The sequence below is a fragment of the Spermophilus citellus genome (assembly GCF_964194105.1).
Source record: "Spermophilus citellus genome assembly, chromosome: 7".
In the NCBI taxonomy this organism is placed as follows: Eukaryota; Metazoa; Chordata; class Mammalia; order Rodentia; family Sciuridae; genus Spermophilus; species Spermophilus citellus.
Window position 1 is genome coordinate 107,274,227 of NC_138188.1, and position 144,179 is coordinate 107,418,405.

General features: G+C 44.3%; 2 protein-coding genes across 8 annotated transcripts in view; both read left to right on the forward strand.

Moving 5' to 3' along the window:
* Positions 1 to 551: 551 nt before the first annotated feature.
* On the forward strand, positions 552 to 89,892 carry PDIA5 (protein disulfide isomerase family A member 5). 4 transcript variants are annotated; one of them, XM_081302826.1, is made up of 19 exons: positions 663 to 703; positions 20,112 to 20,195; positions 22,755 to 22,881; positions 25,193 to 25,280; positions 34,856 to 34,939; positions 35,196 to 35,241; positions 39,173 to 39,265; positions 41,414 to 41,458; positions 43,087 to 43,147; positions 47,821 to 47,888; positions 55,941 to 56,032; positions 56,124 to 56,195; positions 62,196 to 62,332; positions 73,338 to 73,408; positions 73,912 to 74,072; positions 77,811 to 77,941; positions 82,315 to 82,385; positions 89,169 to 89,303; positions 89,674 to 89,890. In XM_081302826.1, the coding sequence occupies exons 5-19, from the start codon at positions 34,887 to 34,889 to the stop codon at positions 89,752 to 89,754; spliced, it is 1,317 nt and encodes a 438-aa protein (XP_081158952.1). In that variant the 5' UTR covers positions 663 to 703; positions 20,112 to 20,195; positions 22,755 to 22,881; positions 25,193 to 25,280; positions 34,856 to 34,886; the 3' UTR covers positions 89,755 to 89,890. The 4 variants fall into 4 exon arrangements, with proteins under 4 accessions (XP_081158951.1, XP_081158953.1, XP_081158950.1 ...); XM_081302825.1 differs by lacking the exon at positions 20,112 to 20,195 and having other exon boundaries at positions 552 to 703; positions 89,674 to 89,887; XM_081302824.1 differs by lacking the exons at positions 20,112 to 20,195; positions 41,414 to 41,458 and having other exon boundaries at positions 644 to 703; positions 89,674 to 89,886.
* Positions 89,893 to 142,019: 52,127 nt separating this feature from the next.
* Positions 142,020 to 144,179, forward strand: part of SEC22A (SEC22 homolog A, vesicle trafficking protein) — a 78,913-nt gene continuing 76,753 nt past the window's right edge. For all 4 annotated transcript variants that reach the window (XM_081301052.1, XM_081301050.1, XM_081301051.1 and 1 more), the window contains exon 1: positions 142,020 to 142,217. In XM_081301052.1, the coding sequence (XP_081157178.1) occupies positions 142,036 to 142,217 (182 nt within the window). In that variant the 5' untranslated portion in view covers positions 142,020 to 142,035. The remainder of the gene's footprint in view (positions 142,218 to 144,179) is intronic.

A 144,179-nucleotide genomic window follows, 5' to 3' on the forward strand; every position in this document is an offset into this window, starting at 1 on the left:
CTTTTGGCTATTGTAAAAAGTGCTCTTATGAACACTGGTGTACAAGCGTTTGTTTGAATGCCAGTCTTCAATTCTTTTGAGTGTATATATAAAGAGTGTGGATCCAACCGTTTTCCAACAGCTCGATAAAGTTTTTCTGAGGGAAAAAGAAACGATAGGTGGGAGCCTGGGAGGCAGGGATGAGGGTTTTTTCTATCCTCCCCAAGAAGTACTGGACTTTGCCATTTATAAGCTGTGTGATCTGGATCAAATGCCTTAAATTCTCTGGGCTGATTCTTAATCTTTAAAATAGGAGGAAAGAAAATCCCCACAAAACAAAAGCCCTTATTTCTGTATGCTGATGGACAGGCTAACAGCCCCCCGCCCAAACTAATTGCTTCCCGTAAGTCCTTCCTTTTTCGCATTCACTCAAGCTACTACCTGGCTCCGGAAAGTCCACTCGCCTGAATGCTCTGAGAGGTCGCAAACTACAAGTCCCAGCAAGCCCTTCTCCCGGCCACCCCTCCCAGCTGGTGCGCATGCTTTGGCAGACGTGGCACCGGGAACTGGGAGGCGGGGAGTGGTTGGGAAGTGGCCGTGGCTCTTGGCGGCGGCGGAGCTCGCGGGCGGGCGTGGAAGCCAGAGTGGAGACAGGAGGTGGCGGCGGGTAGCGGCGGGGATGGCACGGGCCAGGCCGGCGTGGGGGCTGCTGCTGGCGATCTGGGTAAGGCTGCGGGGCGAGGGTGCGAGCGGGGGGCCGGGCCGACACGTGCGCCGGGCTAGCCGGGCTTGCCAGTCCGCGTTCCCAGCTCCCGGCCCTCCCCGAGGCGCGCGGGAGCTGCCTCCGGGCACCCAGGTCGCGGCGTGCGTGGCAGACAGGCGGGCACCCAGCGGCCGCGCCGGAGAGAGTTGTCCGGGTTCCGTCCCCTCCGAGCGCTCGCTGGCACCGGGGCCAGCGGCAGCCCTGGAGCGCTAGGCTGTAGCGAGGTGCCTGCTACACGGCATAACTTTGCTAGGGCGCAGGTCAGGGGTCGCCCCCAGCTAGGGCGGGACTCTGGTGGGCCGGGGGATGCCCCTCGCCCCAGACTCCGGCTCTCTGCACCTGTGTGAGTGCAGCGTGGGTTGAGGGTGCTTTCCACCTGCACACAGGAAACCTTGTTTTAGAGCCACCCTTGTTCTTGGTTTCGACCCCAAACGGCTAGGAAACTGCGGCTCGCCACCAGGTTCGGCCCCACCGGTCTGAGTGGGGTCGCCACCCCCAGGGAGTTCTCCGACATCTATCCGATGTTGGCTCCAGCTGTACTTTCTAGCTGTAGCGTAGAGTGGCAGGTCACTTAAAGTATCTTAGTTTCTAACCCATGAGACGGGGACAGTCAAGACACCGCCCCCCCGCCCCCCCCCACATATATATACAAGGTTGACGGGAGAGTGGGTTGAGAAGTCAGAGAAGGAAACTGCAAAAATCACACAGGAATAGAGGATGGGTGGGTCAGGGTGCTGGGAAGGGCGAGAGGACTCTGCTCTAATAAGGGGTCCTCTGGGCGTCCCTGGAAGAGGTCGGAATGGGTGTGCCTGGCCAGCTGAGGACCTGGGTTTGGCTCTTGGTGTTGCTGTGGGTGTGTGTGATGGGATGAGTGGCCTTCTGCAACTTTTCCAGAACTTCTTATCTCTCTCATGTTAGTACCATCCTGGCTCCCTTTTGTCCTGAAGTTCCAGGGAATCTCCAGCTCCTGGAACCCAGATTTTGCAGTTTTTTTTTTCTTTTCTTTTTGGGTGTGGCAAGGATAGTGGGAAATGGGAGAAGAAAAACTGTTGGCTTAAACATTTCCATCTTCCAATAACTTGTCTGTCTGGGATCACCAGTGACGAGTGGTCGAGCATTTTCTGATTGTCCGAAGACGGTGGGGAAGAAAACTCTGCTGTGAGGTCTCCATTCTCCTTTCAGAATAGAACCAGGCTGGAGTGAGGCTCTTCACTGTCTCTTCACTGCATCTGGGTGTGTTGCATATCTCTGCCATCAGTTCCCTGGAGGTCTCCAAGCCAGGCAGGACTGAGCAGAGGATGGGGCCATCTCCTCCCTGACATCCATCAGGTCTTTGCCCTAAGATTCTTTCAGGGGGTTCTGCCATCAATGGAGAGCTTGGGAATCCGAAGTTTCATTCAGCAAACATTTATTTTTATTTGTCAACCACATTGCTTGGCATAGGGTTGGATTTTGGGTAGGGAACAAAATATACATGGTGCCTGCCCTCTGGTGTTGCCCTAGGCTGTGAATAAAAAAGAGAAGAGCAGGTGCTAATACCCTAACTAACTGCTGGTAGCTTCCATTGAATGGGGGGCATATATTAATTTAGAGGGAGGTCAGTCTGTTATGATGGTGGGCTGAGCAGCATCTGTAGGGAGTGGGTGCTGTAGTTAGCTAGGCAGTGGAGGCCTGCGGTGTCCTCCTCTGGGCCATGTGGAAGAGCAGGAAGGTTTGTGAGAGCACTAGAAGCTGGGAGTCCTGAGCAAACAATGTATATCTTCTCTTTTCCCTAAAACAAGAGTTGGCTTAGCAGGTATAAGTTGGAGGGAACCTATAGGGACAGTGGTGAGTGGCTACTGGACACTGGGCTGGGCCTCTGTAAATTTGAATGCTATGTGGATCAGATAAGGGCTTCCTGAGTCCCTGGGAGCAGATTGGGTTTCTTTGTTCACTCGGTATTTGCTGAGGACTGATATGTGCACAACACTGGGCCGAGACCCAAGGAATATAAAGAAGAACACTGATCTCCTCCCATCCTTGGATTTACTTCCTGCAGTTTCAGTTACCTGCAGTCAACAAGAAGGGAGAGTACAGTACATTATTTTGAGTGAGATACTAGATTCACATAACTTTATCACAGTATAGTTGTAAATGTTATAATTAGTTAATGCTGTTACTCTCTTACTGTGCTTAATTTGTAAATTAAACTTTATTTTTATTTTTTTTTAAAGAGAGAGTGAGAGAGGAGAGAGAGAGAGAGAGAGAGAGAGAGAGAGAGAGAGAGAGAGACAGAGAATTTTTTTAATATTTATTTCTTAGTTCTCGGCGGACACAACATCTTTGTTGGTATGTGGTGCTGAGGATCGAACCCGGGCTGCACGCATGCCAGGCGAGCGCGCTACTGCCTGAGCCACATCCCCAGCCCCCAAACTTTATTATAGGTATGTGCTCAAAGGAAAAACAGTATAGGTAAGTAAGGTTTGGTACTATCTGTGGTTTCAGACATCCACGAGGGTTATGGAACTATCCTCCTTGGACAAGGGGGACTACTACTGTATAAAGGAGTCTGCAGGGATTTGTGTTCAGGGATGTACACCCACCACATTATAGCAAAAATATGGAAGTGACTTAAATGCTCAAAAACAGCAGTACAGGTATGTACTTCTGACCCTGTTCATACTATGGAAAGTGGCATTTGTCTTTGTCATTTTGGGCCACCATAATAAATATACCATAGCCTGAGTGGTTTATAAATAGTAGAAATCTTATTTCTCACGATTCTAGAGGCTGGGAGTCTGAGACCAGGGTGCCATCATGGTTGGGTTCGGGGTTAGGGGTGGTCTTCCTGGCTGCAGACTGCTGACTTCTGTTTGCATCCTTACGTGACACAAAGAAGACTGGGGAGCTCTCTTGGGTCCCTTTTCCAAGAGCACTGATCTCCCTGATGAGGGTTCTACCCTCACGGCCTAATCACCTTCCCAAGGCCCCACCTCTTAATACTATCATAGTAGAGGTTAGGATTTCATTGTGAATTTTGAGGGGCTACAAACATTCAGCCCATTGCAGTGCTTATAAATAAATGTATTGATTATTGTTAAAATGTGTTAAGCTGTTGATGAAGAGTATCTAAACGTGTGGAAAAATGCCCAAGTATAATTACCGGAAAAGCAGGATATAAAACTGGATCCCAAGGTGGCTGATGTTCCGAGTGTGAAGAATTAGCCGTGCTCCAAATGTTAACAGTTATTATTCTGGAAGGTGGAGTGGTGGATGACTTTCACTTACTTCTTCGCTTCTGCTTTTCATATATTTTCCCTGTGAATATGTATTAGTTTATAATCAGATAAGTTAAAGATTTTATAAAAAGCTCTCCTTGGAGATCTTCCTTTAACCTCCCAGAAACATACTGGAGTTGAGAGTGGCACTGTCAACACCTGAGACAAGTTAGCCCCAGAGCTCCCAGGTCACGTATCTCCGCCCTTGGGAGCTCCTGTGGTGGAGCCCTGTGGGTGACATTAGCCCTGTTCCTCCCTGCAGTTCTCCCTTTCCTGGAGGCGTGCCTGCGGATTGCAATCCAGTCTCTATCCAGTCCACAGGATGGAGAGGTGTCCTGTCAAGGCTGGAGCACCCTCCGTAATTCAGTGGTTCTCAGAAATCAAGCCAACCACCGCAGCTGTGCTATAATCAGGTTTTCACTGATCCACAGACAAATTGGAAAAATAACGACAGTGAATGTTCTTGCTGGTATTTTTTTTTCTCCAAATCTAAATATTTTAAGTTAAAAAACTTGTCTGCTGTTTTTCTGACTTGATGTCCCTATTTTGGTGGGGTGTTTCTGGTGTTGTTTTTTTTTTTTTTTTTTGAAAAATGAAACTGCTGATAGCATATTGTGATTTCCTTTTAAAAAGTCCTTGGTAACATTTATTTTCAGGTGTGTATGATGCATATTTTATTTAAAAATATATTTTAAGCTAGGCGTGGTGATGCATACCTGTAATCCCAGTCACTTAGAAGGCTGAAGCAGGAGGATTGCAAGTTTGAGGCCAGTCTTAGCAACCTAGTGAGACTTTGTCTCAAAACTAAACAGCTGGGGATGTGGTGCCCCTGCATTCTATCCCCAGTACTGAGGAGATATATATATATATATATATATAAATAGCCTGAGATTCAAAAGACTGAGAATTGCTCTCATTCAACCCTTTTATTTTATTTTGTTTTATTTTCCAGTGCTGGGGATGGAACCCAGGGCCTTGCCAATGCTGGGCAAGTGCTCCACCACTGAGCTCTACCCACCCCAGCCCTCATATTTTATGAGGGAATGGTGAGGCTCCCAGAGCGATGAGATTCACAGCTACCCACTTAGCAAGGGCAGAGCTGGAGTAGAGCCAGACCTGCTACATTGTAAATTGGCTTCTTCCCACTCCTGTCCTCTCAGTCCCCCATCTCCCGCCTGCTCCCCTGCTTTGCCCCTGATGGTGACTTGAAGCTCAGACCCTAGGGGACAGTGGGTGGAGGTAGGGGAGACAGATATTTGCCCTGGTCTCTCCTGCAGAGCTTTTAAGGTACACTCACTCAGGTTCTGTACTTCTCTGGGACCATTATATATTTAATAGGCTTTTGTGGGCTGGCCTGGGGACCTTATTGCCATTTATAATGCTGTTTGGAACCTGGAGTGCACTTTTCCCACAGAAATAAACACATTAAGGAGGAAGTCTTAAAACAGAGCCAGTGCATCAGGTGGAGCTGTGGCTGAGTGCCATCCGCGTGACAAGTACCGACTGCTGAGGATTTGGTACAGGGCCAGGCAGTGGGCACCGAGTGACCAGAGAAGGCTGCATGAAATAATGAGTTGGGAGCTGGCCTCATGAGAAAGGCAGACTCCCAGCCCTGTGACCAGAGTGTGGACCCTCCTGTCTGGCTGACATGTCCCTAGCACCTAGCCTAGGCCTGGTGCGCAGGGGTGTGTGTGTGTGTGTATGTGTGTGTATGTGTGTGTGTGTGTGTGTGTTTGTGTGAGAAAGAAAGAATGAATGAGGCAGGCAGGGAAGGAAGCCTCCAAGACTGAGATCCAAGGAGGGAGAGGCCAGGCTTTGAATCTGGCGATGGGTCATAAAGAAGCTTAAATGCCTGGCAAAGCCCTGGGGACTGGATTCTGTAGGTGATGAAGAGATGTGATCAAAGCCGCCCTTTTAATAACAACATCAATCAGGCCTCGTGCTGGGTTGGGTTGGGTTGGAGGGGAGAGGCTGGGTTACTTTTCCAGAACACTTTCATCCTCTTACTTTTCTCCCTGTTATCCACAAGGTAGAGTCAAGTGTGACGTGGTGGAAAGAACGGGCTTTTAGCCAGCTAGACCTAGCTCAGGAGCTCTGTGGCCTTGGGCCCTGCCTCACTTTTCTTGTTGGTAAGTGGTGATAATAATATCCATCTTGCAGAGTTGAAAGGATCAGAAATAACACAGGTTTGTAGCACAGTGCTTGGTGTGGGAAATTGCCTGGCCAGTGGAGCCTCAGCAGCCATTGCAGGCTGTTAAATACGAAGTGATGGAAGGTCAGTGAAGAGGGGTTGGTGGGCAATGGCAGGCCAGGATGGGGGTGTGACATTGATGCCATATAGGGGGTCCTATGGTGCTGGGTTGCTCCACTGAGGCCCTTGGGCCTGCTCTTGACTTGCCTTGCTCCCTCTCCCCTGGCCCCTGTAGAAACACTTGGAGTCAAATGCAGAGGGGCTAAGGATTTAAGTGCACTGTGTTTTTTCTCTCCTTCCTCCTGAAAGTGGATGCTCTCTTGAGAACAGAGATGCTAACCTCACCAGTCCCTGGAGGGTTTCACCCTGGCTTTGTGGTCTGCTCTGTGGGCTTTCTTGTCTTGCTTAGTGCTTGTGGTAGGTTTTGAAGCTAAGTGACAACAGGCCGGAAACAGATGCATTACGTATAATGAAGGCTTAAGTTCTTTCACACTCCTGAATCTCCCCACTGTATGTGTTACCCACCCTCCCTGCATCTCAGGCCCCAGTGAGAGAGGGAAGGAGCAGCAGCGCTCACTGCTGGTGGGCCGATCCATTCTGCAGCATGGGCTGGAGCCTCTGGCTGCCTGTTTGCTGTGCTGTCCAGAATTTTGTAAAACCTGTTACATTTGTAGAGGGCCTTACCTTAGAGTTTACAAGGCTTTTCTACATAGTTCATGTCAAGGTAGTGTTGTGTTCTCTGTTAACTTGGTGCGGTGAGCTGGTTAAGTCCTCTGACCCCAGAGAGGGTTGGACAGAGGTCAGGAGTAAGACATCATTTGACAAGATTGGAGGTGTGTGTGGCCTTGAAGGTGAAGGCGTAGAGGAATAGGCTGGGACACACAGTGGCTCACTTGAATGTTTAAGTAGCCATGCTGGCAGCTGTTTTCCTGGAGTGTCCCTGCAATTTGTTGGTTAGCTCCTGACGGCTGCAGTGCAGGAGGGGCAGCCAGATAGACATGGACTGGCTTCATCCTCCCCAGTAGCTCTAGTTTGCTGTCCCCTCCGACCTCCCTATGCTACGTACCAGTCTGTGAGCGCTTCTCACTGTTAGCTTTGCAATCATGCAGTGGGGGGTTAACGACACTCAGATGGCATGATGTTAGAATAGCCTTTTTGTGACTTTTTATTCCTCAAAGTCACACTGAGGTCCCAGTTGTATGTGCAATTTCTAATTCATTATAGCTTGCCAGGGCAGTGGGGGGAGTATCCATTCCCACCAAAGAATCCTGCAATTCCTCCAGCTCCTTGGTGTCATGAATTAGTGAGCAGGTCCTTTAGTCCCTGTTGGAAGGTGCTATGGAAGATCCAGATGGAGAGTTACAAGTGGGGTTCAAGCAACCAGGTGACCCAGCATCTGAGACCATTTGTGGGCGGGGCTAGAGCCAAGTAGGTGAGAGTGCCCAAGGGCCAGTGGGTTTGCTGTCGTCAGGGGCCTCATTTTGCTATGTTCTGGCCAGAGTATTATGTGTGCCCCACATCAGAGGCCTGTGGACCAGCCTTGACATCCAGTGTGTGTCACAGGTGTGCCCATTCAACAGACACTTCTTTTCCAAATGCATGTTTCCTGTGAATCTGTGAGCCAGTCCCCACACTAAGGTATTGGGGAAATAATGATAAATAAGATCGATACTGTCCCTCTTCCCAGTGGCTTAGTGGGAGAGCCACTGATTAATGATTTCATTCACACAGTAGGTCCTGGAAAGAAAGTATAAGGTAGTAAGAAAATGTGTATCAGGGATCCCTTGCCTGATGCACGGCTTCAGGACAGCCTTCTCTGAGAACTTATGGGCCCTCTCTTAGAATAGCTTTTAAATGTATAAATCAGAACATATAGACTTACAAAAGAAACAGTTCTGTTGAAATAGAATACATATTGAATAATATGATAGCAACTTTGTGATCAAATAATACTTGCTTTTTTGGGGGAGACCAGTACCAGCAATTGAACTCAGGGGCACTTAACCTGAGCCACGTTCCCAGCCCTATTTTGTATTTTATTTAGAGTCAGAGTCTCACTGAGTCGCTTAGAACCTTGCTTTTTGCTGAGGCTGGCTGGCTTTGAACTCGCCATCCTCCTGCCTCCGACTCCTAGGTCACTGGGATTACTGGGATGCGCTACTGTGCCTGGCAATATTTGTTTTTTTTAATTGATGAATCAGACAAGAAGATCTAATTTCAGTGTAGGTATCTTCTGTAATTTTAAGCACCAATGTACATGAACAGTATTTCAGGATATCTGCACCAATTGGGACGTGATTAGAAAAGGTGATTTCTGTTGGTGGCAAAGTCAGACACTGCTGGTAATTGCCACTGTAATGTGCCACCTACTTCAAACATGCAGAAAGCATTCAAACATTCATAAATACATTCATAATAAAAGCTGGATTTCAGTCAGAGGTTGGTAAAAATAAAGATGTAACTTCTTTCCACCCAACTTCATAGATTCCACTGCAAAGAAAAAGGATTAAAACTTGAAAATAAGAGGTGACTTTGTAACCTTTTAATGCAATACTGGGGCAGTGTGTAAGAAGCCCACCTGAGGCCCATCTGGTGCCCTGGGTGATATTTGTTTTTCTTTAGGACCCACACACTCTAGGGTTAAGTAGGATGTGAATGGTTTCCTGTTTGATAGAGAAGAGAAACCCAACAGTTATTGCCCTGAAGGACAGTAGCCAGTTTGGTTTCTAATTCAGCAATATTAACTCAGTATTCTTTCACCCCTCCCAAGCTTTGTCATTTTAGTGGGTCTTTTTTTGTTTGTTTTTGTACCAGGGATTGAACCTTTGGGCACTTAACCTCTGAGTCACATCCCCAGCCATATTTATACATATATATATATATAATCAACTTAGCGAGACCCTTTCTCAAATATATATATATATATGAAATAGATAACAGCAATTTTGTGATAAAATAATATTTGCTTTTAAAAAATATTTCTAATTTTAGATGGACACAATTCCTTTATTTTATTCTACTTTTTTTTTTTTTTTGTGGTGCTGGGGATTGAGCCCATGGCCTTGTGCATGCAAGGCAGGCACTTTACCAACTGAGCTAAATCCCCAGCCCATATTTTCTTTTTTTTTTACTATACATATGAGACAGGGTCTCACTAAGTTGATTAGGGCCTTGCTAACTTGCTGAGGCTGGCTTTGAACTTGCAATTCTGCCACTGGGATTACAGCCATGCCCACGCCTGGCATTGGGTCCCTTATTAATGAGTTAAATATTAACTTTGATATGTGCTCAGTGTCTGTTTTTATGGGAATTAGGTTTTTGGCGTTGGACTTATTCTTGACTCTGGAGTCAGAACTGCTGAGTGAGCAGGATGTGCGGGTGTGTCACTCAAAAGAGATCAGGGCTGGAGACTTTAGGAGAGTGCTGCTTAGGAGAGTGGGTGAGACCTCCTTGGGAGAGTGTAGGGCAGGAAGAGGAGGTGGCTGAGGGAGGACCGAGGAACAGCAGCATGCAAAGGGCTAAGGGAGAGGAGGGTGTGTGAAGAAAACAGAAAGGATGACCAGAGAGGTAGAGAGAGACCAAGAATGTCCTGCCTGGTCTAAGAGGTCAAGCACAAGAGCTGATCTGGTGTGGTGAGAGGGTGCAGGTTGCAGAGGGATGAGCAATGGATGCAGGTGAGGTGGTAGAAAATTCTGCCTATGAATGGAGTGGGGAGTGATGTGGGGTCCAGAGAGGTTATTAAAGGGCGGGTAAGTGATAGAATTTCTCCAGCCTGGCTGTGGATAAAAACCACTTTATGAATATGTCTGACCCTCCAGACATGTGGGTTGATATTCTCAAGAAGGTGGCCCAGGAATCTGTATTACCAAAAGGCCTATATCTAGAGCTGCGCTTTGGCTACAGAAATTTATAATGTCATGTTTTAGTCAGGTTTCCATGGCTATAACAAAATACCTGTGATAGTCAACTTAAAAGGAGGAGAGCTTTGTTTTGGCTCTCAGTTTCATGGGTTTCGGTCCATGCTTGCTTTGCCCCATTGCTTCTGTCCTGTGGTGGCCCAGGACGTCATGGCAGCAGCATGTGGTGGAGGAAACCTGTTTACCTCAGGGCAATCAGGTAGCTAGGGTTGCAATATCCCCTTTAAGGGCATGCCCCAGGGATCTAACTTCCTTCCAGTAGATCCTGCTTCCTGAAGGTTCCACCCCCTGCCCAAGGCACCATGGGCTGGCCCCCACGCCTGTAACACATGGGCCTCTGGGGGACATCCAGATCCAAGCTGTAGCCGGTAACAACATTAGCTTTGCATGGTGGAGAGTGTTTAGCCGGGCACGGTGCTGCTCTGTCCCGAGTGGTGTGCCATGTGTTCCCCTTGCACAACACCTGCTCTGATGTCACGTGGCCTGAGCACACGCTGTTTTTGCTGAAGGGACTTGGGGGATTGCAGGTAGCAGAGGAAGGAGGATCAGGTCATCCCCGTAGCTCTTTGCCATTGGTCGCACTCAATCACGGGTTGGAAGGGAAAGCAGACTTGGCCTCTCGGCTTTGTCCTGGATGAAGCCTAGGGGAGGGAGAGAGCTTGAGCAATATCTGTGACTCTTCACATGGGGGTGCGTAGAGAAGAGCATCGCATCTGTGCTCTCAGGAGTCTGTCGGGGCTCTGGCCATACGGCTTTGGCTTGACCAGAGGCGAGTCTCTTAACTGCCTTGAGCCTCAGTTTTCACATATCTACAGTGGGAGTAGTACCACCTCCCACGCTGGTTGTTTATAGCAGTTTTGCAAACATTTTTACTGTGACTCCTGCAAGAACAGTTGTACATTTTAAAATGTAGTCCAGTATATATAAATAAATACAACAGATATAAAGCTTCCCCTAAATGCTTAGTCTTGCTACCTATGCTACACACTGTGTTTGCTGTTTAATGTCATTTTAAAAAGATGCTGGTGTCACCCAATGGATTGGTTTTATGACTGCTCTTGGGTTGTGACCTGAAGGGTGAAATCATGGTAAACCCTCTCCTTTAGAGGACCGATGGTGATAATGTGCGTCAAAGGGCGGCTGTGCGCTGTGGGTCATGAGGGGGAGGGAGTTGTTATTTTCTTATCAATTAGCAGAGATTTGAGGCAGAGTTGGATTTCCGGAGTGGGAATTCACCTGCTCTTCCTCCTCCCTGCTGCCTAATTCAATGTTCCCTCTACCAGTTCTTCCTCGTTAACAGGCCTGGCACACCGGGTTGGCAGCCACCCAAAGCCCTCTTGGCTCTAAAAGAGGTTTTCCAAAACATTAAAAGCTTCAGGGACTTAAGTCTTGGTTAAATGCACTGCAGTTGCAATTTCAGGATAAGAACCCTGTTTTTATAAGCTCTCGGATCAATTGTACTGCCCCTGACTTGTCCCTGTTGACAGCCACATTTGTGCTGTGGGGGACATGGGGGGAGAGGGAGACTGCACTGTGGAGCCCTAAATATAAAGTGTGCTTTCTTCTTGTTGTTCTTATCTTTTAGTACTGGGGATTAAACCCCGGGCACTCTACCTCTCAGCTTCATCTCCAGCTCTTTTTATTTTTTTTTATTTTGAGACAGAGTCTTGCTAAGTTGCCCCGGCTGACCTCTAACTTGCTATCCTCCTGCCTCAGCCTCCCCAATAGCTGGGATTACAGGCATGTACCATTGCATCCAGCTAAGGTGTTATTATTATTGTTTTTATTTATTTTTTAGGTGTAGATGGACACAACACAATGCCTTTATTTTTATGTGGTACTGAGGATCGAACCCAGGTGCTGCCCGTACTAGGCGAGCACTCTACCACTGAGCCACAATCCCAATCCCTAAAGTGTTATTTTTTAAAGAAAGCAAAATGTAGGTTGAGTATTCCTAATCCAAAATGCTTGTAATGGGAAGTGTTGGTTTCAGATTTTTTTGAATTTTGGAATATTTGCATAGACACATAATGTGATATCCTGGTGATGGGACCTAAGTCTAAACATAGAATCCATTTATCTTTTGTATACCTTTCATTACACGTGGCCTGAAGGTAACTTCATACCTTATTTTTGGCATACTTGCATTTTGACTCTGATGTGGAATTTTCCACTTGAGCTCATGTCAACACTCAAAAAGTTTTGGATTTTGGAGCTTTTAGGATTTTGGATTTTTAGATTAGGGATACTTCACGTGTGTGAGAAATGCAGTCAGCCTTATTTATGGGAACAAATAGTGAGGTGTGTGTGGCTATGGGAATCTGTCTTCTTTATGCTTCAGCTTGGGCACTGGGGTCTGTCCGATTTGGTTCTGAATCACAGCTCACTTACTCCCTCTGTGACCTTGACCAAGGGCTGTAGTTTTGACCTTGAGTGGAAGATTTGGTTGCCACCCTGTGGCACTCTTGGCAGGGGGTGAACCCTTTAGGAGCTGGCTCTAGTGGAAGGAAGTAGGTCACTGGGGCCCTGCCCATGAGGGGGCTCTTGTGTGGCTCCTCCTTCATTCTCTTTTGATTTCTGTCCATAAAATCTGCCATCCACTTCCTTCTCTGGTCATCAGGCTCCCTCACCCGAGGTGGTGGGTCTACCTGATCATAGACTAGAACCTTCAAAACCGTGAGCTGAAAGAAACCTTTTCTCTTGGAGTTAATTATCTCAAGTATTTTGTAATAGTGACAAAAAGCTTAATAATACAGCAAAATCCTTAACTCAGTCTCTTTATAAAATGGGTATAATAAAGTACTTCTTATGCTTGTTAAGGTAATTAAATTAGAAAATCATGTGAACTGCTTAGCTCATTGTGGGTCACACTGTTGTTCTGGTCATAATGGGCTAATCCATAGGTCCTGAATTTTGGAATGAAAGAATCTTCTCTTGGATTCTTCTATTCCAATGCTTTCCCCCCCACCGCACGTTCCCCTCTCTGGGGGTGGTGCTGAGGATTGAACCCAAGGACTGCTTTTACCACTGAGCTACATGCCAGACCTTTTGATTTTTTATTTTGAGATGACATCTTACTAAGTTGCTGAAGCTGGCCTTGACTGTGCCTCCTCTGCTTTATCTTCCCGAGTTACTGAGATTACAGGCATGCGCTACCACGCCTAGCCATTTCCCCCTTTAGTAAGCATAGTTAACTTTCCCAAGTGCAGCTAGCCAGGAGTCCACCCCCACTACACACACACACACAGAAAGTCACTATTTGGGGACTCGTGGTGCTCGTGCTTATTTTGAAGGCTGCCAGGTAGATACTTGAGCATTTGGAAGTGTGGTTGATGAAGTCCCCAATCTTGACTTGCTCTGAGGCCTTCACCTCTGGTGAAGAGTGGTGCTTAGCTGTGAAGTTGATGACTTGCTTAAAATTTGACTTTTAAGGAGCATAATTTACTCATATTTTAAAATTAATGTTCTTTTGTGCATCTTTGTCGTCAAAGCCATTCTACAAGTATTTGCGGGGTGTATGTTGCATATAAAGCATTTTGCAGATTCTATGTAATAGTTTCTGTAAAAAAAGCTCTAAGCTCATGTGGGAAAGTGCCACTGAGCACTTATTGGACAGAGACATATCAGAAGGTTTAGGAATAGGCAGGGACAGCGTTGAGTTCTGAACATCTCTTTTTTTCTTACTTTTGTTGGACATGTTTTTTGTTTTCATCCCCTCTTGTTTGGAAATAGTGCCAGACTTACAGCAGAGGGGCAAGAAAAATACAAAGGATTCTTATATCTCCTTTGTTCGGTTTCCAAGAATATTAGTATTTTATCACATCTGTTTGATCGTGTTCTTCCTCTACATACGTAAAGTTTACATATAATATCCTTTGCCCCCTGAATACTTCAGTACAGTCTTGTACACATGTTTTGTTCAGTGATGGTTTGCACTTCCTAGAAGTGGTTCCTGTAGGTTAAATGATGCATGACTGTATTTCCTAAAGTGCAGGGACATGCTTTCATAACCACACTGTAGCAGTTAAAATCAGGAAGGTAGTACAATGGCCCCTCGGTATCTTTGGGGGATTGGTTCCAGGAACCCCTACAGATAACAAAATTCATGGATGCCCAGGTTCCTTAAATAAGATGGTGCAGTACTTGCCTAAAAGCTACACATACAGTTTATGACATCATCATCTCTAGCTCACTGGTAATGCCTGGTTCAGTTGAAAATGCTTTGTAAATAGTTGTTAGGTTATACTGTTTAGGAATCATAATAAGAAAAATAAGTATTCCTGTTCAATATAGATGAAAATCAAAATTTGTTTTTCCATCCGAAGTTGGTTGAATATATAGATGAGGAATCCACAGATACAGAGGGACTCCACAGATTCAGTACTCAGTTCAAATCACACATTGCATTTAGTTGTTGTTCTTTAGTTAAGTTTAACTTGGAACAGTGCTTAGTCTTTTGTGGCCATGACATTTTTGAAGAATTTTTCTCAGTTTGGTTTTTGATGGTTTTTTCCATTAGGTGCATTATAGCAGGAGGCACATGATGTCAATTTGACCCATCACTGGTGGTGGTAACACTGGCCCTTTAGTTGAGGGGTTTCTTGCCTGTTTATCCACTGTAAAGTTGTATTTTCTGTGGGGAGATACTTTGAGACTGTTATTTCCATAACAGTAGCCAAGTGGCTACTGTTTATATATTTAAATTGGATACTTATTATGGCAAGTTGGAAGATTAGAGAAAGGGAAAGACTATATAGTATCCAAGGACAAAACCTTGCATTTTTTTCCCCTTACCAGTTTTTTTCCAAGTGTAATTTTGTTTGCTTATGGTTGTGGTCACACCATGTGTATTTTGAATTCTGCTTTTCAAAAATTTAACATTAAGGCAAATATCTTTTGCATTGCACCATCTTTGGAAGCATGTCTGTATTAGTTTCCACTTTGTATAACCATTCCTCTGCTGATGGACATTTGGGTTGTTTACAGGTCTTGACTCTTCCAAATAGGGTTGTATGCGTCATTTCTGTGTCAGAACTTCTGCTAATTTCCTCAAGGCAGATTCCCAGAAGTGGAATTATAAAATCAAAGAGTACAAATATTTTCAAGATACCTGATGCATTATGTCAATTAGCTTCCCAAAAGAATTGTGTAGTTTATGTGTTTGCCACAGTATATGGCAGTTGGACCCCATATTTTAAGAGATCAACTAATGGTGCTTCTTAATCTTTTTTTTTTTTAAATTGTAGCCCACCAATGAAGATATGTGTTGAGATTAATTTCCTGGATTTTGAATTATGAGAGCATTGGTATTTATTTCCAAAGATAAATTATAGTACAATGTAGCCCATTACTCTTTTCAAGTGGTAACGTTGTTCCCCAGCAGTGGAATGAGCTCTGAGGTCTTAGAGATGGCAGTATCTAGGGAAGATCCTTCAGGCTGGAGAGGGATTTGAGATCTCATGTGTGAGGGCTTGGGGTATTTCACCTGGAGGGTCCTACAAGGGGATGTATTTGCCATCTTTAGAGTGTGATTGCCTGGTAGTTGGTGTGGGAAGTGGAGGAATTTAAACATTTTAGTGATTGGAGCTGTCCAAGATGAAATGGGTAGGACAGAGGATGTGGATTTATAAGTATTAACACATCAAGATCCCACAGCCTTCTGGGTCCAACTGAGTCTAGCCATCTCAGGTGATTTTGAGTCCTTGGCTCATCTGAAGATGACATGTGAGAGGATTTCTATATAGGGAAACCAATCAGCCCAACTCAAAAGCATTCACTTACAAGAGACATCCTGGCCTGAGTCTCCTGGAGGGTCCCTTTAATAGAAAAAGGAGACTGGAGAGTTAATTGTCTTGACATTTGTGGGTAGCTGTTATGAGATGGCCAAGATACCCGATAATAATAGGGTCAGGGAAAACCTGGAGACTTGGGAGGAACACAGGGCAGATCAATCCCTTGTCAATCTCTCTGTCTCCTTCCTTATAAACAATTTATCTAAAGTATAATGCAAGATTTGATGCCTTAGGCACTTTGAAGTATCCCCACTGAAACAGATGTTAATATTTCTTTCTAGTTAAGGCTTTTGTTTGAGTAGGTATTCTAATCTATCTGTATATGGGCCAGAAGATCCAGAATAATAGTGCCTTAAAAAGACTATTTATTTTACTCCTATAGAAGGGATGTTGCTGGGCCAGTGTATCCCTGGGTGATGTTGGGGAGACAGTCTTTCTCTGTTGTTAACTCCACATCTTTAGTAAGTCCTTCTCATGGTCTCAAGGTGGCTTCTTGATTTTTGGCTGTCTTGTCTAAATTCCAGCAGGAGGAAGAAGGAAGGGACTAAGAAGACTTATATCAGATGTCTATTAGGGAGAGTTCCTGAAAGTGACCATGAACACCTGGGCCTACATTCCAGGGACTGGAATTTTGCCATATGGCCACACTTGCTCCAAGGGAGACTGAGAAGTGAGGCTTTTATTGTGGGTAGCCACATGCCCAGGGAATCAGTAGCTTCTTCACAAGATGCGGTCACCTCTGGTAGCCTTCAAGTCAAGTGTCCCAGAAGTCACAGTAGGAAAGAAACTTTGGAAGTCACTTTGAGCACCCCCATTTTCCAGAGGAGGAAACCAAGATTTCAAGGAGAGATGACTGGTCCACAGTTGGAGCCAGTAACTATCAAGGTCAGAATTAAACTTGGGTTTGACTCCCAAGTACATTGCTCTGTCTCCAAATCCTGAGCTCTAAGTTCTCATCTAGCCCAAGTCCTCTGACTTTGGGTTCAGACCTCATCTGTTTTTAACCTTTTCCTTGAGTCCCTTCACCACTAGCTTCTTCAGCTTCTAGACTTTTAGAGTCTGACATTTCAAAGCTATTTTGAGCAAAATGTGGGTTAAACTAAATTAAACCAGTTTCTTCACAGCTCCCAGCATGAGAAGGGTACCTTTTTTCAGGTGACAGAGCACTAAAAAGGTCAAGTTGCTGCCCACCTCCACCCTTTCTCCTAAATGTTAAATTTCTGTCCCCAAATCTTCCTTTGTTAGCAAGCCACTTTTACGAAATTAACTGTCTCTGGCTTCAGGATCTGCAGCAGAAAGTAAATCTATAATGACAGACGGCTTTGCTGGTTACAGCGAATATGAGGGCGCTGGCACACACCCCGGAGACAGAGCTTTTTAAAGCAGAGGGTGTAACGTGCATGGGCTGTTCTCCCTGATTATTCTCCACAACTGTACGACTCTTTAATTCTGGTGGTGATGGTGGGTGGGTAGCCGGCTCATTCGGCTGATGGAAGAGTGTGTGCCATGTGCACAATTTGGGAGTGGGCATGAGGCCAGGGCGAGGTGGAAAGGAAAGAGTGCCCATTCCTGGACGTGGTCTCTGGGTTCAGATCTGGAGAAATTTCCACATGTAGGATCTTAATGCTTTGTCCCTGAGGCCCCTGGCAGACCCCAGGATCATCTGGGCTTGCCCCAAACAGGTTTAGTGTAAATTCCACTGGGGACCTCCTTGCCATGGTTCTGGGGGATGTGGGCTTCTCCTGGTTATGAGGACAGGACCTACCTAGGCAGGAGCTGGTGGTCTCTTCTGCTCGCCTACTGTGAGACCCTGGTACTGTAACCTCAGAGCCTCTGTCTCCTTATCTGTAGAGAGCACCCAGTGAGCACCCACTCCCTGGGCTATGATGAGAGGTCAAAGAGCCAATGCACGTGATTCCTGGAAAGCACACTCCAAATGTGCTGGGCGACCTCTCGATCTGGGTCGCTGTGCAGTTGGCTGACGCCACCAGGCTCTTTGGTGCTAAATGTGCGTACGTGTGTGCTCCTTCCTGCCTGGACCTGCTATTTTGCCTGATTGCAGGCAGGGCCCTAGAGAGGAAGAGGTGGTCCTGCTTTTCTGTTGTTCTTGCTTACTAATAGTAGTCATAAAGATATTTAATTATTATGTTCTTCCGTGTGCTGAGCATTATGTTAGGGTCGTCGTATCCTTTTCCCTCCTCATTTAATCCTGTGCCAACCCTCCAGGTAGGCATTGGTGGTATCCTCTCTATCCTCCGGCCGTAGATGACACTCAGAGGTCTATCACAAGCCTTAGGTCATCATACTATAAATGGTGACACCTAGGTTCACCCAGGTCTGTCCAACTTCAAAGTCAGTGCATTTTCCACAGTGTCTGGGAGATGGCGAAGGGAGACGAGGAAGGCAGAGCTTAGAGACATGCGAGCTGGGTGGCTGGAGACGGACAGACACCTGGTACAGGAGGAAGGAACGCTGCCATTGGACCAGCATGTAGGCATGCGGGGTGCTTCCTGGGCTCTGAAGAGAGCCTTGTACTTTGAGGGAGGCAGGAAGATGGTGGAAGGGGCCTAGAGTGGGGGAGGGGAGGGTGCTAGTGCTGTGACAGATTAGGGATCTGATACTGTAACGGGGTAGAGGGCTGGTTTTCTGATACAAGCAGGACCTGGCCTTGGGGCCTCTGTTCCCCTGGCAGCAGAAAAGGGGGAAAGGGTCCTCTGCAGTGTTTGACCTGCACTGTGGAGATGTTTTATGAGTCTCAGCTCAGCCAGTGGGGGCAGCTCAGCCCCAAGGTAAACTGGAGGGCTGATGAGCAGGAAGCAGGCAGTGACTGGTGCAGTCAGACAAGTTTGCATGGTGAACAAAGGGGAGCCTTTTTCTCCACCTCTAGAGCCTCTGACTTCGAATGTGAAGAGCCTGCCAAACACAGGCAAGCAGGCTGGCTGGGAGCACCTGTCCAACACTGCGCTTTCCCCAGAGGGTGCGACAAAAGAACAGACAGTCTTTGCATCATTAATGTTGTTATTGTAGCTCTAGTTATTGTTGTTACTGAGGTTTGTGGGTTGTGACTTATGGAGTCTGCAGGAAGGCCCTGGGCTGGCCATCCAGGCTCACTGGAGCTGCATCTCCTGGAAAGGAAGGAGCGTGCACGCTGAAAGGTTAAGCAGGAGGGAGTGGAAAACCGGGAATGTTAAGTGGCCTGAGGAAGTCCCCTTGGGCTTACAGGGAGGGAGGAAGTGCCTCCCTCTTGCCCGCCTCTGAGGTTGCTGGCTAGGGTGAGGTCTATCTGAGGGGGACAGAGGGCCTGTCATCCCTCCCCACCTCAGAACCTGAGGCCTCACATCTGAGCTCTTTGGACCAGTCTTCCTGGATTCTGCCTGGATCTTGCTATCCCCATTGTTTTCCCCTCTCCCTTTCAGACCTTCAAATCCTGCTTCTCTAGGCAAATCCTCCTTCTTTTGTGCCCAGGAATGCCTGCAGGCTCAGTCTTGGAGGAGACAGCCCCTCCTCCTGACCCTGCTGGGCCTTCTCACCCCTCCTTTGTCACTAGCTCTTGCACTGGATGTGACTGCTCTGCAGCCTGCTACCAAACCCTCCCCATCTGAAATTCTCCCAGATGTCCTGGGGACCTTGCTAAGCCTTGGGCCCCCTCCGAGCCCCTCACCACTCAGCCTGGCCTGCCTTTCATGTGTCTCCTGCCAGGTGGGGTCTGAGCACCCCTTCTCACCTCCCTCTTGGTTGTCTGCTCCTCTGGCCCACCCACAGAGACTTCAGTCACTCTGTGGCTCACCCTCTTTGGGTGCCTTCTTGCCCACACGTCTCCACCTTGAGCCTTACCCCAAGAGAAAAGCCTCCTCAGCTACTGTTCCCACTCTTCCATCTTTAGCTATGGATTCAGTCTCCCAGCCCAGATTCCTCAGAGGCATTTGGGCTTTTCATCTTTCTTCCTCGCTTACCTGTGAGCAGTCATTGAATCTGTAGTTTGTCCCTCCATGACCCTTTTCTCTCCACTGGGGTAGCTGCCCAGCTGGTCCTTATACCACCAGCCCAGTGGCTTGATGAGTCTGTACAGTCCCACACTCATTCCTGCACCCCTTTGTTAACTGGCCAGCCATGCTCCCACCTGCTTCCTTCCCAGACCATGGACTCCCAGGCCAGCCCCCTGCTCTTTCACTGGCTCCAACCCCGACCCTCACTGTATGTTGGTCTTTCCAGGTTCTGTGGTCCCTTCCAGGGCTCCTGAGATCTGCCATGTACTCACCTTCTTTCTGACCTACTCTTGGTAGGAGACCTCTGCAGGTCAGTGTGTTAATGGATGTGATTTGTCATGTTTATTAAGCTGGACAAACATTTCCTGAGGGTTTTCCGTGGACCCTGCCCTCTAGAGCTCTTAATCATGGGGGTGGAGGTGAGGGTGGGGAGACAGAACCTTCATAGAGACCAGCAGGCAGACTGCAGGGAGGGCCCCCTGTCAGCCCAGCTTCATGACTGGTAATAGGTTTCAGGCAGAGTCAATTTGCTCAGTGTATTTCCTGTGGAGCTTAAATTCTCTACTGTGTCATGGTAAACATTGGGTTAGAGGCTTTGGTGGCTGGCTGGAAAGTGGCTTGTTTAATCTCAGGTGGCCTTTGGTCAGATGACCTGAGGGATTGACTGGTTTTATAGGAAGGAAGCTCAGCTGTGCCGGAGACAGGCTCCTGTGGTTTCTTGTGTGGACATGGTTGTCCCTGTGGCCCAGCTGCACGCCTCTGCCTGGGCAGCTCTTCCCTTTTCCTTCTCCAAGGTTCCAAAAGTAGGTGCCTGCCAGGCTCAGGAAGGGCTGGGCAGTTGTTTTTCTTGACTGGTCAGATTATCTGAGGATTAAAAACAGCAGCAAGGCAATCTGTTTTTTAAACAGATTTTTCCCCCCTCTCTCTCATCACCATGTGCATTGAGCTATGGACGTTTTAGACTGAAGTTCATTAGCTCCCTGGGAGCAGTTGGATAACACATACTAATCAAGTTGGAGGAGCTTTTTGGTACGCTTTTAAGGTTGCACAAGGGCAGTGGGTCCTCAAGCATTGCGTCCAGGTTGGACAGGATGGGCAGGGTAGACTGAAGGAGAAATAATTCCTCGACTTTTTTTTAAATATCCTTTTAGTTGTCAATGGACCTTTATTTAATTAATTTATTTATATGCAGTGCTGAGAACTAAACTCAGTGCCTTACTAGGCAAGCCACAACCCAGGCCAATTCCTTGTCTTCCTCTTGGAAGGTTGTACTCTGGGGAGAAGGACCTCTGGATCCCAATGGTAGATTGTTTAGAAATACTGGAGTATGGTCATGTTTTCTGTCTTCCACTCTGCTGAGATGGAAATTTGTGTTATGTATTATGGTAACTGATACTGACAGCTTATATGATTTATAAAGCATGTTCACTAAGTCCTCCCATCTCATCCACACAGCAGTCTCATGAAGGAGGTATTATCCCCAGGTCAGATGTGAGTCATGAGGCCTCTGGAAGTTGAGTGATGTTGCCTGGAATCTTGGTTGTAGAGTGGTAGAGCCCAGACTCAACGCTAGACCTCTGTCTACCAAGAAGCTGTAGACTGAGAGGAATGGGGGCGAGCAGAGAGACTGGGATTCAAATGTCCCGGCTGGCCTTATTAGCTGTGTAATTTTGATCAGATTCTTTGTTTTTAAAATTTTCTGACAGAAATCAAAACTCTTCTCAGTATGGTGGAACACATCAAATAGTCTCCACTTGCCCCTTTTTACTGATCACATTCCTCTATGATTTCTGACCTTGTTCTAGTCCAGACTGGTCGCTCTGTAGCCTCTGTTGTCCCAGGACATCTCTTCACCATCATCATGGTAATTCTCCTTGCCTCTGATCTGCTAGATCCTAGGTTCCGTGTTGCTCTCATTTTTCCTTTCTTATTTTGCTACAGCATGGATTCCAGCGGCTGCCTGAGAAAGAGTGTGTTGGTGGTAAATTTTGCATATCTGATATCTTTGTTCTGCATGAGTAAATCTATGCTCACGACAGTTTGGCTGGTTATAGAATTCCACTTGGTTATCATGCTCCTTGAGAATTGTGAAGGCATCATTTCATTGTCTTCTGGGGTGCATTTTCCCTTTTGAAGCTTCTATGATATCCTCTTTGTCCACAGTACTGTACCTTGGTGAGGGTCTTTTTTTGTTCACGATGCTGGGCTCTCTCAGCTGAAGACACACCCTTCATATTACAACATTTTCTTTTTCTTTTTCTTTTTTTTTGATACTTTCTTTCCCTTAGTTTTTCTCCTTTTGTGTGTATGTGTGTGTGTTTTTAATTTGGCTTTTGTAGCTAATGGATCCATTCACTCATCTTTCTTAATGTATGTCCTTTTTAATTTTTTTTTCCTCGGAATATTTTTCAGTGCTGAGATCTCTTAGCTGAGTAATTAAAAACTAACACCTTTCGTCCATTCCCATCCCAAACACAAAGGGGAGATCTTGATTCTCTGTGGTTTTCTGCTTTAGTCTTCTAAGTGGATGGAGTTTTCATATGGCACCAGCGTGTGGCATTTGGGAATTGTATACAGTTACAGACATTGACCTCCCAGGAGCTTTCTTCTGGGGTGATAACACTGCGTGCCTGTGTACCCACACAGTCCATCTAGCCTCATCAAGTGTGTGGAGTGGGAGGGAGAGGTGGAGACTGGGAGTGGGCTGGGAGGTGCCTCTGGAGGTGAAGAGGCTGGTGCGCTGAGAAAGTTTGGTAACCTCATTCCTTAGAAGGAAAATGTGCTCTTGGTGCCACGTACCTAGGCACTGATTCTCCCCTGAGCCAGGCTGGGAACTGGGACTCATGGTCCTTGGCTTCTTGATCCACAGGTGGTCCTTCCTACGTGGCTATCCTCCACAAAGGTCTCCTCGCTCATTGAGAGGATCTCTGACCCCAAGGACTTGAAAAAAATTCTCAGGACCCGGAATAACGTACTGGTGCTTTACTCCAAATCCGGTGAGTGTCTCTCCTGATCTTGTCATCATCCATTAAACTATAAACTGGTTGCCATCAGACAGAGTGCACGAGAGCAATCTGTTGCTCTGTAAGATGGGTGGGAGTCCAGGTGGTAAGGGAGACCTTAGGATTAAGGCCACTCAGGGAGGGTCCTGGGATGTTAGAGTGTCAGTGAAGATTGAGGCAGAGTTACATACAGGCATTTGTTCAGCTGTTTTTGCATCCCGAGGGTCATTTTAATTCTTGATTATGACTACTCCTTAGAAAAGTGCTCTGGAGCCCCTCACTACCTTGGGAGGACAGTAAACCACAGTGGGATGGACAGTGGCTTCCTGCACGGGCAGGGCTGAGCCTTACCCGGGTATGCTTTGCTGGAGCTATTGATGAGCTGCCTGAGTTTGCCTGTTGCCAGCTGAATCACCAAGTGTGGAGGCACTCACCCGGGCCAGCAGCCCTGGCCCTGCCCGGTCCCCATCTGTCCCCCTCTGGGGTCAGACACAAGACATGCAAGACTGGCTTTGGAGTGGGCCCTAAGCTCGGCATGGCAGCTTCACTGGGGCAGGAGCAGCAGCCTGCCTGTCTTCTGACCTTGAGGCTGGCAAGGGCACTGTGGACATAGAGAGGTTGGCCTGGCTCTTGGCAGCAATTTTGGGAAGGGCAAATGGCTGATGGTTGATCTTGTTCCAGCATAGTGAAGGGTTTTTTTTTGCAGCTCCCGAGGATGTCAAGTTTTCTGTGCTCCCAGAGAAGCAGCAGCCAGTAGCTGGGCCAGCTCTGGGCACAGCTCTCCCTGGCAGTTCATCCTCGACATCATTGGCACTTGCGGCTGATGGATGTTTTGGACGCGTGACCCTCCTGAAGCCTGTGCTCTCTAAGTGTCCATGGCACATGGCCATTCTTGTGGCCACTTGCTGCTCCTTCCTTTTACAAGGGCCTGGCACACATACTCCCTGAGTTTGTTTTTGGAAGCCTAGAATATGAGGAGCCTTTCTCTGCTATCAGGAATAGCAGGGAAACTGAGGCAGGGGGAAGCAGTGTTTCTCTGGAGGTCCAGGTACGGGCCCCTGAATAAACCTGGCTCCCTCCCTTAGACATTCCTGGAGCTGGGTTGGTTGTCAGTGAAGAAGGATGCTCGGCTCCTTCTCAGGATACAAGGTACTTTTATGACACACACAGTACTTTTATGAGACAATTTCATTCGCTTCCTTGCCACAGGGGAGGTCGTGCACTCTGTCTGATGGCAACCAGTTTTCAGTTGAGGTCCTTGGAGCTAACAGGGAGTAACTGACTTGCCTGAGGTCTCCTTTCTAGGGGTGGCAGAGCTGGACCCTTAAGTTGCCTCTGCTTCTGTGTCCTCTGATGGAGGATAGGAAGAAATTGGTTAATGCTGCAGTGACAGAGGACTTTGAGATCAGCTTAGGGCACAGACAGGGCCTTTTACAGTAAGAGAGTGAGAGTGGGGTGTGTCGGGCCTGAGCTCTCCGTCTCTGCCCCTGGCCTAGCCTTGCCTCAGTTTCCTGACGGTAGAGCTCCCGTGCTGCTGACTTTCCAGTCTCCTTACTGCTTTGGAGTGCTGGGGGTGAGGCCTGAGCAGTTATCTCAGCCCCCTGCCCCCTTGCCCACACCTGTCACACAAGACTTGTGACTCCAGTGGGTTTTCTGAGCATCACAGAAGCTGAATTTTTTCTTCCCTCCCTTTCTGTGACTGAAAGGCAGGGTTGGGACAGGTGGTGGGGGACTTCTGTATTGCTGTCCTTTATGGCCTCACCCCTGCCTGCACTTTAGGAGGCTTTCTCCCCTTGGTGGCTTGCCCTCCTCCTGCCTGGCCATGGCTTCCTGGGAGGGCCTCCTCTGAAGGCTCAGGAGTATTTCTTGCATGATGCTTTTTGTTGGTGTCTGAAAGGATCAGCTTTTTTTTTGTATCTACAAACAGCTACCATTATCCACACTGGAAGAGAAGATCCGCGGAGGCTTATAATTCAGACATCATTTCTGCTTGGCTTTGGGACATATCGGATGGGTTTTGGTGGGAGAGGCAACAGATTGCTCTCCCTGCCTGCATCTGCCTGGCGGGCCTTTTGAGTGAGCTTGCTGACTAGGGATACACATGGGAAGGTGATCGGAAGCTGTAGGGTGCCGGTATCAAACACTGGCCACAGAGGCTGGTCCCCAAGACCCTGCAACCCGTAATAGTAGCCAGCTGCTTTGCCCAGATCCACAGGGACTATCACTGGACCAATGAGAGGCCTTTCCCTTCTGCTGTTCTTCCAGAACTCCTAGATACAAATGTTTAATGTTTTGTTTTTTACAGAGGCAGCAGCGGAAAATCATCTCAGGTTATTGTCCACTGTGGCCCAGGCAGTGAAAGGACAAGGCACCATCTGCTGGGTGGACTGTGGGTACGTCCTGGGAGCACAGGGCACAGTGACTGGGGGGGCATGTGGGAGTGTGAGGGCTTTGGTGGTTGGGACAGACTTGTCCTTTGGTTAATACTCTGGGAGAGAAGATGGCAGGTTCTATGGGGATTAACCCTGCCCTGGAGAGGGGAGGTCTGGCGGTCCTTCCCTTTCTTCCCAGCCCCCTCCTTTCCTTCTCATTTCACGGAGCTTTCACTTTCTATTACGTTTTCTTTTTCTTTTTTCTTCTTTTTTTTTTTTTTGATTATTCTTATTTTTTCATTGGTTCTTTCTAGTTATACATGACAGTAGAATCTATTTTGGAACACAATTATAAAAACACAGAATATATTTTGTTCTAATTCAGTCCCCAGTACTTCCCCTTCCCTTCCTCTAACCCCGATCCCTTTCTTATACTCTACTGATCTTTCTACATTTACCTATAGTTATTTGTTTAAATTAATTTCTGGAGGATGTACATGATGGTGAGATTCACTATGGTATATTTATTTATGTACATAGGAATATTATATCTGATTTGTTCCAATAATTTTCTTTTTTCCATTCCCCCATTCCTTCCCTTTTATTCCCCTTTGTCTACCCCACCCATCTTCTATTTGTTTTTTTATCCCTCCCCCCTTATTGTGGATTAGCTTCTGCATAGCAGAGAAAACATTCACCCTTAGATTTTTCGGGACTGGCTTATTTCTTTTAGCATGATAGTCTCTAGTTCCATCCTTTACTGGCAAATATCATAAAGTTATTATTCTTTTGGGGTAATACTTCATTTTATATATATATATCTCACATTCTCTTTATCCATTCATTCTTCTGTTGCTTTATTTTGTATTCCTAGAGGGAGAAAGGTGCAGAGGGGACCTTGTTTTATAGAAGAGGCTGCAGAGAGGCACAGTGATTTTCAGGGTTGGCTTGTAGTAGGTCTGCAGCAAGAACCACACGCTTTACCTCCAGCCCAGGCCTTCCCACTAGACGTCTCTGCTGTCCACAGCAAAGGTGGTGAGGTGGGCTGCTCTATATAACTGGGCCTGGGCTTGGACTCCTGCAATGGGTCCGGCCTGGAAAGGTCTTTTTAGCCTTTAATATAGCCATTCTTGCCTGAGAAACAAGCCTGCCACTACCTTGCAGTTTAAATGAGCTTTTATGGAACCCACTTCAGTATAATCCTTTTCTGATTTCAATCTGAGTTCTAAATGACTGTTTTGCAAGTGAAGTTTTATAAGTTGATGGCCTCGGGCTTATTCCACCCACAATTAGAGAGAATTGAAGGAGATTCATATTTTAACAAAGCACTGAACAAGCCCAGGAGAATACATCTTAGCCAAGTAGTGTGTGAGTGTGAGTGTGAGTATGTGTGCATGCATCTGACCTCACAACTCCACATTTGTTCCCACACTAGCTGAACAGAACAGACTCCTCTCTATGTGGCTGGTGAGATCTTAGCTGCTAGTCGATTCTAGTTCATAGCTGATCTGAAAGTGGTAGTGACTTCCAGGTGTCTGTCTCCCACATTTTACCAGCAGTGTTCTGCATGACTGGCAAAGTAACAAAGCCTATTGGAGGGGCAAGCCACTTTAGAATTTCCCTATCATCTGAAGATGACAATAGTTCTGCTAAGCTGACAGAGCCCTATTGTGCAGAGTTCCTAAGAGGCTTATCAGTGGCAGGAATGGGCAGAAGAGCTTTGATTTTGCCGCTCTTTTCACCTGGACCTGTTTGTAAGCTATTACTGAGCACCTACTATGTGCTTTGAGAATGCACAGATGAGCAACAGCGCCCTCAGGGAGCCTGCTGTGCAGGGAGGAGGCTGATACACTGCCAGGTGGAGGACCTGTAAACAAAGGCTCTATATGCAGAGGGGTGATCACTTAATGCTTCCTGGGAAGGCCAAGGAAAGCTGCCCGGAAGAGATGAAGTTCCAATGGGGGGTGAAGCCCTTATGGCTTTCAGGCGCTCCCTATGGGGGCAAAAGGCCTGCTCTGGTCCCTAGATGGGTTGAAGAACATCCAACTGAATGATGGGGTCAGGGCCAGAACGTGAAGGTGATGTGGAGGATTAGAGCTCAGGACTAAACTTTGGAGTTCTGATGTCTAGGGCCAGTAAAAATGCCACTGAGAAAATCCTGCGAATCTGATGTGAGAGCTTAAAAGAGGCACCGTATAGAAAAGGATAGAATGTTCCACATAGTTGCTTCTCAGTTTATTGAATTTATCTCCATGAGAGCAAGTATACACCAAAATGTTAAATAGCATTAAACTAGTGTAGATAAGTAGGTGGATTATGGCACTGACATGGATTATGTTGGGAGCCGGAATATCTGGATCTGACTTTGAAATTAGAGGCAAAGTACACCTGAATATACCTGAGCAACTCAAGGGACAGCTCTGGTCCCTACGGGTCACTTTGGGTGGCAGGTCTCAGGGACTACTGTGAGACAAGGAGATCCCAAAGGCCCGAGTTGGCTTCTGCCCTTCTATTTAGCCACTCCAGCTCCAGACTTCTAAACTTGCCCTATAAATCCTCAGGGGAGCCCCCCATGTTCACTTGGCGGGCCCTAGGTTGGCAGTCCCCACTGTGGTCCCACATGCGCTCCGTCTGTGTCTGTGAGTGTGTGAATGAGACGCTCCCAGGATGGGCAGACGTGGTGTTGGGAGTGCTTTCTGCTGCTGTCTGCAGAGGAGGGAGGGGTGGCACAGAGCCAGCGCTGCTCTCTTTAGCCCGCTTCCTTTAAGCAACAGATGGTCAGCCAGAGTGCGCCTCCTCTCCAGTGGGCCCTGCTGAGGTTCCCATGTCATTCTCTCCAACTCTGCCACCTCTGCCCTGCCAGCAAAGGCTTGGAAGCTAGATTGGGGATGCCAGGGCTTGGGATAGGGGTGACCAGGAATATCAGGAATGAGCAGGTGAAGGGCAGGTGAGAGGATCAGGGAACCTCTGGGTAAAAGAAGAGGCTGCTGTGGTGTTGAGGTGTCTTTGCAGGTGTATGGGATAAAAGGCACAGCCTTCGATTAGGAGGAGGCCTGGTTGCGGGGCCAGCCCCTCTTCTTACTAGTCTTGTGACTTTGAGTGAGTCAGTTAACCTGAGTCTGTCCTCGGATGTGACAGTGCTACATATCTGTCTTCTTTCCAGGTCTGTGGTAAGGAACAGGTAAGTAAATGTGGTAGACTAGAAAGCAGTTTAAATGGGAAATGCCATTCTGCTATTGTTATTTTTCATCCGGGCAAAATCGACCAGAAAGAAGCTGGATGGGAGAGCACATTTTATTTGTTGAGCAACTTCTTGTTGAGTGAAGTTGCTTGGTCTGTGGAGTGTGCCCAAGAAGGTATTGGGCATGGGAGTCAGCCACAGCCTGTGGGGTGTTTGCTGTGCCACTTATGAAGTATGGGGTATAGCAGATGTGTAGGACTGCAGGACAGGAATCCTGGCTCTAAGTCTAGGTTGTTCACAAATAGCTGCAGGACCTTTGGCAAATCACTACCTTTCTCTGGGCTTCAGCTCAATCTTCTGTGAAATGTGGAGTAGATTCTTCCAAGTTGCTCTCCTCCCTAAATTGGCCTGGTTCAGAAAATGCCAGAAGCTGCCAGGCTTGATGTGCATGTGAAAGTATGCAGGGGGCATTTGCTTCCGGTGTCTGCCTGGGGGTCTTTCTTTGTGTCTCTCCCTATTGTGCGTGACCCCTCTCCTTCTCCCTGAGGTGCTATCTTCTGTCCCCACCCCTATTTTTCTCTCCTCTTACTAAGTTTCTGATGCTTCTTCCCAGAGAGGGGCTGGGTCCCTGCTTCTCCCATTCTTTTGGCCTCTTTTCTCCTCAGTGGGGAGCTCTCTTTTCCCCCTTTTTCGGTTCTTCTGGCTCTTTCCTTGCTCTTCCGCTTATGCACCTGCAGTCACATGTGCGCCCTTCTGTTTGGTTTCTCCCTGATCCCAGGCGCTGTCACTTGTGCTGTGAGGTGTCAGCAGAGAGCATGGCTTCTGTCCAAGGGTTTGACAGTTCTCCTTCCCCCTCCCTCTACCTCCCAGCCCTGACCTCCGCAGCCAAGCTTGGTTGGACTGGTGGTAGTTGTCCAGCTACGTGGGTTGTGCGTGAGGGAGTTGGTCGTCCCTTGTGCCTTGCCAGCCTGGGGCTGGGCCTTGGTGTGTGGTGCTGCTCTCAGGAAGTTGAGCTGAAGCCAGCTGCCGTCGCTGAGCCTGGTGCGCTGGTTCCTGAGGCTGCACTGCTGGGTGAGACTGTCCCGACAAGTGCACGTCGCTTTCTTTCCCTAGGTGTTTAAGGTCATTGCCTAACTACATTTTCATTCTACCTTGCTCTCCTCCCATCTGCTTGGTTTTCCCTGGAAGAGTGTTGACTCCCCCGATGCAAGATGAGAGGCCTGCCAAGGCAGGTGTAACGTTATTTTGAAGTCTTACATTTTCTTCTGAAAGTTATTTGTGTTTAGCCTTTGTCCCTTTATATACAAGCATGACAAACATCACTTACCCTGGGAAAAAACAATAAAATAGATTCCCAGAAGTGCCAGATTGTGACTTCAGATTCCTTCTGGCACTTGGCCATGCACTTGGGGTGACATGTGCTTTCTAAGAAGCAGAGCCTTAGAATCACAGGCCTGAGCAGGCAGGTGGGGAGGGGCGTCTGTGGAGTTGAAGCCTCGCCCTTCTCTCTCCTCTCCATCACTCTTACTGACTGCAGCGCCTCCCTCATGCTGTATTACCTACCTTGCCGAGGTAGGTACCTAGGAGAACAGCCAGTCGGAGAGGGTTGCTGTTTTTGAGCCCCTTCAAAGAGTGCTGTGTGGCACTGCAGTCTGTGCAAGTTCAAGGTCCAGCTGTTCCAGGACTGTTCTCTCACTGTCCCTGCCTCCTGCTCCCCAGCCACATTCCTTCCTATTGTCCTGGCTGCTTGGCTCCAGGCAGTCACTCTCAGTATCTGCTGCTCTCCGCTTTAACCCCGTGCCCTTCCTGTCTCTGAAGTGAGGCGCTACCCACATTTTATCTTCTCCTCATCTCAAGGGGATCACAGGTCCATCTGCTTGGAATCCTGCCATGGCAGATGGGAGGAAAAGATTTACCCTTCTTTGACTGATGGGGAAATGGAACTCAGGGAAGCCGAGGTAGCTAAAAGCACAGAGTTCATGCCAGACAACTGCAGGCCTTGCTTTTTTTTCAACCTTGCTTTTCTACCCCATCAGGAGACTGAACGTGGTATGCTGTGGATGTAAAAATGCAGTCCGCGGTGGAGGGAGGATCCAGTGGGGGCGAGGAGAGAGATAACAGGAGTTCTGATTTTGTTTTTTGAGTCTCTATATTCTGTCCTGGGTCCTGGCTCCTCGTTCATGTGTCAGAATGTAAGGCAACTTGTCTTGATCTTGTAGTGTTAGTTGACCTGGTAGAGGGATCAGAAGCTCCATTCAGCTCACATGGACAAGGCCTGCATTTTGCAATTCAAGAAATCGGGAGCCTCGTCCAAGGCGGCAGAGTCAGATCTAGAAGCCACCATTGCAGCTGGCTTCCCTTCAGGGAAGTTTTTGGGACTTAGGCTGCAACTCGGAGGAGACCTAATACCTCCTCTTCTTAGCCTCCAGCACCTTGTTCTCTTTCTTCTTCCTCTCACTCCCACCTGTCATCCCTGGGTCTGACTCCTAGAAGTGTATGTCACCAGGCTCTTGGATAATTATCATCACATGTGAAGATCAAATCAGCACAGCATCACACACCTGCGGCAGCCACCAGACTATCAGCCAGCCACCTGCAGCAGCTCCATATGACAATGCTGTGCTTATATGGAGCGGGAGAGGTGTGGACAGAGCTCTCATCTTTCCCTCCTCATTTTCCTTAGAGAAGATCCAAGTGAGTGGGGGAGGGAACGGGTTATAGCAGATCAGTGACCTTGATGCCTTGCTCCCTGGAACAGTAGGTGAGTGAGTGGGCAGACTTATGGCTGGTTCCTGCAGGCCAGGGGCCAAGGACCAGGGGTGGGCCTTGACACTCCATGACTCAGGCAAAGCAGCTCATTTCCTTGCTGTCTGCCTTTGTCTCCTTTTCCCCCCAGAGTCTTAGCCACAGGCTGGCGGAGGCAGGGAAGAAGGGAGGCAGTAGATCAATTAATTGTACTTAATCTATCAACCCAGATCCTTTTAAGTCCCAGAGCTGGGGTAATTTTCTCCCCTTCTTGAACTCTTATGAATTTTATTGTCTGTGCTGCACAATTAGTACATGTTCACGTGCACACTTAGACACTCTAAGAGACAGGATTAGGGGGAGGGGAACAGGGCTGAGAGTACCCCATTAGGAATTGTCACCTGGCAGGATTCCTGGAGCCCAGCACACAGCCCAGAAAGCCTGACGTGCAGGACCTCAGCCCAGCAGCTCCAAGACATCGATTCTGCTCTGTCACCCCTCCCCCCACAGTGAGCTTATTTATAGTGCCTATTGTGTGCCAGGTGCCAGAGTGACCCTGGGGAAAGAGGTGTGAACAAAACCCATCCCTTGCCTTCAGGGACAGTCAGTGGACAGGCAATTAGATGTTGAAAATGCAGTACAGGGGAAGGGAAGTGGGCATGCTGGATCCGGTGGGTGGCTGAAGCTCTCAGGTCTGTGTCAGAAGTGTACTGTCAGGACAGGAGGCCACCTCCTTACCTACTCCTCTGACAGAAGGAGTGTGTGTTCAGGGGGTAAAGGAGGGGAGAGAATTCTTGGGAGTGTCACATCGCCTAAGGAAGAGGGTGTATAGAGTCTGCCACAAGGAATCCTGGGGCACAGATGGGTGATTAACTATAATGAAGGCCTGTTGCTGCAGTCTGGGCCAGACCTCGGGCCATACTGACCAGGGTGCCTCTGTGCTCCCAGCTCCACCAGCCACATGGTTAATTTGGAGCATCGTTCCTAAGCATGTTCTGGCCTGCAGGGGATCTGAGGTTGCAGCAGCAGGACTATTCCGTGGTATAGGTTCTGGCAGATGGGCAAAGATTGGGGTAGGAATGACCTGAGCCCTGTCATTCTTCCCTCTGCCTTGTGAGGGTCACAGGCCCCTGCTGTGCTTCTGGGCTGGGGCTTGGTTCTTGCCCCAGGTGCTGTCTGTTGTTGCAACTGAATGTATGGTTGGTGGTCACAGAATCATTTGAGCACAGGACAACAAGGCCTGAGAAGGAGGGTGCCAGGCCAGTGGTTATGAGTATCCCAAATAAAGTTAACTCAGGCAGGGGAAGGGCACCAGATTTGCTTTGGGTTGCTGTCAAACAAACCTGCCACTTATCAGCGTAGCTTTACGACAAAGTCTGGAGCTCTGGAGGGACAGACAAACCCAAACCAAAATAGCTCTTGTTGGAAGAGGCATGTGTGGGGTCCTCACAGGGCTTTAAGGTGAGAAAGTATCCAGCGACCTGTTGCTGGGGCCTTCCTTATGCTGTGTACCATCCCCGCCCACCCCCCACTCTCCTCTTCACCTGCAGCTTATCTCTTCTTGCTGGCTCTCACAAGACCTTTGCTACATTAGGGAGGAGCCATTGCAATGTCATTACCCTTTCCTCCCTTCAATGCATTATGCATTTCTTGAGTCCCAACTGTTTGCAAGTCTGCAGCTGGAAGCCATCATATCCGCAGAGGTGGCTAGACAGCTGGGCTAGTGGGAAGGGAAGCCCGGGCCCTGGGTGGGTAGGGGCACATCTCCCCTGACCCACACGTCCTGTCTATGGAGATACGCTTCTTGACTTGCAAATTACATCTTTACACTTACATTGATGTCCTGAAATTTTGCTTGTCCATCGTTGAGTGTTGCTTTTACAATTGAGCTGAGTGATTTAATGAGTCCATCTGTTCTGAGGCTCCTGCATAGCTGCATGAAGCTGATGGCTACAGAGGGAGGTAAGGTATGTAAACAGGTGAGGAAAGAAGGGACTTCCTGCAGGTGGCTGGGTACTTGGTAGAAGAGAGTGGTCATTGGCATCTAGTGGGTATTAGATAACCTAGATGCTCTCACCATGTCCGTCCAGATCTGGAGAAATGGCCTGACATAGCAAGCAAGTCTCTGCACATGCACCCTGATGGTCTGTCTTTGGCTGGCTGATGGGGAGCTTGGCTGAGTGCAGAGAGGATGGTGAGAGCAGGTATGGCTCTGAGGGGCTGATGTAGGGAGGTGGGGACAAGGAGAAAGAGCCACTGCCAGACAGTAGTCTCACACAGTGGTTCCCAAACTTGAGCATGCATCATAATTGCCTGGAAGGCTTGTTGAAACAGTTGCTCGAATACCCTGAGAGTTTTTGATTCAGTAGGTCTGGGATGGGGCTGAGATTTTGCATTTCTAATGGGTGATGCTGGTTCAGGGATCATACTTGGAGGTCCGTTTGTCTAGCAGAAAGGACCAAGATTAAATGAGGTCATGCATGAGCACTCTGTAAACCATGAGCAACCACTGATAGACATTTCTGGTTAGAAGAATTGGAAGTGTAATGTCTCAGAGGCCAACGGAGGGGCTCCTTTCACCAATGCTCCCCTTCCTCCTCTGGCTTTTGTCAGTATCTGATCAAATTCATCAGTTCTTCAATAAGGTAGGGAATTTTCCTCTTTTATGGGACAGATAGTCTGTAACAGATGATGCATGTTAGAACTTTGAAAACAAAATCTTGCTTGGGCCTTACCCCCACCAATCCTGAAGTAATGGTATGGGAGGATCAGGAATTAGTATGGTTTAAACTTTCCCAGGTGAATCTTTTTTTTTTTTTGGTTGTGTGTGTGTGTGTGTGTGTGTGTGTGTGTTTTAATTTCTTACATACATCACAATAGAGGAGTGCATTATATTCATAATTTTTTATATATACCTTTATATCACAATTTATCAAATCTCTGTTTGTATATAAGGTATGTTGACACCAAATTCACATCTTCATACATGAATTTTGTATAACGATGACCGTCTTCTGCCACCATTCTAGCTATTCCCATTCTCCCAGGTGAATCTTATGAGCAGCCCGGAATGGGGTTTCCTTTCTGTTTTTCTCCCCTCCTCTTCTCCCTGCTGCTGTTGCTGCTGTTGCTGCTGCTGCTGCTGCTGCTGCTCCTGCTGCTGCTCCTCCTCCTCCTCCTCCTCCTCCTCCTCCTCTCCTTCTCCTCCTCCTCCTCCTCCTTTCTTCTCTCTCTCTCTCTCTCTCTCTCTCTTCTTTTCTTGAGGCAGGGTCTTACTATGTTCCCCAGTATGACTTAAGGGATCCTTCTGCCTCAAGTAGCTGGCACTACACGTGCCTGCCACCAGAGCTGGCTTAGGGATGGATTACTTTTCTTACCACAGTGTGCCATCTGCCTGCTCAGCTTCCAGACACTTTCTCTGTCTGGACCCATTCATGTGGCCACTTAGGAGAAGTGATACTCCTGTCTGCTTGTTCCCGTCTCTCTTGATCAGACTGCATCCTGATGGGTGTTCTTTCCCTAACTCTCTAAGAACCCACTTTTGACTTCTCATCTACTACTGAGAATTCCAGGTACCAGGCTTATTTCTAAGGCCACCAGCAGATTTTGCTGTCAGCACCTATGTGAGGACTTCAGGTAACAAATGGTTCCCGACATTTGTGTCTTTCAGTGACACAGAGAGCAGAAAATTGTGCAAGAAGATGAAAGTTGACCTCAGCCCAAAGGACAAAAAGGTTGAATTATTCCATTACCAGTAAGTACATGGGAGACAATTCCAATTTCCAAGTAACTGCTGAAAGCTTTCATTGGTATTCACAGAGAACAGCAATTTTTAGTTAGATTAATTTCATTGCAGAATGATTTTTTCCCTGTGTTTATATTTATTTCTTAAAAGAAAAAAAATCCTGAACTGTGTTCCGTAGCTGAGTCTTATTAAGATGCTTTAGAAAACCAAAGGTATGCATCTTTACAACCATCCTTAAAGTTAACACCTTTTTCTCATTTGACAGGGATGGTGCATTTCATACTGAATATAACCGAGCTGTGACATTTAAGGTAAATTCACTTCCCTCGTTCTCAGCAGGGGTAGGGCCTGAATGGATGCCAGAGTCTGGCGGTTTCCCTGTGAGAGAAGGGAGGGCAGATTGCACAATGGCTCTTCCGAAAGACCTGAGGATCCTCATCTCTAGATCCTGTGTGAACAGAATTTCTGGAAAAGTTTGTAATTGTTAACACAAGGGGAAAACCCAGCCTCACAGAGAGGTTGACGAACTTATAGGAGTTTTCTGGTGAGGCAGGTGATGTCATGTCTCTCCACTCCTCACTTTGTGACTTCAAAGCCATCTCCCCATCTCTGTGGTGGTGCCCATAGTGGATACCTGTTACCAAAGGGGTCGTGTGGTGTGCCCAGATTAGCATGAATAAGTTGGCATTAGGTAACTTGAGCTGATGGTACCTTTGGGCTGATGTGGCTTGTTCCAGATGAGATGTGGATGTCACTGAAGTGTTCCCTGCTACCAGTCCAATCTAAATGTGGATGGAAAAGCATAGATGAAAATAAATGAGACCCTGTAATGTACAGGCGCCGTCCCCTTATCGCAGAGCAGCTGCCCAGCCCTCAGCCCTTCTCCTTCAGCTCCGGCATCTTCTTCCTCAGTCCCATCTCCTTTCACTTCTGATCCGGATGCTGCTCCTCCACCTTGACTGGGCCTTGCGTTTCCTCTGGCACCAGCCTGGGCTAAGCTCAGTTTCTGTAACTCTCCTGAATCTCAGACTGGGTTGGACCCTGTCAGTCTGTCTCCCTTTCTCCATCTGTCTCCTTCCATCCTTTCCTGTCTGTCTATCTGTGTAGCTGTCCTTCCCTCTCTCCCTCTGTCTCCCACCCCTCACCCTTCAAGTTGCTTCTTGTTTATCTGCTCATAATTTGTCCTTTTGGTTAGGTTACTGTGTGGCTTTCACCCTCTATAGGGGCTGATTGCTATCAGTCCTTGGAGAGAAGTCATGTTCCCCCGGGGTGGGAGGGGTAATTGCTTATGCATTGAAAAGAGAAGCTGGCTTGTTGTTTTGTAATCAGGTGGGCCTCTGAGGAATCTGCCCTGCGATCATAGATCAGGGAGCAGTGGCTGTTCAGAACTATATATCATGAATGTAGCAAGAAGCCTAAGGGGTCCCAGTTTGCCACTGAGTGATGGAGGGGACAGAGTCCTGGCCTTTGTTCCATTCCTGTGGAGGGAGCAGCTTCCTCACCCATCCTCTTGATTTCTGCATCAATGAGCTGGAACAGTGGGCTGAGCCTTGTACAGGGTCAAAGTCTTTGATTTCTGACTTAGTGGGCACCCATAGTCCCAGGATCCTAAAGTCCATATGGCTGAGAGGGACTGGGACAGAGTCCCTAGAGTTCTCCAGGGTGTAGGGACAGTGACATAAAGTTCTCTGTGACTACCTGACCGCTTCTGCCTCTTCTGCTTGGGCAGCTGAGATCAAAGCCTGCCTTGGTCACTGATTAGCTTTCCTTTCAGGGTATTCCTGGGATCCTGATCTAGAAAGATGGAGGACCTCTGGAGAGGGTGGCACACAGCCTGCAGGCTTATGCTCTGGCTGTTATTGTTGTCATCCCGCATGGTTGTGCCAGGGCCTGTCACAGGAACTGTACTGTGACCCCTAAGGAAGTCAGAGACCATATAAGTGAGGGCATATTACATCTCCCCACTTGCTAATAGCAGGAAACTCAAAAAAGGAACTTGTGCTTGTCAGCCTGTGTCGACTGAAGTCCTTATTACGTAAGTGGTAAGGACCTGAGATGCCTGGGAGCCTGGATTCAGATGACCCTCTGATGACCTTCTCCAAAGGTGTTCTAGTTCTGAACTATGACCATAGTCACAAATATGTCCTGAAGGCCAAGTGCAGCTTTTGGACAATTTCCCAGAGATTCTGAGCACCTAGGGTGGACTCCCTGGTGCTGCTCCTTGCAGACCTTTCCACTAGGATCTCATGCAGTTAAACCAGTGGGAGAGAACCTGTGGATGGGATTGTTCACTTCTGTTAAATGAGAATAATCTCCCCTGAAAACCAGAAGGTCACAAATGTGACTATTGCAGTTGTTATATTAAAAGAGGCTGTTTCTTTTTCCATTGACATTGTCTCTGTTTCTTGATGAGGAAGGGGGGTGGTGAGGAAGTTGTGCTAACATAAGCTTAGCTCATGCAGGGTGTGGGGACAGGAGTCCCCCAGAGCAGCTCCCAACCCATTATGGGTTCCTGATCCCACTGACAATCATTGCACACTGACAATCATTGCACACTGACAATCATTGCACACTGACAATCATTGCACTATATGCACATTTCTGTGCATATAGTGCAGTAGCTGAGCTTGGTGAGCTGGGGCTTTCCACACTCCTGACGTCCATAGTGCACCCTAGATTGAGGACACCTACACCAGGTATTTCTGGAACAGCAGGCTGGTGGGCACCCACTAGCATCTTCCTCACATGCCACGTAGGCAGGCACCTACACAGCTGTGGGTGAGTGTGGGCTTCGGGAAGGTGCTGCCAGTTCCACTTTGGCTCATTTTGTCACGGTGAAGCATTGACAAGGGACTGTGAAAGGACAGATCTGCCTTTTACTGTGGCAGAAATGGCTGTACTTCCCTTGCCAGGAAGTACTTCACAGTTTCATTTGAACAGCACTTCATTCAGAAGTGCTACCTGAATGAGACCCTATAAAGGTTTGGCAGTCTCCCATTCTCCCCTAGTAGTTCTTTCCGCATGGGAGGTTGCAGAAATGGTAAGCCTTGCCGAGGTCCTCTTTATGTGTGACCAGCAGATGGGCTGAATGCATCTCATTAAAGGGGTGTTTTCTCACCTCAGACCCCTCCCTCCCAAAACACATGTGCATGTGCACACAGACCCCAGCACCCCACCCCCTCCACACACACACCCTAGTTTAACATCTGCTCATTGGAGCTTGTTCAAAGTTGACTGAAGTAACAGGATTTTCCTTTATCAAACTGTGGACTTGGAGAGCCTTGTGTGTTGACACAAGCCAGCAACTCCCTCCAGGGTGGGAGAGGTGGAGGTGTGACTGGTCTTTGGCAAACCTTTCCTGGTTCTCACAGACTGAGAGTCATTTCCCAGAGTGACCGTCTGAAGGAAAAGAGAATGCTACATCTGTCCACACCAGCAAAACGCTGCAGGTGGGGCGGGGAGGGCAGCAGGGGGACAGTGCTCCTCTTCTCTGCCCCTCAGATACCTTCCCCAGAGGAGTGGAGATCTGGGTCAGTGGTCCACATGTCAAAGGCCAGCTAAGCTATTTAGCCTTATTCCCATTGGTCTAGAAGGAGGGCCTGCAGGGAGAGAAATATAGCAGGGCTCCTGGCCATATTGATGAGCACCCTGCCCTGAGGGCTTCCCAGGCTGGGACCACTGATCGACTCAGCAGAGGATAGTCAGGATCCAACCTATTCCACAACCAGTTTAGAAATAGCAAGCAGGTAATAAGTAAGTGTGTTTATTTGCTTATGGGGTTGATGGTTTAAGTGACTGCAGAAATGCAGAAGTATCTACTTGGGACAAGGCTAGAGACCTTTATTCAGGTAATTGGAAAGGCTTCTTGAAGGAGGTAAGATTTAGTAGAAGCACTAGTGTGTCTCTGGTTTGAATAAGTCAGTTCATTGTCTGAAATTTCTATTTTTTTCCATGAAAATGCATAATTAAGTATGGATCAGCTGAACGGGAAGGTGTCATGTGCTTGACACAGCCTGGTGGGAGTGATGGAGGTGCTTAGGGGCACTTAGCATTTGGGGGTACTTAGCAATGATGTTAGCAGACAAAGGAAATAGCTCACCCTTCAAGCATATGCCACATACAGTCCCAAGCTCTGCACTGCATGTACCTGGGACTCCAGGCAGGGAAACAGGGCAGTTCCCTATTTCCCCACCTCCCTCTTTTCCTGGCTAAAACACATTTTTTTCTCTTTCTTCTCCTCAGTCCATAGTGGCCTTTCTGAAGGATCCAAAAGGGCCTCCATTGTGGGAGGAAGATCCTGGAGCCAAAGATGTTGTTCACATTGACAGTGAAAAGGTAATCTATTCTGCTTCAGTTCTGATTTGGTGCAGCTTCCCCAGTACCTGGCCTCCAGAGGAGCTGAGCCGAGGAGCTGAGAAAGGGGAACTGGACCAGGACCCTAATGTTTGATTCCCCTTCTCAGCTTGTGATATAATCAATAAGTTACAGGTTGACTGCCTGAGGACTTTCTCCATCCTTCAACACCTTATTTAATTTATTTTAACATGTTTTATTTTCTTTTCAAGAATATTATTTCAACTATCCTCCTAATGGGTGTGTAGCTGAGTGATAGAGTGCTTGCCTAGCCTGGGAGGCTCAGGGTCTGATTGTTAGCAGCTCAAAAAATAATTAAATGAATGAATACATATCATCTTTTTATATCATCTAGGTGTTGCTGGGCTTGGTTTTGCATTTTTTGACTTTTTTTAAAAGTGGATTTTTTTCTCTTTTAAAGAATAATATGAGAATAAATAATCTGATTTAGGTTGAATTACCGAAGACATGGGTCAGGTCTCTACAATTCTGAGTCATCATGTAATTTTGAACACGTTACTTATCTTCTTAAACTTCAGTTGCCAGAACTGACTCATGGAGGGCTGGAAGGGCAGGCCTAGCTTACCGTCTGCCTCCCTTTCCTAGCTGAGGTCCAGCTGCCCTAGCTCCAGGCTGCCCCTCCCCTGGCCTGAGTGTGCATCCTATCCACACTCACCTGTTTGTATCAGTGCCCTGTTGGCTTAGCTGTGCCTTCCCATGGGGCTGGGCAAGGACCTCTCTGTTAAGTTTCTCGTGGTCTGTGCGGCATCATGTAGATGGAGAGAGAATGCTTATTCTTATTGTGGTAAAATAAAACATAACTTTAATCTTATTCTGCCTCATCTCCCTTTTCACTTAAAATTATTGAGTTTTTTTTTTTTTAAGAAGGAAATATTTATTTTGGCCCACAGTTTTGGAGGTGAATTATACAACTATCCAATGTCATATAACATGGAGACTTAGAACCCAGTCTTTATTTATTTTTTGAGAACAGGGTCTTGCTGTGCTGCTCAAACTTGTGGGCTCCAGCGATCCTTCTGCCTCAGCCTCCTGAGTAGCTGGGAGTAAGGTCCACTCAACTCTCTCTCTCTCTTTTTTTTAATATTTATTTTTTAGAAGTAGTTGGATACAATACCTTCATTTTGTTTATTTATTTTTATTTAGTATTGAGGATTGAACCCAAAGCCTCACACGTGCTAGACAAGCGCTCTACCGCTGAGCCACAACCCTGACTCTGCTCTTAACACTCCCTACCACAAAAGGAAATGGTACCTTACTTTCCAGAGGAGGGGTCACATGTGATCTTGTGGGCAACCCAAAGAGGTCAGTTTGTGGTGATTTGGTTTAAGGGGCTGGGCATCAACATTCCCTGGGATAGAAATGCCAGTATAGGCCAGTTAGAAAGTAATCTTTTTAAGACATGGCATGTGTGAGAGGGGAGTGGGGCAAGTGTCAGAAGAGGGTGGCATGGTACCCAGAATACGAAAAAACAAAGTGCCCAAACTGATTGTTGCTCCTGAGATGATAAATATTTTTAGCTTCTCTGGAAAGCAATTGCTTGGCACCTTCCTATCACAAATGTCATGTCCTGAACTTCCTAAGATTGTTCTTCCATAGCTGCAGGAATATTAAGCAGAAGTATTTTCTTCACCCCTGTCAGTAATCTTGTTGATATTCTTTGTGCTCTTTTCTCTCATGCAGAAATGCAAGGTGTAGTTGTTTTTCTGCTTCTAGAATCCCCACATAAAATAACTATAAGTTCAATTTCAGGTTTGAATTACTGATTGAATTTGTAGGCTTAGAATTCTATACTTGGTGAAAGCAATTAAGCATCTTTTGCATGTAATATTTATTACTACTCAATATATGAAACCAAATCGCTGCAGGCTCAATAAAACCTTTTCTTCTTACATCTTTTACCGGGTTTTCTCTCCAGAGATCCCAGAGGTAATTTTTAAAGTGTTTGTATCTGTCATCCCTAGTTAGGGTCAAATATATCGTGTGAAAGTTGTCAGAATCAAAATGGAGTCATACATGTGAAGCCCTAACAACAACAAAATAATAATAAAATAAATAAAGCCGTGAAGTTAGGAAGGAGTGGTTCTTATGTGCATTTATGCCTGACTACAGGAACTGGTGCAAAAGATTCCATCAGAACCACATCCTTGCACAAAGGTACTGCAGCGTTATACCTGTAATACTTCTGCATAGACATCTACCCAATGACTGGTCAACCCTTGGACTGATGGCACCCTTGTTATTGATCTTTGTGGCCAAGGATATTATTTCAAAATAACTTATGTCATCCTCTTCATTTTGCCCTTAAAAATTCCCCTGTACCCCATCCCCTTTGCACTTGCCCCTGGCCACCATGCTGGCCTGTTCAATCTCCCAGTGCTCCCTGTATACTCCCAAATAAACAGCATGATCATTTAGAGACCCTTTCTGGTTGTTTTGGTAATCACTTGGTCACTAATCCTGCTTGAGAACCAGTCTAAATCCTCTAGTTATGTAAATAAGAATAAGCTTTTTCAGGATTTATTGAGAACCTCACCAAAAAATTGCAATCTTTTTTTTTAATCTATCAGCAAATTTTTAAGTAACACACATTTGTTGTTGAAAATAGAGAAATATAACGTAAGCCTTAAAAACCCACAAATCATCCTATACCTTTTCATTGAGAGATTTCCACTGCTGATATGTTTTGTAAGCCTTCCAGGCTTTTAATGTAATGCATACATAAATATTTTTACTCACAAAAGTGTTGGTACATTTTAGTGCCGTTTTGTAACTGGCTCCCCCTCCCTGCTTAATGTAACATGCACATCTTATCATGGCTTTAAGTGTTTCTCATCGCCCTTCGTAATGCTGTGGTGGTGTTCCATTGTGTGGAGTATGCCATCATTTATTTACCTAATGCCTTGTTGCTGCCAGAAGCTGCATTTTGAGTTTTTCTCTTATTTTTCTTATTATTCAGAAGAAGAAAACCTCTAATTTTCTTTAGTGAAAACTGGTTAGAGGAGCTCATTTTCATCAAAATAATGCCATGTCTCCTTGCTTCTTCGCCCTTGATGGGCCCGCTTTTTCTCATCCATCTTTGGCTCTTGTTGGAAGAACAGCCGCTATCCTGCTGACACTTATGTCTTACCATTAGCATTGTTGTAACCATTTGTCCTTTTTACATTTATTGTGTTTATTTAACAAATCATTATATATTGCTTAATAATGTGCCAAGCTCTGATCTAAGGATTTTGCAAATAAGAATGAAGCCTTTAGGCTGTAACCTCCTGGAGGGCGGGGCAGGCTTCATCTTTATGCGCCCCCCCCCGCCCCCCACCGTGAGTACAGTAGACAAGGATGGAGCTGGGGAAGAGATGAGTGGATATGGGTTGACCCTGTGACCACAGCCAGCAGATCCTCATCTGGCCAAGTGGGACAAACAAGAAAACAGCTACCTTCGCTATCACAAAAACCATTCCCAAAGTCACATGAAGGGGCCATCTTTTCAATAGATTTGGGACAAAAATAGCTCCTTGACATCTTTTATTGTTCAGATGGAGCCAAAAGTAAAGCCAGTAGCCTGCTTCTGCACGAGTCTCCTTAGGGACTCAGTTTCCCCCTCTATAATATGTAAGGGTGGTCTAGAATAGATCCACTCTGAGATTCTTCCAGCTCCTACGTGCTAAGGCTGTGTCAGTGTGACTTCTGATGTGTTGACCTCCTGCTGGGCAGGGGCAGGGGGAGGTGGCATCCTGTTGGGCATTGTATGTGACCTGCCAGTGTTGTCTCTCTTTGTGCCTCAGGACTTCAGACGACTCCTGAAGAAGGAAGAGAAGCCTCTGCTCATGATGTTTTATGCCCCCTGTGAGTGAACTGTTCTTTGGGCCAGAGTCTGTCTCTCAGTCTCTGAGTGTGGCCGGTGGCTGGGGTTCCTGGAGGCAACTGGGAGCCAGCCCTGGTCTCTCTGTCTGTTGGTCCACCTGCACCCCTGCCTTTCTCTTGGCCTTTTACTGGCTCTTTCTCCTGCTGTCCACGTTGGTGCTGTCTGCACTAGAATTGGCAGCCTTCTGTCCTCTTCACCTAGAGCTCCGCCCGGCACAACAGGGGAGTTGGCTTCACCTTCCTGCGCTCCTCTGCCCCCCACAGACCCATGTGCCCTCAGTCTCCCTCTTGGTGATGCTGCTGTCCCTCAGGGACAGTGCTTCTTACCATCTGGAGCCTGGCCTGTCTCTGAGGCTGTAACTCCTTCAGCTCTGCCTCCTGCATCCGTCTGGGAGAGGTGGAGGAACCAAAAGCAGAGAGAAAGTTGGCCCCAGAATTGGGCTTCATCTTTATATGAGCCCATAAGCCGTGTGGAATGGCAGAAGGTTCATTGGAATGACAACCAGAAGACCCAAGATCTAATTCCAGCTATGCTAACAGCCAGATGGATGAGCTTGGCCAAGTTCTTCATCTCTCTGGGTCTCAGTTTCCACATCTGTAAGAGAAGGGGTTGAGTTAGAGCAGTGTCTTTCAAACTTTTTGATTGCATTTCACAGAATTAAAAACTATTTTATATTGCAACCCAGTACTGTTAAGTATAATGTTATATGTAAATAAGTTTCACCAAACCATTAGTATTACTACCTGCACTACCACTACTTACCCTTACCACTTGCCAGCTGCTCTACCAGATGTAGGGTACACTCTTTTCTGTTTCATTACAAAATTATTGACTATACCTACTGCATCATGAGTCTGTAATAAAGGATCAGCAAACTGTGGCCGATGGCTGGCCACTATGTTTGTAAGTAAGTTTTATTGAACACAGCCCTTCCTATACATTGTCACTTTTTTTTTTTTTTTTTTGTGGCTGCTTTTGAGCAATAATAGCAGATTGAGTGGTTGTGACAGACACTCTCAACTGCAGGGCCATCCCTGCAGTCCCAGGGGTCCCAACCCAGGTGAGATCTGAATAAAAGCCTGGTAAGGCCTTTTGGACTTAGACTCTGGGGACTGCACATGCCCTTCAGGAAGCCAGAGGTGTCACTGTCTGCCTGAAGGCTGGAGAGAGGAGGGTGTCTGGTGGAGGGAGGTGGGTATACCTGCATGTGTGTGGCACAGGCTATGGTACCAGGCCTCTGTTCACCACCACTACTCCCCCTTTTTTTTTTTTTTTCCATTTTCTGTCTTTTTTTGTGATGCTGCAGCTCAAATCCAGAGCCTCACATACAAACACCCTGTCACTGAGCTACATCCCCAGCCCTTCAGTTTACTCTCAGAAGCTCATCTCGACTCCTCCTGCCTGAGTTCTTCCCTGAGTTTCCCCCTCTGTGCCAGTGATGGTGGTGAGATTCCTGTCTAGATGCTCCACTATGGGGTTTATGGTGACACTGCCTGGCTTGTTGTGACAACAGCGTCTCCCCAGCCCAGACCTCCTCTCCAGACTTTCCCAGGCCCAAGGGGGTTCCTGCCCGTGTGACGGGGCCTTGGCATTCACCTGCAGACCCTGTTCTGCCCAGAAAGCCTTTAACCTTGGCTCATTCTCCTTATTAATGTTCACTAGTTGGTTTTACCCTGTTTTCTCCTCAGAGGGATCTTTTTTTTTTTTTTTTTTTTTTTTTTTTGGTACCAGGGATTGAACCCAGGGGGTGCTTAACCACCAAGCCATACCCTTAATCCCCTTTTTATATTTTATTAGAGACAGGGTCTCACTGAGTTGCTCAGGGCCTCACTAAGTTGCTGAGGCTGGATTTGAATTCGTAATCCTCCTGCCTCGGCCTCCCAAGTTGCTTGGATTATAGGCATGCACCACCATGCCCGGCTTGGAAAGATCTTAACTGCCCAGCTGTGAATCACTTCAAGGGTCACCCTGCCTCCACAGACCCTGGAGGGGTGGGGCCTCCTTTGGTTTACCTTAGAACCTTTCAGGACTCAACATGTTGGTGAAATGAATCAGGGTGTGTATCCATAGGCAGTGGATGTCACAAGGCAGGATTATGGCACAACCAGGCAGGTTTTTGTGGAGTGACATTAATCATTTTGAAATAACGGTTCACTAGCAGTTTGCATCTGATGCTTGTCTGGCCCCACCCACTCTCCAGGCTGCCTTGCAGTGTGCCTCTCCTATTCATCATGGCAGAGATGTGAGCACAGTGATTATCTTTATATAATAGAAAGTTGGAGCGGGGGAAGTTAGGAACTTCTAAGTGTCACAGAGCATATTAGTGGTGGGGGAGGAAGAGAAAACTAAGTTGCTAAGTTAACTTTTGGTGGAGGATCAGATTGCATGGCCTCCAAGGTCCCAGGGATCCTGGGACTTCTTTTGTTATATGTGTTTTTAATGAAATAAACTTGTGCTTTTATAACACTAGTCCAATCCAGCCTTCACAGCCTAGCCTCATAATTTAGCTTACTCCTGGATACAAAGCAATTCCCAGCCTGGGATGTCTGTTAGGACTCGGAGCCTCTGATCGCACGTGGAGTGAATGAACCCAGAGGCAGCAGGAGTCTTTCATTATGACAAGGAATCTGGGTCCCCAGGACCTGCTTATTCAGTAAATGTTTGTTCACTGAATTAATGAGAAAATAAAAGGGCTGTCTGCTCTGACTTTTGGGCTTTGAGAATGATAATTAGTCTTACCTTTTCCCCTGTCTCCCAGTTGAATCCACTGAAAGATAAACTCAGGTAGGAATCATACTACCAGCTCTATTTTTGGTAAAGTTAAATTGGAAACTGGCTTGGCCTGCAGCTTCCTATATTATTCCTTCCTCTCCTCTTCCTTTCAATAACTTCACCCAGAATTGCTGGCCTCTGCCCTTGGGGACAGCTGGCTGGCATATCACCTGTTTGGGGAACAGGAAAGGTAAGGTTGCTATAGGCTGCAGCTGGATAGAGCTGGAAGAGAGACCACAGTGTAGAGACAGGTGAGCAGTTAACTCCTGATGGATGATTGGCCCAGCGGGTGTCACACTCAAGTCACTGAGCACAGAGGCTGAGAATGAGAGGAAGGCAGCTTGTGCACCCTTTGTTTCCCTTCTGGGAGTGGAGTGGCATCCTTTTTCTCCTATTGAAGGGTTTTTCCACCATGAAGTAGGAAGCCGATGTGTCTCCTCTCAGGGGCCTCAGTGACTCATGCCAAGGGCCAGGCTCTAGCCACTTCCTGTGTGCATGGGGTGTGTGTGTGTGTGTGTGTGTGTGTGTGTGTGTGTGTGTACCTACGAACCTGTCAGGCAGGAACTCGAGGGAGGGGCCATGGGGCATTTTGATGTTTCGTGTCAGAATCTCCTGTACCTGCATCTTGCCCAGGAGACTTGGTGCTGGGAAGGTTCAGGTGGTACAGGAGGAACTGCACCTCCTCCTGGTTCTCTAGTGTCTGTGCCTGGCCCCGAGGGCAGGAGACCCCTCTGATCTGGATTACTGTGTTCACGGCCTGCCAGGGTGCTAGCTGGACATAGATTAGAGTTTTTCAGGCTGCTGCTACATGGGCCCTGGCCCAGCCCTGCCAAGTGGAGATGAGAACTAGCCTGATGGGTGGTCCCAGGCAGCTTTGGTTTCTGTGGCCTACAGATGCGTCTCAAAGCCTGTTTTGCAGCACAGCAGCTGTCAGAAAGGATGACAGCCTGGCATGTCAGAATTCCTGGTGGCTGAGGAAACTGCTTTTCATGTCCATTGCGGTCAGTGCAGAAATATAGCGTCCCGTGTTTGGGCTTAAATCAAGATCTTTCTGAGGTTGTAGCAGATCTTGGGGATCTGGCCAGTCTGACCTGGAGTCCCCCAAGACTGGGGACATTACCACCTCAGGAGAGGAAGGTATCCATGTGGACCACAGAAACCCCAGAGAGGGTTGAGCCAAAGTGTCACATGATCCTCTGGTGTCAGAACCAGGAGGGGCTTGAGGTCATCTGGCCTAATATCTTTTGCCACAAGAAGAAACAGCCCAGAGAGAGGAGATGACTTGGTTATGGCTTTAGCAAGTCGAGGGAAGATTAGCGTCATGTCCTGAGTCAGCCTGGAGCTATTCCTGCAGGCTGGAGCCAGTGCCGTTCATGCTTGGCCTGCCCTGGTCATTGCTTAATTATCCCTGTTAATGGAAGGGAAAAGAGCCATGAAAATCCCAAAAGTCATTTTATGGTCACAGTTTTTTCCTTCTTAGTGGTTTCTGCCTCCAGTATGTTTATAGTCCCTTGCTGGTGAGGGGCTGCTTTTCACTGTGCATGAGGAGATTGCTCCTCATGCACAGTGTCCTGGTTCCCTGAATTCCTCTTGTGCTCACCAGCCACGAGGAGCTGTGCTGCCGGCTGTGCTGCCCTCCACTCATGGCAGATTTGCTTATTCAGTCTGACATCATGGAGGGCGTTCTGGGCCCTGCCTGTTTTGTGCCACTGAGACTGTAAGCTCTCTGAGGGCCTGAGGCTTCTGTCCCCTGTTCCTTTTGCGTTCCCAGGGCCCAGGACAGCACTGTGCTTCATGGGGTAGAGGACAGCCTGAGGGGAGGAGGGCAGAGTTCAGATTCCCCACAATAACCAGGGTTGCTTTTTCTCCCATCTGTGACCAGGGTGCAGCATGTGCAAGAGGATAATGCCGCATTTCCAGAAGGCTGCGACCCAGCTGCGAGGCCACTTCGTAAGTGAGGCGCCATGGGTCAGCAGAGCTGGGTGGCTCTCAGGCTTCACAGGGGCAGGGTGCGGAGGGAGGGCAGGTGTTGAAATGATGAGGGGGTACTGACCCTGCCACCCAGGTGGCTTCTAAAACAAAGCCTTGCATGTGTCTCAGAGGTCTGTTCTCTGTGAAGGTTGAGAAATAGCTCAACAGAATTGCTGGGACCTGGAGTTTGGCACCCGTCAAAGACGGGTGATGAAATAGTAAAGAAACCAGCAAGCCACACCTGTGATAATGCCAAGAGGCCAGATGTCCAGGGCAGAACAGCAGGGGACCAGAATTGTTGGGGTGGGCTCTAAAGAGGTCTGAGGAACCCAGTGGCCAAGAAGGAGGTTGGGGACATGTGGGGTGGAATAGAAGCACAGAGCAGGCTTAGAGTGGCCGTGCCTTGTCCAGCTCCCCTCCACCATCCCTGCCTGGCTTTGTGTTCCAGTTTGATGAAAAGAACCACAGAAAGCAGAGAAGCAAGAGGCAAGCCCAGAAGGGGAGCTAGGAACCCAGCACGCAGGCGATTCCTGAAGGAGGGAGGGCGGGAAGTGGTTGAAGATAGGTGTGCACTGGAGATGCCCATCTTTAGGGGACAGGGAGAAGGAGCCATTGAGGCCATCAGAGAAGTCAGAGCAACCAGGATGGTACAGAGAAGGCCAGGTGTTCATGAGACAGAAGGAAGTTTAGGCCTCACCCAGGAGGGCTGAGGATCAATCACTGGGTGCTCTCTGCTGTCCTGTCTCTGCCAGGTTTTTTCTTCTGTGCTATGTGCCCAATTATTTATTTATTTATTTATTTTACTGTGATGAGCACTATTTCACTGACAACGTAGCTATTTTTAAGTATACAGTTCAGTAATGTTAAGTATATTTACATCATTGTGAAGCAGACATCCAGAAGTTTTTCATCTTGCAAAACTGAATTCTCTATCCATGGATCATGAATTCCCCTTCCCTCCCTACCTTCAGCCTTATAAAAAGCTTTCTACTTTTTTTTTTCAAGGACTTTGACTATTTTAGATCCCTCATATGAATGGTCATAAAATATTTATCCTTTTGTGACTAGCTTATTTTGCTTAGCATAATATCACCAAGGTTCATCCAGGTTGTAGCAGGTGACGGGATTTCCTTTTTTAAGGCTAAAGAATATTCCACTGTTTATATGTGCCACACTTTCTTGATTCATTCGTCTTTGTCCATTCACGTTAATGGACATTTGGGTTGCTTCCAGCTCTGGGCTGTTGTGAATAATGATTGCAGTGGAACTTGGATATGCAAATATCTCTTTGAAATCTTGCCTCCAATTATTTTTGATAGATGTCTATTTATTTTTATACTTACCCTGAGTGGCGTGCTTTCTTTTGGTGGCAACAGACTGGCTCCTCTTGGAGCATGGAAAGATCCATACACCTTTTGTGGAAGGGTGTCAGAGGCCATCTCAGTGGGGCTGGCCCAAGTCCCATTTAGAGAGATCTGAGGTCTTGAAATTGCATCATGATCCTTAGGGATCAAATGAAGTGGTGATTAATTCCAAGGGAACTTGTGAAATCTAAGTGACAGCATCTGGATGTGGGGATGGCCACTAGCCAACTGAAAAACTGGCTTGCAGAGAACCGGTGCTTTCTCTTTTGACCTCATTTTGGGGCAACACCAGGGTCCTGCTTGCTTCTCACTAATGAATTTTTAGAAGCTTGCCTGGAGATGTTTGGCCTTGGGGCAGGCGCATCACTCTGGGGAAATTCCACTGCACATTTTTGGTGCCTCAATAGATACCATATTTTAAGATTATTTAGCCTGGAGAAAAGACTTAATTACCCACTGTGTTCTCCCTGCCTGTGCAGAAAACTGCTCGGCTTGACTTCCAAACTCTGTGGGGCTGTTGGATAAATAGCTCCAGCCCCAAATCAGATCGTGAATTATCCCAGCCAGCCCCATCAAAGCAGAAGAGGACTTGATGCCAATCACGTGCCACTTATGGACCATCCTTAGCCGGTGCTGCATCTGCTGCCAAACTCAGTCTTCTTCTGGGCGCTCTCCCCTGCTGCCACAGAGCTTGTCTAATGTGCTCGGCCAGGTGCATCCGTCCTAGCTTTTTTTCCATATCACACTCTTCACTGTGGGATACTAATTATGACATGTGACCTTCCTGGGTGTAGGTGCTGGGTTTGAGTCACGTCTCCTTCTTCAGTACATAGCACAGGGCCATGTTCACAGGAGGTGAACATGTGATGGAGGAACAAAGGTGTGGTTTATCACTCATGGGTATTTTTATTTTGAGCTCTTTATGTACAGTGATGTCTGGTTTCTGGCATTTTGTTTTGTATTGTGGGCTAAAGCTTGAACCCGGATCCTGGTGCATGCCAGGCTAGCATTCTACCACCAAGCTGTACTCCAGCCCCATTCTCCTCTCTTAAGGGAATCCAGATCTTTAGTATTTAATGACAGGGATATGGGGGAAGGAAGTTCTTGGGACTGGGACCTTCCTGTGGGCCTGGGGTTCACACCAACCTCTTTTGCAAGGTCGGCTCTGAAGAGCACTTGTGCTCAGAGGAGCTGCTGTCATGCCTGGGCCTCAGTCTAGAGGTGCAAAGGTGCTCCTTCAAGGTCGCTGGATGATGTTGCAGGAGTCAGGAGGCTTGTTTGAAGCCAGCAGTGGCCAGGGCTTGGTTGCCTGTGCTCAAGACATCTGTGTTGTGAACTCATGTTTCCTTGCTTGTGTATCATTGCTTGAGGTTTATTTTGTTCCATTTTCCTTTAGGTTTTTAGGAAAATTTTTTCTAATCCTTCCCAGATACATAAAAGGGGAAGGCCCCTGGCCACCATGGGTACCACTTGCTTTAGGAGGTTTCCGGGGGCCAGGGCTCATGGTAAAGTGGCAGCTCCCCAGGGCTGGAGGGGCTGGCGACCAGAGGTGTTGATTGCTTTCTGTCTTCACATGCACAGCACAGCCTGGCTTGCAGATGGGCTGCTATTCCCCAGGAATCAAACACTCGCCCCTTCGCACCACTGAAACCCAGCCAGCTTCGGGCTTCCTGTCCTCTCTTCGTCTCCATCATCTTTGAGCCCTTTTTGGCTGGCTGCATTTGTGGCAAAGGTCAGAATTCTTCCTCCTCTACAGGTTTCTTGGGAGGTATCCAATGTGGTGATGTCATAAGAAGAAAGCCAGGCCAGGTCAGGGATGAGCGGCCTTTGCCATTTCCAGATTCAGATCTGCCTCTTTTTGGCTGTCACTGATGTCTGGTGAGTCATCGCGTCTGTCCTCCCCACTGCTTGCTAATTGACATCCTCGTCCCCAGCTGAGCTGCTCCCTGTCTCGGCAGCCCTCAGAACGAGCCCCATTCCTGTCTGCCTCCTCTCCCCAGCCTTACCATTATCCATGTCCACGCTGAGCCTCAGAGCTTTGCCTGGTCTCTTGTTCACCTTGGCCACAGTGGACCAGCCTGGGAAAGGGAGCAGTCCTGGTGACAGATTCGTGTAGATCAGACTCTTGTGCTGGCTTTTGCCAACCAGCTGGGAGATCTTGGGCAAGCTCCTCTGCCTTGGAGCCTCCATTGCCCATCTGTGAAATGGGGCTGATAAATGCCAACCCTGCCCTTTCACTAGGTTGTTGTGAGGTGCACATGTGTAGGAACAGCTCTGTGGCCTATGGAGCATGTGATAGATATAGAGGACCGACCCTCCACCTGCTGGCCTGAACCCATTCCTCCCACTCACTGAGTGGGGGTGCTCCAAGACTCTGCTTTCTCTTTCTGGCATGTGGAACATGGGCCTTTGGCACCATGCTTTCCTTGTCACTATGGTCTGTCCCTCAGAAATTATCTCTGTCCATAGCTTCAGCAAAATGTAGCTCTGGTGAGCCCAAGTTCTTCCCCTAAGCTCCAGTACCACATATGACAGCTTGCTTAACATCAGTCCAGATTTTTTCCCTCTTTGTCCCAAATGCAGGATATCTAAAATACACTTCAGCATCTTTCCCTCAGACCACTATTGCCAGCTTCCCTTCAAGTCCCCTTCTGAGTCGCCCAGGCTTCTGCAAGAGCAAGTCCTATGTTGTGGCCTCATCAAGCATCTCTTCTCTCACGTCCTTCTTGCCCCTGCCCACCATCCTGGCTCAGGCTCTGTTTAGGCACACTGGTTGTCAAAGGCTCTGACTCTGACTTGTCTCCCTACCCAACAACTTCCCCCTACACAGCTGGTCCTTTGTGGAGTCAGACCTATATGTGTTTCTGCATCCATAGATTCAGTCAACTGTGGGTTGAAATATGGAAAGAGATTGCCTCTCTACTGAACATGTACACACTTTCTTTTTCTTGTCATTATTCCCTAAACAATACAGCATCACAACTGTTTATATGGCATTTACCTTGTATTGCATATTAGCGTAGAGATGATTTAAAGCACATGGCAGAATCTGCTTAGGCTCCGTGCAAATGCTGCTCCATTTTTAGTAAGAGACTTGAGCATCTGAGGATTTGAGTATCTTGAGGTGTCGCAAGGAGGCCAGCACCTCACCAGGGTAATGTTTCCTGCTCAAGAGGGGATAAGCCACCTGAGAAAATAAAGTCTGGAGTAATTAGTGAAGAAATAAGAGGCAGAGAATAGATTTTCAAAGCAGAGTGCCTGACAGGATCTTTAGGTCCACACAGGAGCTGGAAGAGAACAGCTAAAAAAATGGCTCTGGTTGTTTATTTAAGGGGGTGTGTGAAAGGCAGGGATAAGGTTTTAGGGGTGGAGTCTTGCTTCATGATGTCTTGGAGTCAACAGGTTGATTGGCATCTTGTCAGGCCACACCCATCTCAGGTGCTGTGCCAGACCTTTGGCAGAGCTGGGTGGGAGTTCACATGTATTTGGGCCATCCTACAGCAGGCTTGCCACTGTACAAGTTCTCAGATACCAGACTCTCCCACTCAGTGGGCTTCCATGCTGATCTCGGCTATTCACTTTTTTTTTTTTTTTTTTACAAGTAATGAATTTATTTTGTATCTTAATTTGCATGTTTCACAGGTGGCTCTTGACATTTGGGGAAGGGGTGGAACCGTGCCCCACCCATATACAGAAGGACAATGACTTAAATAAAAGCAGCCGGGTATTAAAAGCTGCACTACTTAGACCTTAGTAGCACTCCATCACCTCCTGAATAGAATCCCAATTTCATAGGCAGCTAAAGCCTTTTCCAGAATAATGTCCCCTGCCCCCAGCTAACTTGCTCAGCCTTCTGTCCTTCTCCTTTCTGTGTATCCCACAGTTGAGTTAGGTGGAAATGTTGTCCACGTTTTGGGCCACACTGTCTTGCCTCTGTTTTCCCTTGGGAAAAGCTCACGTGCTCCCTGCATCATGTAGCTTCCATGATTCATCCTGTAAAAAAGAATATGTCAGGTGTGCCAGCCGTACAACCGCACACACGTGTGTTAGCTTAGGGGTTGTGACCGTAAATTTGCCTTAGACCAAAGACCAGGTATTTTGCCTCACATGGCTTCAAAAACTCCAACTCCAAAAAGTATGCATAGTTGTTCAAAAAATGTATATCTCATTAACTAGTGCCTCCAAAGTCACACAGAAGTCCTACAGAAACTCAAGAGAATTAAGAGTCACCCCAAGCAATGGTGATGTGGAAAGGCTTCCCAGGGAGGTGAGATTTGATTTGCCGTAAGGGATGGATGAGTCTTGAGTGGTACCCAAGTGCCGGGGAACAGGCATTCTTAGGAAGGGGACCAGAAAGCACAGAATGGGGGCCAGGCAAGAACCCTGTGTGTGTTCTGGAACTATGGGAAGAACCATAGAGGCTCTTAGTAGTAGTAATAAAAAACTAATTCATCTGGAGTGTTAAAGATGCTTTGCTTGTAGGCCAGGGTGTTACTCAGCAGTGGAATACTTGCCTGGCATATGCAAGGCCCTGGGTTCAATCTTTAGTTACACACACACACACACACACACACACACACACACATACACATACACGCAAAAAAAAAAAAAGATGCCTTATTTGTATTTGTTTATTCACATTATCTCAGTTAATCTTCTCCACAAGCACATAGTGGCTGCAGATGAGGAAGCTGAGGGCAAAGAGGCACTGTGACTTGTCCAAGGAGGAGATGAGTCTGCCAAGTGGGGAGTCAGGACTCCAGCCCAGGAGTCCTAAGCCCTGAGCCCCTGCTCCCAGCTGCTGCTGAGCTTCACGGGGCCTGAAAAGGCAGAGGTCCAATTTCCTTTCTGTGCAGAAATCTCGGGCTGTCTTCTTCCCAGATAAATAAAAAATTGAGACCCTAGCAGGTATACAAGGAAGAGTTTTGTAAAAACGGATTAAAAAATGAGATTGGGACCATATGAGCTGAGTATGGAGTTGGATTTTAGCCTATATTCAATGGGATTGGAAGGGTTTTGTGCAGGGAACTGATGTAATGAAAGAGGAGGATGTGTACGATTAATCTTACAGTGAATGTGCACTGACGCAAGGGAGATCAATTAGACAGAAAAAAAGAACTTTAAAGTAGACAAATATTACTGGAACAGGCTGAATCAATCGGAAAATGAGCAGGATGGCTTTTAGAGGGCTCCAGGGCTTCTAGTAAGTTCTGTTTCAGGTTTGTTCTCCCTTTATTCTTTGCAGCATCCCAAAATAGCCTGGGGGAAAAACAAATCAGTGATTTAGCAAGCATTTATTATGTGCCTGCTGTATGCCAGGCATTGTGTTAGTACTTGAAACAGTTGGAAAGACATATCCATATGCCTCTGGGGACAGAGAGACCAGAGACACATGTGGTCTTCATCACCAGGAAAATTTATAGGAAGTAAGGACCTTGATGGTCACTGAACACTAGTTCTGTGCTAAAGCTGTTGACACGGGTTATCTCATTCCATTCTCTTACAAGCCCTGTGACTATATCATTATCCTCATATTCCAGACAAGGAACCTTGCGCAGGGTGACTTGCCCAGGTCTTGTCTTCTGGTACATTGTCCACTGAAACCAGTTGTTCCTTTCTCTTCCTGTGTGTCCTTATGTATTGGAAATGGTGAGATTGGGCCGCTTCTCTTGTGCCGTAACTGCTGTTGGCCCTTTGGAACTTCCTTTCCCCTTGCCTCTCTGCCACCCTGCTCTGTAGACAGTTCTCCCCTGTCTGTCCATGCTAGGGATGTTCCCTTATAAGAAGAGATTCCCAAGTCCTGCTGCCTCACCCAGCCCTAGAGAAGAAGGGACCTGTTGCAGGAAGGGAGGAATCTCAGGGGTGTTGTATTCTGGGTTGTTCTTAGTACTTAGCCACATGTCAATAACATAGCTACTAAAAGCTACTCTTTCCAATTCTGGGGTGTTGGCCAGGTGGACCCCTGGAACCAGAACTTGTTGGCTTCTGTGGTTATGGTCAGCCAAGATGAGGGTGACCGTCACAAACAGGAGTTAGAGAGGCATGTCAAAGACTGAAGGAAGGAGAAGTAGACACGGATACCTTGTTTCTCATGTTGTACCTGAGAACCACCCAGTCTCCTTGGCCACATCTGAGCCATGAGTTCTGAGAACGTCATGTGTCAAGTGGGACTGAGGATGGCTTTGAGATATGTAGGATGTATCTGAGGGGCTTGTACTGAGCTCAGTGGTGTCTGAAAGCCACTTAATCCATAACCTAGGAGAAGGGCACAGCCTGAGTTGACAAAGGCAGACAGAAAGACATACAATGCATTTGGGTGGCATAGCCCCACTCCAGGTCCTGCTTAAACTCGGTAGCAAGGCCAGGTTTCTTCCTCGGCTCTCAGGACTTTGCTTTTTCCTCAAGCATGGCCACCCTACAGGGCAGACATGAAGGAGCAGCTGTATGGAGTGCAGCACTTGGACACAGAAGTCTGACTCTTCCAGGGCTCTCCATTGTTAGTCCCAGATGGCTAGCCAGCCTGGCTCTCTAGTGGCCCTGGTGGTTCTTCAGTCTGAGAGTTTGTCCCATCTCTCTTATGGAATGGACACATACACACACAGTGTGTTTAGGCACAGACAGGACCAGGGTGCAGAGGGTGGTCTAGTTCCATCTGCCTTCTCTCCAGGTGCTGGCCGGGATGAACGTCTACCCCTCTGAGTTTGAAAACATCAAGGAGGAGTACAACGTGCGTGGCTACCCCACCATCTGCTATTTCGAGTAAGTCCCCTGCTTCCCTTCTGGAGCTTGCCCCCTCCCTGATGGCGTTGACGTCCCCGGCTGAGCCATGCTGTTTCTCCATGTTTCTCAGGAAAGGCCGTTTTCTGTTCCAGTATGACAACTACGGGTCCACAGCCGAGGACATCGTGGAGTGGCTGAAGAAGTAAGTCAGGCCTTCGGGTCAGAGGGTGTGCAGCCAGAGGGAGGGGGCCTGAGGGTGGCTTCTCAGTCACAGGGCTCTGTGGGAAGAGAGTGAGGAAGGGAAGGAGATTCATTGTGCTGCCTGTGCGGGTGGTCACAGCTCCAGTCTCTCAGGGGTGGATCAGAAGGGTTTGGACCGCAGGAGTTGTGAGGATTTGGAATGCCTTGGGCCTGTGATGATCAGATGCTGGTCAGAATATGTCTCCCCTCTCCGTCTTCTGCATGACCAGGAGTTGGGATGGGGCCATCTAAACCTGTCAGCGCTCTTAGATTAGTCAAGGGCTTTCTGAAGTCTTCCCGCTTTCATTTGTTTTTGTACTGGAGATTGAACCACTGAGCCACATCCCCAGCCTTTTTAATTTTATTTATTTTTTTCAATTTCGAGACAGGGTCTTGCTGAGATGCTTAGGGCAACAAACAGGAGGAGGGAGTTAGGGTTTCACTAAGTTGCTGAACTCTGGGCTTTGAACTTTGGGCTTTGAACTTTTGCTTCTCCTGCCTCAGCCTCCAGAGCTGCTGGGATTGCAGGTGTGTGCCATGATGCCGGGCTCTACATTTCAAATTGAATCTGTTTCCTGTCACACATTATCTGATGGATAGAGGCATTTCTCCCCCAGGATATCAGATTTGAGAAAAGTTCCACTAATGGTCTCTCTGAAAATAGAATTCTCACTTGAACATTTATTTCAAACACAACAGTGTATTAAATACTATGACGCTATTAAGAAATATTCTCAGTGCCTCAGACTTTACCTTTTGCCTTCGGCCCCCCACCCTTCCAGACCCTGCTTTGCTGCGGTGTGCCCTCCCTGGTTTAGAATGTAATTAGAACCACTGAATACCAGATCCCACCACTCATTGGCACCAGCCCTCACCTGGAGCCCCATCGTCCTGTGTCCTGATCACCCCTTTGATTGTTCTCGCCTATCATAACAGCTAATGTTTTGAGTGCTCCAGTTTGTGGCTGACACTATTCTAAGCACTTGTTTAAACCTCATAGCCAGGTGGTGAGGCAGGTCTTAGAGACCTCTGTACTTCAGTTTGCATTGAGGTCCCTGAGGCACTGAGGCACTGTGGGAGAGCAGCTTGCCTGAGGTCCTAGAGCTGATCCCACTCCCCATGGAGGTGGCTCTCCACCATCCAGCTCAGCCTCCACTGAGTTCTGTCCCGAGTCCCCTGCCTTCCCCAGTTGCTAGTATGTGGGTGCTTATTGACACTCTTACTTTGGGGACCTACTGTGCAAATCCCAGAGTTAAATAATTAGTTAGTGAAAGATAGGGAGTTCAACATATGTATTTTCACAGTGGTAAAAAGGTTGGATTTTGTATTTGAAAAATTTTTTAAAGCCCCATGGAAACAACTGTTGGATACCTAAAGGTTGAAAACCTCGGTCTGCTGCTCTCCCCACTCCCCAGGGCCTGGAGGATGACGCATCCTTGCAGTCCCACGTTTGCATAGCATTTTTTATTTCTCCGAAGGATTTTCACATCTCTGTCCCCATCGGCTACCTTATTTTCAGCCTCTGCCTGAGAAGGCTGCTCCCCATTATCATGTATTCATTGTCTCAATCTGGCCTTCGCTTTCCTATTTTCCTTTTTCATTTGATAATAAGCATGTCCTCTCCTCCAGCCAGACATATCTCACTCTGCTTTGGGAGAAGGTTTCAACAAATAGCAATCTCATTTGTCACCAGAGCATAAAAATCTGTCTGCTTCCCTCCCCCTTCTCTAACCTTTCCTGGTTTCAAAACACCCTCATATCTTTGGAAGGATAAGGTCTGGTTTTCTGTTTCTTTTTTTAAAGTGTTCAGGATCGCTTGCTAGCCCCAGACAAGGGGAGCACATCAGTGGAGTTTCTGAGACAGGTTATGACCTCCCAACTGGAGCATGCCACCCTGTCCTCCCACTCTCTCCTCTCGGATCCCCCACAGACCTTGCTCTGGCCTTCCTGAACCGCAGGGCCACCTGCCTGGACAGGCCCCTCTCCACCTCCTACCTCCCACTTCCCTCCTCCCTTTCCTCTCCAGTGGGAAGGAGCCCCTGTTCCTTACCTCAGGTTCATCCATAGTCTGAGGGGGAGAGATGTGGATACCTTCAGGGAAGGAAGGGATACGGTATGTGGGGTCCCTATAGCCCCTCCTGGCCACCCACAAATACTGTGTTGAGGCACACATGTAGGTCAGCCATGCTGAAGGTCGACTGCAGCCTGCTGCCCAGTGGGGCATCCTGAGAGCTGCCTGCCCTCATGCCCCAGCAGGAGTTGGTGATGTCACTGTGCTACTCACAGGCTTGATTTTAAAGTCTTTTCTAATTTTAAGGATATTTCAAGTTTATTATAGAAAATCTCTAAAGTAGAGTGTAACCAAGAGAAAAAAATAAAATCTCCTGCCCCATTACCCAAAGCAATGTAATATCTTGGTGAATTTCCTTTTGGGTTTTTCCTCCACGTATACCCAGCTGTATGTGTGGGTTTTCCCTGTCCCATTCATTTTAAGTCTTTATCAGATTCCCCTCACAGTCCTGGCAGGTGGTAATGATCTCACCTTCCCTGGGCCTCTCTGTTGGCCTTTAGCCACTCAGGGCTTATGAGGCCACGCATAGAAGGCCAAAGTTGAATCCAGCCTGGCTCACTTTCCAAATGACTTAATAAAAGCCCAGGAGAGAAGAACCTACATTTTTCTCTCTACCAGGTAATGTGGTGGGTGGCATGGAGAGATACAGGTCAGGAGTCAGTCCTGATGCCCCGGTACGTGAGGTCCTGGAGCAAACACCCTGATCGTGGCAGTTGTCCCTGTTTTGGGTTGGACTAGGAAGGCAGGTCGGGGACACAGGAGCGGCTACATGCTTTGGCCTAGCCACGTTTCTGCTGTGTATTCTTAAGCCAACCAGAGCTTAATGGACATGAAGTATTCTTGCCTTACAGTGTTCCCAGTCAAATCTTCCCATCTATGTACATGTACCTCCCTGAGATGAGGAACTTGTGTGTGGTCCTCAGTGCTAGAGAAGCCTGAGACAGCTGCCCTCCCCAAACCACAGAGCATGTGACAGCAGTCAGAGGCCTGGAAGGGCTTGGAGAAGTCATGAAACGCCCAAGCAGTGCCCTCTGAATGCTTTCATTTCCTCCGTCCCCTTTGCCTTGTGTTAAGGTTGCATCCATATTGGACGATTCTTATGGATAAGGTCATGTACGATATCTAGGAACACTTGGGTAGCATTTTACAGATTCACAAAGCAGCTCGCATGCATTCTCTGTCTAACCTGAGAGGCAAATGAAGGAAGGATCACACACACACATACACCGTCCTGCAGACATTTTAAGTCCAGTTTGCTTGCCTGAGCTCCTGGAGCTAGTGAGCAGAGGAAGTCAGACCCGGCCAGGTCTTGTCACTCCCACTCTGCTCTCTGTCCCTCTCTCCTCTGAGCTCCTGCTGAGTGGATCTTAGCTTATGCTGAGCTGATGTTTCCTTCTCTGGTGCATCCACTTGTTGGTGTTGATGCTCAATTTGGGGCCATAGAAAACCAGAATTTCTCTTGAAGGCAGTGTGAAATGGTTGAAGATAGCCCATGTGTTCTCTCATGTTTTCCAAATTAAACATCCCCCATTCCTTTAACCACTTTTCTCTCAAATATTTATTGGGCATCTACTGTGTGTTGGATTCAAAAAGTAAAGGGCCTCTGGGGAGGCCCACGGTGGAGGGCAGACTCAGTGCTCTGGGCTCAGATCTTTGTTCACTTGCTCTTTCCAGCACGTTTTCTTATCTCCACCCACTCTGCAGGCTCCATGGACAGTAAACTTCTGGTCATCTGTTGGGTGGGATTGAGGTGCTTCCCAGGACCTGGGGATCCGACTGCTCCAAGTTTAGTGACATCTGTTTTCAGAGGGGGCTGCAGCTCTGCTTTGAGCCTGGTGCCTCTGGGTCCTTGGGGGCCCTCATCTTTGTGCATCACTGTGGTCCTCAGGCCCTGTCCTTTTCTGCTTTGTATTTTGTACTCCAGAGGATTCATATTTTTAAAAAAACAACAACTATACTATCACTTTGGTGGTTTGGGGGTACATTCTCCTCCGTGTTAAATCCACATATATCTTAGGCTCTTTCATACATGTGTGACCCGACCAAGTCACAGCTTCTCCATCTTGTATTTATTCTCTTGCTGGATTTTTTAAAAATTTATTTTGATTTTTGAATAGATTACATTAACATAATAAAAAAAAACATTTTAAAGATACTTACAAAGTATACATCAAAAAGCCTCTCTTCCACCCATTTCCTCTGTTGTATTCTCCTCCCACCCCCTAAAGGTAACAACTTCAACTCGTTTCTTGTCTGTTCTGAAAGTCCTTATGCAGATGAGAGCAAATATGAGTTTATTTTGTCTTCCTGTTTTTATGTGAGTCAATAAATCATAGACCATTCTGTCCATGTCCAGCAGTCTGTCCATGTCATTATACAGAGTGAGTCCTGGTTCTTCCTTCAGTGCTCAGCCCTCCACTGTTTGGCTGGACCTCAGTTTACCCTACCTGTCCCCTCCCTGCCTGTGAATAATGGATTGTATCCAGTCTCTGCCATGACAAATAATCTGTAGTAAATACCTTCCAATTCACGTAAGTGTGAGTGTGTGCAGGTGTTCTTGAAGATGAGTTCCCTGGTGGAATTGGTGGTTGAGGGGTTCGTGGTTTGAATCCAGGAGTAAGAAGCTGGATTCCATGGTGTGGTCTGGGACTGTTGTCTGGCTGGTGACTCATTCTGAAGCTTGATTTTTGCCACCAGTTCCATCTGACATTGGATATGCGTGGCCTGAGATGGTTTGCCATCTTCCTGCCACTTTCCATCTCTTGGGACCGGGGAGGCTGGGGCTGCCGGTGGGACCCAGTTAGAAGCACCAGTGTGGGCTTCCGAAGGTAACATCCAAACCCAGGCTTTGCTGTGGGGGCATGGGGTGTTGGCAGGCTCCGTTGTGTGAGCCCTGCTGCTCTCTTTGATGAATTCTCCAGCCCTGAGCGCTGGAACTTTAAAATGTTTCCTACCATCAGCCGTCATGGGCAGAAACAGTGGTTGTCTTTTCACATTTGTCATACTAAAGGGTTTTTTCAAAACTGCCCTTAAGGTGCTTTTTTGGCAAAGGTGCTTGTGGCAGTAAAGCAGCAGGGATCCCAAGCAAGGGAGGGCACTGGGAGCCTTTTCCCTTGCAGATATCAGCGTGTGGTTACATACTATGGGGATGGGCACCTGACAGGTCAGGCAGCGGCCCAAGGTTTTGCAGCTAATGAGTGGTGGCATTGATTTGGGCTCTGGGAGAACTGCATAAGTTTGGTCTTGGCCTCTGGAAGGATGAGGGAGGTGGTGTGGACACTGTCACAGTTAGATACCCCAACCTTCTCTCCCTCAGGCTGGTCAGTGGTCACCCCTGCACCCCCATAGCAGCTTCTTCTCCCAACCTGGATTTAGTCTTTCTCATACACCTGGCCACTTTCCTTCCTCCTCAACCACTGCACACAGCCGCCTCCCTCCATCTCCCCTGTCCACCCTCCACCCCCACCCTGCGGGGAGTACTGAGCACAACAGGGAGCTTTTCCAAAGGTCACACTCTCCACTGTTGATGTTTATTTTTGCCAGTTTGCTGATATTTTGCGATAGCTTGAGAAAGCTAACAAGCCCCCCACTTCCTGGGAGGAAGTGAGATTTCCTGAACTGCCTACAGAGCGATAGCTGAAAGCCACTATTTGTACCAGGGTATGAGCTAAGTACCTCTCTGGGACTCTCAAGGGAAGTTGGAGGTGGGCAGGGCCATGCCACTCATTCTATGACTCCTCCACCAGGGCCAGTTTCTGGCATGTTAAAGGCCAAGCCCCTGGCATGGGACATGCCAACCCAGTGGGAGCTTTGTGTCCAGAGGGCTGGATTTTGTAAGGGCTTCTCAGGCCCCGGGCTTGCTCTGAGCTCTGCCTGTTTTTGGTCTTCCAGTCCGCACCCGCCACAGCCCCAGGTCCCTGAGACTCCCTGGGCAGATGAGGGCGGCTCCGTTTATCACCTGACCGATGAAGACTTTGACCAGTTTGTGAAGGAACACTCCTCTGTCCTCGTCATGTTCCACGCCCCATGTGAGTGGAACTCTGCTCTCCCCTCTGCCCCCTCCACCCTGCAGAGTAGCATGGGCGTGCTGCTTTGGGACCCAGGTCTAGCGGGCACTTAACGTTGGATGCCAGGAACAGTGCTAAGCCGGGGATGCAATGGAGACAGGCAGGATCCCTGCCTTGCATTAACGTCAGAACCGTACTGAGTCCTGATCAGGCCACAGGTATCCCTGAGCTAGAGCTCAGTGAGGCTCCACCACCTGCAGGCCTGGGCTTCCTCTACACCAGCATGAAATGGAGGAGTCAGGATGGGAAGTGGTCTTAAGAGTCTACCTAGAGCAGTAGCCGACCCTCCTCATACCTGGGCTGGGGAACCAAGGCACAGAGAGGGCCTGTGCTTGCCGGGTAGCTGAGCAGGCATCATGAGGCCAGCTGAAGCCTCCGATCACCCAACTCTAGACTGCCTTCTTTTTGCTTCACCTGGTTTCCGTCTCAGCCCGTTAGTTGTATGTTGGCACAGTTAGCATGTACTTGCAATAATGGCTGGAAGTCCTGCAGCTCAGGATCTTTCTGGACCAGTGTCCTCCCCACACCTATGGAGAATGGAAAACTGATTTCCAAGAGGAGGAAGGCCACTCCTGGAAGGGTGAACAAGGATCATATGAGAACAAGGGGATGGCACCCCAGGGATGGAGCTGGCCCCTCGTGGATGAGAAGCTGGGATGCCCTATCAGCACAGCCTTGGACAGGGCCTGCATGTGGGGTGTGTTCTCTTGTAGCCTCCAGCCAGCTTTTTGGCCCAGTGATGGTGAGTAAGAGATTATGGAGGAGAACAAAACAAACAAACATGAATTACAAGTTTCATGGATCAGTGTCATAATTGTAATGTCATTGGATCCTCATGCTAATACTTGTGTGTTGTCACACTGATGATGACAGAGTGGCTTCCAGAAGGGTCATGTTTCACCTTACCCACGGTGCCACAGAGTGAGTATGATGAGTCCCATTTTGTAGATAGGGAGACTGTCACACAGAGAAATATCAGCCTGTCCACTGCTCATGAGTACTGTACTTCAGACTTCAGGGGCCACAGAGACCTGGGAGGAGCAGGGTCAAGTCCTGACCCCAGGCTCCTGCTCACTCTCCCCTTCCCAGTAACATCACATGCATTTGGATCATCGGGGAATTGTCCATGAACATACTATTACTCTTGACTTCCCTAGCTCCTCATTAAGAAGTGCTCACTTCTTAAGAGAATCCAAAGGAAAAGTGTTTCCTATGGTTCTTCTGAGTTTCTAGAAAAGAGATGAAAAAGGCTCAAAAAAGTAAGTTTCAAAGATCCTCCAGTTTGGGACCCTCCTGATTAAAGGCAATAACAACAGGCTTTGGAATGTGTCACTCCCAGATCTGCTGTGGCCTTGTGAGGTTGTCCCCAAGGTTAGAGGTGCCTGGAAGATTGCCACTGTTGGACAGCTGGGCTGCGCTGCCGTGGCCTCCCTGGCTCACGTGTGCTCTGCTGGCCACTCTCAGAGCTGCTGCTGAGGAAAGAAGGCCTTGCAGGAAGCTATGATGTTGATGTTGAATCCACAGTCACCCTTCTTGTCTCCCTGTCCCTGCTATAAAGGCAGATACTGGCTGGCTGTTTTCACTTGTCCCCTGGGACGAGTTCACCCCCGTCTTCTCTCTGTCTGAAGCAAGTGAGTCTACTGTCCCCTGGCCATTCACGGCTCTGTGTGTGTGAGTTTACTTCTGCTTCACCTGGAGTGAAGAGGGATCTGGCCAAGGCTGAGGTTGATGTCCTGATGACATTGCATCAGATGGCAGTGGCTGTGCACTGAACGCTCTTCTCTCTGTGCTCACCTCCTTATCTGGAAGCATGCTCTTTGACCTGGTTTAAAGGGAATTCAGAGCTCAGGATGGAGAGCTGAGAGTAGAGCTCTCTGTTGCTGGACTTTACACCTGGTGCAAAAATGCTCCAAAAAGCCCACAGTGATCAGGAAACCAGGACAAGTGTCAGGAGGCCAGAAACCCATGATGCCATCCCAGGCTTCCCAAGCCAGAAAAGATGACTTCTGCAAATCACAGGATTATAGTTGTCAGTCCGTCCCAGGCTGTTGGGAACAGACTGTTGCGGAGATTTAGGAAAATAGGCTGGGATCTGTTACGGAGCAGACCATTACTATCTACTTAGGACTGTTGGGTGTGCGGAACAGGGTGACTAGAATGAGCTGGCATACCTTGCTTAAGACATTTGCCAGAGTGAGTTGCTGTTTTTCTGAGCAAAGGAGAGAATCAGGCAGGATGGTGCCACTATGGGGGAGCATCCCTCTGTGCCCTTGAACCTGGCCTGGACCTGGCTAGAGAGAGTGCTTTTTGTTTTCAGATAGCAGCTTTGTTGAAGCTGTAAGAAACATGGCATACTTTCAGATTTGCAAGGGTTGGAGTTGGAAAAAGGATAGCCAGGTAAAATACCAAACAGTTGCAGAAAGAAACACCCAACAGACTGAAATCGTGGGGCTCAATATAAACAGCGGAATTTATTTTTATGACGCTTAGCTAATTCTAAATGTAACGGATGTACATTTATGAAAGGGTAACATAGGAAAGTATGGAGAAGAAAATTAAAATGATTCCTGGTACTTCCAGAGAGAACCCCCAGACCGTCTTTGCAGTGTTGTGTCTGTGTTTGTGTAGTAAGTGTTCAGTCACTTAGTTTCTTTACGGGTCCTAATTTGCAAAGCCTGGAGAGAGAGGGTCTTCCGCTCTTCTCCTGACCCAGGTGGGCCTGCCCAAGGTGGGTGCTCCCCTGGCAACCGAAGGTTCCAGAGGCAAATCACTTGCTTCTCTGCCTAGAACTTTCACGGGACGCCTGTGGAGCACATTCCTGGGTCCTCGGCAGAAGCACATAGGACCTGGCTGTATATCCTCACTATGCTGAAGCTGGACCCATCTTGAGACTTCCACTGGCCCCCAGCTCCTTTACCCTCTCTCCAGCTTTCTTGCCATTCACTCCCCTGCTCAGCTTCTCTGTGGCCTCCTCATCTTCCTTCCCTCTCCTTCTCAGCGAATCTGTTGAAAGTCCACGTGCATTCTTAAGTGCACCGGACTCCTGGGTCATCAGTGAATAATAAGCATAGGTTAGCACTAGGCTAGGCCCTCCACATGGGCTAGCTCCAGCCTGCCCCGGCTCACATTGAGATACTAGGTTTGTCCCAGGGGCCCTCCAGGAGCCAGGCTGGAGGGGTTTGTCCACATACACAGTGCTGTGTGTGACAGAGCCCTCTCCTGCAGCCCTAGAGCAGCCTCCCTCTGGCTCAGCCCCCCTCCTTTGTCTGGGAGGCTTCATTCCTGGCCCTTGGTGCACATGGGACATGGGAGTCTGCAGCTCCAGGCCCAGTTCTCCCGTCACACAGAGAACAAAGGTGGGGTCTGCAAAGGGCAGCAATGGTTGCTGCCATTCCCTGGGACCTTTTTTCTTTGTGTGGTATTTTGTTTGAGAAGTCAGATTGTCCACTGTTACTCCTCTTCTCTTGCTGTTTGTTTTCTGTCCTTTTCCATGTCACTTCTGGGGAAGGACGTGGTGCAGTGGTTGTGGCAGCTTGGTCAGCATCACTGGAGCGGGTTGAAAGGAGCCAAGGGCATCCCTGAGAAGCAGCTTGGTCCCTCCACCAGGCCCACCAACACCTACGCTGGTGTGGAGGCCTAAGAAGAATCTGCTAGGGAGCCAGAGTCACCTGCCTGTCCTCCGCCCTGTGCTGCAGGAGATAACTGGAGGCACGCACTCTGCCCCCACCCGCCTCCTGCTCCATCTGCCCCTTGTCCTGGGCAACAGGCCTGAGAAGAGATGCTTTCTTTGGCCCAGCTCACCTCCAGCAGGTGTGTGCAAGAAGCCTCTGTGCCTGCCTGCCTTCCAGGAGCTGGGCTGTGTCTGGTGGCAGGTCCCTGTCAGGCTCCAGATTTCTTTCTCTTATGGTATTTTTTTAATCTTTATTTTTATCTAATTCTCAAAGTGATATATGATCTTTGTAGAAATTCAAAAAGGCACAGAGTAATATAAATGATGAAGGAAATAAAACTACCTGTAATCCCATTATCCAGAGATAGTCACTTCGTTTTTAAGCCATCATTCTTACATGTCTTTTTTTCTTATGTTTTCCCCTGTTTTTAACTCTTAAAAATTAATGTCCAATAAAATTGACCTTTTTGTGAACATGTGTATACGTTTGTGTAACTGTCACGTTATAAACACCTTCATGCTATCACTTTTGCTTTTCTAATTGTCCAAATAATTTAAGAATAATATTAACAGCTTCCTCGTTGCTGGCAGGGCCAGGTTCAGGAGGTACATGAGAATCCAGTGCAATCAGTGGAAAACCACCCCCTGTTTTCCTGGGATTAGGCATTACTAAAATTGGCATGGCCTTCTTTCACCTTCCACAGTACTTCTACCTGAAACACAGGATTTTTGTCCTAACAAAAAAACAAAAAAGGAATATAATTATTCTCTGTTTATTTTTCTGTGATTCTGTTTTTTTTTTCACTTATTACTAGGCCTTGAAGATGTTTTCATGTGAGTGTAGTCTTTTACTCATGCATCTTTTTTCTTTACACTTTCCCTGTATTGTTCTCTTATATTTCCTTATGTAATTAAAAACACCTTTTTGTACATGCTTTTGGTGGCCATATAATATTCCATCATATAATGATGCCATAAATTGCTCAGCCAGCACCATGATGTCGAGGGTTTGAGTAGTTCACTGAATTTCACATTATAAATCATGTTGCAGAGAACATTTTCATGCATAAGTGTTTGTCCATATGTCAGATTATTTCTTTAGGATGGGAGCCTGGAAATAAGAATTTAAATACTTTCCACGTTTTGCACTCCATAAGGGCAGGGGGATCCACTGTGCAAAAAGAAGGGCTGGTTTGCACAGAGGTGTTCATCAGTGTGTGAATCTGCCCGGGATGTCTGTGTCAGTGAGTCAGCTTTAGTGCCTAGACAACAAGAAAGAACCTTGGAAGAACCCCCAGGGTCTCTGTGAGGCCCCTCATAGTGGTCAAGCATCAGTGAGTCTAACAGTATTTGTAGGAAACCCATTCTTCCTGGTCCATCCAAGACAAGGTCCAGTAAGGCAGGAGCCAGGCTCACCTAAAACCCAGGTACTTCCCAGGGAACTGGCTACTAGGGATCTTTACAGATTAATGTGGTCCCCTGGAAAATTGTAATTCTAGTTCTGAGGGAAGTGCCATAGCTGATCTGTAATAAAATCATAAATGCAATTGCATTTAATTAAATGAAGAAGAATCTGAGGGCTTAGGATTGACAGGAGACCAACATTTCCACAGCCCAAAGAGAGTGTGATCGAGGAGTTGATGTGCAGACCTCCATGCCAGATCATGAAACTGCGAACAAGTGCACTCACACAGATGGTAAAAACCCAATGAGGAAGTTTGGCAGTAAAACTTAATGGCCTGTCAAATCACAATGAGAACACTAAATGCAGCAGGCCAGAGCTCTGCTCCCCGCGTCTCACCCTCCTCCGCTGGTTACCCCGCAGCCCACACAGCCAGGAACATGCTGAAGGCCAGGCCCAGGAGGCTGGGGCTCAGGTCAAGGCAGACGTCATTTGTCACCCCGGCTCTCCAGGACAGGCAGGTGTCAGGGAGGGAGACCTTTGCTCAACCAGGCCTTTCTCCTCCTCTGGACCTGGCCAGTCTCATTGTAAACTCTGTTTTCAGAAGTTTATTGCTTATCCTTAGTGTCTTGTTCGAGGCAGAAGGAATTGATGCTAGAATTGAAAATCGAACAATATCAAGAGAGCTCTAGGGTATGTATGGGAAATGCTAGAATAATACCAAAAGATGTTGATTTCTGAAGACATTTCTAGTGAGGAGCCAGGGAAGCACACAGACGGTAGTGGGGAGGAGGGCAGGCATGTGCAGTGACTAGCTGGGTCGCCAGCTATGCCAAGCAGAGGTGCTTAGTCAAATCAGCAATCATCTGAGTGCAAGTCCTGACCCTTGCCCAGAAAACAGTAAGTTAAGCCTTTTGTGTTTGTTTTTAATCACTGTGACAAAATACCTGAGATAACCCCAAAGCAGGAGGTTTATTTTGGTTCACAGTTTCAGAGGGACTTTTCCTATGGTCCATGGGCACCATTGCTTTGGGGCCTGTGGTTTCAGTACATCGTGGCTGGAGCACATGGCAGAGGAGGTTGCTCACCTCATGGCACTGGGAAGTGAAGGAAAGGAGAAGCTGGGGCCTCGTGATCCCCTTCAAGGGCACACTCCCAGGGACCTAGCTTCCTCCTGTTGGGCCCCACCTCTTAAAGGTTCTCCCACCTCCCAACAGCACACAGACTGGAAACCAAGCCTTTAACACTTGGGCCTTTGGAGGATGCTTTTCCTAACCATAGCAGTTGTGTGCATAGGTGTAAACCTGAACCGTACCATCCTGAGGTTAATTCATTCAGAAAGTGTGCAGAGCACCGTCATCTGTCACTATCAGCTAGACATTCCAGCTGAGGGACAGACCGAACACAAGTTAGCGGGGCTGCTCCATCTATTTTGAGTACGATTAAGGAAATAAAGCTGGGTAGTGGAAGAGAGCTGAAGGGTGAGGCTCCTTCTGGTCAGGTGGTCAGGGAGGGTATCTGTGGAAATAAAAAGTGAGCAAAAGCCTCAGTGATATGGAGTGAGCCTAACATAGACTGGGGGAAGACCATGTTCCAGGCAGAGGCAAAAGCATATTCAAGGGTCCTGAGGTAGAACGGAGATGGGTGTGATAGGGGAGGAGAAGGGGGCCCGAGGCTGCAGCGTGGACCTGAGTACACAGGAGCCAGAACATGCAAGGCTGTGGCTACAATAAGGAGTTTGAATTTTAATCTCTCTGTGATGGGAAGCCCTTGGAAAGTTTTAAGCAAGGGCATTTGAAGTGATTTCTGTTTTGAAAAGGTACCCTGGGTGCTCTTAAATATCAGAGCACAGCAATGTAACAGTCTCAAGGCAACATAAAATTAAATGCCATAGAAATACTTGAAGAAATAAGAAGTATTTTGTAATGCTGGAAGACGTGGTGCATGTCTGTAATCCCAATAACTTGGGAGCCTGAGGTAGGAGGATTGCAAGTTCAAGGCCAGCTTTTAGCCATTTAACAAAGCGCTAAGCAACTTAGCGAGACCCTGTCTCAAAATTTTAAAAAAGCGGTGGTGGGGGGTGGTGTCTAGGAATGTGGCTCAGTAGTAAATTGCCCCTTGGTTTAATCCTCAGTTTAAAAGAAGGGGGGGGGGGATATTTTGTGATAAGACGAAAAATAACTCATTCATTGGGACTGGAGTGGACCCGGAAGAGTGCAGAGAGACCTCATCTGTCAGGGAAATGGTTGTGATAAAGAGGTAGAAGCCCTGGTGGGATTATCACTTCGTCTCCCGGAACCATGATTTCTGGCTCTGTCAAACAGACATATTGAACTCTGCCATGCATCTCTTGGAGCTCCACAGATAGACTGTGTAGAAGTCTCCAGAAGATAGCAAGCTTTTTCTTGCTTGGGTAAGTCTTAGGATTTTCCTGGCACATACTCCAGCCATCCCTCCCTCCACGTGTATGGCAGACCCCATGGGTTGATGGCCACCCCTCTCTGGCTGTCACTGATGGAAACAGGCAGGACAGTGGCACCAAAGGGCAGGACCCTGGTTCAGAGGTAGCACTCTCTACCCCCAGTGCAAGGTGGATTCTCCAATCTTCAGGGGTCCTGCCACATGCACTGGGTCATTTGGAAGCAGTCGTTTTCCATTAGTGGCAATGGCTGCCTTGGTCTTTCCTCCCCTGATCCCTACTCCAAACCCACTGTCCACCTTGACCATGGGCCCTGCCAACAACTGGCCTGACTGTAGCGCCACCTACATCATGTTTAGGAGAGAGTGTGTTTGGGGGCCATCTCCGGAAGCCTGCCGGGCATCTTTCCCTGGGCTGAGCCAGCCTGTCTCCAGGCGGTGCTGGGAGGACTGTGCAGGGATCACCCTCTTCTTCTCCAGGGCAGGCTGGGCTCTTGGATGATGGGCCTGCAGCCGCAGAAGTGCCACTGAGCTTTCTTTTCTCAAGGTCTCTGTGCAGTACAAACCTCCCAACTCCACCCCAGTCAGCTTGGGGGCAGGAGAATGGTGGTCCCCTCCTGTGGGGTGCAGGGAGCTGTCAGCCTGGAGGTAGACCTGGGGCTGAGGGGGTAAAATTTGTAGAACATTTCAACCTGACCATAAACTCCCCAAAATAATCTCTTCCTTTCTTCTTATCCTAATTAGAATCAAATACATTTTTAAATCTTAATTTTTTTTCGTGGTAATTCAGTAGAACCTTCCATAGAATGTTCCATTTGCTGCTGACCTATGGAGTGGCATGGAAGGACATCAGTGGAGTGGCTCTCCGGGTCCTTCCATGGACCTCCTCTAGGGAAAGGATTGGCTCAGCTTTGGGCAGTCTTCTGCCCTGGCCTCTTGACCTGGGATCTGAGTTCTATGAGCCAGTGAGGGGATTTGAGATCCCTCAGAAGTCATTCATTAAATTGGAGGTGTAGCTGCGTCTTTGTGGGGGATGCCGGGAGGATATTCTGTTAGAGGCAGTGGCCCCGAGGCCTGCCACCGCCCCTGCCCTGATGGAGCTCTCTTGTTGCCCGGCAGGAGGGGCGGCTCTGGGTCTCCAGCTGGGTTGCAGGCTGTGCCTTCCCATCTGGGGGCAGATTCAGTGAGATGGAAACACTCTGTGTGCTTCAGGTACATCCTGTTACACCGGCATTTGCCGTCACTCCGGGGAATCTGCTTGTAATCCGAGTATAAAGTGGTTTCTGTGGGGAAAACAAACGACCAACTTGCCTTATCGACCCTTTTGTAAACTGATTGTTTAGAAAATGACACATGGATTATGATGTCACTAGAAGTTCACTTATGGGAAATAATGTTCTTATTATTCAAAATAGCAATGACCTTGATCCCTCTACAAGTCCTGGGACAGGGCGTCTGAGCCTTAGGACAGTGGCCCCTCCTTGGTCTCAGAGGCAGAATTCGCACTGCTGAGTGGGTCCTGGGGCGTCCCTGTTCCTCTGGGCTGCTCTTGCTCTGCCGAGTGGGGTCTGGGTGCTGCCCCTCTTACTCCCCTCCACGGGTCCTGTCATCTGCCTCCTCCAGAAGTCTTCCCAAACCCTCTACTAATTACTTACTTCAGTATGTTCTTTTCTTGCCAACCAATAAATACTTATGTTTCTATTAAACGGTGACCCTTTTTGCTGTGGAGGTACAAGGTAGAAAACCCACAGGCCCTGCATGATGACAGTGTAATGCGTGTACAACATGTGGCAGGGTCCAAGGGAGAAGCCTTCAGCTCCCCAGGGTGTAGGGGATGGGGACAGGAAGTGCATTTTCTGGTTCATCTCTTGAAAGCGCTATTTCCCTCTCTACTGAAGACCATGTTCCTCTCTATCTTTAAATGGGAAGAGCCCAAGGAAAAGCCTCCCCTCTCCTCTGCATTGCAGCCCAGCTGGAGTAAGGAGCTCCCTATGCAAGGGGCCTGTGTTTGGCGCTCTCTCTCCTTCCTGTCCACTGGGCCCTGTGGAGCTTCCAAGTTGAGGAGTTTGTGGTGTCACTCTGCCACATACCCCCTTGGGAAGAACCAACATATTGGTGTAGCTAAGAACTGCAGCTGCTGCCCGGGCTGGATTCCGTCCAGGTCAGTTTTCTTGACTGCGTCCAGTCCCAGGTGCTCTTTCCAGAGGAGGGGCTTGACGGCACTGCCTGGGAATTTGATGATCCGTTAGGTTTTATGTTACCAGTAGTGGGAGTAGCTACTCTGAGGCCCCTTGTCCCTGGGAGGGGCCGGGCAAGGATGGACTGAAGAATAGAATGGAAGGAGTAAGAGGGAAACTGACTCTCGTCGCAGTGACCTTGGAGGAGAAACAAGAACCTTCATCCCCGCTCAGGGCTCAATGGAGGCTGATTCTGTGGCTCAGGTGGCTCTTGGAAGGACGTGGGAGGTCTCTGATCATACAAGTCTGTCTTCCGTGCCTCTTGAATTTCTTTGTCCTAACAATCAGAATTTCTGTGCTGTCAGCTCCCACATAGTAGCACACCCCAAGAAGGCTGAGTTACATCTTGGCATCCGCTGAGCCTGATGTATGCGGGGTGCCCATGCAGTCGGTTCCCCTCCAGAGCAGCCTGCAGCCTTGAGTCAGTCCCGATCGTCTCACCTCATCACCCCTCCAGCACCGAAAGCCAGAGAGCACTCTTTCTATGAAAATGAAGAGTTTACCCCAACCCTGATGTCATCTGCACATAGTGCCTGTTTCCTTCCTATGTTATTCTTCATGACATCCGACTGCATTCATGTGGTTGTGAGAAAAGGGCACAGCTGTCTTTGTCCCAAGAAAATGCTATTCATTTGGAAACAGGAAGTCAAATCTTTTTGTCTGTTGCATCATAACCCCTCTCCTGTGGGGACAACTAGAACTTAATTTTCCCTGGGAAAAATTCACTTTTGCTTCTATGAGTTCTTATTAACTCAGATCCAGACATGATGATGGAATAGGAGGCATGTGTTTCCCATGCCGTGGTCTCCAACTGGGTTACTTTGATTTTCAGCCTGGCTCTATGACCTGTGGTTGTGTGTGCAGCTAAGGGCAGTCCCCCATGCTCTTGGTGCCTCAGTTTTTCCATCTGTGAAATGGAGATCCTGTCAGTTCCTACCTGTAGGGCCAGTGTGAGGATATAAAACACTAGGTCAGTGCCCGGCACACCGGGGCTGTATTCGTGTTGCAAGTGTTGTTATGTAGTCGTCTCATTTTTGTCTCTTGGGCACCCTGCCATCCCAGCCCACCCCAATGGATTAGGCTGAAGAGCTCTTTTCTCTGAGCTGGCATCTGTCTTCTTTTCTCTCACGTACTCCAGATTCTGGGAACGGGGTCAGGCTGTCCTGGGGAGGCAGCACAGGGAGCATCACCAGGGTCTTCGTGCCATGGAAATGGTTTCTCTTGCTCTCCCCCCCGCAGGGTGTGGACACTGTAAGAAGATGAAGCCAGAGTTTGAGAGTGCAGCGGAAGTCCTCCATGGAGAAGCAGAAGTAAGCTTCCTCCCCTGACCCCTCCCCTTTCCCTTTGAAGAGTCACTGACACATAGAATCATTACAGCGACATCCCCTGCGTGCCCTGAAAGCAGCTCTCCCGCTCCCTGGAGGCCTGCAGTGCTTCTGTGTCCCTCAGTCGACACATCTTGGTTGGGACATGTGGGGTCCCCACCAGGGATGGAGGGGGACAGAAAACCTATGGGGCCGTGTTCCCATTACCTGTCCAGGTGACCTCTGCCTACTCCATCTTTCCTCTGGGACCTTGATATTGGGAGCTGGCCCTAGTCTGCCCAGCATGGTTGGTGGGGCAGTTTCAAAAACCTCCTCTCAGCCCCTGCCAGTGTTCAGCTGTACCCTGGGATCTGTGGCTCCTGGGGACCAGGCACCCCAGTTAGACTTCGGCAGGACCAGGAGGGGTGTGGGGCCAGCATCTGGGCTCCTCTCTCCAGCAGCACCAAGTCTGAGGCTGTAATGCATGGTTGGCCTTTCCCCCATCCCAGAGCTCTGGTGTCCTTGCAGCTGTCGATGCCACTGTCAACAAGGCCCTGGCAGAGAGATTCCACATCTCAGAGTTTCCTACGTTGAAGTATTTTAAGAATGGAGAGAAATATGCAGTGCCTGCGCTCAGAACAAAGAAGAAGTTTATTGAGTGGATGCAGAAGTGAGTTTTATGATCTTAATGGCACATCCTAACTGCTGGCTATCGGCCACTGGAGACTTCCTTGAAAAGATGAACTAAACTCTCTGGCCCACAGTCCTTGGCCCAGGGCTCACAGGAGCCAAGACAGAGTTGACATCCTTGGTCCTAAGGCCACCTCTCTCACCCTGACCTCATGCCAAGCCAGCGGGTTCTCAGCACCCCCATGGATGTAGTTTCACCAGATCCACTGTTTCCAGTCCCCCTTGAGTCTCCCTAGCCCCACATTTCATCATCTCTGTTGAGCTCCTCCCATTTGAGTGAATGAAGGGAACACACGGCTACTCACATCCAGAGCCACCTTCATTCCACCCCAGGTTTGCTGGTGGTTGCTGGGCCTCCTATAGTGTCCACAGAGTATACTGCTGTAGTTTGGGGTTTAGGGTAAGCTTTCAAAGAGCCCCCTTAGCCTGTGTGTAGGTTTACTAAGGTCACCAAAACAAAAAACATGAATTTGCAGGGGACACAGTTCAATTCACACAGCCTGCAAGTCCAGAGAACTTTGTGATTATTGACCTAAAGACCCAGGGAGTTTAGAGCCCACGATGGTTGGCATTTCCTCCTCTGTGAGGGGACTAATTGGGCCCAGTGCATAGGTGCACTGAGACAGGGAGGAAGCCTCCCGCCATGCTTGAGTATAGGACACAGTTGAGCGACCCTCTTCTGCCTGCCCCACCCACCCCTGCTGGATTCGAAGGTTCACACAGAGCTTGGGTATTTCAGGAGATTTCCTCACTTCAGCAGTTGGGGAAGATAAAATAATGGAAAACATTCCAGCCTTGGCCGAGGTCCCTAGTACACGGGGTAGTGATGCCCGTGTGCAAAGCACGGTGAAAAGTCACAAAACAACACAAGAACTGTGCAAAATAACAGCGCTTCAATTGACGTACTTGGTCAGGACATTAGTCCTCCAACTTGATGTAAATTAGCATTCCGTGGTGAGAAGTGCTTTTTTAAGGCCGAATTCTGGGACTCCCATTCCTGAAGCTTTGGTTTAAGAGGTGTGAATGGGACTCTCCACCACCATGGTGTCTAGGGGAAAAGCAGCACAAAGAACAGGAGCAGAGCTGGCACGAGCAGAAGACAACAGGCTGAGGGCCTGGGTCTGCCTCTCCCACTTTATCCTGCTCATCCACTTGGGCTGGATCCTAAGGGAAGGCAGGCCTGTGTTGGAGGGACCAGAGGGAGTGACTTGCCTCCAGAAGAGCTGGTGCTTGCTCCTCTCGAGCCTTCTGGTACCTGGTATCTATGATTCATTCACACCCGCCATTCCAGCCATGCTCTGGGTGGCACTGAGGCAGGGGAGGATCAGGTCATAGGTCCTGGTAATGCTGAGGGATTCAGAGAGTTGATCATTGCTCATCAGTGCTCCAGAGTCCTGCACACTGAGCACAGGTGCCTCTGTCCTTCCTGTGCATAGTCCCCACCACTGAGAACATGAAAAGCATGGTCTTCATGGACTGTGAGACCTGCTCTCGGAGTATGACCCTGAGCCATGTCCTTGACCCCTCGAAGCCCATTTCCCCTCTGTAAAATGGAGACAGCACTTTACCAGTAGACTTGTCTAGGGAATTAAGTGTGAAAAGTGCTTAGCATGATGCCTCTCACGGAAATACTCAAAGGAGGTTGTTTTTATGACTGACTGGAGCTGTCAGGGCGGCTTTGATTGACACTATGTGACAAGTGATGATACCACTGAGCCTTTGTAGAAAGCTCTCCCATCTCTTTTTCTTTTGCCTTTTCACAGTGCTGGGGATCAAACCCAGGGTGCCACATGCGTAAGGCACGTACTTTGCCACATCTCCTGTCCCTTGCTTTTCTAACTCACACCTGTGTCATCACAAATCCTACTGAGGAATTTATTCTTTTAATAAGAGTTTTTATTCCTATTTCATTGATGAAGAGAAACTTGGGTGCAGAGCCATGAAGGACCCTGCCCAGGGACAAATTGTAGTTCTTTCAGGCACATGGAAGGGAGCCTCCAGGTGGTACATGGTCAGCAGATGGCTCTCGGGTAGAGGATTGAGGCTTCTCACCCAGATGCAGGGAGAGCAGACGGTGCCAGGTGAGGTGCAAGGTGTCTGCCAGTGTCTGCACAGGTGGCCAAGCTGCAGGTGACTGAGACGTGCCTGTAGGCCGGCAGCCAAAAAAACCAATATTCAGGATAAGGGAAGAGCAGAAAGGTCAGGTTGGTGGTGTCATCCATGGAGCCAGGGAGCCTGGAGGACAAAGGAAGGAAGACAGGGAAGGGGGGAGGGACTAGTCTTGGTCCCAAGCTCAGGAGTGCTGTGCCAACATGAGAAAGTTGGGGGAGGAAGACCAACTTGGGAGGTACAAAGGAGGAGCAGGGAAGAGTGATGTGTTCTAAGTCTTGGTGGGTTGGAAGTAATAGCGGGGCCTCTACCTGAAGTGGGTGAAAATCACCTGGAGCCAGGCATCAGGGCTCCAGTTACCCTCAACTGTGGGTGTCACTGAAGCCATGCAGAGGGATGACATCTTTTTTGAGAATTGCAAAGGCTTGGAATGGAATTGGAAGAAAGGGCTGTGTGCCAGGTGGGGGACACAGTTGCTTTTGGTGCAGAGAGGGCCTCAAAAAAGTGAGTATAGTCAGAGTAGCTCCGTGCCTGGCTGGCTCTGCACCAAGCCTGGCAGTAGCTGTGACGAGAGTGCAGGGGGGGACATTGCTCAGAGGAGGAAGGGAAAGAGGGCTGTAGAATAGGGGGAGTAAGGGCAGTAAAAGCTTTTAAATGACCCTGCAGCTCCCTGATAGTTGGCTTTACTGTAACAAATATCTGAGACAAGGTTTATTTTGGCTCACAGTTTCAGAGGTTTCAGTTCGTGGCAGTGAACTTCAAACCCAGCAGTGACCTAAAACCTCCCACTAAGTCCCACCTATTAAAAGTTTCTACCACTTCCAAATAATGTCATTCTTGGGAACTGTTACTTCCAACCCACCAAGACTTAGAACGCATTGCTCTTCCCTCTTCCTCCTTTGCACTTCCAAGTTGGTCTTCCTCCTCCAGCTTCTTTAACACATGGGCCTTTGGGGAACATTCCACAGCAAGATTTCTGTATCCTCGTGTGAGGCAGAGTGGAGGGAACCAGCGGACAGGCATTTATTTACTGCCTGTCACTTATTAGAGCTTCCCAGTTCTTAGTAAATGCCCATTGCTGGATCAAATAGGTGCTCTACATGAACTGCCTCTGCTCTTCATTGATATCGCAGATGCAGGTGCCACTGCGTTCATTTAACAGAAAAGAAAATAGAGGCTCAGAGGGATTTAGTGACTTACCCAAGATCACACAACAGGCTAGTGATACAGATTCGAATCTAGGCCCACCTTACTTCTTGGTCTGTGCTAAAAACAAAAGCTTTGGAGAAGAAGATGATTTAGGAGTCCCTAGGAGGCAGGAGGGAGGGCTGAGAAGAGGTTCTATACCCTTGGGGAGGGCTCATGGCCCATATCCAAAGATGTGCCTGACCTAAAAGAGAAGCAGATCTCCCACAGCTCCACAAATGGCTTCCCTCAGAAGGAATCTTTTTGTGGATGATGTGGACCTGTGAGAGTTTAAAGGGAGGTTTTACAGTGAAATTTCAGAAGTAATGCAAAGGGAATTCATGTGTGTTCCTGTGGGGGTGGGAACACCTGTCAATCCCCAACTCCCTCCTCATAACTGCTCCCCGACCCCCGCTTCCTGCAGCCCCGAGGCCCCTCCACCCCCAGAGCCCACTTGGGAAGAGCAGCAGACAAGTGTGTTACATCTGGTGGGGGACAACTTCCGGGACACCCTGAAGAGGAAGAAACACACCTTGGTCATGTTCTATGCTCCGTGTAAGTAGCTCATTCCCCTGAGGGGCGAGGTGAGAGGGGCCACTCCCCAAACCAAGAAGACATCTCCCACTACACCCCAGGGACCAGAACAACCACTTGTCAACTCTAGAAGCATCTCTACTAGGAGCCAGCCTCCTTGGTTTCACCCCCGGCTGAGAAGGCCTTAAATATCCAGGGTTTCCTTTTGTCAGCCCTGAGGGGGTCTCACCCTCATTTGGGGGGCAACTTTTTCAGGGTAAAGCCCTCTGCCTCTGTCTGGACTGGGGCCCAGTCTCCTCCCATCCGGGGTTCTTTGTGCTGCCTGTCCCAGGCCCGCCACTTCCTTGCCGCCCCTCTTCTTCCTCCTGCTCTTCCTCCTCCTCCAGGCACTGTCTTTGCCTTTGGGACTTTGGAATCCCCTTCCCGTGACCTTCCCAGTGGGTCTGAGCCATTTGGGTTTGATTCTGTGGTGCAGGAACAGGCACAGTCCCATCCCCAGTCCCATCCCCAGTCCCATCCCCAGTCCCATGTGATTCTCATTTTAATCACAGCATAAGCTGAGGATGTGACAGGTCTGCTACCGTGGGTGTCTGTGACCTCGGGTTTTTGTGTATTCCCATTTTGAAGTTGTTAATTGACACTTAGAAGGAAAGGTTCTTAGAATTTCCCACTGTTCTGTTGCCCTTCTCTCCCTCCCCCAGGTTACAGCTCAGCTTAATGGAGTGAGGATAATAAAAGCTGCTGTCTACAGAGATGCCAGGCAGCTCAATCTAGTCATAAACCTGCTCAGTTGTAGCTGGCCCTCCTGTTTGCTCCCCTCCTGCCCCCGCTGTTCTAGTGGCAGTAATCTGTAATGTCTTCTCACTCTCACTGGCTGGGAAGGGCCACTGTCTGGACCTGGCAGACCCCGGCCTCCGACCCCATCTCTCTGGTGGCCAATGTGTGTGTGTTGGTGGCCTTCCTGCCCCTCAGCTTCTGCCTCTTGTCAGAGCTGGACTTGTTCTCCGAGTTCCTTCTAGAACTTCTCACTGTCCTTGGAGTGGGCTTAGAAGCCTGACTGGATTTTGAGAACATCTTCCTTCAGGGCAAAAGAAGGCAGAGATGAGACCCAGGAGTGGTGTGACCTGCTCAGGGTCTTGTGTCAAGTTAGTGGCAGGCCTTCCTCAGCCTGGGTGGCTCTCTGTCACAGGCACAATTCAGAAAGAGTTTTCTTAGCAAGTGAGCACTTGGCTACAGGAGTCCCTGACCCGTTACCGGGTGGACGTCACAAAGTGCAGATTAAATGCTTTCTCCCAGAGCGTCCAGGCCTCTGAGCTAGAGCCCTCTGACTAGAGGACCCTCGTGACTGACACAAAGGCCCCACCAGATAAGGGAGCAGACAGGCTCTTAAATCTCCAGGAATTCTGAGGTAGCGACTCCTACCCTCCTGGACTGTAAAACTCACCGTCCTTTCTTCTTTGATCAAATAGTGGCTATGTTGGGCAGTGTCCCGGCCCATGGTACAGGAAGCACCATGCATGTCCCTGCCATGCCTCAGGGGCTCCTGTCTACTCTGACAGTCCTTTTGGGGCCTTGTCGCTCAGTGACTCATTTTCTGGCAAAGGTTTACCCCTTAGAGTTTTCCCATCTCTCTCTTTTTCCCTTTTCTATTTCCAAATATTTTTTAATTTTTTTTATTTGTATATGGACACAATGTCTTTATTTACTTTTATGTGGTGCTAGAATGGAACCCAGTGCCTCACAGGTACTAGGCAAGTGCTCTATCACTGAGCTACAAGTCCAGCCCCCCTATTTCCAAATCTTACCCCAGTATACCTGGGGGATACAATTTCATCAGTGTGGGGGTGGGGGGTGGGGACAAGGGAAGACCACCCATGGACAAAGAAATATATTTTTTGATAATAAAAAATAATATGTACTTATGTAAACTATGAACACTATAGTATACTTAAACTCATTTATATACAGAAGCTATATGATGCACACGTGTAATCCCAGCTACTCCAAAGGCTGAGGCAGGGGAATTGAAAGTTCAGCCAGCTTGGGTAACTTAGCAAGACCCTGTCTCAAAATAAAATTTTGAAAAGGCTAGAGATGTAGCTCAGTGGTGGAGCACTTGCCTGGCATGTTTGAGGCCCTGGGCTCAGTCCCCAGAAGGGAGGGTCAGGGCAGACACAAAGAGAATTTAAACACTGCAGCATTGCAGAAAGGTCAAGCAGTGCAGTCAAACACCTGATGAAAGTCAGAAGCAAAAGCTGGCCCTTACGTCCTGCTCCCCCGTCTGCCTTCCCCACATCCCTCTCATCCCTTCACCCCCACCTCTTTAGTCCCCCGCATTCCTGCTTCCCCATCTCCTCACACCCCCACTTCATTCCTACATTCCTGTGCCTCCCATGTCACCCCATTCCTCCTCCTCCTGCTGTGTCATTGCCCTGTACCATGTGTGGCCCAGTCATGGGGACAGCCCTTCTTAGGACAGTGTGGCCAGTCTCTGTGGGACTTTCCACCCCACTCTGACTCTTGACTCCTCTGTCCCAACTCTGGAGGAGGCTTTTCCTGCTCCTCAAAGTGGGGTGCCTTTTTTTTTAAAGCCCCAATTTTTAAAAAGCATGCCTGCCTGATCCACCTGCCACCTCTTGGAAATGTCTTCGTGTGCTTTCCGAGAAAGACCTCTTGTTACTAACTGGCCATGCTCTTCCTTCTAGATAATGAGAAAATGAGATGCAACTGAGGCCATTAATCTGAGGCCCAGGTATTTTAAATTGATGGTACAGAAATGTGCACTAATCTGACAGTTAACATTTACACTTTCAACAAGTAAAGAGGTTAAAAAGTGAAAATTAATAGTGAAACCAGATTTTGAGGATGGGGTAGATGATTTTCAGCCAGCCTAATATAGTTAGTGGATGCGCAGGGGCCTGTAGCTGCCTGCAAGTTTGATAGATATTGTTAGCCGATAGTTTGTGTTGTTTAAATGTTTAGAAAATTATATAATATCACTCCTTTAGAGTGTGACATCTTCATGCGTTTGAGCTCTTTATCCGTCTTTTAGGACAAATTAGTTAAGTGTTACTTGTAATTGTCATTTTAGGCAATTAAAAGTCATCCATCTGGTATCTACCATGTAGGCTGCACTAGGCACTTTTTCTCATTTAGTTCTGATATAACTCATAACCAGCCCAGGTCTCTTCTGCTCCTTCTGTGTCAGATGTTGGGGAAATCCCTCTAAGCCCCCTCCCCACCACCCCCAATGTTGTTCTGGCCCAGCCAGCCACTCCACCAGCCAGACCATATGGCCCACCCACCCACCTCAGAACACAGCTCAAGTGCTGATTAAATTCAGATTAAATTTGTAGCCTAGCCTTAATTTGGTTTCACAAAACCCTTTGAAATGCCAGTCATTATTATCTTACTCTAAAAAGGAGAAAGCAGAAGAGCAAAGCTATTTCTGTTCCCCACCACGTCATTCTCTTCCCCAGGGCGGGGGACGTGCAGGCTGTTTGGCAGGAAGTTATGGCTACAGCCAGGTCTCCCCCTGGAGCACGTGGCCTCTCACACCTGTTTTGATCAGAATTAATTACCACAGTCAGGGTCAAAGCCATTCTGTCCTCTTGGCAGTTCTGTTCATCAGTATCTTGGGAATGGAAAGAGAGGAGGTGGGTTTGGGCTCTGATCTGTTCACACTGAGGGGAAGGCCAAAGCAGCCTGAAGCTTCTGGAGAAATGGCCATGAACAGGTCCTGCCCTGCACCCCAGATGGAGGGCTCAGGATGATGCACAGAGCAAGAGACAAGATCACCAGGGAAGGGCACGCACTAGCGGAACATCGAAGGCCCTCATCCATTTTGACAGGCCTTTTCCTGGAGACAGGAAGTGTCCGGGAGCTTGGTGACTACTGTCGACCCCCTGTAGTTCGTTTTCCATCCTAGCCTGTCTTGAGTCTCTCCTGGTTTCTAGGTCAAGGTGTAGGGCAAAGGGTGGGGCTTGCCAGGGGTCTAGAAGTTAGCAGTGGATCATGAACCTTGGGAGCTCAGAGTGGCTGCCCCGTCCCCTGTCTTTCCCAGTGCCACTTTATAGTCATGAAGTGTAGATATTTTTCTGTCATCCTGGGGCAAGAGAAGAATGTAACAGGCTTGGGAATCCTGAGCACACATGCTTCTTCCTGAACCCAAAGCTCCCTCTGCTCCCTGGATCAGGTTCTTCCTAGTCCTGAGGGCAGCCTCTGTGGAAGAATCCCGGAGAATAAGGATTGAGGGGACGGTAGATGGGAGGTCCTGGGGCAGGAGCTCACTGATGCTTGTATCAGGGACTCCTGGAAAAGCCTCTCTGGAGACTCATGGAAGTGGCCCTGTCTCTGCAGTCTCAGTGTGTGACGATCTGTTCCCTCTCACACAGGGTGCCCACACTGTAAGAAGGTCATCCCGTACTTTACTGCCACTGCTGATGCCTTCAAAGATGACCGAAAGGTAAGGATACCCCCTTCATCTCTTGTCCTGTCTCGTTCTTTGCCCTATCACTGATTCCTACACCTTCTTCCCTACCCAGCCAGGTCGCTGTTTCTAAATAGGTGCAGTTTTGCCAGTTCCTTTGGGAACCAGGACATATTTATTTTCCTTCATAAGGCAGGATAGAGCAGGCTGGATTTGTGCTGCAGCATCCACCAAAAGGGATACACTGAAGCGTTACAGCGTTGACTTGGAGGAGGGGTGGTACAAAGGGTCATCTGTCTATTTTTTTAACGTTCAAACCTTTTTACAGTAGGGTTGTAGTCATGCATCACTTATATAATTAAAAACACAAATAAAAAACCCACAAAAGTCAAATGGAGGAGAGCCAGGCCATGCTGGTGGAATCTCATCCTTCCTGAGCGAGAGGCTCCTGCAGCCGCCAGCTGATGAAGCATAAAATTAACAAGCTGGATCTGCAGATTGGATTAGGATGCAGGTACCAGGCGCAGCTCCCAGGCAATTCCAGCAACCAGACTGCCACTGGGAGAGGGCAGTTTATGGTCCCTAGGGCAAGACAAGTCCCCAGAACTCAGGGAAGTCCCATGAGCCTCCATGTCTCTGCATTCCCTCCTTTTTTGTGGTGATGGGATAAAGCCCATGGACTTGATAGGCATGGACTATGTCTCTGAACCCCACCCCAACCCCCGGCCCAAGTTCTTGAGTTTCCTTCTCATCTTCCCAGTGAGCGGGCTGGCAGAGATGACTCTGAAGATTCTTCCCAGCCTTTGAACTCAGTCACAGCAACCCTACAACAAACAGATCTCAGAAGCACAAGTTTGTGGTGGAACCATGCTCCCATACTCATACCCCAAATTGCTATTGCCTTATTTTCCCAGGCAGAATCTTTAGGCTGGGCCAGGACAGGGCGATGTCAGGAGTCACAAATAGCATACAGACCAAGAAGCCAGAATGGGGTTCAACCAAAGTGGGGAGAGGCACATGTGAAGCAGAGGTAGATTACTGTCCTAGGGCTGGTAGAGAGAGGTTTTGATCAAGGGCCAAAGACTGGAAGGCTGCAAGTGCTCTCCAGGCCCATGGAGGCAAAAATGCAGTCCTGGAGAGAGTGGCTGAGATGGGTGTTGAGAACTTTCAGCGATAAAAAGCCAGAGAAAGACAGGCTGGGGACAGGCACATACATGGAGAGTGGGAACAAACTAGGGACCAGATTCCCACTTAGACCCAGACCTTCAGGCTCTTCCCTGGAGTCAGGAAGTTCTACTGTCTACCCATAAGTCCTGGCTGTGCCCTTGAGTCATCCCTCATCCCACCAGGAGGGAGTATAAAGACCTGCTGCTTGTCCTGGATTGACAGAGGTATGGCAAGAAGGGGTGTCCCATACCCTGCCTACTTCACAATCCCCACCCACTTGTGACACCCAGGCTCTGTGCATACCATGGGGGCTCCAGAGATGTCCAGCCCAGCCCAGCTGCCCACTCCAGGACTGACATAGCTGTCACCCCACATTAGCTGTCATCACCCTTACTTGAACACTGCTCTGGGGCAGACAGAAGAACGGCTGGGTTGGTAGTCCCCCTGTCCTCACTTGCTGCTTAGGTCTCTACAGCCTCCAGGAGATCCAGGAAGGGATCCTGAGGCATCACTGATGAATGATCCTTGGCTGGCATCCTAACCCTATATTGACATGACCCTCTCTACCCACTGGACCACTGCTGGGATCATCTGGGACCAGCCTGTCCTGTGGCCTGACTCATGTCAGCATAGGTGGGTTTACCAAAACCACAGTGGGCAACCTAGAGCCAGCCTCCCTCTTCCTCATTACCCCTCTGCTGATGCACAGGGTCCCCGTTTTCCTTCATGCCTTCCTTCTCTTGGACACTGATAAACCTTTGCTTGACTGTCTTCAGGTGGGCCAGTAATGTTACTGGCCTTTTCTTGGGTTCTTCCCTTCTGTCTGTCCTCTTCCCTCTGTCTCTCCTTCCAACTTCCTGTATTCCAAGCCAGGGATCACCGTCACTCAGAGCAGCTGGCCCACCTGAGGTTCCTGGAGGCTGCACACAGTTACAGAAGTAACAGCAGCCCTCAGGGCCAGCACCTGGCCTGAGGGCTAAGGTGATGGTGCCCATTCCATGCTCCAGGCGTGGTGTATGATTGTGCGATGCCATCCTGCAAATGTCAGATTGGAGGCTCTAGGGGATGCTTCTGGAAGTTGGTGATTTTGGAAAACTGGTATCTGGGAACCACTGACCTGTCCACTTTCTCCTTTTAGTCATGAGATAGCAAAGTCCAGAGAGGAGCTGTATCCCTTGCCTAAGGGTATCCAGGAGTTTACTGACAGCCAGAACTGGGTCTCCAAGTCCCCATTCTTCCTGCCACCCGCTTGCTGCCTCTTCTTAGCTGGAATTGTATTTTCCCCCCTACCCTGCAGCCAGTCCCAGTTCCTTCCCCAATCAATATGCAGTTGGTTCTTCACTTCCATTTTCATAGCCAAAGTCAATATTAGCTCCTGCAGAGATTTATTTTACTGAATCAATAAAGCTGTGTGAGGCAGCTCATATTTTAGCTGGGGAGCCTCTACCCGCTCCCAGGAGCTTACTTGGAGACTTTATCAGTTGACACGCTATTGGAGAAAGGGCTGCAGACTGTTAGCCTTGGAACGCATGGTGTTATTGAAGGTGCTTGGAGGACAAGGATCCATGGTGGAAGCTGGTGGGCCAAGGCAGGAGCCTGGGCCGGTTAGGAGGGGCTTGCCTTTCAGTACACTTAAAGGTGTACCCAGCCCAGGTGTGGAATGGGGCCAGCAAGAGTGTGAAAGTCACCTCGGGAGGAGGCCATAGGCAGCAGGTACCCCCTCTGTGAATGTCACTGCTGTAATCTTGCCGCATGGCATGGGCCCTCTTATCATAAGGCTGGCCCTCTGGCCATCAGGAGTAAAGAAAGCCTCCTGAGGGCAGGGACCTAAGTGGCCCTTGAATTCCCCACAGCCTTGACACCTTAGATCGCTGTAAACATTGACCAAATGAAGGAGCAGTTGCATGTCTGCTGGCACCGGAGTGCTGCTCTTCCACTAACAGCAGTATGTCATGTAGTCCTCACAGTAGCTTAATAGACCAGGGATTATTACAATCCTCAATTTATAGAGAAGATTGAAGCTCAAAGAGGTTAAATGACCAGCCCTCAGTTCCTCTGTAGGAAAGGAGCAGAGTCAGAATGGAATACACAGGCACATGGAATTTGAGCCTCCAGAAGTAGATCCCTACCTGCGACCCATTTGTGTGCAGGGAATTTACTTGGGAGATGATCTCAGGAAGCCCCATAAGGGATGGAGGAAGAGCCGAGAAAGGAAAGAAGCCAAAGCAGGTGTGTAATAGGTGGGTAACTGTGGGTAACTGAGGCTCAGTCCCATGGAAGACCTCACCAGGAGACATGCCACTCAAAGGTTCAGAAACTCAGAGTACTTGTCCTTAACCCCCATCTTTCATTGGCCTCACATCCAGCTCCTTAGGACTGAGAAGGAGATCTCAGCATGTGCTATGCTGAGGGGACCTATCAAGACACTTGATACTGTACCCAGGAATTCACATCAATGACTAGAACAAACCCAGAAGTCACAGGTGTACACCGTGTTAGGTGATTGTCCAGATCCTGAATGTGTCCAGTGGAGCAGGCGTTAGGTTAGTGAGCCAGGGAGCCTGGAGAAGAGGTTTATTTGCTGCCTTCTTCCCAAAGAGTAAGCTGTCTGTCTTCTATAGAAAGCAAGTATGGATTCCCCGTTACAACTAGAAGTTATGTTCTGGGTACGCAGCTGGCAGCAAGTGTAAGGATTCAGAAGAGGTGCACATTTTTAATTTAGTAGATTTATAAAATCATACAGTATGTTTCCAACAGCTCCAGGGCATGTATACAAATTAAATTCATAATTTAAAGCGGATGCAGGGAGAGCAGCAGCCTGGGGCCATGTTCATCAAACACTCTCACAGCCTAGCAGAGGACCTGCCACGTGTGGCCGAGGGATGGACACTGAGGTCCCTTTGCTGCTGACTGTGTGGAGGCAGAGTCATGGACACACCTGCCCTGAGAAATGAAACCTGCATTTGGACAACCCAAAGAACATCTGCTTCACCTTTCTAAATAATTCAGAGAACACTTTAGAGGGTGAGCCGGGGTTCTTAGAAGGCTGTCAGGGCCAGTGGCCAGGCTGAGTGAAGCTAGCTCCATGCTGACTCTGGTGAAGGGCACAAGCATCGCCAGAGGAGACAGCAGTGTCTCCACCCCAGCCTGTAGGAAGGCAGGGCAGGTGCCACTGAATCTTCTGATGCTTAAAGAGAAGCTGGGGGACTGGGGTTATGGCTCAGTGGTAAAGCGCTCGCCTTGCACATGCAAGGCCCTGGGTTCAGTCCTCGGCACCACATATAAATAAATAAAATAAAGTTTTAAAAAAGAGAGAGAGAAGCTGGAAAGCCACATTTTTATATTAAATCTTCTGGCTTCTTTTTCTTTTGGCAGTTAATTCAAATTTATTTTCTTTTTAAATTCTGTGTGGGCCAAATAGAACAGGACTGAGAGCCAGCTATGGATTGTGTGCAGAGAGTTTGCAAACTCCCTTCTAAAAAGTCTCACTGCGTGGGACGTTCCGTGGCTGAAGAGGCAGTAGGAAAACGTGAGGTGAGGGAGGCAGGTGTGGCTTTCTGGTGGCCAGGGGGAAGGTCGTACCTCATTCCCCTCTGTCTGTCAGTCCTGTAGTTGACAGAAGCCTGCTCACCTGGGCACAAAAGTAAATGACCAGAAGACGTGGCCATTGGTGGCCTACAGAGCTCTCCTACCTAAAAAGGGGGGGCCCCATCCTCATGTGAGTAATCAGCAGCCAAAGCACTATGAATCATGGTTAGTCAGCAATCTTAAGTAGACTCACTGAATCACAGACGTCTTCAGAGTATTCTCTGGGCTCCAGAATGATCTCATTTGTTATGTGGCAGATGCTTAATGACTGGCCTTTGTTAAGGTCACCCTTGTACCTGTTTCTTTGCATTGCTATGACCAAACTACCCAAAAAGAACAACCTTAGAGAAGGAAAAGTTTATCTGGGGTTCATGGTTTCAATTATTTCAGTTCATAGGTGGGCAATTCCATTATTCTGAGCCCAAGGTAAGGTAGAACGTCATAGCAGAAGGGTGTGGTAGAGGAATATTGGTCATTTATGGCTACCAGTAAAGCAGAGGGTTTCACCTCTGAATATTAACACCAGAACTTTGGGGGACACCTCATATCCAAACCATAACCCCTTGAACAGCCTTGACACATAACAGGGCTTTAATACAAGTGGGCTGGTTAGAGGACCCCTCCCTTTGTCCTCATTGAATTTGCCTTTCCCACAATACTTCTGTATTGCATATTATCATTAATTGGCCCTTTTTCTTTCTTTTCCCATTTGTTACCTTCATCAGAAAAAAAAAATCCTCCATTTCTGCTTTATACTCTCTTATTTTGAAAGACCAACAAAAAAAAGAGAAAGCTATCAGTGTGGAGTTTGTTAGATAGGCAAGAAGAAGTCAGTGGCCAGTTGGAGAGCCTCTTTCTGAATAAAGACTCGATTGCCTTAGTCACCCTAAACTCCTTCCCAGCTTCTGGAATATGCCCCCCTGGCTTTCTCCCCCTCCATCCTTCAGGCCTTGGCTCTCATGGTGAATGATACAGAGTGCCTTTGGTCCACTGGCACCTAGGCCACCTGCATATCATAGCTCAGAGTCACACCCTGTTGGGATTGTGTGTTCATCCGACTCCCTCTCCAGGTGCTCAGCCTCTGGGGACAGCCTGGGTATGGGTCTGGAGGAGTGATTGCTGTGGCAGCTGACACTCACCATTGTGCTGGGCCAGTTCCCGTGCACGTTGACCTCCTTTGAACTCTCTTACTTCTGATATCCCAATAACCTAGGTTTTATTACCCCATTTTACAACTGAGGAAACTGAGGCCCTAAGACTAGGTCATTTTCTCTAAGTCTCTTTTCCCCCCAGTACTTGGAATAGAGCACAGAGGTGCTGTACCACTCAGCTATAGCCTTAGCCTTTCTTTCTTTTTTTTTTTTTTATAGCACATTAAAGTTATACATAGTACCTAAAGTTCATTCCAACAGAATTATGCATTCATGGAATCTGACCCACTTCATTTCAGTCACTGTTCTTGCCCCCACCCTGCCCCATCCTCCCATCCATTCCACTGATCTTTCCCTTGCTCATCCATTGTCCTTCCTTGATTGGGGCTTTCCATACACACAGATAGGCATATTTGTATATGCACATAACATGATTTTGTTAAATTCATTCCACCTTTCCTCTCCTTTCCCATCCCTCCTCCCTCCCTCTCAATCTTCTTGTACTCTATGAGTCTTTCCTATACCTTCATGACACAGTCTTGCTGAGTTGCTGGGGCTAGACTCAAACTTGGATCCTCCTGCCTCAGCCTCTTTGATGGTTGGGATTATAAATGTGCGCCATAACACCGGGCTTTCTAAGTCTTTTTTTTTTTTTTTAATTTAATTTTATTTTTTTTTTGGTTGTTCAAAACATTACATAGTTCTTGATATATCATATTTCACACTTTGATTCAAGTGGGTTATGAACTCCCATTTTTACCCCGTATACAGATTGCAGAATCACATCAGTTACACGTCCATTGATTTAATATTCAAGCAACCCAAGATTTGCACTTGGGAAATGACTTCCAAGCTCTTGCTCTTCATCTCTGTCCAGCACGCCGCATGCTGACCATCATTACTTCCCCCCTAGATTGCCTGTGCTGCTGTGGACTGTGTCAAAGACAAGAACCAAGACCTGTGTCAGCAGGAGGCCGTGAAGGCCTACCCCACTTTCCACTACTACCACTATGGAAAGTTTGCAGAAAAGTATGACAGCGATCGCACGGTGAGTTGGGGCAGGCTTCTGCCCAGAACTCTGCTGCTGAATCAGCCACTAAGAAGGCAGCAAAGCACAGCTTCCCAGGAACATCACAGCTGTTAGGCCCGGCACTGACAAGACGCAGGCCCTGGGACCAGACAGAGCTACACGTTGCTGGAAGAGTGCCAAGGGGTTGTCCCAGATCCTGCCCCCCAGCCCCCAGCTGAGAGGATTTGTTGCTTGCTTCTTGGGGCTGGCCTCAGAGGCCAAGCAGAGCCTCTCTGTCTATCCTACCCACCCCTCTGTGAGCTAGTGGAATGATAGGGGAGGGAAGGGAACACGCACTTTGGCCCAGGGTTTTAAGTCCCTTTCTCTCTTCTCCTTCCCTTCCCAACAGGAATTGGGATTTACCAATTACATTCGAAGCCTCCGGGAGGGAGACCTCGAAAAACTAGGGAAAAAGAAGGAGGAGTTGTAATTTCTGTCTCAGAGGAAGCTTTTCCACTACACTGTGAATGATACCCGTTTTGTCGTTCTTTCTGAATTTCGGCGTGTTCTGAAGACGTTTTTTATAGCCACTTATGGCCTTTTGTACAATTTTGAAATAAAATTAACCATTTATTTGATGATGTGGTTTATTTTCACAGAGCCCTTACTAAAGGCTCACATGGAGATGAAGACTCGTGTTCTGCTTTCCTCTTGGGGAGGGAGAGTCGTTCTCCAGTGTCCTGTCTATAGGGAGGGGGTTCCTGGAGTCATGAGGCACTGGCGCCTGTCCATCATTTGACAGTGGAACAGGAAGTGGATCACCAGATACCCTGCTGGGAAGAGGCTAGTTGATGAAGTTAGCACATGATGGTGACCAGGGGCTGAGGTGCTGAAGTATTCAGAAACAGCCTTAGCTGCTTCTGGATCATTGTAGTTTTGGTTTGGGCAACTTTTCTGGGGACTTATTTACATATATCTTTCTCCAACCATTTCCGTTGTCCATCTCCTTTCCCTCCCTGCTCTTCTGCCAAAGAATATTAAGTTACCATTCAGAGGTGCATGCAGTGGCATATGGCGTGGTGTGGGGACCTTCTTGATGGCTAATGGCTGTGCCCACTGGCTGAAAGGGAAGGCAAATTCTCCATGGGCAGACGTGTGGCCTGTGAGCCAGCACCCTCTCTGCACCACAGCTGCAGACCCCCACGCCACGTCTTCCTCCACCACACCTCACTGCCTCCTGCCTGTGGGTATCTCTCTTTCTGACCTACCTGTCCCACTAGTCCTCCCATGTTCTGCAGCCATGTGTGACACATCCAGCTCTGTGCCCCATGGTGCAGCCAGAGCCCCAAGCCCCTGTGACACTATTTACCCCTCAGTGCCATTTCTCCATGGTTAGTACAACAGTCTCTCACATGGGTTATTTTGACTTTGGTTTTGGTGGCCCTAGACTTGGATTCCTTAGTAGTTCAGAGAGAGCTGCCTGTACCACAGTGTTTGGTGGCCTTGTTGGAGAGCTAAAATTCAGGAACAGCCCTCCTTTCCTGGCCTGGCACCTTGGCCCTAGCCTTAGTCCTTCCTGCTGAAGGATTTGCTCAGTAAAGGCCAGAGCCTCAGTTCCTCATGTCTGTGTTGGCTGTGGGGCCCCTATGTTCAGCTTCATACAGTGACATCGAGGGCAGCCTTTCTTTTCCTCTAAGCACTCACTTATTTGGTAGTGGCTCCTGGACAATCCCCTAGGGTAAACGGTTATAAAAGAAAGAAGGGCCAGGGCTGTGGCGCATGCCTGTAATCCCAGCAGGCTACTTGGGAGGCTGAGGCAGGAGGATCACAAGTTCAAAACCAGCCTCAGCCACTTAGTGAGGCCCTAAGCAACTTAGTAAGACCCTGTCTCAGAAAAATAAAAAGGGCTAAGGATGTGGCTCAGTGGTTAAATGCACCTGGCTTCAGTCCCTGGTACCAAAAAAATAAAAGTAAAAAAGCAGCATACATTTAAACACATTCCTACTGAGAACATCCATAATGTCATACAAGGGGTCATTTAATCTTGACACAAGGAGCTATGGACCCATTCCTGCAAATCCCTCTTGAGAGCATGAATGTGGACATGAGTTTCCTTAATCAGAGGAACATGTTTGCTTACGTGTTAAATAAAAAAAGAAAAAATGGATTTTTGTTGTCATCATTTTTTACAGCACCATGAAAATCACCTAACAAAGGTCCCTTCCTGACTAAAGACCCCTGGTGCCCACCATCAAGGTACAAGGCTTTCTGTTCATTCCGCATCTTTAAGACCAAGTTTCTGTGTGAGGACCCGGAAACACCACAAAATGGCCTCCTCTTCACACCCCATCACTCGATTTGTTCATTATAGGGCCTTCATCCAAGTGTCATGTGTTTGCCTTGACCTGAGCGAGTTCATCCCAGCTCTGGGCAGCTGCTACTGCAGACAGTGCTCCTTCCCTCACCACCACCTAATACACCCCAACACACACACACACACACACACACACACACACACACACACACACACCAGGCCCTGTTGCCAGAGCTATATGCAGATTGAACCAACATCATAACATCTGGATTAATTCTGTTCCCAGTCACCATGCTTGTCTTATTTGGGATTCATTGATTTTCAGTGCAAAGCCTCTCCCCAACTCCCCCTCGAGGACCTGTCATCACCCCTGTCTGTCCCCTGGACCCTGCAAGTGTGGGCTGATTCTCTGTGGGAAGCACGTGCCTTGGGGGAGAACTGATCTCTGTCTCCATTCTGGTGGGTTTGGTGTCATCTTGGCCTCTATTTCTCTCTTTTCGTTTCTGCTTCTCTTTCAAGTCCCTGCTATCTGCCTTCAAGTGCCAGCTTGACTCTGCAACCCCTCACCTGTAGCCCCCAGATTCCCGGTCACTCCCTAACTGGACCCTTCAGAGTGGGCCCTTCCCTTTTGGAAGTGTTTGGCTTCCAGAAACTGCTCTTGACAGGCACGGAAGGGGATGCTTCTGGGTTCAGAAACTGGTCAGCTCCACTTTGCCTAAGAAGATGTGAGATCTCAGCTGAAAGGCACTGCGCTCTCCAAGGGCACTGAGGAAGGTGGAGCCCGTGGTTCAGAGGAGCTGCATGACCTGCCCAGATGGCACAGAATGGAATAGGGTCAGCCCTGCTGTCTGGCAGCTCCTGGTTTGAGAGTGACTGGGCATCACTGGTCAGAACTAAGTTGTGGGCACGTGTGCTCTGTTAAGATTTGAATAATGAAATCCTTATTGATATTATGATATTAATTGATATTAATGATAGTCCTTAAGCTATGTGTGAAAACCAGATTACCCTTATGGCCCAACAAATATATGCCATTCCCCAAATCCTTTAAATTTTCACACTGTGTTGCTCATAACAGCAGCCATTAGCCACATCAGGCCAGCAGATACTTAAAATGTGTTGACTGCAACCAAGTATGAGTGTATCTATGCCCTTTTTTATTATAAAATACATATAATGTAAAATTTACCATTTTAACAATTTTTAAGTCTATGATTCAGTGACGCAAGGTATATTCCCATAGTTGTTCAACCATCATTACCAGAACTTGTCCATCAACCCAAACTGAAACCCTGTACCCACTAAACAATAACTCCTACTGTCCCCTCATCCCAGCCTTTGGTAACCACCATTCTACTTTCTGTTTATACAAAAAAAAGTATTCCATTCTAGGAAACTCACCTAAGCAAAATCATACAACATTTATTCTTTTGTTTCTGGCTTATTTCACATAACACAGTGTTTTCAAGGATCATCCACATTGTAGTATGTGTTAGAATTTTGTTCCTTTTTAAGGCTGAGTAATATTACATTCTGTTGAATACCACATTTTGTTCACCCCTTTATCCTCCAGTGGACATTGGGTTTATTTTTCACCATTTGGTTATTGTGAATAATGCTGCTATGAACTTAGGTATACAAATACATCTTTGATATCCTTCTTTCAATTGTTTTGAAAGTGGAATTACTGGATCATAACAATTCTGTTGAATTTTTGAGGAACCACCATAGACAGTGTTTTCCACAGCGGCTCTACATTCTGCATTCCCACCAGCAGAGGACAAAGGTTCCAATAGCCCTACATTCTCACCAACAGTTATTTTCTGGTTTGGTTTGGTTTGGTTTATAATTATAGCCCTGGCACCTCACTGCTGTCTTGATTCACACATCCTTAATGACAAGTGATGTTGAGAGTCTTTTTATGGGCTTATGGCCACTTGTATATCTTATTTGGAGAAATAAAATGTCTATTCAAGTCTTTTGCCCATTTTTAATTGGATTTTTTTTTGTTTCCTTGTAGGAGTTCTTTGTATATTTTAGGTGTTAATCTTTTATTTAATATGTGATTTGTAAACACTTCCTCCCAATCAGTAGGTTGCCTTTTCAACCCCTTGATACCGTCCTTTAATGCTAAAAGTTTTCAATTTTGATAAAGCCTACTGTATTCTTCTTTTATTGCTAATGTTTTTGGTGTTATATCCAAGAAATCATTGTAAACTTAACGTCCTAAATCTTCTCGCCTGTGTTTTCACCTAGGAGTTTTATAGTTTTAGTTCTTAAGTTTAGGTTTTTGATCCATTTTGATTTAATTTCTGTATATAAAGTAAGGTAAAGGTTGAATTCCATTATTATGCATGTGGATATAGAGTTTTCCCAGGATCATTTTTGAAAATTCTATCTTTTCCTCATTGGATGGTCTTGGCACCCTCGTCAAAAGACACTTGATTGTATATGTAGGGGGTTATTTCTGGGCTTTCTTATTCTATTCCATTGTTCCATATGTCTTATCTTTATACCAGTACCACCCAATTTTATTACCACAGTTTTGAAAGTTTTGAAAACAAGAAGTGTGAGTCCCTACTTTATCACTTGTAAGATCATTTTGGTTGTGCAATTATCAAGTGTAGATTTTCATTCAGTCACTGTAATCAAGATACAGAACTGTTCCATCACCAAAGGTCTCTCTTATGCCACCTCTTTACAGTCAAACTCACCATCCCCTCCCCACACCATGGCAACCACTAACCTATTTCCTGTCTCTGTAATCATGTCATTTGGGGTTTACATACACACACACACACACACACACACACACACACACACGTATAGGTATATGTATATATATTCATTTTGTACTTATCTACATACACACATACGTGCCAACACAGAGAGAAATAAAGAGCAAAATGTAAACAACCAGTGAATCTGAGCAGAGTATGTGCAACTTTTCATAAATTTGAAATTACGCCAAAATAAAAAGTGGACTCGCCCCTCCAAGCTCAGTGGTAGAGCACTTGCCTAGAATGCATGAGGCACTGGGTTCGATCCTTGGCACCACATAAAAATAAACAAATAAAATAAAGGCATTCTGTCCATCTACAACTACAAAAAAATTTTTAAAAATATTTATGTTTTAGGTTTTATTTTTAGGTGGACACAATATCTTTTTTTTTTTTTTAATTTTTATGTGGTGCTGAGGACCGAACCTAGTGCCTCACACATGCCAGGCGAGTGTGCTACCACTTGAGCCACATCCCCAAACCCCCCCAAATTTTTTTAATAAAAAATAAATAAATAAAAAGTGCCCCAGGCCTCCCCCCACAAAAAAAATTACACATGGAAAAAAAAAGAGTATGCCATAAATGAGTAAGTAACTTAGCCACTCATCTTAGCAGAGGATGGACCTGAATTTGACTCTCTAGGTGTCCTTGCTTCTATGTGGCCAACACCAAGGATTCCCTGGGAACCCCACAGAAGGATGCCCAAGTCGGCAGAGAGTCTGGCTTGAGTAGTTTGCTAGAGGTTGTCGCCCAGAGACATCACAGGCCCAATTCAAGGATTCACAGACCAAGGTGGAATGCGGTGGTGCCCTGTCAGGAAGACGAAGGGTCCCCGCAAGGACTAGAGAAGGAACAGCGGACAGTAACAATTCCCTGGAACAAGACAAGTACCCCCCAGCCCCACGGCACCAAGTGCAGCATTGACCAGCAGAGGGAGCAAGATCTGCCCCCACCTGGATCTAGATGCTGCTCCTGGCCATCCAGGGAGGGTGGGGGAATGTATTCAATTCCTTCATTCCTGATCAGATGGGAGAGCACAAGGAACCCCTCATCCAGACCTTACATCTCAGTCTATCTCATCCAAAACTCTAGGCTCACTGTCAACAAAATCCATCAAAACTGTTTGCAGGAAAAGGCCAATCCTTGATAGTTCATTTCCATGGAATATTGTTCTTCACTGATTTTCAAGGTAATACGTGTATTATAAGAAACCTTGGAAAGTACAGAGAAGTATGCTGAGGAAAGTTTAAATCACACATAGCCCTGCTACTCATCAATAACTTGAATTTTTTTCATACATACAAATGAAAAGCCTTTAAAAAAACTTACAAAATACTTTGAGCATTTTTCTACATCATTGGATATTCTTCTTCAATATAATTTTTAAAGACTGTACAGCAGAGTTTCCTAACCCAGGTACGATTTACACTTTGGGTCAGATAGTTCTTCCTTGTTGGGGACTTTCCTCTACATTACAGGATGTTTAGCAACATCTCTGGGTACCAGTAGCACCTTCCTGCTCTGCTGTGGGTTTTGACAACCTAAAGATGTCTCCAGATTGTGTCAAATGTCCTTTGGGTGACAAAATTACCCCTAGTTGAGAATCATTTGTGTGTGTGTGTGTGTGAGAGAGAGAGAGATACTTGGGCTTGAGCCCAGAAAATGCTTTACCACTGAGCTATATCCCCACCCATTTTTAGTTTTTGAGACAGGGTCTCACTAAGTTGTTTCAGGGCCTTACTAAAGTTGCTGAGGCTGGCCCAGAACTTGTGATCCTCCTGCCTCAGCCACTTGAGTTGCTGGAATCACAGGCATGCACTACTGTACCCGGCAAGAATATGTTCATGTTTAAGGCCTATGATACTTTCATTTATTCCCTTCGGAAATGCACCTATATTCTTACTAAAAGTATGTAAAGTCACCTGTTTTCCTAAGCTCTTGTTAACTCTGGGAATTATAATTTTTAAAGATCTTAGAAATTTTTATTTTTATATAAGTCACAATCATTCCAGTGACATTTTATCTTGAAAATTTATCTTTGTTTTAGCCTGACAGGATGTTTTAGATTCTGTTCTGTCTCTGACAAGTTTTCTATCTTTAACTTCATGTCATTTGCAAATTTGATAAGAATGAAAACATTGTAGAAGACAGAGCTTAGCCTAGAATCCTGTAGCAAGCCAATAGGAATTTTCCACCAATCCCTAGTTCAGCACCCAGACAATCATTCAGCAAATCCCTCACCCAGTAAACTATTCCAACATCCAGCTCATTTTCCAACCTCTCCTCAGGGACATAATGAAAGATGATGTTAAAGGTTTTGCTGAGGTCTGGATGTACTTATCTACCACAGTTCCTGGTGAATCAATCCAATCACCTTGTGAAAAGAAAAATCATTCTACCTCTGCAGTGCCCCTTACAGTTTGCATGCATTTTTAACCCACTTCATTTAATTACTTATGCAATCCCATGGTGCTGAGATGAGGAGGCTGAGGCTCAGGGAGGTTAGGCAACTTGTCCAATGTCTCAAAGGTGATAAGTGGCAGAGCACAGATACACCAGGCTCCTCTTTCCTATGGCCAGTGAGACACTGAATAGGCGATGCTCCCACCAATCACTATTTTAATATTCCAAATAGTGCCTGCTCAATAAAGTCTTCCTATTCTTGGTTGTGGGTTAGTCCCATCTCATTTTTTCTTCAAGACCCTGTATAAAATTTGTCTGAGCCAAAAAACTTGAAGTTACTTAGAGCAAGACTGTGCTTTCCTTTAAACTCGCATTAATCTTGACACTTTTTTGCACTTTTAAAATTTTTTATTTGTTCTTTTTATCTTGATTCTTAAAAAAGTATTTGTATTCTATAAATCATCTCTGAAAAAAATCAATTAAAATCTAACACACACATGTATAACAGACGTGCAGAGAAAGAGAGGAAAGAAACTTTTCATTTTATTGTCTTCCAATTTTTTCACCCCAAAAATAAATACTGTTAAGTTGATGTGTGTTCTAAACTTTTTAAGGGGTGGGTGTGCGTGTGTGTGTGTGTGTGTGTGTGTGTGTGTGTGGTGTGCTGGGGATGGAACACAGGGCTTTACACATGCTAAGCAAGCAATCTACCACTGAGCTACACCCGGACCCCATCGTATGTTCTGTGTATGTGTGTGTGTGTGTGTGTGTGTGTGTGTGTTATGTGTGGACATGTATATGCATGTGTGTAGATAGATATATATATTCAGACAACTTTTCCATTCCTAGATCATGTATAAACTTGTTTGTTTTTCCTGGGATTTTAAAATCTCTCTCAATTGTATTTTGATTTAAGAAAAGAAGTTAGAATTCAACTTTTTCCCCCTCCAAAATGGCTAGCCACTTTCTCCAACATCATTTTGTATCATTTGTCTTTTTCCTGTTAAAATTTTACTAATTTTATTCACATTCTAATTACTTTTTTGTTGTTGTTTTTAGAATTTTTCTCTTTTTGCAAATCTTTTTAAAATTAAGTTTTCTATCTTGGATTTCAGCTCATTCTGACTTACCAAAATTCATGGCCCATACAGTTAGCCCTCCATATCCACAGGTTCCAGATCCTCAGATTCAACCAACGCTAGATTAACATGTAGTTAGGCTAAGAGGGTTGCAGCTGTACTGTACATATACAGACTTTTATTTTCTTTTCATTATTCCCTAAAGAGTACAGTAGAACTATGACATAGCATTTGCTTTGTATTAGGTATTAAAAATAAGCTGGAAATTATTTGAAGTACATGGGAGGATGTGCATAGGTTATAGGCAAATACTGTCCTCTAAATACAATGATCATTCTCTTGGCATGGGAAAAAGAAATAAAAGCTGGGAAGTTTCACTTTCTTTTTTTCCATCAACATTATGTCGGTGGCTCCAAGAAGACAGCCCACATTTCTGTCCTTGAACAGAATTAAAACTGCCCTTTTGGGCTGGGGTTGTAGCTCATTGGTAGAGTGCTTGCCTCACATTTGTGAGGCCCTGGGTTCGATCCTCAGCACCACATAAAAATAAAAAATAAAAATAAAGATATTGTGTGTGTGTGTGTGTGTGTGTGTGTGTGTGTTGCCCTTTTATTTATCCTAGCTTTTTTCTGGATGCCTCAGTGAGCTGGGCTTTCTAAGAACTCTCCTGTGAGGTCTCTAATATGTCCCCTCCTTGTTCTCTATTCTATATGATCTGAGCTCATCTCCCACTGCAAACTCTGCTGCATCTTCTATGTGCATCTTCCTTTTCCTTCATTGAGACCACTTCCCACTGCAAAGTTAGATAAATAAACAAACAACACATTTTTTGAGAATGTCTTCATCCTCTTGGGCCACGTCTCCTTCTCCCGTTACTGGACCCAAGTCCAGTTGCTCGTTGTACAAGAATCCAATTAGGTAGAGAGCAAAAGAACTGAGGCAAGGAAGTGACTTTATTCGAAAAGTCAGCTCAACAAGGAGATGAACTCTTGTCCAAAGTTCATCTTGCTGGTAAGCTGATTTAGGAGTGGGATATATAGGTGGTGAATGGGTGCTCCCAGACTGGTGGGGAAGCTTCTCACAGTGGGTGGCCATGATGCATGTGTGAACTTAATTGCTTAGTCATGAAATGCATTTTTGTTCTGCAAATCTCAAGAACAAAGATTATTATTTCCTGAGGCTATTCTCATCACTGATTAGTTCTCCCATGCCCAGTTCCTGACATTACACAAGAGGCAGGGTAGAGAGGAAAGCTGCCCTGACATTCTCTTGTGGGTCTCCAAACTCACTGTTAATGGAAGAAAATGTCCTTAGAACTCAGCTTGGTTCTGAGTATTACAGCTTAGAGGCCATTCCTTCTGAGCCAGACATCTTCACACTCTGAGCCAAAAGCAATGACCCGCAGATCTGCATGCCCTCCTGTCTCAAGCCTCAAGTCCCTGACATTGGGGAAAATGAAGGAAGAGATGTCATCAGTATCCATCATTAGAAACTAGAAACTCCCAGGGTTGGGTTTCCCGCAATCACAGGTGTATTTTCTGCCATTCACTTATTAGAAAAAGAAATCAAAATCTTTACGGATCTTTTCTTGAGTGCAACAATCCTTAAGCCTGGCTGCAGGTTTAACCACGTGAGGAGCTTTAAAAACTATCAGGAGCAGGGCCCTGCACCAAAACAATTGAACTGGAATCTGGGAATGGAATCCTGGCATTGGATTCATTTCAAAAGACCTTGAGGTTCCTCTAACACACTCTGAGAACGTGTGGGTAGATTCCAGGCTTGCATATGCCATCATCCCTCCCTATCCATGGTTTCCAGATCCTCAGATTCAACCTACTGCAGGTCAAAACATAGTTAGACTATGAGGATTGCATCTGTACTGTACATATACAGGCTTTTTTCTTGTCACTATTCACTAAACAGTACACTACAACTATCACACAGCATTTGCTTTATATTAGGTATTACAAGTAATCTGAAAATGATTTAAAATATACAGAAGGATATGCATAGGTTATAGGCAAATACTATGCCATTTTATATAAGGGTCTTTTTTTTAATTTATGGCAGATGGCTTTATTTAATAGATAAGAAAAGCAGACTAGGTGGCAATCACCTGCCATGAACTCTTTTTTTTTTCTTTTAATTTTTATTGTTGGTTGTTCAAAACATTACATACTTCTTGACATATCATATTTCACACTTTGATTCAAGTGGGTTATGAACTCCCATTTTTACCCCGTATACAGATTGCAGCATCACATCAGTTACACATCCACTGTTTTACATTATATAAGGGTCTTGAATATCTGCAAATCTTGATGTCAGCAGGAGTTTCCTGGAATCATTCCCAGAAGGATCCCAGGAATGCCTGTATATATGTGTGAAAGTACAGCTAGAAAATATTGGGAAAATCAAGAGGGAAATTTTTTCCAACAACATTATTCTCTAAAATCTTGGAAATATTCTGTTATGGTTAAGTAATTAAGTTGTTTATGATCCATTGCTACCCAAAAAATCATTTCTAAAAAAAAATCAATAGAAAGCTATTTATATATATATGTGTTCACATTATCAATGCTGCACAGGATCCTTATGCAGCTGCAAAGATCTTGGCTGTGAGACTCCAAGGTAGCAAAACAAGGGAGGCAACTTCATCACTGTAGTTTTTTGGAATGTAGCATGAACCACGCATGGAATGTCACATTTCAGATGCTGCCACATCACCAGGGGTTTAGCCTGGCATCTAGGCTGGTAGTCTTCCAAGCAAATGTCTCCTTAAACAGGATGTTAAGGCCTCAGCAGGACCCAGACATTAGTTCCTGTCATCTCCTGACTGCCTTCCAATCATCCACTTTCTGCAGAAATTGGTCTGGATTTCAAACTTCTTTAAATCAAGAAATGAACTAACATGAGAAAGCATAGCAGGGCTTCTCTGAATGCAAGCAGACATTTCATTTTTCAGAAGTCTCTGACTTATTGGAAAATAAAATGGGTGTCTGAAGAAGGGAAATTGCTGATAACAATAGTTCCCAGAACAAGTTTGTAAACCAAGCTTCATCAGTGGGGGAGGGATGTTCCACTGCATGGGTGGCAGCCAGAATCTGGGCTATGACATTTTGTTATACACATATTCAACCCATACTCCTATTTTCAGCCTCACTTTCAAATGTTCCTGGGGCCTCCATATCTTAAATCTGCCCAAAGTTCTTGTACAGTCTGAATCTGCTTCTCCAATGCAAATGTTGGCGTCTAGTCTGCCAAGCCAGTGACCACTGGAGGACCCCCACCTGACACCATTCTTCCCTTAAGAGTTACATATTCTACCGACCTGCATAAGACCCAAGCTCACAGCAAGCCTAGGTCCATCCCGCCACCAGTGGACACCTGCAGGAGCTTAGGCTCTGACACAAGACCGTATCTTCTGATCAGCAGACCACCCCGGGAGCTCAGGCCTGGCCCAGATCCACCCACAATGACATACAGCAAGACCAAGGTCCACGGTATGTCTGAGTTCACCACCCCCAGCCCAAGCCTAACCCATTTCCTTCTTGGGACACTGCAGACATCGCCTTAGCCTTCCCCACACATTAGCCCCTAACTTTTTGATGACAGGGCCTAGAAGCAGCTGCATCTCAGAGAAGGCAACCCAAAGGGAATGTAAGGCCCACCCTTTCAGCCCCATCTCTGTAAGACATTGCATCCATCTTGGGGCACCTCCACTATTATCTCGAGTTACCTCAGCTATTGTCGCCACCACCTTTAGTTGCAGTAGCATACATTGAGGGACACCAGCAGGGTCTGGAAGCCCAACATCAAGGTGAGGTACAGACAATCTGCACAGTACTATAAGAATATAAGGTAAAAACTGTAATATCTCAGATCCACACTTCAAGAAAGGAAGACACACAGACAACATGAAAAAACAAGGGAGGAAAGTGCCTCAAACAAACCAGGACACTATAATAACAGAACCCATGGACAGCGAAGTTGATGAAATGTTGGAGAAGGAATTCAGAAGGTTCATGATTAAAATGATCTGTGAATTAAAGAATGCCCTAAATGAGCAAATACAGGCAAAAATTGATTACTCCAATAAAGAGATAAGAGAGCAAATACAGGTAGCAAAAGATTACTTCAAGGAAGAGAGAGACTCTGAAACAAATCATAAATCCTTGAACTTATGGAAACAATAAACCAAATAAAAAAAAACTCAATAGAAAGCATAATCAACAGACTAGATCACTTGGAAGAAAGAATGTCAGATAATGAAGACAAAGTATACAATCTGGAAAATAAATGAAGATAGTAAGAAATCATGAACAGAAATCCAAGAATTATGGGGCAGCATCAAAAGACCAAATATAAGAGTTATTGGGATAGAGGAAGGCACAGAGTTTCAAACCAAAGGAATGCACAATCTCTTCAATGAGATAATATCAGAAAATTTCCCAAGCATGAAGATGAGTTTGAAAATCAACTACAAGGGGCTTATAGGACACCAATTGTACAAAATAACAACAGATCTACACCAAGGCACATTATAATGAAAATGCCTAGCATACAGAATAAGGATAGAATCTTAAAAACCACTTGAGAGAGGAATCAGATCATATATAGGGGGAGACCAATTCATATCTCAGCAGATTTTTCCACTCAAAGCTGGGAGATCATGGAACAACATATCTCAAGCTCTTAAAGAAAATAGATACCAACTAAAAATCATATCCAACAAAATTAAGTTTTAGAGTTGATAATGAAATAAAAACCTTCCAGGATAAACAAAAGTTAGAAGAATTTACAACTAGCAAGTCTGCACTATCAGAACATTCTTGGCAAAATATTCCATGAAGAGAAAATGAAAAACAATGATGAAAATCAGCAAAAAGAGGTATTACACTAAAGGAAAAACTAATCAGAGGAGAAACCAATTCAAGTTAAATACCAAAAATAAACAAAAATGTCTCAATAATAACCCTGAATGTTAATGGCTTCACCAATCAAAAGACATAGACTAGCTCATTGAATAATAATAATAATAATAAAAACAACAATATGCTGCCTCCAAGAGACTTATCTCATAGGAAAAGACATCCACAGACTGAAGGTAAAAGGTTGGGAAAAATCATATCACTCACATGGACTGCAGAAGCAAGCAGGGGTTTCCATCCTCACATCAAATAAAGTAGACTTCAAGCAAAAGTTAATCAAAAGGGATAAAGAAGGACACTACATACTGCTCAAGGGAACCATACACCAACAAGACTTAACAATTATAAATATATATACCCCAAACAATGGAGCATCTATGTTCAAACAAAGTCTTCTCAAGTTCAAGAGTCAAATATACCACAACACAATAATTCTGGGTGACTTTAACACACCTCTTTCACCACTGGATAGATCTTCCAAACAAAAGCTGAAAGAAACTATAGAACTCATTAATACAATTAATAACTTAGACTTAACTGACATATATAGAACATTTCATCCTTCAAGGAGCGTATACACTTTCTTCTCAGCAGCACATGGATCCTTCTCTAAAATAGACCATATACTATGCCACAAAGCAATCTTAGCAAATATAAAAAAGTAGAGACACTACCTGCATTCTATCAGAACATGGAATGAAATTAGAAATCAATGATAAAATAAGAAATAAAAGCTACTCCAACACCTGGAGACTAAATAATATGCTACTGAATGAACAATGGGTTGCAGAAGACATCAAGGAGGAGATTAAAAAGATTTAGAGGTGAATAAGAACACAGATACAACATATTGAAATCTTTCGAACACTATGAAAGCCATTCTAAGAGGAAAATTCATTGCAGGAAGTTCATTCCTTAAAAAAAGAAAAAGTCAACAAATAAAAGATTTAACATTACACCTCAAAAGCCCTAGAAAAAGAACAAATCTATACCAAAAGCAGTAGAAGACAGAAAATAATTAAAATCAAAGCTGAAATCAATGAAATTGAAATAAAAGAAACAGTTGAAAAAATTGCCAAAACAAAAAATTTGTTCTTTGAAAAAATAAATAAAATTGACGGACCCTTAGCCATGCTAATGAAGAGAAGGAGAGAGAAAACTCAAATTACTAAGATACATGATGAAAAAGGAAATATCACAACAGACACTATAGAAATAGAGAAGATAATTAGAAATTATTTTGAAAACTTGTATTTCTGTATATCAGTGACAAATTCTCTGAAAGGAAAATGAGGAAAACTATCCCATTTACAATATCCTCAAAAAAATAAAAATAAAAAAACTTGAGAATCAACAAGAAAATAGGTGAAAGATCTCTATAGAAAGAAATTAAAGAAGACATTAGAAGATGGAAAATCTACCTTGTTCTTGGATAGGCAGAGTTAATATTGTCAAAATGACCATACTACCAAACGCACTATACAGATTTAATGCAATTACTGTCAAAATCAAAATCCCAATGGTATTCCTCATAGAAATAGAAAAGGCAGTCATGAAATTCATCGGAAAAGTAAGAGATCAGAATAGCTAAAGCAATCCTTGGCAAGAAGAGTGAAGCAGGTAGCATCACTGTACCAGACCTTAAACTATACTACAGAGCAATAGTAACAAAAACAGCATCATATTGTCACCAAAATAGACTTGTAGACCAGTGGTACAGAATAGAAGACACAGAGACTAACCCACATAATTACAGTTATTTTAAGGCACCAAAAACAAGCATTATAGAAAAGATAGCCTCTTCAACAAATGGTGCTGGGAAAATCGGAAATCCATATGTAACAAAATGAAATTAAACCCCTATCACTGTGCACAAAACTCAACTCAAAATGGATCAAGGACCTTGGAATTAAACCAGAGACACTGAATCTATTAGAAGAAAAAGTAGACCCAAATCTCCATCATGTCAGATTAGGCCCCAACTTCATTAATAAGACTCCTATAGTGTAAGAATTAATATTATGAATCAATAAATGGGATAGATTCAAACCAAAAAGCTTCTCAGCAAAAGAAACAATCAGTGAGATGAATAGAGAGCCTACTAATTGGGGACAAATTCTTGCCACATGCATGTCAGATAGAGCACTAATCTCTAGAGTATATGAAGAACTCAAAAATCTTAACACCAAAAATAAAAAAACCAAATAACCCAATCAATAAACGGCAAGGAACTGAACAGACACTGCTCAGAAGAAGATATACAATCAATCAACAAATATATGAAAAAATGTTCAACATCTCTAGCAATTAGAGAAATGCAAATCAAAACTACTCTAAGATTTCATCTCACTCCAGTCAGAATGGCAGCTATTAAGAATACAAACAATAAGTGTTGGAGAGGATGTGGGGGAAAAGGTACACTCATACTTTGCTGGTGGGACTGCAAATTGGTGCAGCCAATATGGGAAGCAGTATGGAGAATCCTTATAAAACTTGGAATGAATCCACCATTTGACCCAGCTCTCTCTCTCTCCTTGGTCTATACCCAAAGAACTTAAAAACAGCATACTACAGGGACACAGCCACATCAATGTTTATAGAAGCACAATTCAAATAGCTAAACTGTGGAACCAACCTAGATGCCCTTCAGTATATGAATGGATAAAGAAAATGTGGTATATATACACAATGGAATATTATTCAGCATTAAAGGAGAATAAAATCATGGCTTTTGCAAGTAAATGTATGGAATTGGAAAATATAATACTAAGTGAAGTAGTCCAATCCCAAAAAAACAAATGCTGAATGATGTCTTTGATTTAAGGATACTGATTTATAATATGCTCTTGGGGGGAAGGGAGTGGGAGGATTAAATGAACTCTAGATAGGGCAAAGGGGAAAAGGGGAGGGGAGGGGAGGACAGGGACATAGGGTAGGAAAGGTAGAATGTGGTGGAATGCAGTGGTCTTCATTAACCTAAGTACATGTATGAAGACATGAAGGATGTGACTCTACAACCAGAGATATGAAAAATTGTGCTCTATTGTGTAATATAAACTTTTTAAATACCTTTATTTTATTGATTTAAATGTGGTGCTGAGGATCGAACCCAGGGCCCCACACTTGCCAGGCAAGCACTCTACCACTGAGCCACAACCCCAGGCCCTGTAATATGAATTTTAGTGCACTCTGCTGTCATCTATAACAAATTAAAATTTAAATAAATAAATAAAAGAGTTACATATCCTATTCTCCCTCATAATGGAGCTTCCAGGAGTCCACCAGAATTCCTGAGGACTCAGTAATACAATTTAGGGACCCTCTTAAAGAAAAATAAGGCAGGGCTGGGGATGTAGCTCAGTTGGTAGAGTGCTGGCCTTGCATGTACAAGGCTGTGGGTTCAATTCTCAGCAACAAAAAAGAAAAGAAAGAAAAAGAAACATAAGGCAGAATTAGGGACAAAAGCAAATAAAAATTTTAAATTAAAAAAAAGGATTCACATTTAAACACTCATAAAGGTGAAATATACCAAAAATAACTCAAAATCCATAAAAATAATAGAGTATTTTTATTTATATTTATTTCTTTAGGGGGCTGCTCAAGTCTCTCCTCAGGCATCTCTCTTCCCCAACATTCTGTAGGAAGGAGTGGGCACTTTTTACATCAGCCTCCATTCCTTCTTCCTGCTTCCTTTTATTCATTCCATAGCAATTATCTCAATGTCTATTTTATTTATTTGCTTGTCATCTTTCTTCCCTCACTAGAATATAAGCTCTAGATGCAAAAACATTTTGTCTAGTTTGCCATTTTGCCCCCAAATCCAGAATGTGGTAAACCTATTCTTCCCTTCGTGTCCACTCGAAATAGTTTCCAAAGAGATTGCAGGAGTAATCCCTTCCCTGTGGCAAACACCAAAATTTGCAGATGCTCAAACCCCTCATATAAAATGGTGTAGCATTTACATAAAGCCTGTATATACTTTAAATTGTCTCTAAGATTAGTTATAATACCTGATACAACAAAAATGCTATGTAAATAATATTGTTTAGGAAATAATGACAAGATAAAAAGTCAATGTGTTCACTAAAGACATAATTTTTTTTTTAGAATTTTTTAAAATATTTATTTATTTATTTATTTTAGTTCTCGGCGGACACAACATCTTTGTTGGTATGTGGTGCTGAGGATCGAACCCGGGCCGCACGCATGCCAGGCGAGCGCACCACCGCTTGAGCCACATCCCCAGCCCCAAGACATAATTTTTTTAAAAAAATATTTTTGATCTTTGGTTGAATCTATGCATGTGGAAACTGAGGATACAAAGGGCTGACTACTCAATAAATGTTGAGTAAATGCCAGAAATTTCCACACACAGAATTCCATATTTTACAAAATGTGTATAGAGTATGATCCAGTTTTTGTTTTTCGTTTTGTTTCTTTAAAGTAATACGAACGGGTAGTGATATAGCTCAGTGGTAGAGCACTTACCTATCATGTGTGAGGCCCTCAGTTTGATGTCCAGCACCAGAAAACAAAAAAAAGTCATATGCATAGGAAAAACAAAGACCAGAAATAGATCAAAATATTAAAAGTGATCATCTTGAGATGATAAAATTATAAGTGTGTCATTTTCTTCATCCTGATATACAGATGTAGACAGATATTCCCATTTCTTTTTAATGATATATTTAAATTTTTACTTAGAAGTGAAATGCTCAGAATCAACATGAGGTGAAAATGCTAGATACTAAATGTATCTATTATGATCCTGATTTGTTCAATATATTCTTTTTTAATTAAAAAAAGACTTGAAAAAAAAAAGAATTGAGGCCAGACATGGTGGCACACTAATGTAATCCCAGCGACCCTAGATGTTGAGACAGGAGGATTGCAAGTTCAAGGCCAGTCCCAGCAATTTATTGAGGACCTAAGCAACTTAGTGAGACCCTGTCTCAAATATAAATAAATAGATAGATAGATAGATAGATAGATAGATAGATAGATAGATGATAGATAGGGCTGGGGATGTAGCTTAGTGATAAAGTACTCCTGGGTTAAATCTCCAGTAAAAAAAAAAAAAAAAACATTTAAGAGAAATGCAACAATAATTTTATAGTGCTTACCTCTGAAAGTTGGAATAACAGTTTCCATTATTTGCTACATTTTATGTTTTTGCAGACTTTATAATGGGCATGAATGGCTTTGCTAATACATGAAAATAAGAACAAAGAAGGTGGGGCTGGGGTTGTGGCTCAGTGGTAAGAGTGCTTGCCTAGCATTTGTGGGGCACTGGGTTCGATCCTCAGCACTGCATAAAAATAAATACATAAAATAAAAGTATTGTATCCAACTAAACTTAAAAAATATTTTTAAAAAATATTATAATAAATGTTACTGTTATGGTTTGGGTGTGAGGTGTTCCCCCAAAAGCTCACATGTGAGATATTGCAGAAAGGTTCAGAGGAGAAATGATTGGGTTGTAAGAATCTTAACCCAATTAGTGATTTAGTCCCCTGATAGGGATTTACTGAGTGGTAACTGAAGTGGTAGGGTGTGGCTGGAGGGGGTGGGAATGAGGGTGTGGCTTTGGTGTAGATATTTGTATCTGGAAAGAGTAGTTCCATCACTGCTATGTGAGCTGCTTCCCTCTGCCACACTCTCCCACCATGGTGTTCAGCCTCACCTCAAGCCCTGAGGAATGGAGCTGGCCTTCTATGGTCTAAGACCCCTGAAACTGTGAGCCCTCTAATAAACTCTTCCTCATTACAGTCATTCTGGTCAGATATTTTAGTCACAGCAGCGAAAAAGCTGAATAAAACAGTTACTATGAAAAAAAGAATAGGGTTGAGGAAAAATGGAGTTTTGTTCAACTAGAAAAAGAAACTTAGAAAGTATTTAGTTAAACTAGAGACGTGACTGCATATTTGATGGCATTCAAGGGAGACACAAGAAGACAAAAGGTGCTAAGGAGGAAGTAAGGTGGGAATGAGGGGCCTTGATGAGAATAAGACAAGACAGCAACAGGGGCGAGCGAGGATGTGGGGGAAAAGGCACACTCATACACTGCTGGTGGGACTGCAAATTGGTGCAGCCAATCTGGAAAGCAGTATGGAGATTTCCTGGAAAACCTGGAATGAAACCACCATTTGACCCAGCTATCCCTCTCCTCAGTCTATACCCAAAGGACTTAAAAACAGCATAGTACAGGGACACAGCCACATCAATGTTTACAGCAGCATAATTCACAATAGTTAAATAGTGCAACCAACCGAGATGCCCTTCAGTAGATGATTTTTTTTTAAAGAGAGGGGGAGAGAGAGAGAGAGAGAGAGAGAGAGAGAGAGAGAATTTTAATATTTATTTTTTAGTTATCGGCGGACACAACATCTTTGTTTGTCTGTGGTGCTGAGGATCGAACCCGGGCCGCACGCATGCCAGGCAAACGAGATACTGTTTGAGCTACATCCCCAGCCCAGATGAATTTTTTTAATCCAAAAAAATGTGGCACATAATGGAATATTACTCAGCAATAAAAGAGAATAAAATCATGGCATTTGCAGGTAAATGGGTGGAGTTAGAGAAGATAATGCTAAGTGAAGTTAGCCAATCCCAAATAACCAAATGATGAATGTTTTCTTTGATATAAGGAGACTGATTCATAGTGGAGTAGGGAGAGGGAGCATGGGAGGAATGGACGAACTCTAAATAGGGTGAGGTGGGAGGGAAAAGAAGGGGGCATGGGATTAGAAATGATGGTGGAGCATGATAAACATTATTATCCAAAGTACAGGTATGAAGACATGAATTCGTGTGAATATACTTTGTATACAACCAGAGATATGAAAAATTGTGCTCTATATGTGTATATGTGTAATAAGAATTGTAATGCATTCCGCTGTCATATATAAGGAAAAAAAAAAGAAAGAAAGAAAAGATAGCAACAGGGAGAGAAAGAAGGGCCCAACAACAGGGAGGAGCAAGTGTGATAATGGAGGAGTAGAGCAGAGTGAGTAAGGTGGGCTTCCTTCATTTTGATTAAAATCAGTGTCCACCTCTGGAGCTTCCTCCATCAGTCCTACAAAACTAAACTAATAAGAATGTAAGTCGGGAGAGGGATCAAAGTTGAACAGGAGGTAAATGGATTTCAGGTTGTAAACTTTGATGGGTTCTTTTAAAAGGATTGAAGAAAAAATATATATTCTGAAGTTGCCCCCCATGCTTTCTTTTTTTTTTTTTTAAGAGAGAGTGAGAGAGGAGAGAGAGAGAGAGAGAGAAAGAATGTTTAATATTTATTTTTTAGTTCTCGGCAGATACAACATCTTTGTTTGTATGTGGTGCTGAGGATCGAACCCGGGCCGCACGCATGCCAGGCGAGCGAGCGCGCTACCGCTTGAGCCACATCCCCAGCCCCCCCCATGCTTTCTTAACTCCAGTTTTTTAAGTGAGGCATCTGAGTCAGGATACTCATAACTTAATTGTGCATTAAGTCCATGTGGTGATGATTGACTATAACTGCAAATAACAGGACACATTCTTGTGGTCTCTGAGGACTACCTTGGTAATGGAATAACAATGGTAATTAGGATGTGGTGAATTCACCTTCTCACTATGAAATAGATTGCCAAATAGAAGTCGTTAGTATTCATTGAAAGCAGCATGTGAATAATCAGATAAAAGAAAAGTACTTAGTGAAGGCAAGAAACACTTAGTGAAAAGTCCTTTAACATTTATTTTTGTAGCACAATAAAATAAAAATGTGAGTTTTAAAATTCATAACTTATCTAAAGGAACTCCCTGGGACTTATTGCCTACATATAAAATTACTTTAAAGAAAGAACTAGAGACTGTATTATAAAATGAAGGAATTCAAAGTTTCTTTTTATTAGAATATACATTGATATGTGAAAGTGCTTTTAATTAGAGATAATTAAAATAATAGCCTATATTTAAAAATAATTATACACTAAAAGATGTCTACAAAATGATGGGAACTTGCTATAAAATTTTAATATGAACAATATCAAGGCATAATAATACCTTGCCTACATGAACATGTTTTTTACTTATCTTTCACCTCACTTGCCCTTCTTTTGCCTGGGGGTAGAGAGGACCCTCACTAATTTATAGATTCTAATTCAGTAGGTAATGAAGAAACTTATCAGAATTATATTTCTATGACAAAGTCAAAAACACAAGTTTTCCATTAAAATAAAATGGGAAAGTAATGGATTCCCTGAAATACATACATATTTTAATTTTTATATTTATATATCTATAGATATAGAAAACTACATATTTTATATATGATAAGTCTGACTGTTCCTCACATTAGTAGTTAAAGGAAATAAAACTAGAAAGTTCTACCTAAAAAAGATAATTTTTAGCAAGTATAATCTAAGTAGTAATAAAATGAAATGCAAATTAAAACAATAAGGAGCACTTTTTCCCCCTTCGAACTTTCCCCCTTCTTCTTCTTTTTATTTTTTAATATTTTTTTAGTTGTCAATGGATCTATGTATTTATTTATATGTGGTGCTGAGGACTGAACCCAGGGCCTCACACATGACACGAAAGTGCTCTACCACTGAGCCTCAACTCCAGCCCCAGCAAAGTATTTTTTAAAATGATCCTAACCCAAACATCACTGCCAATCATCACTAATAGCATTTTGAAATGATTCAAACATTTTGGAAAGTAATCTGTCAATATTTATTGGAAGGCACAAAAAAAGCTGTAACTTTCAGTTTAGCAATTTTCGTTGCAGAAATACGTCGTAAGGAAATAATCCCAAACATAGAAACAGCTACAAACAAGAAACTATTCATCTATGCATTATTCATAATAGAAAAAAGGAAGGGAGAGAAGACCCTGAAAAATATCGAAACATCTAATAAAAAATATGTAAATTATAATACATTCCTTTGGTATGTTCTGCAGGTGGTAAAAATGATAGTTATGAAAATTAGGGAGAAACATGGAAGAGCACTTATGGTGGATTAAATTTTAACAGCAGAATATAAATTTGAATATGCCACATGATTGCAAATCTTTGAAGATATGCTTTCAAAAATACCAGAAGTAAATACATGAAAAAGAATGATGGGGCTGTTAGGGTGGTGGGAACTTTTGTTGTTTTTCCCTATTTTCTACGTTTGTGTGACGTGCTTATATTACTTTTAAAACACAAATGCAATTAAAGTTTTTGATTATGGACTTGCTTGTTTGGAATTTTATTCAACATTCTTCTAGTTTTTCTAATGCCACTAAATCTCCAAAGGCTTGATTAAGTTATATAACATAATTTGGGGAGGGTGGATAATGGGGATTGAATTTAGGGGTGTTAACCACTGAACCATACCCCCAGCCTTTTTTATTTATTTATTTTTTATTTTGAAATAGGGTCTCACTATGTTGCTTAGGGCCTCACTAAGTTGCTGAGACTGGCTTCGAATTTGCAATCCTCCTGTCTCAGCCTCCTGAGTTGCTGTGATTACAGGCACGTGCCACCATTCCTGGCAGATGGCAAATTTAAAGTAAATTTTGGGGGAAAATTTTTAGGCAAAAAACTACAGTTGAAAATATTCATGAAATGTAATGTGAAAAAAAGTAAATTAAAGTGTTTTATCTAATATGATCCTGATTTTGATTTGTTAAAATATTTTTTATTGAGTAAAGTTCAACCTACTTAAAAATGACACAAAAACACAAACAACAAAAGAAAAAAATAGTTAAATTGGCCTGCATAAAAATTAAAACCTTTTGTACTTCAAAGAACACCATTAAGAAAGTGAAAATATCCCAGTGCATGGGAGGCTGAGGCAGGAGGATTGCGAGTTCAAAGCCAGCCTCAGCAATTTAGCAAGGCCCTAAGGAACTTCAGCAAGACCCTGTCTCTAAATAAAATACAAAAAAGGGCTGGGGATGTGGCTCAGTGGTTAAGTACCCCTGGGTTCAATCTCCAGTACCAAAAAAGAAAGGAAGGAAAGAGGTAAGGAAGGAGAGAGGGTGGGAGGGAAGGAGGGAGGGAGGGAGGGGAAAAGACATATAGAATGGCAGAAAAGGTTTGCAAATCAGATATCTGATAAAAAACTTGATGTATCCAGTGATGTTTTCTTACAACTCAACAATAAAAAGCTAACCCATTTTTTTAAATGCACAAAGTATGTAAATAAACATTTCTTCAAATGAGATATATAAATGGTCAGCAAACTTGTGAAAATAAACTCAATATCATTAATCATTAGGGAAATGCAAATCAGAACCACAGGGAGATGCCACTTTACATCCACTAGGATGACTGTCGTTAAAAAGACAGACAACCACTAGAGTTGATGAGAATGTGGACAAATCAGAACCCTGATGTATTGCTGGTGGGGATGTGAAACTGGTGCAGCTGATTTGGAAAACACTTCGGAAGTCCCTCAAATACCTAAACATAGAGTCACCACATGTGCCAACAGTCACATTCCTAGGAGAAATGAAAACATATGTCTACACAAAAACTCATACATGACGTTCATAGCAACCTTACATGTAACAGCCCAAAGGGGGAAGTGACACAAGTGTCCATCAACGCGTGGATAACAAAATATGCTATATATACCAGGGAATACCTTTCAACAGAATGGAGTTCTGATACATGCTACAACCTTGATGAACTTTGCAAACACACTTAGTTTAAGAAGCTGTTCACAGAAGCTATTCATACATTTAATGTATGATTCCATCTATATGAAATGCCTAGAACATGCAAATCTATAGGGTAGAAAGTGGATTAGTGGTTGCCTAGAGCTGGTGGGCAGGTAAGAGGGTGAGGTATGGTTCTGGAGCTTCTCTTTGAAATGAGGAAAGTATAAGAAAATCATTTGGATTTTGTTGTTGTTTATCAGGGTGAGGTGCTGGGGATTGAACCCAGTGTTTCACATATGCTAAGCTACACCCTCGGCCAATATTCTAAAATTAAATTGCAGTGATGGTTGTAAAACTCTGTTAAGGTATTAAAAATCACTGAATTCATATGCCTTAGATAAGTGGATTATATGGCATGTGAATTATATTTCAATAAAGCAGTTCTTTTTTTGAAAAAAAAAAGAATGACACTTCTATTGTGACTCTAATATGTAAAAAAAAAAAAAAAAGAAAGAAATTGTAGAAAATACAGCAATAAATCAACAGCAGTTACTACCCATTGTAAAATGACAGGTGATTTTCATTTTCTCCTGTTTTGGGGGTTAACCAGTGTTCATAAAAGTCATTGTCTAATAAAGTGTGTTAGTAATTACTCTTATGTATCATCAGAAAGCCAGTGAGGCAGAGCTGCCGGGCTCTTAAGTAAGCTCTGGAGCAGACAGATCCAGGAGCAGACAGATTTGGGTCACAATCCTTGCTCCAGGCTCCTATCAACTATTAATTGTGTGCCACCTTGGGCAGATCATCTGAACTTTCTGTGCCTTAGTTTCTTTTTCTGCACAAAGAACATCATGGTTTCTTCATACTGGGTTGTTTTGAGCATTAACTTAAAAAGCTATGTAAGTATAGAGCACAATACAGGGCAGAAGGCAAACTCTCTGGGTTGGTGGCAGGAGTTGTGTTAGTAGTGGTGTCACTGCTGGTGGGAGTAGGGGATTCATGACTCAAAAGAGGTTATGAGCACATCACTCCGTCCACATCATAATGGCAAGGCCCTTGCTCTGTAGGCTGATTGGTTGCATGTGAGGAAGGTGTGGGGGAGGACATCTCCCCAGCTCATAGGACTTTTTGCAGAAAATATTGAAAGAAGCATTCTTTTGATTTCCTGGGAATTTTGAATTTCTGATTCTGATTAATTTTTCTCTAAGCTCTGTGAAGGCTAATTTCTTTCTGTTTTGATGCAATGAAACAATTAATTTGTTTCTTTCAATTTCTTTTTCCTTTTAAAAATTCACACTAAAACAAATGATTGAGTTTAGATTTTCAACCTAATGAAATGACTGGGTTGAAAAACCATATCCAAGACAGGCGCAGTGGTGCACTCCTATAATCCCCGCAGTTCGGGAGGCTGAGGCAGGGGGATGGTGAGTTCAAACCCAGGCTCAGTAGAAGTGAGGCACTAAACAACTCAGTGAGACCCTGTCTCTAAATAAAATACAAAATGGGGCTGGGGATGTGGTTCAATGGTCTAATGCCCCTGAGTTCATTCCCTGGTAAAGCACCTCCCCCCAAAAAAAACCCCTATATTTGAGAGATACAAAATGATGGACTTTAATGGAATATGAGATTTGTTTATGACTATCAGATCTGTCCCAGCAGGAGCATTATATATTCTACAAAATTTTTAATAGGCTCTTATACAACTAGGGGGAAATTAACCTGGATTTTTTTTCTTTTTAAATCTAAATTTGCTGTTAAGATTGTTTGGAAATCAGGATAGTTGTTTTAATGTATTTCATTTTGTGTCTATTGTAAATGGTTATATATATTGTATTAGGGATTGAACTCAGAGGCACTCAACCTGCACCAATTTGCAGTCCCACCAGCAGTGTATGAGTGTACCTTTTTCCCCACATCCTCGCCAACACTTATTGTTGTTTGTCTTCATAATAGCTGCATTCTGACTGGAGTGAGATGGAATATTAGAGTAGTTTTGATTTGCATTTCTCTAATTGCTAGCGATGATGAACATTTTTTTCATATATTTTTTGATTGTATATCATCACTGGGCATATTAACAAGAAAAAAATCTCAAAAAATGTTGTAGAAAGGTACTGAGTATGATATTTATATGAAGCTTAAAATCTGAAAAACAATACTATTCTTTTGGATATAGGCAAGAGTAGTAAAAGCATAAAGACTGACATAGGAATGAAACATGAAATTCAAGATAATGGTGATTTGAGGGGTGGAAGAATGGAGAGTAATGGAGTCAGGGACATGCCTTCAGCCATATTTATAAGATTTTAAGCTGAGGAATGTACTCAGTGATATTCCTTATGTTATCATAGTATCTTTTCAAACATTTCACATTTCATACATTTTTAAAAAATATTTTTTAGTTGTAGATGGACACAATACTTTTATTTTGTTTATTTATTTTTATATGGTGCTGAGGATCCAACCCAGTGCCTCACATGTTTGAAGCAAGCTCTACCGCTGAGCCACAACCCCAGGTCCTCATAAATTATTTTTTAAAGAAAACATTTGAATTCATGCAGTTTGTCATATTATTCTACTTTTGTGGATTTTAAAATTATTTTAAAGTGAATTGCATGTGTGTGTGTGTGTGTGTGTGTGTATGTGTGTGTGTGTGTGTGTATGTGTGTGTGTGTATGTTTTGCTAGGGATTGAACCCAGGGCCCCATGCATGCTAGGCAAGCACTTTACCACTCCCTGAACTTCATTCTTGGCCCACAATACCATATCTTAATGCAAACTTCTACGTGCATAACTTCCCCTCTTTTGTCACTTATATTTTTCTACTAAAAGGAATGGAAGGGAAGATGGAATAAGATCCCAATATTATTATTTCAAAAGTAGTGAGCCAAGGCCTCTTTTGCTGAGAACCAGAACTTGAAATAAATTAGGTTTAGTTCAGTCTGGAGTATTAATTGGATTTAATTATTTATGAGCTCAGTACTTTAAGGGTCCATGATCCTTAAAAGAGCTAATCACATTTCAAAGGGCATGGAAAATCATACAAGTGCAATAAAGTGGCGTAGTGTGTTCATCAGTATATTACCTCAAGGTCCTGGGGGAAGTGGTCTATTTTACATCCTAGAAACTACTCCAGAGTTTTGTATCAGGCTTGTACAATGCTATTTAACACTCTTGGAGAAGAAAAAAAGATCACACACATATACAGCCCAACACATATTTCATAAAGATATACTCTTAACAACACATACATTAAGTAAATTGGTGACCTGGGGGTGCTGGTAATGGGTCACAAGTAAATATCATAAAGCTTCTCAGAGATTGGCTTTGTATGAACTGATAGAGACAATTAGCCACAAATTGAGGAATATGATTAATATCTCAGCACTTAAGATTATAAACAAACAAACAAAAGTTGGTCTCTTGACCTCCAGGTCTAGGTTTCCTTCTTCCCAGTGCAAAGGGTTGTGGCATGATAAGGCCACATCCTGCAGTTGTCAAGCAGACTTTAAGAACTAGAACTGTCCCAAGAGGAATAAGTCACCAGTAATATGACATCTCCAAATGATGTTCCCCCTTGGTGTAGATACACCAAGAATGACAAAAATATGGTATTCTGTTTTTGCAAAATGCATAACCTCAATCTAATCATAAAAAATACTACAAATCTCAGTGAAAGGCATTTTCAAAATCAGTTATTTTTATTTTTTGCCAGTGTCAAGGTCATGAAAAACAAGAAAGGACTGAGAGCCAGGCATGATGGTATAGGCCTGTAATCTCAGTGATTTAGGAGGCTGAACCAGCAGGATTTTCAAGTTTGAGATTAGCCTAGACAACTTGGTAGAACCCTGTCTTAGAATAAAATAAAAAGCTGGGTATGTAGCTCAAATACAGTGCACTTGCCCAGCATGTGCAAGGACCTGGGTTCAAACCCCAGAACTCCTCAACCCACCCCTCCCCCCACACAAAGACTGAGGCAGTGTCACAGTTCGGAGGAGACTAAGGAGATGTAACTAAATGCAATTTGGGGTCCTGGATTGAATTCTAAAACAGAAAGAGGACATCAGTGGGAAAACTAGTAAAATTCACTACCATAGTAGTTATTTGGTTATTGTTCCAATGTTCATTTCCAGATTTTGATTGCTATGCTGTAGTTATGTAAACTGTCAACAGTAGGGGGAGCTTGTAGAGTAAGAAGATGGCACAGAAACTCTTGGTGCTATTTTTGCAACTTTTCTTTAAGTCTAAGATTATTTCAAAATAAAACGTTTTTAAAAATTATCTGGACCTAATGCTCTTTTGGGGAGTCAAGTCAATTTTGATCACTAATTCAATTTCTTAACTAGTTATTGGTCTGTCTAGGCCTCACAGTCATTCTCTGGGCATTTTTGATAATTAATATTCTATTCAAAGTTTTCCCTTTTGACTGCATTTTCAAAATTTGGTTTGATATTCATTTATATTGTTCTCTAATAAGCTTTGAAATCTCTGCTGGGCTTACATCACCCTTTCTAATTAGTACGGTTCGTTTGTGCTTTCTCTTCCTCTCTTTGCTCCTTTGATCATGACTATGAGAGCTTTGTCTTTTTGATTAGCCTTTCAGAGAACCTGCTTTGGTTTTGTCAATCACTTCATTGTTTATTTTCTATTTTCAGCAATTTCTGGTTTCATCTTCACTTTTTCTTAGTTCTTTGAGTTCATTCTTTAACTTTTTTCTAACTTTTTAGACTGAATGCTTTTATTATTCATTTGCCATCTTTTTCTTTCTTTTCTCTAATATAGAGAGTCATAGGGTTATAGTTATTTCTTCTAGCTCTATTTGACTACCTCTCTCAAGTGTTATTGTAAATAGCATTTTCACTGTGTAATTTAAAAACTCCTTTGTTTTTGTTGTAGATGGACACAATACATTTATTTATTTATTTATTTTAAATGTGGTGCTGAGGATCAAACCCAGTGCCTCACACATGCTAGGCGAATGCTCTACCACTGAGCTACAACCCCAGCCCCCACCCCGCTTTTTTAGGACCGGAGATTGAACCTAGGGGCACTCTACCACTATATACCCAGCCTTCTTCATTTTTTATTTTGACATAAGGTCTTGCTAATTTGCCCTGGCTGGCCTTGAGCTAGTGATCCTCCTGACTCAGCCTCCCAAGTCTCTGGAATTATAGACCTTGGCCACCACCCTTAGCATTCATTGTGAAATTTGAAGAGTTATTGCTTTTTGTTGTAATTTAACCCTTTACCCCACAGATTATTATAAGTATGCCTTTTTATTTCTAAGCATATGGGATATGCTATTATTTTATTTTTATTACTAATTTAATTTATTACAACATGGGCATTCTTGTAGTCTGAATAGTAAACTTGTCATTTGACACAAAGTTCACAGTATAATTTTAATCAATACTGTCTATTTGCTCTTCACTTTTCCTTCCAAAAGAGTACTGGTTAACTGGAATTAGGAAAATGTTTGAAAAAGAATATGCATAATTGATTGAATGAGCTGAGGCTTCATCCTTGACTCACCCTCCCCATATCTTTCTGACAACTTTGTATACTAACGAAGAGCATTAAAGCACACCTTTAAGCTTGATTTGTGATTCAGTGCACCATCTTCAAACAAATTATAGCCAATAAAAGTTTTCAAATTAGCATCTCCTCTCTGGCACTTGCAGATATCAATGACATTTGTGTGTGGATAGAGGTTATGGAGATTTGTGATTGTACTGAAGAATAGAGGTCCAGAATCAGTACTTATTATTGCTGGTGTTAAAGTATGACAAGTAATATCCTGGCTAATTTATATATTCCTACTACTTGAAACACTGAGCTAAGCTGGAATCTGAAGACAAGGTCAGGAAAGTCACTCTAAAACGGAATCTAATGAGATTTAATATACAGGGGAAGGAAGTTTTTGTAACATATCCTACTTTGTGGTTTGGAGTGTTCTTTTCTATGAGCCTGAGATGTTAGAAGTAATGGCCCTAACTCACACAGACAAGAAAAAAGAAAAAAGCAGTAGTAGTTATCCATCATTATCTATGGAGTTAAGATTCTCCAAACAGAAATGATAGCATGTATGTGTGTGCGCGCACGCGCGCGCGCGCGCGCGCGCGCGCACACACACACGCACACACACGGAGAGATGTAGGTTTATTTAACTGAATTAGCTCATGTGATTATAGAAGCTAACAAGTCCAAAATCACAGCATGGGCTGGGTGACCTGGGGAAGTATGGATGTTGCAGTTCAAGTCTGAAGGCCATCTGCTAGCAGAATGCCTTCTTGCTTAGGTGGAGGTAAGACTTTGCTCTATTCAGGCCTGCAACTGATTCCACTCATAATGTGGAAGGCAATCTGCTTTACTCAAAGTTCGCCAATTTAAAGTTTATCCTCGCAGAAACATCCAGCAAAATGTTTGACCAAATATCTGGACACTGTGACCCAGCTAAGTTAACACATAAAATTAACCCTTACCCTGCCCGTGGGCAGAGGGACTAAAGTCAGCACTCCTTGTGTTTTAGTCCCTGGGATACCTAGTGTCTGAAAGGAAAAGTGTCCTGAGTTTCAGCAGAGCTGCTTCCTAGTTTTATGACCTTGGGCAGTTGAGTAAACCCTTGGAATCTCATATTCTTTTGACAACTAAGTAACAAGGTTGTGAGAATTAGATGACATAATTTACATGGAACATTCAATGGTCACTTTGCAGATATTAAATAATTGTTCATTTCCCTCTGCTACCAGACGGAGGAGTATTCTCTAACTGCTGCCTCATTTTGAACTAAATGTCTTACAAGATGATCCAACACCCTGGGCTCTAGACAGTCTGCTAGACTGTCAAAGTGACATTCTGCTTACAAAGTCCTTAAGAATTCTCATTGGAAAGGATCCTGCCAGTGTTCATGAATGCAATGGCATTCCTGTCTACAAATTAGTGTCTGGGTTAGAAATTACTGGTAAGAAGAGAAAGCCACTCCAAGAAATTAAAAAAGAGAGTTCATTATCAACACTGGAGAGGGGAATCTTACAAGAGACCTAACTGTAGGAAATAACCAATCCTTATTTGAGACTGTGAAAGGAGTTATCTGTTTTTTATTTTCTCTCTTGGGCTTGCTGTGTTCTACACGTCTCCTTTCTTGTAATTTGGGACTTATGTGACATCTCATGGACTCTCTGGCCTACCCTTTCTACATAACCATGAAGCTCTTTCCACCGGCCATCTGACCAACTCATCTCTGTGTTTCTTAGGTCAGACTCTTAAGGGATCTGGTTGCTGGCCAGCTTCTTTGGTGAGATGGTCCAATCAGCTGTGGCTCATTGGGAATGGGTCCCATAATTGATAGAGTAATGAGTCTAGAAATGTAAATCAAAGATTTAAGTTTAAAGGCTAAGTGGGTATGGGTTGCTTAGCTGGGTCAGTCGATGCACCTCAAATAACTGTGCTTGCCCTCTGCTCCTTCACCTGAAGCCCAGAATTAACCTTCATCCCAGCAAGCCTCCAGATTTCCTCAGGTGCTTTCTCCCTAAGGGAAAGAAGGTGAGGCTCCCATAGCTCTTTCTGCCTCTGTAGTTGCTCAGGGCTGGGTTTAAATCCTAGCTCTTTGGTTTACAAGCTATGGAAACTTAGCCTAAGTGTTCTGAGGCTTAATCCTGTAAAATAAAATTAAAAACTCAAGGCTTAGGTTTTCTAGGAGAACTAAATGAGATGAGTGTGAATCGATTGGCACCTAACATTAATATTTGTTTAAAAAATCATTGTATTAGTGTTAATAACAATATTTCCCGGTCCTCAGCAAACGGTAAAAGAGGAGGTATTGGTGTGCCATGCAGTCATCTCATTCCTGAGAAACAGGCTTTTGTCTCCACTCCATCTGTCCTACAAGGTCACTGTCACACGGGGGCGGTGAAGAAATGACGGCTATATTTATAGCAGTTAGAGAATTGAGAGAGTGTACTTTGGATTTGGAGAACTTCCCCCACCTAAAACCGTCTCCTATAATAAAAGTTTAAAGTCCTTTCCTTGCAGCTTACCTTATTTTTTTTTTTAAAACTACAGCAGCAATGTCACATTGCGGTTTCTTTCTCTGTGCAAATGACACTGTACTAAAACATATTTCTTACTGAATTTTGGTTGGAGGGAAAATTATTTCTAGGTCATTTTTCCTATGGCCAAGTAATTAAAACTTTATTTGTAAACAGGAGCAAGGAGTGATTTATAGTCCATGTGCAATTGTTTCACTTTTTCATGAACTTACATATTTGTTTGAATAAAACCTATGAATACTAACTGGCTCTTTATTCCAGTAAATGAGACTGGGCGGGGGGTGAATTGAAGGAGGAAATTGTGGGGCACATAATTGAAAAATAAGATGGAGCGATGGGTTTTAGATGTATGCCTGCTGCTGGGTCATTTTGTGACTCTAACTAAGTGCAACACTTCGTGCTCTGATTCCCCACCTGGAAAATTATGATAATGGAACTATTTGGAAAGTATGGCATGAGATTCTATTTTTAAAAATGAAAAGAACATCAATAAGATTTTTGGACTTCAGAATTCAAACAAGGAAATATTTAAAACAAGAGCCTGAGAAATTAGAATTCTTAGTTATCTTTAGACATTACATCTTATCCTTTGTTAACAGGATTTAATATTAATATTTCAATATCTGGAGAAGCAACTTTAAATTTAGGGCTTCAACAAATGAATAGTACTCTTATAAATTTAGGCAAAGGGACAGATAAATAGGTAACTTACAAAAGATGAAACTCATTTGACCAAGAAACATATTTTAAAATACCAACCTCTGGCGAGGATGTGGGGAGAAAAGTATACTCATACATTGCTGGTGGGATTGCAAATTGGTGCAACAGCTATGGAAAGCAGTTTGGAGATTTCTCAGAAAACTTGGACTGGAACCACCATTTGACTTAGCTATCCCACTCCTCTGTTTATACCCATAGGGCTTAAAATCAGCATACTATAGTGACACAACCACATCAATGTTTACAGCAGCTCAATTCACAATAGCTAAACTATGGACCCACCCTGGATGCCCTTCAACAGATAAATGGAGAAAGAATCTGTGGTATATATACACATGGAATATTACTCAGCCTTAAAGAAGAATGATATTATGGCATTTGAAGGTAAGTAGATGGAACTGGATAATATTATGCTAGGTGAAATAAACCAATCCCCCCAAAACCAAAGACCAAATGTTTTCTCTGATAAGCAGATCCATAATATGGTGGGGGGATATGGAAAAACGGAGGACATTTGGATTGGACAGAGGGAGTGAAGGAAAGGGAGGGGTTGTGAGGGTGGGAAGGATGGTGGAATGAGATGGCATCATCCTATATACATGTATGATTTCAGGACCAGTGTGATTCTGCATCAAGTACAGTAAGAGGAATGAGAAGTTGTGCTCTATGTGTGCACAATGTGTCAAAATACATTCCGCTGTCATGTACAACTAATTAGAACAAATAAAAAAATTACCAACCTCATTAATAGTAAAAAAAAATTGCAAGCAGAACAATGATGTAACTTTTGTTGTTGTTGTTGTTGTTTTAAGTGCTAGGGATCAAACCCAGGGCTTCCTCCTGCATGCTAGGCAAGCACTACCCCTGAGATACACCCCCTCCCCTGTCCTCACTTTTGAAATGGCGGGTAGGGGGAAACAGTCAGATGATACAAGTCCAGATTTGGTGAGGGTGTGGAGAGATGAATACATTATTGGTAGGAGTGCAAATGAGCATAGGAATTTTTTTTTGTGTGTGTACTGGGGTTAGAACCCACGGGTACTTAACCATTGAGCCACATCCCCAGCCCATTTTTGTATTTTTTAAATTTAGAGACAGGGTTTTGCTGCTTTGCTTAGCGCCTTGCTAAGTTGCTGAGGCTGGCTTTGAACTCAAGATCTTCCTGCTTCTGCCTCCCAAGCCACTGGGATTACAGGTGTGCACTATCACACCTTGCAAACATAAGATTTTTGAGAGAAATTTGGTAGTAGCTGTAAAAATTAATCCTGCATGCCCTTTGACCAAGAAATTCCACTTCAAGGTATTTGTCCTATCTAAATAGTCACAGTAGGCAAAGATGCTCAGATGATGGTGTTTATGACAGGAATGTTTGCAATGGCATTAGAAGGGAACCTAAACATCTATGAATAAAAAATGATTCACTAACTTATGATACATCCATATTACCATCTGCCAGCTTTAAAAAGAATAATATAAATACATGCATACTGACATATGGGGTAGGAAAGAGGGACCATGCATAAAATATGATTAAGTCATAAGAACAAGGTATAGAATAATATGTAGTATAAGATCTCATTTTTCAAGAAAACTGTATATGGAAAAATATCCATTAAACTAGTAAGTTTATAAAAATTACATCAATAACATAGCAAAGTATATATCAGTTTATCTCTAGAGAAGGAGATTCATGTTGATTTTATTTTCTTTGACTTCTATTTTGCAAATTTTTGGCAATGAATATCTCTTATACATTTGTTTATTTAAAAAAACCCCAAAACAAGAAAAGAAAGCCTTAATGAAAAGCTCAGCTCAATGCAGTTTGGGAAATGGATTGAGAAGACAGAATTGTAAACACTTGTCTGTTTAAAATTGCACTCTGTATTAACAACAAATGTCATTTTTGTAATTTATAAAAATTATAATATAGATGCATATAAAGTAAAAAACATAAAAGTCATCTCTTGTTTATAATTTTATAAAGTTATAGGATATATCATGTTATATGATGTATAGTTATTTAATATTGGACATTTTGGTAGTTTATAATTTTTTTGTTATTAAAAACAACATGAATGTGGATGGATGAATGGATATATAGAGAAAGAGATGTATGTTCTATTATGTTTCTGATTATTTCCTCAGGATAAATGTCTACAAAAGGAAGAAAGGTAAGATTGCCATGAATAAATACATATATATATATATATATATATATATATATATATATATATTTTTTTTTTTTTTTTAATCAGGGATTGAACCCAGAGGCAGTTAACCACTGAGTCACATCCCCAGCCTTTTTTTTAATATTTATTTTTTTGTTATAGGTAGACACAATATCTTTATTTTATTTTTATGTGGTGCTGAGGATAAAACCCAGTGCCTCATTCATGCTAGGTGAGCATTCTACCTCTGAGCCACAACCATCCCCAATCCTTTTTATGTTTTATTTTGAGACAGGATCTTTTTTTTTCTTTAAATATATTTTTAGTTTTAGGTGGACACAACGTCTTTATTTTATTTCTATGTGGTGCTGAGGATTGAACCAGTGCCTCATGCATGCTAGGTGAGCACTCTACCACTGAGCCACAACCCCAGCCCTTAAGACAGGATCTTGCTAAGTTGCTTAAGGTTGCTGAGGATGGCTTTGAACTTTCGATCCTCCTGCCTTGGCCTCTGGAGCCACTGAGATTACAGGAGTGTGCCACTTCGCCTGGCCAAATAATGTTCTTCTTGTTTTTTTTTTAAATTTATTTTTTAGTTATAGTCGGACACAATACCTTTATTTATTTATTTATTTTTATGTGGTGCTGAGGATCGAAGCCAGGGCCTCACACGCGCTAGGCGAGCGCTCTACCGCTGAGCCACAACTCCAGCTCCCCCAAATAATGTTCTTAATGGCTCTTTCTTCCTCCAGTCCAGAATGTAATTCAGGATTATACACTACATGTAGTTGCCATATCTCTTCATTCTCCTTTAATTTGGAAATCACCTTCAGTCTTTATCTTTCTTGATATTGACATTTTGAAGAATATGAAACAGTAGTTATAAAGACTGTCCTTCAATTTGGATTATTTTGATGTTTCCATGTGATTATTGTCAGGTTTTGTATCTTTGGCAAGAGTTCCATATAAATGACATTTGTCTTTGGTAGACAAATTCTTTCAACAGAGGAACTGCTGCCCAGTTGCAGGGAGGTGGTCAGCAGGTAGCCTCCAGCAACAGTTTCTTCAGCCTGTGTCAGAGAAATGCCTAGTTTTATGTCATGCCCACCTCAGGAAAGTTCTATGACTTTGCAAGGCAAGGGTATGAAAGCTTGACCATTTTGCCCCAACACAGGGCCAGGTGTATCAGCATTTAAGATGTTCAAAGAAAAGGGTAGCTGTGAGGAAAAAGTATTGGATGGTTACTTCTGGTTGCCGTTGAGGCTTTACATAGAAATATAATTGACAGCTAAGGGCAAGGAATAAGTTACTGAAAACCAGGTGTGAACTTTAGAGGACCACTGGTTGCATCTCTATTGGGAGGACAGAAAAATCTCAGGACAAACTCAATTCTTACAAGGAAAAAGTCCAAAAATGCAGGAATTTTATGCCAGGGTCAGAGCCCTGGTTAGGAAACATTGGTAGGGAAACAGGACACATGGGAAGGAATCATACAAGTAAATGACCCTGAATTTTTGACACTCCCTCCTCTTTCCAGTCTCCTTTGAAACTTCTGAGCCTGCAGAAGGCGCTGTGGTTCAGCTCTCCACATTAAGAGCTAGTATTTGCCCCCCACATATGCCAACATGTGTCAACACCCCTCCTTTTGTCCAGTAGGTCTACAATGGAGGCTAAATCATAGCATAACCCAGCAGAGGACATGGTAGGCCTTACAAGGAAGGAAAGGCACTATACACTAAAGAAGTTGCAAGATCTAGTCAATGGGTCCCAGAAGGAGTTGAAGAAGAGCATGTGTGACTAGATCCTAAGAATGTTTAATCTAGGGAGCTGGAGCATAAAATTGGATACGGAAGAGTTTATTAACTTGGACAATCTTGAGATGCGGGATTTAACACCTAGCAAGAATCAGGACCCCAGAAGGTGATGGGAATTCACTCCTTCAAAAGTGAAAAATTGGTGCCCCTGGCAGTGAATCAGGAATGCCAGAATTACCAAGGCAGGAAGCGGATGGAGGCAGGGGTTAAAAGTAGATGTGGCCTGCTGGAGTTGCTGTCTATAGACAACTGGAAGACTTGCTAGATGGATATGTTCACAAGAAGGTCCAGAGGAATGAGCTGTGAAGAAGAGGTCATCACTATGAAGTTTAGTGGTCTTTCTCTGGAAGCCAGGGCTGATGGTACCAGAGGCTGTTTCAGAATTTGGCTCCTGGCTATCATAAGACCCTGAACACAGGAGCTTAACCAACATAAGCTTGGGGCAGAGCCATGATTTTTATAATCACTGGGAAAGTCAGAGTGGCAGTCAGCAGGCCTGAATTACTGAAATGGTTAATAAAACCTGGCAAAATAGGTGCAACATAGATGGGTAGCTGTCAGAAATACTTCCCAGCTTGCCCCAGCAGAAGAAATCAAGAATAGTCAGTTGGGAGGTTCAGAGCACTCACCCTACAAAAATATCACCACTCCTTGTTTCCCAACAGGAACAATATATAGGTCTGGGTACTAAAAGGAGGAAGAAGAGGGACACATCCAGGGACCAGCATGAAGAGGGCCAATGTATTGGAAGAAGTTGCTGATCATCAGGAGGAGCTAGAGCTGCTTTTATACAATGGAGGACTACATACGGAACCTAAGCGATCCATTTGGGAGCCTCGCAGTACTTCCTTGCCCAATTGCAACTGCAAAAGAACTGGGAAAATAAGCATGACCTGAGAAGAGCATGATGATCAGGGTCTCAGCTCTCTTGAAAGGAGAGTCTGCATTAAACCACCAGGTAAAACTTGGAGGCCAGCAGAATTGATAACTAAAGATGTGGGGCATCTGGAATGGATAGTTAAGAAGGGTTTCCTTGGGTTGGGGCTATAGTTCAGTGGCAGAGCACTTGCCTAGCACATGTGAAACACTGGGTTCAATCCTTAGTGTCACATTAGAAATAAAATAAAATAAAGGCATGTTGTCCACCTACAAATACACACACAAAAAATAAATAGTCAGCTCCAACTCTATAACAGAATACCACAGTCTGCATGGTTAAACAACAGACATATTTTTTCTCACTGATTCGGAGGTTTGAAGTCCAAGATCAGGGTGGCAGCATGGTCAGGGTATTGTTAGCACCCTCTTCCTGGCTTGCGAAGGGCTTCTTTCTGGCTGTATCCTCACATGACTGGGGAAAGAGAAAAGAGAGGGAGTGGAGGGAGGCGATGAATCTCATGTCTCTTCCTCTCTTTATAAGGGAATTAATTCCCTTATGACCTAAAGTAGCCCTAATTAACTCCCCAAAAGACATCATCTCCAAATACAATTACATTGCGGATGAAAGCTTTGACATCTAAATTTGGTGGAGAGGGACATAACACTCATTCCATAGCAGTATCTATTGTACCCTTCAGACTACCTGCATCAGCTGCAGTTCATTCTCTTCCTTAAATGTGTCCTCAAGAAGAGAGGCCCCGCAGATTCCTGAAGAAGTGAGTTCAACAAGCACAGGCATTGGTTGTGGTAGAAATGGAGTCTATTCCACTCAGTGTCTTATAGAATGTTAACAATTATTATTCAATTAAATGCTCATATCATCCAAGATCTGATCAGTGACAGTACCTCAAGTTGGCTTTTATGTCCTGTTGATATATCCCTGACATTCTTCAGCACCTATTTGCTTTTTTTGGTCTGGGAGGGGGTACGGGGACTGAAATCAGGGGCACTTCACCATTGAGCCACATCCCCAGCCCTATTTTGAATTTTATTTAGATACAGGGTCTCACTGAGTTTTTTGCACCTTGCCATTGCTGAAGGTGGCTTTGAACTAGCAATCCTCCTGTCTCAGCCTCCTGAGCTGCTGGGATTACAGGCGTGTACCACTGTGCCCAGCACCTGTTTGCTTTTTGACACAAGCTGATTCAAACTCATGTTGTAGTTTCTGGCTCCAGTCCTGAGATCAACCATTTTCCCCAAAGATCTGTGATTTCTTTTTATAGTGGAAATGGCATTTTACTCCATTATTTTGGTTAACTTTTTTATTTTTTTGAGATGGGGTCTCACTTTGTCACCCACTCTGGCCTCAAACTCCTGGCCTTACGTAGTCCTATCTCAATCTCTGAGTAGCTGGGACTTTGAGGTCCACGCCACCCCTCTGGGTTTAGGCAACTCATTTTTAGGTAACTCCCTTATTTTGAACTCCCTTTCCTAACATGGTAAACCTGACTCCCATTTTCTCAATATACATACTTATTTGCTCAAGCTAGAAAACACAGAAATTTGTTTCAGAATTGCAAATTAGAGTTCCATATTTATATGCCATTTTGAGGTAAAATATATACACAGTGAAATGAAAAAAAAATCTTGTGTATAATTTATTGAGTTCTTAGAAATGCATACACCTCTGCAGCCCAAACCCATATCAAGATGTAGAACATTACTATCACTCTGGAAAAGTTTGTTCATGCCCCTTTCCAGTCAACCCAACTGCTGGAGACAACAATTTTGACTTTCTTTTCATTGTAGATCAGTTTTACTTGTTTAGAATTTTATAGTGTATAGTTTCTTTTGCTTCACATCCTTCTTAAAATTATTTTTGTGGCCCAGAATAGGATCTATTTTGGTGAGTACCCTAGGTGTACTTGAAAGGAATATGGGTTCTATTGTCGTTTGGTGAAGTGTCCTTTGAATGTCCTTGTGTTAAGTTGATTGATAGTGCTGTTCATGCCTTCCAAATCTTTACTGATTTTTTTCTATTTGTTCTATTACTTACTGAGAGAAGAGTGCTGAAATCTTCAACTACAATTCTGGACCTATCTATTTTTCCTTTCAGTTTGATCAGTTTTTGCCTCATGTAATTTGAAATTCTATTGTTATAAGCATATCTACTTTTTATCCTTTTGATGAAAAAACCCTTTATCATTATAAAACATCCCTTTTTAACTTTGATAAGATCCCTTGTTCTGAAGTTCACTTTGATATTAATATAGCTTCTTTCATTTTTTTTTTTTGATACCAGGGATTGAACCCAGGGGTGCTTAACCACTGAGCCACATTCCAGCCCTTTTTAAAAAATATTTTATTTTATTTACTCACTGAGTTTCTTAGGGCCTCGCCAAGTTACTGAGGTTGGCTTTGAACTCATGATCCTCCTGCTTCAGCCCACCCAAGCCTCTGGGATTATAGGCATGTGCTACTGGGCCTGACCTGACTACTTCCACTTTTTAAAAATTAGTGAATGGCTTTAACTTTTTCTATCTTTTTACTTTTAACCTATTTATGCCTTTATCATTAAAGTGGGCTTCTTGTAGAGGGCATATAGTTGGGTAATGCCTTTTTTAAAAAGTCCAAAAAGGGGCTGGGTTGTAGCTCAGCGGTGGAGCGCTCACCTGGCACGTGCGGGGGCTTGGGTTCAATCCTCAGCACCACATATAAATGAATAAAACAAGGGTATTATGACTTACCACAACTAAAAAATATATTTTAAAAAATCCAAAATGACAATATTTGGTTTTAAAATGCAGTGTTGAAGTCATTGACATTATTATAATTGTTACTATGGTTAGGTTTAAATCTATCATATTATTTGCTTTTTCTTTGCCTTGTTATTTGTTCCACTTCCCACTTTTTTATCTTGAATTAATTATTTTATAGTTCTCTATTTTAATCTTTAAGTTGGATTATTAGTTTTTAGTTACCTCTTTTATTCTTTCTATCACATTTTACCTTCAAATAATTTTATATCACTTCACATATGATGTTAGAACCTTGTAATGGTATAGTCAGCTCTCCATATCCATGGGTTCCACATCCATGGATTTAACCAAGTGCAGTTTTAAAATATTTTGGGAAAAATTTTTCATTGTATTGAACATGTACAGACTTTTAATTTTTCATTATTCCCCCAAATTATTATCATAGCACGGACTTGTATTAGGTATTATATGTAATCTAGAGATGATTTAAAACATACAGGAGGATGTGCATAGGTCACATGCAAATGCCATCTTTTAAATTAAATTATTTATTTATTCAAATTTGTTATACATGATGGTAGAATGCAATTCATTTCATATTACACATATGGAGCACAATTTTTCAAGTCACTGATTGTACCCAAAGTATTTTTACACTATTTGTGTCTACATACATGTACTTAGGTTAATGATGTCCATCTCATCCCACCATCATTCTTACCCCTTTGCCACCTCCCTTTCCCTCCCTCCCCTTTGCCCTATCTAAAGTTCCTCCATTCCTCCCATGCTCCCCCTCCATTGCCATTATGAGTCAGCATCCTCATATCAAAGAAAACATTTGGCCTTTGTTTTTTTGGGATTGGCTTACTTTACTTAACATTATATTCTCCAACTCCATCCATTTACCTGCAAATGCCATGATTTTATTCTCTTTTAATGATGAGTAAAGTTCCATTGTGTATATATACCAAAGTTTCCCTATCCATTCACCTACTGAAGGGCATCTGGATTGGTTCCACAATTTAGCTATTGTGAATTGTGCTGCTATAAACATTGATGTGGCTGTGTCCCTGTAGTATGCTGTTTTTAAGTCCTTTGGGTGTAAGCCGAGGAGTGGGATAGCTGGGTCAAATGGTGGTTCCATTCCAGGTTTTCCAAGAAATCTCCATACTGCTTTCCATATTGGTTGCACCAATTTGCAGCAATGTGTGAGTGTATCTTTTTCCCTACATCCACGCCAACACTTGTTGTTTGTATTCTTGATAGCTGCCATTCTGACTGGAGTGAGATGAAATATTAGAGTAGTTTTGATTTGCATTTCTCTAATTGCTGGCGATGATGAACATTTTTTCATATGTTTGTTGATTGATTATATATCCTTTTCTGAGAAGTGTCTATTCAGTTCCTTGGCTCACAAATGTCATTTTATATAAAGTACTTGAGAATCTTCAGATACCAAAACCCTGGGGGTTCTGTAACCAATCCCCCAGGGATGCTAAAGAACAACTGTGTATATCCTTTCCCCCTTCCTTTATGATATGATTAACATTTTTATTTTTTGATATAAACTTCAAACCTCAAGTCATTATTTTTCTTTAAATTATTTTAAAGGAAAATATTTCATTAGATAAATTTTTACATATTCACCTTTCTGGTACTTTTTGTTCCTTTCCTGTGACTTTCAGTTGTAGGCTTAAGGACAGACTCTATGAGGCTGGTAAATAAAAACTACTGGGAAATTTAAACTGATCAACTACTAGAATTGAATAGAATTTGGAAACATTCAAGTTCTGAATAACTGGAATTGGGAAATCTTATTAAAAACCTTGGCATTTAGAAAAGAGATCCTAGAAAGGTCACATTGTAACAATAAGGCTAAATTAGCCCAAGCAAAAGCTGAAGAGGTTTTGCTTAGGTAAATAACAGATAGCAATCTGGAGAAAGTTTGGGGTTCATCTTGTTTGTTTTCCTTCTGTTCAGAATCATAATCTTACTATGCCTGGGGCTGGGGTTGTAGCTCAGTGGCAGCTCACTTGCCTCGCACCTGTGAGGCACTGGATTTGAACCTCAGCACCACATAAAAATAAATAAACAAAATCAAGATATTGTGTCCATCTATAACTAAAAAATCTCCCCCAGTGGGGACTGGGGTTGTAGCTTAGTGGTACAGTGCTTGTCTAGCATGTGTGAGGCACTGGGTTCAATTCTCAGCACCACATATAAAGAAATAAAGGTTCATTGACAACCAAAAAAAATTTATATATATATATATAAATTTTTTTTAAATCTTACTATGCCTGAATTGTGCAATGCTTTCCTTCCATAGACTTAATCTTGTTTTCTATTACTTATGGGAGAGACTTAGTCTCCTGGTAGTACTTAATTGTGGCTGGATCACCCTTAACATTTTAAAATGTAAACTTTCCATAGAATAACAGAATACACATTGAAAAACTGCACAAATTATAGGCCTATAGCTTGGTGAATTTTCATTCATTGCATATTCCATATCCCTTAGTGTCTTTTTTCAATTATGAATGCTACATGAGGGTAACCAATATCCCAACTTCTATAAATTTATAATATTTTTGGCTTTGAACATTTTATGTAGAATCATGTTGTATGTATTTTTTGTGTCTGACCTATTTCACTGAGTTTCATGATTGTGATTCATCCATGCTTTGTGTATAGTTGTAGATTGTTTATTATTTTTTCTTGTATATATTCTACTATGTGAATATTCTAAAGTTTATTCATCCTATGAAATCCATGCACACATATAACTTTTTAAAAATATCTTTATTTTATTTATTTTTTTATGGGTGCTGAGGATGGAACTGAGGGCCTTACACTTGCTAGGCAAGCAGTCTACCCCAGCCCCCCCAACATATATCTTTTGGTGAACATATGAATATGTTTCTGTTGAATGTATTTCTAGAAGTAGAATGGCCATATAAATTCACTTCAATAACCACATTTTAAAAATATACCCAAATCTTTCTTCTGAACTCTAGACATACAAAACTGCTTGACAGGCATTTAAAAGTACCTCAAATTCAAAATATGCAAAATGATTTACTCCTCCCTTTTTGTTCTCTGAGTCAGTAAATGGCTTCTTAATCCATTACTTAAGGAGATATCCTTAATTCTCTTTTTTTCTTGTCCCTTCCGAGCAAAACAATTCATTAAGTCCCTTAGATTCCATATCCAATTTATGGATATCTTGAAATTATCCACATTTATTCTGTCTCTATTGCCATTACCATACTCTAAGTCACCATCATTTGTGACTTTGACCAATGCAACTGCCTCCAAACTGGCTTCCAGTCACCTTTCTCGCCCTCTTTCAATCTATCTCCCTCACAGAGCCAAATGTGCTTTTAAATATGTAAATCAGATCCTACGTAATAGTCTTCATTAGCTGCCCATTGACCTGAAGATACTTTCCAAATTATACTCTGAAATATATAGTGTGGCCAAAAAGAGCCAATATGATCTAACTCTTGCTTCATCTCAGCTCAGACTTCTTGCCACCCTTCACACAACTTCCTTTTTATGCCTAGAACATTCCAAATTCTTTCACGCCCTGACTCACACATCTTTGGACTGTACTTTTCTTTAATATTTCTAGAGCTTAAAAGGCACTTAATTCAGCGGGCTTTTCTTTGACATTCCAAAATTAATCTATCATTACACCCTTTAATTTTTCTTCATGAATGAAATTATGGCTTTTGTTGGTAAATGGATGGAACTGGAGACTATCATGCTAAGTGAAATAAGCCAATGCCCAAAACCAAAGGTCAAATGTTTTCTCGGATATGTGGATGCTAATATAATAAGGGGTAGGGGAGGAAAGAATAGAAGTTCATTGGATGGGTTGAGGTTGCGGCTCAATGATGGAGCACTTGCCCTGAGTGTGAGGCACTGGGTTTCATCCTCAGCACCACATAAAAATAAATAAAGGTATCATGTCTATCTACAACTAGAAATATTTTTTTAAAAAAAGTTCATTGGATTAAAGGGGAATGAAGGGAAGGAAGCAGGATGGGAATAGGAAAGACAGAATGGGATACACACACACACACACACACACACACACACATATGAATGCATGACCAGTGAAACTCCACATCAAATACAACCACGAAAATGGGAAGTTACACTCCATGTATGTAATATATCAAAATACACTCTAATGTCATATATCTTTAAAAGAACAAGTAAAAAATTTTCTTCATAATACTGATCCCCATCTATATTGCTGTAACAATTTCTGTTTTAATGTCTCTTGTTCCCATGACATCTTAAATTCCTTTGAATATTATGTTCACTCCTGTAACCGAAGTCGAACACGGTGTTTGTTGCTTGTAAGACACTCAGTGAATGCTTGTTTAATAATGCATGATCACGTGAAGTCTGGAAGAGGGTATAGGGCCAGCAATTGGCACTTCTCTGCCATGGTTAGATTCTTTCCAGTGTGGGATGGTAGACTGGAGCAGGTCCTTTCTTTGCTCATCCAGAGAGTGCTTTTCTCTCTGTCCCTCGTATAAGCTCTTGCTTTAGGTTTGCGTGTCAGAAACAAACCACCTACCTCTAGATATAGAACGGCAGGGAGGGAATATTAGCTTTATTTCAGAGGGACAGCATAGTTCTTCTCTCAGAGGATTAGGTAATCTGCCGGGGCAGGTGTACAAGAGGCTGGGGATGTCTCCTGGAGCGGGCGGGACTAAGGCAGGTCCCGGAAGTGGGCGGGTTGGCAAATGCTTCCCACGGAACCTGATTGGCCTGGGCGAGCCGGGTGCGGGGGTGGGGCTTAACTCCGCTCGCGCCAGCCACGTTGGATTTGGGATTGCCCTGACGAGAGGCCACTCCCGGTCCCACAATGCACTGCGTGGCGCGTCACTCGGAGCTGCTGGTCCCGGCTCGACAGGTACGGCCCGGCTCCTGCCAGTCCTCTTCGCTAGCTGCTCAGAGTAGCTCGGACCCCTGGCGGCTCCCTTTGTTCTCTCTTTCCACCACGGCCTGCCCCCAGCAGGAACCGAAGCCGTGCCACGGGTGGAAGCCGGAATGTCTGTGGAGGGGCGGGGATGCCGGGTCCTGGTCCTCACTGCACCTTGGGTCTGCGGGCCGCGCGGGCGGCGGTTGCTCCCTGTCAGGCCTGCCCGGGGCAGCCCGGATAGTGGCTTCTCCAGGGGAAAGACGGTCGCCTTGGGCTGTCAGCAGGTGGTGGTAGGGACTCCCTGGCCCCAGATGTCTAGCACATCTAGGCTGTTAGATGGCCCGAGACGGCTTGAGGTGGCATTTCCTCTTTCTTTTAGGCAGGATAAGACTTGAACCGGTGGCTTACTTTGCGTTTTTTTGGGGATTGAATGAGTTTTGAACCTAAAGGCTAAAGGCTGCCCATGTTGGCTCCCAGAAACTCATTGAGGCCTTGTTAATGGCACTTTGGGAACGAGGTGGCAGACCTTAGCAATTGGTTCAAAAGTGGAGGTATTGGAAATAGAAGGCCGAGTCGGAGCTGGTTTGAATCTCTCTGCCCGTGAAAACAGCTTTACACCTTTCTTCTGCTGCTTAGTCTCCTGGATCGGAACATCCACCTGGGCAGGTGGAGAGCTTCTGAACCACCCTCTCTTATGCCTATTCAGATAAGCTAAAACCCAGTCCAGAGCCAAGTCCTCAGCTACTACACTGGACGTGACGGGGTACTGATAGGTGGAATAACTGCTTCTTATAACTCTGAATCACATTCCATGTTTCTGATATTTGCTCATATGCCAAGATTGTAAGGAATAGGCAGTACCTGAACAGTACCTACACTGTATCTACACTTTCTCGTACATTGTTTAGAATTTGAATCTGCCACCTGTGACCGTGCCCTAAGTTGATGGGACATCTGGGCGTTTGCTGAGCTGAGAATGATCACATCAGTTTCTTTTGTGTGTGTGTGTGTGTGTGTGTGTGTGTGTGTGTTTGATTGTTGTTTTGTTTTTGATGTGTAACTGATTAAAACTTGAGTAGTTTATGTTGATGTATGAAAGAAACCTAGAAGTGCCTGTGACCGTTTTCTACATGTAAGAAGTTTCAATATATTTAGGAGCAATGTCTCAGAGTTGTGAGAATTTTTCACACTTAAACCCCTACTTACTAGTGTAGGGATTAACAAAAAATGCTTAAACTTTCTGGGTTGAGTTTCCTCAAAGGTAAAATGGAACTAATAATACCCACCTCACAGTTTTTGGAAGGCCTAAATGAGGTAACATATAGAAAGTGCCTAGTCATAGAGGGTAATCAGTAAGTAGTAAGAATAGCAAATACATAATGTAGTACTTTTAGTATTTTACAAGACAATATCAGGTGCTTTACATGATTCTGTGAGGTAGATGTTGTTAGAGATAGACTATCAGTTTACAGGTGAGGAAATTTAGATTTAGAAAGACAAAGTTTGCCCAAGGTTACATGGCTAGAATGTGATAGAGCCTGGATTTGAACCAGAGCCTGATCTTTTAAGTACTGTGTTGTACTGCCTTTTGAAGAAAGCATAGGTTGTTATTTTATTATTATTATTTTTACAAAATGAGCAGCTAGATAGGTTCTCTCTCTCTCTCTCTCTCTCTCTCTCTCTCTCTCTCTCTTTTATCCCTTGTTGGTTTGGGGAGATTGATATAGAACAATAATGTATAGATGTTAGAAACTTAGGTTTAAATACTATTTCTGCTATATACTAGCACCTGATAAAGTGAGCTGCAGTGGCCTGGGGTTATGGCTTAGTGGTAGAGTGCTTGCCTAGCATGTGTGAGGCACTGGGTTTGATTCTCAGCACCGCATATAAAGAAATAAAATAAAAGTCCATTGACAACTAAAAAAAAAAATTTAAAAAAAGTGAGGTGCAGTTTTGTCATCTATAAAATGAAAGTTATGCCTGTGTATATGTGAACTATGTGGACCTGTACAAATGTTGGGCATGGACACATTTGCTCGTATGTTGGGTCCCCTGTTACCAGATATGGGTATAATCTGTTGAGGAGCCTGAGGTCTTATACACATTATGCAGTGTAAGCACTTGTAATTAGTATCTGAGACTGTTCATGAGGTAGGGGCACAGGCAAAGCAGCAGAATAAATTCTGATACCTTGGTACTTTCCCCGCTTACCCTCTTTTTATTCTGTTCCCACCCTGTGTATCACAGTTAATATAGCCAATTAAGTTAAATCATTCTGCCCATCTGTGCCTCACAGTTACATAGCCAATCCCCACATTAAACTCCTTAAGTACACAGACCTCAGATAGTACTATTTTTGTTACCAGGGATTGAACTCAAGGGCCCTTAACCACAGAGCCACATGCCCAGTTCTTTTTTATTTTTTTTAGTTTTGAGATCGGGTCTCACTAGGTTGCTTACAGTCTAAGTTGCTGAGGCTGGCTTCAAACCTGCAGTCTCCCACCCCAGCCTCCTGATCTGTTGCAATAATAGGTGTGTGCCACCATGCTTGACTCAGCTAGTACTTTTAATAAATTAATGTCTACCATGTTAGTGTTTCTCAAACTTTGGTACCATCACATACATAAGATAATTGGATAAGCAGATGGACATTCAAAAAAATAATTCTTCCAAAGTTTTTTTTTTTTTTTTTTTTAAAGAGAGAGTGAGAGAGGAGAGAGAGAGAGAGAGAGAGAGAGAGAGAGAGAGAGAGAGAGAGAGAGAGAGAGAGAGAGAATTTTTTTTTAAATATTTTTTAGTTCTCGGCGGACACAACATCTTTGTTGGTATGTGGTGCTGAGGATCGAACCCGGGCCGCACGCATGCCAGGCGAGCGCGCTACCGCTTGAGCCACATCCCCAGCCCCTCTTCCAAAGTTTTTATACACCCATATTTAAATGAAACAAAAACATTTCTTCTTAATTAAAATAGGGAGAAAAACCTGATGACTCAAAACTGATTTCACAGATGTTATTGTTTAAAAATATGGGGCAAAATTCAGTTGAAAGACTAATATTTAGTAAATATAGTATTAGTACAGGTGGGATACAGATAAGGTAAATATCCTGAAAGTGGTGCTTAGGTGATGAAAGTTTGGTAAATGATGAACTAAAAGTATGAATGACTTTTGTATAAAATGTTTTTTATCTTTAAAGAGGCAGTGAGGGTTTAGGGTGTAACTCAGTGGTATCCCTGGATTTGAGCCTTAGTACTAGAAAACAAAAAAACAAAACCCCAAACTACTCATGTTTGATGCTTTTTGAGCAATGCCTTCCTGATACCTTGAGCTTATAATCATTACCTCATAAGCTGAAGGAGAGGAGTCAGTATCTTGTTTTCTTGGGATGGTTGCAAACCATTTAGTCATTTGGCATTGTGGGAGTTTATTTTTCCCAGCCTTTACACATCTACATAGAGTCTAATTTGGACTTTTCCTTCCAGTAGTTGCTGTTAGGGAAAGAAAAGGAAATATGGTTGAGTACTCGGATAGTATATGAATTTTTGGGGATCTAAAGGCAGATGTAATATTTTTCTTTGTTAAGTGTGAGGAAAAATGGACCAGCGGCTTAACAATTTATTTGTGGCCTTGCTAAAATATAAAAACTTCTCTCAAAGCTTCCCATGCAATTGTTATAACCTTTTTTTTAAAACATCACTGGTTTTATTGTTTTTTTAAAAAATTTTTTTTTTTTTTTTGTTTTAGATGCACACAATACCTTTATTTTTATGTGGTGCTGAGGATTGAACCTAGTGCTTTCCACATACTAGGCGAGCGCTCTACCACTGAGCTACAACCTCAGCCCTATTGTAACCTTTTGCTTTTCTTAGTTCCATTGGTTCTTCATTAGTTTTATCAACCATGACCCTCCCCGGACTCTAATCCTAGCTTGGCCTTGATATAAACAGACTCCTTTTACTACTAGCATAGTTCAAATAACATTGGACTTTTGGTTTTGTTTGTTTTAAAATAAACTACAGTAAGAATACAAAGGGAAAAAAGGGGGGTTATGTTTGTTGAGTTAATAGAGGAGACACTGCTGCTTATCCTAAGGTAATTGGAGTCTGTACAAATTAGTTAAGCCTGGCATTGTTCATTGGACAGCTCAGTTTCTTCTTTTCTTTTTCTTTTTTTCTTTCTCTGTCTTTTTTTCTACTGTGAATGGAACCCAGGAGCACTTTACCACTGAGCTATAAACCCAGCCTCTTTTATTTTTTATTTTCAGAGAGGGACTCACTAAGTTGCTGAGGTGGCCTTCATCTTGTGATCCTCCTGCCTCAGCCTCCCTATTTGCTGGGATCACAGGCATGAGCCATTGTTCCCAGCATGATCTCAGTTTCCTTAAATTCAGCTGTTCTGGATTCTAGATCACATTACTCTGGGAAAAAGATTTATTTGGTTTTTCCTTAGGAATAATCTTATTTTACTGATAAATGAAAATGGTCCTCTAACAACCTTTTAAGGATTTTGGCGGGAATATAACTACTATGTACTGTTTTAAGTTACCAACCCACAATGTGTATTAGAAATATCTGAAATGCAAGTTTAACTAAAAATTTCCATTTAATAAACTGGTGGTCAGTAAAGCCTGTGTTGTATTTCTTCTTTTTATCTGAATTTCTCTATTTGGAGGATGTTTCTTGATGGTAGGGATGATGTATTCCAAATGTGTGGCATAATCCTTAGCATACAGTAGATACTCTAAGAACAAGTTTTCTCAGTATATGTTTTAGGAATGAATCATATCTTTCTGTCTTCCAAGTCATTAAGAAAAAAAAAAGTAACTTTGAAGACTATATGAAAGTTGGTAATGTATTAATCTCCTAATACTTCTGTTAAGGCTCTAGAAAGGTCAGGTATAAAAGATAAGTTATTTTTCCTCCTTCCTTACACTTAGACTACAGGTTACAATTGTGGCTTAATAAATAATATTTTAAAAGCTGCATTTATTATATAGATCATTCAAATCTTCAGGGATCGCATCTCTCTTGTCTCTCTCTCTCTCTGGGTTACATTCTCAGTTCTTTTTATTTTTTTATTTTGATAAAGGGTACATGGTCTTATTAAATTGCTTATGGCCTCTCTAAGTTTCTGAGGCTAGCCTCAAACTTTCCATTCTCTTGCCTCTGCCTCCCAGTGACTAGGATTAAAGGCATGTGCCATCATACCTGGCTTACCTGGCCTAGCTTTCTCTTGATACTGCTTTTAGGAGAAAAAAAAACTGGAAAAAAATGCTGATTTTTATATGAAACACTGGGGCTTTAGTTTGAAGATTTTACTGTAGTAAAAAGTTAGGTTTTATTTATTTCTGTTTTTTTTCCTTATAAGTTATTATAGGAGAATAACATTAAAGGGTAATGACATATTAATACCTAGAGATTTCTCCCCTTTTCTCATGAAAAGAGAAAAGAAAGTAGTCAATTTAATGCATTAGCTTTATTGGGTTAATTCTTATTGTCAGATCAGTTGCCACTGTGGATGGGGCAATCAGATTTGGATTTCCTACAGCAATGAAAACTGTCAATTCCTGATTTCTAAACTATACCAATTGGTTTCTGTTCAGTTTTTGATGTGTTGCTGTTTTTTCATTTTTGGAATGGGATAATATTGACCTAACTGAAGTGGAAAGGTAGATATTAGTTTAGTCTCTGAGACAGATCACGTTTTTGACTTTTTATCACTAGCCTCTACTGCTAGTAAAGAAGCACTCTGATGGCTTGACAGAGAAGTTATCACTTAATCTCAGGTGGTAGACATGTTTTAATTCATTAATTTTTTTTAATTAACAATGTTAGACATGCAATGGCTTTAGATTTTGGTGCAATTTTCTTCTTCTGAGTCTAATTAAGAAAGATATAGCTAACATAGAAAGGCTAAACAAATAAATAAAGGTGGAAGAAAAGAACGAGCAGGTTTAAATTGAGTTTTTGTCTTTAAAAAATCAGGAATTTATTTTTCTTTTGCCAAAATGAAATTTAAGCAGGACAGCCTAGGAATGGATAGTTTGATTGATAGATTAAATGAGGCATGTGATGATACTTCCCAAGCATATGTTAAATATAATTCAGCAATTTTCAAAGTATGGCTCTTAACAAGAATAGTAATTACCTTGGGAATTAGTTAAAATTGAAGATTCCCAAACCCACCCACAGTCAGTGATCAGAATTTTTTTGGGGTGGGCCTAGTAATCTATATAACTAGACTTCCAACTTCTTACACAAGCTAAAGTTTGAGAACTACAATGTGTTTTATCAAAGTTTGACTATTTACCCAGTTTCTTTCAGACTCAGATCTGTAAAATGCTTTATCTGTTTTTGTAAAGCATGACCAGAATCTAAGAAAAGAGACTATTAGGATTTACTTTTTGGTAAAAAGGATTGAGAACATGAAAACCAGTATTCCTTAAGCTTTAGGATTTATGTTAAATAAAAATTATTTTCTGATTATGAAGGTAATATATGTCCCTTGTAGGATTTTATGAATATGTAGGAAATTATAGAACAAATCCCCATAATACTCTTTCTTGGACATTAGTGTTATTCTAATTTTGGCATCTTTCCTATTCCTCTCCATTTCCCCCTCCCTTTTCCTTCTTTTTATCTTTGTAAAAAAAAATATGCACTTTTTATCCTGCTTTTTTTCTTTATTTAATATATCAGCATTTTAGTACATTAGTAAACCTTTGTTCACAGCAGTAACTTTTAGTTACTAGACTATATTTGCTATATGGGTATACTATAATTTACTTAACCATTATACTGTTGTAAAATTTTAAGTTGTTTTCAGTTATTTGAGTGGAAGAATGTCTTTCTGTTTAAAATTTTATCTGGATTTCTAATTATTTTCCTCAGGATAGATTATATAGTTAAATTTATTGAGGCCAAGGGTATAAATGCTTTAAAACCCTTGTCAAACATTGCCAAATTATTTTGAGAATGATATTTATGCCAGTTTTTACTTTCACCTGTATATTTATATGAGAATGCCAGATCGAAGCAATGATTAATGATTAATTTTTTAAAAACTAATTTGTTAAGTAAAGTATTATATATCATTGTTTTAATTAGTATTTTTTTTTTCTTTTTGCAGTGCTGGGAATTGAATCCAGGACCTCACACATGCTAGGCAAGTGTTCTACCACATCCCTAGTCCTAATTAGTATTCTTTGATTACTAGTGAGTTAAATGCTTTTGCATATGTTTATCAGCTGACTCTAATTTTTATCTAACCCAGGTTGTTCATTTTGTTTTAGGTCTTCTCTGTCGGTTGAAATGTCTGTGATTTTATCTGCCTCTGTCATTCGTGTCAGAGATGGACTGCCACTTTCTGCTTCTACTGATTATGAACAAAGCACAGGAATGCAGGAGTGCAGAAAGTATTTTAAAATGCTCTCAAGGAAACTTGCTCAACTTCCTGATAGATGTACACTGAAAACTGGACATTATAACATTAAGTAAGACTTCAATTTGTTTCATTAGAATCACTTGCCTAGTGGTTGTCATTTTAATGAAGTTAAAGTGGTTGCAAGAGAAATTAAGGTTTGATTAGTTTAGAAAAACTTGTTCCAGGCAATAATCATGTTCTAAAGTTATACAAAATAGTAGTCATTATGTCATCCAGTAGCCATATTACTGAGCTTTTAATGATTTTTATATCTTCCTAGTATAAGCAGATGGTATGGTGCATGAAGAAGTTTTTTTGAGAGAGTTTAGGAGTGGGATAAATCGGCAGACGTCTAATCTGAACTGATCCAAGAATATAGTTCCGAGATATCTAAAAGAATAGATTGCATAACTTTTTACAACCATGCACAGAAAAACCTCTGTGTATGTTGTTTTTATAGCCAAGCTTTCAGAAAGGATTGGAAAACAAGTTCCTCACAAGGAACTAGTTGCTGATAAGACTCTGGATTTCATATATTTTCTATCATTGATAAGAGTCTTGGATGGTTTTTATTGAGATTTTCACAGTATATGACAGTGAATTTAGTCTGAAATATATAAAACTGGCAATTTATTTGTTACCTGACTTTTAAAATTCTCAGAGCAACTAACTACCAGGAGTTTGCCAGTTAAGACTCATGGGATCTATAGTAGCAACATTGTAGCACAGCCTAAAACTACCACAGGCTGTATCTGGGTCTCTCTTGGTCCCAGTAATTGCTTCTCTTTCCTCCCAAGCCTAGTTTATAGCCTATTTCTTCTGAATCACCTTCTTCCTCATTACTAGTGTTACATTTCTCTTATGATCTCATTCCCTTCACAGGTTCATGTAGAACTATGTTTTTTTTTTTTTTTTTTGTCATTTGTTAAATTTTGTTTTAAAAATTTAAATTCAGGGCTCGAGTTGTAGCTCAGTGGTAGAGTGCTTGTCTAGCATGTGTGAAGGACTGGGTTCAATCCTTAGCACCACATAAAAATGAAGTAAGGTATTGTTTCCATCTACAACTAAAAAATTTTTAAAAAAAATTTAAATTCATTATTTGCTCTAACTGGGTTGTAGCTCATTGAGGAAATTGACCTGTCATGGCCTATACTGTTTTTAATTCCTCATCTTTTAGCATCATGGTTTTCAAATTTCTATAGAAATTGAGGCACCATAGTAACTAAATGTATATTTATATGCTAAATCAGATGATACCTCACATTAGAGTCAAGTTGTCATGACAGAAAAAGACCAGAATTTTGAGAGAGAGAAAATAGGAAATTAGTAACATTTAAAAAAATTCTTTTAATTTTCTTCTCTTGTGTGTTGGGAAAATGATGTATTTCATCTGAGCATAGTGGCTGGGCACTTCATTTCAGCAAGTGGCACACAATCCCTGGAGCATGGCTTTTGCTGGCACAGTGTCTTGCATGGTGTCATAGCTGTCATAGCTACTAAATGAGGGATGGTTGTTTTGGGAGTTTGACAGTGTTCAAAGTGTCATGGAATTAAGTCTTCATTTTCTCCAAAAGGTTTCAGCTTTGAAGAAATCTTGTTGATTGGGCAGAGTTGAGTGGAGTGTAGGGATATCCATTTTTGTGATTTCTTTTCACATTCCTTGGCAATATTACAATTCTGTTTATAAGAAATTTTAAAATCATCTGTTTCATAGGTTGAAGACTACTTTCCTGAAGTTGTAATAAATATTTAATGAACAAATTTATTTCATTACTTAAAAAACAATGGCTAATGCATTAATGGTAAACATGTGAAAATTAAGTTGTGTCATCTGAGATCTTAAAATTTTGTGATTGATTTTTGGGGGTTTGAAAATGATAGTTGTACATTTTGAGATGTCTTTTAACATAAAGACATTGATTTTATGAAAAGACAAATACCATTTGGGAGGTCAGTCATACCTTATTGTGAATTTTAGTGCAAGAAATACAATTTGTTAATTCTTTCATTGCCTGTTCACTTGAAGTCTGAT

Bases quoted from the DNA above. Each gene is read 5' to 3' on its own strand.
- PDIA5 (XM_081302825.1), top strand. From the start codon at position 659: ATGGCACGGGCCAGGCCGGCGTGGGGGCTGCTGCTGGCGATCTGG. The intron at 43,148-47,820 runs GTGAGTGAACTG...ATCTGTGACCAG, and splicing joins CATGATGTTTTATGCCCCCT to GGTGCAGCATGTGCAAGAGG. The intron at 56,033-56,123 runs GTAAGTCCCCTG...CATGTTTCTCAG, and splicing joins CCCACCATCTGCTATTTCGA to GAAAGGCCGTTTTCTGTTCC.